Source organism: Phaenicophaeus curvirostris, chromosome 2 (genome assembly GCF_032191515.1).
Source record: "Phaenicophaeus curvirostris isolate KB17595 chromosome 2, BPBGC_Pcur_1.0, whole genome shotgun sequence".
NCBI lineage: Eukaryota > Metazoa > Chordata > Aves > Cuculiformes > Cuculidae > Phaenicophaeus > Phaenicophaeus curvirostris.
Window position 1 is genome coordinate 103,477,840 of NC_091393.1, and position 144,179 is coordinate 103,622,018.

General features: G+C 40.8%; 1 protein-coding gene across 3 annotated transcripts; it reads right to left on the reverse strand.

The window, feature by feature from the left end:
* Positions 1–13,348: 13,348 nt before the first annotated feature.
* On the reverse strand, positions 13,349–94,606 carry CCDC85A (coiled-coil domain containing 85A). 3 transcript variants are annotated; one of them, XM_069850217.1, is made up of 5 exons: positions 94,344–94,606; positions 90,727–91,642; positions 30,888–30,964; positions 22,247–22,366; positions 13,349–15,365 (listed from the first exon to the last, which is right to left on the reverse strand). In XM_069850217.1, the coding sequence occupies exons 1-5, from the start codon at positions 94,560–94,562 to the stop codon at positions 15,276–15,278; spliced, it is 1,422 nt and encodes a 473-aa protein (XP_069706318.1). In that variant the 5' UTR covers positions 94,563–94,606; the 3' UTR covers positions 13,349–15,275. The 3 variants fall into 3 exon arrangements, with proteins under 3 accessions (XP_069706318.1, XP_069706319.1, XP_069706320.1); XM_069850218.1 differs by lacking the exon at positions 22,247–22,366 and having other exon boundaries at positions 94,344–94,599; XM_069850219.1 differs by lacking the exons at positions 22,247–22,366; positions 30,888–30,964 and having other exon boundaries at positions 94,344–94,599.
* Positions 94,607–144,179: the final 49,573 nt, after the last annotated feature.

The following is a 144,179-nucleotide window of genomic DNA, read 5'->3' on the forward strand; positions in this document are numbered from 1 at the left end:
ACCTATCAAGCTCTTAGTCCAGAGGCAAAGTGCTGCCTGGGATAAACAATGAGGGCTGATAGCAAACCATCACTCTACCACTACTAACACACACCATTATTTATCTTCTGGACAAGGTTAATATTTTAGTGCAAATGGTTTTATGTACTAGCATTTCCTCATATCTATGGCCTTGGGTCACCAGCCTCTGTATTTTCACTTTCAGAGCCAATAGCTAGTAATGGAGAAAAATATTGTACATTCATTACAGAGGGGAAAAATAAAAGTCCCACATCAACATGATTCCTGTGTGCTCTGACTAAGGGTTAGATTTTCCTCTTTATTCTTGTCTTCTGTAATTTATTAAACCTGCTGCCACAACAAAATGAACAGAGTAAGTAAAAATTGCAAACAATTGATACATTGCACAGACCATCAGACAAGAATCAGTTCTCTTTAAAATGAAAATACATATATTTTGAAAGCATATCAGTTGCTGGGGAACTTTGTCACCTACCACTCAAAGAGGTGCCAGGGCAGTTGGCCTCAGGCAGGGGCCTCTTTGGTCCCCCCCACCCCCCAGCTAAAGAGCTGGTTTTGCAGATGAAAATCTGCTCAACTATTTTGGAAGATGACAGCCCAGCAAACCAGAGACACAGCAACACCTGCCTGCATCGCCCCTCTTGGTGCAGCACTGCAGCCTTCAGAGGATGCATCCCTGATTAAGAAATGGATGCAGAGAATTAGGCCACGTTTACAGCAGGGAAATAGCAGCTTTCTCGTTCACAAGCAAATAATTAGACACTGCAAAAAAACCGTATAATGGTGTCATTTTTACACTGATGCTTAATACCACAGAGCTGCGAACTGTCCCGTGAGGTGCTACAGCTCAGTCGTTATTCATTCCCACTGTCAACAAATTGGCGTTGCTAAGTTTCGAGGGAAACCTCTCTTGGCTGCTGCAAACCCCGCGGCCAGGAGGGGGAAACAAATGTATGTGTTCAGATTTAGATAGCTGCACTGCACGTAGTGATCAAAACCACCCCTGCAATTACATCACAAGGAGTTTCACGGTGCCCACTATAGTGGCACTAGCAAAGGCATTCAGAAAACTCTCCTCCTTTGTGCATTATTTCTCTCCAGCCCCCAGTTTTGCATCAAGTGGAGAAGCCCCATCGATGGCAGCAGCTGGGAAGGGGTCTCTGACATACAGCTAAAGCATCACGCAACGCGATGGTTTTATTGTCACTGCCTGCAGGATAAACAGTATTTCTCTGACAGACTGAAAATCACACACAAAATGAACAGGATAACAGGAGCAGAGAGACACCCAGACACAGATCAGCCTGATTTTGCAATGCCCAGCAGACTCTACCAATTTACTTGGCACAGCCACGAAACCAACTCTAGCATCAAGGAAGGAAAGTAGAAAGACTGAAATCAGCTCTCATCTGCAAAGTTTTATTCCTCTGAGCATCAACAAAACACAGATGGTCTTTTCTCTGATTGAAGACCATTTTGCACCAGGAAAACTCAAGTTGAGAAGAGAGACCACAAGGCGAAGGGGAAAAATCCATTTGTAGAGGCACTTTGCATTGCAAACTGGACCATAATCTTCTAATCAGCAACAAATGTTCCTATGCACAGCAGTTACACATGCAAACCAAATGTATCTCACAAACAAATGAGGGCATTTCTTTGTGTAAATAAATATTTTGTGTTAACTTAAGGAAAACAACAGGCGCCTGTTGGAATTTTACAATAGAGGGAAAAGGTATTAATAGTATTAATAAGGCTGTCTAGGACCTGTCTTTCTTTTCTGAAATTATTTTGAAGCAATAGGGACGAAATCAGAAGTAGATTGGAGGTTTCTTCCCCCAGGAGTAAAGTTCAAAAAGCAGTATTTTTCTGAGTGGTGATGCCAAAAAAAGGCCGTCAGGCATTCACACGTATCTCTCAGTGGTACCACAGAAAATGATGCCATGTCACATCCTAAGACAAACACTAAGCTAAGACCAAAAAAACTAAGCATATGCTTTAGTACCTGGCTCCACAAACCCAGAGTAAACCCTGACAGACTTACCTGTCTCTACCAACAGTATACAAAAAATGTCACTGAGCGTGTGTACAGCATTGTCTTTCAGACATTAACAAATCCCATCTGACAGATTCCCCTTGAACAAGAAGTTTTAGCAAAGCATCCAATGAATCACAGACCAATGTGAAAAAAAATTTAAGTACTCATGAAGAGAGAAACATCTTGTCCAGGCTAGTGCCTTATCCATGTAAAACTATCCTTGCTGTATCTCTGCTACCTTATAGAGTTCTTATGAGCCACATAAACTAGTTACACAGTAGCAAACAGGAATGGAAGATATATGATAGATCCTGTGAATTCCCTGAAAGCCCTTCGAAAATCTAGCTTCAAAATGAAGAAAACACCTTTTAAAACTCATTTAAACTGATTTTTAATCAAATTGCAAATAATACTTAACTGTACTTGACACAATAGATTTTTTTTTGTTATGACACATCTGTATTTTGTTGTAATTCAGCTAGAATTGTAGAGTTTGTCAACTACAATAGCTTTATCCTTTCAATAAATACCTAATTGTTCTACTACAGTTATTTATGAGAGCAAGACTGCCTGTGAAGTACACCCACTTCTGATCACAACAACTAAATTTCTAGTCTTTATGGACCAAATTTTCCTAGGAGGTACAGAGATGGAAACTCCTCTTACACCTGAGGTATACCCAATGGCACCAGTTCAGGAGCTTATCTGGTACATTTAGGTTTTATTGGAATAGCCTTGTCACTTCTTCCAAAGTGCATTACCATTTTTACTATAGTCACAGGTTTAGAGTCTCTAGTTCCCTTCCTGGGCCCCAGGCCATTCCCAGCAGTGGCTAACAATGGCAATTCACCAACAACCACAACACATGGACATGTGATTTCCACCAGGTGTGGTTACCATTGCTTTGAGATAAAAAACATTTAAGATGTTTTCACCACAAGAAAGGACTCACAGGGGTAAATTAAATTTTAAAGCTCTTTAATTGCTAGATTTGACAATTCCCATGTAATCTACCTACTCCTCAACAGACACATCATAGCGAGACCAGAAAATGCATCATTTTGAGATAATTTTCCAGTCATTTATGCCCATGAAATCCCAGTTAACAGGATTGCATCTGTAAAGCAGCCACAGAAACATGAAGGGAATCAGGTCCTTTCTTTTAAGTGGATGTTTGTCCAGCAAAACTGGCGCTGCATTTCCTAGGGGGTTTAAATATTGCACAGATCACTCAGGTAGCTGAAGATAGAACAAAAAAAAACTGGTTTTGTGTGCAGTTATAGTTCAGCTAAGACTCTGACATTGCAATCATATTTTTCGTGCACTTTTGTCATTGTTACTTTCCTCTAAAGAATGAAAACTTGCAGGATACATCTGAACAGAGACAAGTCAGAGAATAATTTTGGATTGGTTATTCAACTCTCTTCTAACACCATCCCTTAGTTTATGTAATTTTAGTACCTCTTGTTGAGGTTACTGGAATTCAGAGCCTAATAATGCATGAAATAGGAACTACAAACGTGGTTAATAGGCAGTTTAGTCAGAAACCTTCTAGGGAACATATTTAATTAATCCTAGGGAAAAAGACACTCTGCTTAATATTTCCTCCCTGTTCAAATGAATAGCATGGGATAATTACACTAAATATCTTTCCCTCTTGCATTCTCTCTCCTTTATGGACTTCACTGTTTATGTATTTTGTATGATAACAGAAAACTAAAATTCAGCAAAGGGAGGTGATTCTACCTCTCTGCTCTTGTGCAACCACACCTGGAGCCCTGCTCTCAGCTCTGGAGTCCTCAGCACAGGAAAGACATAGATCTGTCGGAGGGAGTCTAGAGGAGGCCATGAAGATGATCAGAGCTGGAACACCTCCCGTATGAGAACAGGAAGAGACAGTTGGGGTTATCCAGCCTAGAGGAGAGGGCTCTGGGTAGACCTTATAGCAGCTTTCCAGCATTTAAAGAGGGCCTACAGGAAAGATGGGGAGGGGCCCTTTATCAGGGACTGCAGGGATAGGACAAGGGGGAATGGTTTTAAGTTGAAAGAGGAGAGATTTAGATTAGATATTAGAAAGAAATATTTTATTGTGTGGGTGGGGAGGCACTGGCACAGGTTACCCAGCAAAGTCATGCATGTCCACCCCTGAAAGTGTTCAAGGCCAGGCTGGATGAGTGGAAGTTGTCCCTGGCCATGGCAGGGGGGTTGCAACTGGATGACTTTTAAGGTCCCTTCCAACCCAAACCATTCTACAATGCTGTGAAATATGATCTCATATTAATTTTTTATAATGTCCATCAAAAAAGTTTTCCTCAATCTTTGATATTGGTGGCTGCTGGGCATGCACAAATTAATTGTGGGCACTAAGCTGACAAACGAATTATTTCTGCTGGTGCCTCTATCGCCTCTATCACCTCTATGATGAAAAATGACAGGAAATCTCCAAATTCAAACCACTTTTTCCCCCTTCAGAGTCGCACAGCACAGTTGAGAGGTGGGGGACAGGACTGTACCCTCACTCGCATTGAGTGACAGAGGTCTCAGCACTTCCCAAATCTTAATTCCTCCTTGGTGAAACACCCACAAAGGGAGGCAATTTGAAGAGGGAGGATACGGCTCTGCCCACAGCACAGGCTGGGCTGTGGGGCCAGGCACCATGTCCCTCCTTGCCCACCTCCAAGAGGACAGGGAGGGAGTTCAGCCCACCCAGAGCTTTGTTGAGAGGCTCTACATGCCTTTAAGCAGAAAATTCAGGTGGGATTTTTAATTCATATCATGATTATATTGGGTGTGTTTGCCCAGGTGTCAGCTGTGCTGGGAGGAGAGAGGGGGGATGTTCCTGCCAGGCATGGCTGATTCCAGCCAGTTCTGCTCAGTTCCAGCAGCCCCAGCCCAGGGCACAGTGCAGCCCCTCTGCTTTGCCAGAGGCACCTCAGGGGAAAAGGGCTTAAGAATGGACAAAATGCTGCCTGGCAGCAAAGAGTGAGAGGGAAAAAATACATGAGAAACAGCCCCACAAGGCTGGATTGGAGAGGAGGAGGAGTGGACGAGAGGACCCAACCTCGCTCTCCTCCTGTATTCTGACATAGAAAGCACAAGAGATAAAACAGAGCATGGCCAGATCAGAGCTGGCATGTCAGGATGTGTCCCATAGAGACCGGCAATGAGACATGGTTACCAGCCACACAGATATCCTGACATGGCCAGCTTGTCCCAAAACCAGAAAACCTTCCTCCTCATAGAGCAGACTCTGGGAAGTGAGAGCCTTTGGGGACTCCTAACACCTCTCCGGGTTAGAGACGTGGGCAGGAACAAGCTCCTTGGTTCCTTCACGAACAGCACAGGACCAAAACAGCTAAGGAAATTTTCAACTGACACGTGAGCGTCACTGAAGGATGCTGAGTGTCAATTATTTCATCAAGATCAAAGATAAACGGTTATCTGCCTTGTCTTGGCACTGCACAGCAGCAGCCCAGATCACTCACTGTCTGAATGTTATCAAAAGCCATATTCTTCCTATTGTTCCTTCTTCCTGCTAAGGCAGAAGAAAAAGCCAAGTATCTAATCACATGGACCTTTCATCTGAGAAAAGGAAGAGCTTCAAAGGGCCAAGGGGAGGTACTCGGGTACTCTGAAGTAGTCATAGTTGTTTTATTCTTTTTTTTTTTTATTTTTTTCGTTGTAGGTAACCACTCTATCTTTTTTAATCTGAAAATTTCTCTGGAATTACTTTACAGCAGCATGTTTATTACAAACTGCTGGCACATACCTTCCTTTACATCAATGTCAATTTTCCATTAGCAGTTGCAGAACATTTTGTTGGACACAGTAAAGCCATTACTTAACATAAGCACATATGGATTATGGATGCTATATATGAATATTCCTGTAGTTTCCAGTCTGTCAGAGTCCTTCATTGCCGTTGTCATTAGAGTATTTAAACACATCTACTACCCTTATAAAGTAGGGCTGCTGACGGAGGGATCCTCCCCTCTACTTAGCACTGGTGGGAAATCTGGAGTGCTGGGTCCAGTGTTGGTCTCCCCAGATGGACATGGACATACCAGAACAAGCCCAGAGGACTACACCAGGGGCTGGAGCACAAGATGTGTGCCTCTCCCCAGAGGTGCCCAGTAAAAGGGTGAGACAGAAATGGAAACACAGAAAATTCTAGGCAGATGCAAGGAAAACTTTTTCACCGTAAGGACAATCCAACTAGATTGATCACAGAGCAACACTGCAGTAAGGGCTGACCAACATGCAGGGATGAGCCCTCCACATCTGGTATGGTCTAGCTCAAGAGTCTGGTCCGTGCTGGCACTCAGCTGCTGGCACGTGCCACGGCCAACAGCAACAATTTCCCCTGCAGATGATTACAGGCCACTCCTATCCTGTTTATTTGTTATGAATTGCTTCAGCATTCAGTTTTTCAAAGCCTGATTAAATTGTGGTAACAGCTCAACTATTCACAAGTGGCTTGTCAAGGTTCTCAGGTGCTTCACCCCTTTCCTCTGCTGTCACCCACAGTCAGGCCCTGACGTGTAGTCACCAGGCAGATCCACTCTGGCAGACAGCTTAATTACACCCACATGCTATTGGGGTCAGGCAGACTTTAGAGACTGAACTCCAGGCAACATATGGCATAATTTATAATTACAGAAACATCCTGGTGCCTTCCTGCCTTGCTCCCACTCTGCCAGGTTCTGCATGGGACTGCAAACCATGGGAGATGTATCAAACTCAAAGGTACCTTTTCAAGTAGGTGAAGGATGGTGGCAGCTCTGCTTTGCACCATCATGCTCTCGCTCTGGGGACAGGCTGACCAGGTTCTCCCCATGGGACACAAAGGGTACATGCCCCAGCTGTGGGGACTGATGGCCCTTCTTGATGTTCTGTGACACCTTTGGATACTCAGTGGGTATTTTCCTCCATAGAAACAGACAATATTGTGCTAATTATACAGCTTTGCTCCTCTAGTGAAGCCATCTTGGAGTACACCACCTCCAACATCTGTTTCATTTTCCCCCTAATATTATAAATGGAATTTATGAAGACAAGTTTTAATCATCCATCATTATTCTACCTTTTCTGCACCCTTTTACAGTTAATAGCAAAACAATTAAGATGAACATTTTAACAAAAATTTCTAGCTATAATTCACCTCTGGAGGCAAAGTCTTTTGTTTTGTTTAATGTGTGTACAAAATTTATTTCTTGTGATTAAATTAAGAAGCTTAGGAGCCCCTCCTAGCTACAGGTTACCTTAGTTGGATGTGAGGTGTTCTACCTGTCTGCGGGGAACAGACCATTCCAAATGAGCATGTTTTACTTTGAAATCACTCATGCAGATGACACTTAATGACAAGATACAAATAGGTAGCCTGGATACAAGACTTTTTGCTTTTGATTTTACTTCAGCTTCTCATTTTAACTGTTTGGTAGTAGTACTCCAATCAGAAAGCTGAGAAAGTGTTCTGAGAGCCTTACCAAGAGAAGTACACTGTCTTTTGGGCTTATAGCAGAGAACAGCCTTTGCTCAGAAGTGCACAACATCCCATCTGCAACACCCTCTAACTGCACTATGCACCAAACCATAAGCTAACTTAAGTTCTTTTGGTTTCAGTGACCTGCAAATAAAGCCCAGAGAGCGTGCATGAGCACCTAAGCAGAGGGAGGCTGTACCATGCTACATAGAATCATAGAATAACCAGGTTGGAAGAGACCCACCGGATCATCGAGTCCAACCATTCCTATCAAACACTAAACCATGCCCCTTAGCACCTCGTCCACCTGTGCCTTAAACACCTCCAGGGAAGGTGACTCAACCACCTCCCTGGGCAGCCTGTTCCAGTGCCCAATGACCCTTTCTGTGAAGAATTTTTTCCTAATGTCCAGCCTAAACCTCCCCTGGTGGAGCTTGAGGCCATTCCTTCTTGTCCTGTCCCCCGTCACTTGGGAGAAGAGGCCAGCACCCTCCTCTCTACAACCTCCTTTCAGGTAGTTGTAGAGAGCAATGTGGTCTCCCCTCATGTTGACCCCGACAACAAGAAAACTAACAATACATATTACTCTCTTACTATACTGTGTGTAAGTTCAGTAGCAGCTCAATTCATGCATCATTATGAAAGGCTCACTGACTATGATGTGCTGCTTTTTTTTTTCCACCATTAAAAGACATCTAACATATGCTCCCCCTCCAGCCCTAGAGATCTGCTGGCCATTTAAGGCTGCCCTGCCAGCAGTTCTGCCAGCAAGGCAGAAGGGTGACCCTGTGCACACCAAAAGACTAACATTCTTTCAGGGAGTTGACAAATGGGGGTGCTGGAAGGCAGTGAAGCAAAGGCACAGGGGACTGTTGTTCAGTGAGACAGAAACTGAACCACAAAGCCTGGATTTTAGAGGCCCTCACACTAACTGTTATAGCTGGTTCCCTTGGAAAGAAGAATGTTTTCGTCCTGCTGTGGAAGATTTGACTTTCAAGATGGCACAACCCAGAGCAAAAGGCCTCCAAGAACCATTTCTTGCAGTTACGCATATTCAAAGCTCGATGTAAAATAAAGCAAAACCCAAGCAAGGACTAGAACCTGCTATATAACAGTAAGAAGCAGCCCTCAACCCCAGCCAATTCCTACTCTATCCTTTCATGTACTTCCTACAAACTGGGCCACACATGCTTATAAAGTTATCACTGCTCCCCTTTTCTATTTGGTCATGCAACCACCTAGCCTGAACGTCAGTGACCCCAGTCCTGATGCCCAGGTGTAGAAGGTGGTTAGACAACTCTGAGAACAACTCACTCCTGGCACACAGTAGCACAACTTCAACCTGGCCACCTTGCTTTTATTTGTCTGTGACTACAAATGCTAATGTGCAACTGAGCTTCTCCAAGACATCACTCACATGCAGCAGGAGAAAAGCATAGGAGGAAAATAAAACTTCCAGCCAGCGTATGGTAGGCTACCAGCAGCACAAAGTGCGACTACCTCAGTGACACATCCAAGTCCCAAAATACCCAGTGCAAAACTCCAGAATCTTTAGTGAGAAGCCAAAGGGATGCTGCAAAGTAGCCATGACAACAGGCTTAAAAAGTAAAAAAACGGAAGAAATGCAGAAGTAACAATAGAAAAAATGGAATGCTTTGTTTTTATGTCTGTGTAAGGTGAGAACATACAAAAATACTTGTAAAGAAAGGTTTAAAATGGTTTTATATTCTGCTGTGATTGAAGGAAAGGCATTATCGAAGACATCATTCATCTCGCACTTAATTGTAAGCACATGTTGGGATTCCAACCTGTTGCTTTAGGCTAAGTCTCCAATTATTTCACAGGATTAGAACTACTTTTTTTCCCCCCAGGAAACATAGTGTTATTGTGAAGCACATCTAGACATGCTATTTCATAATTAATACTAAATAAAAAGTGAATTCTCTCCTTTGTCTAAATAGTTTGCTTTGGCTCAGCTAGGAGCAGCAATTAGCAAGACAGCGTCCCTGAATGTATTTGATCTGCTACAGGGTTTCCTGCTGTGTATCAGAAGAACAAACCTGATTTCACACAATCCATGGGGTTTACGTTGGCTGCATGTGCTATAATTAAAATGATCTTTATTCTTTCCCCCGCCTCCCCCCAAGGGTTTTCTTTATAGCAGTTTTGTTGATTTACACTTCTGCTCTTTACTGGTTCTCTTTGTAGTGCTCACAGTTTGTAGTTTGGAGCAGAAATTGGGACCTGTTATCATTTGTGTTGTAGATTCATTTTATTAGCAGGAGTAGAGGAACAGTTCCCATGGAAACGCTCCCAAGTTTCATGGTGTTCTTTTCCTGGGATTTTCAAGGTTGTGTAGGGTGAGCTCTGGGACTCTCTAAATGGGCGCATGCAGCAGTCTGTGAACACTTCCCCTTCAGCATGGGGAGAAAAATGATGCCTTTTTAGACAGTGTATTTCCTCTCTTACAAAGCCTAATGCCTGTGAAAATAAATCGGCTCGACAGATCCATGCCACAGATTGATGTTCAAGCCAACTTCCCTCACTCCGACAACAAACCGGACCTATTTTGAAAGGCCACCTCAACATTCGAGTATTTTCCTTTCACACGCTGACCTTTATGCTTAAGCCATGAGTGATGCTACAGATTAACAGCGCTCAGTGCATTCACCCAAGCCAAGAAGTTCCTGTGTCACTAAGGACTTCCAAGGCTTCATGAAAAAAACATGCCATCAACCCCATCCTGCTCTCCAGCTGAGGTGCTCAGGCCCAGAGAACACTAATGCTCCTGGGCCAACCCTGCCCCCTGGCATTTACCAAGAGCAATGCTAAATATATATAAGAAAATGTTAAAACCACCTTCTTTCTCACACAGCCTTTCTCAGAATCCTCTGTGACTGCCATATGTACAGGTGAGTTTCCTAGCAAATAGGTTGTACCACCGGTCATGTAAACACTGCAGAAAATTCACCTGCAGCCTGGATCCTGGCAAGACAGGTCCCAGTACCCCCTTCCCTTTGTCCTTTCTTTCCAGAGTCTGTGGATGGGTTCCCAATGTTATTTTTAGCCTTAATTTTTCACCTGAAGAAGTAGAAATAAATTATTTTTTAAATTTATTTCAACCTATTCACAGTAGTGGGGAAAAAAACACCAAAGAAACTTGAAACTTTAGAGCTATGGCCACTGCGTTGAGGAGAAAATTATAAAGAATTCTTATTCAAGTAGCAAGCAATTATCATGTTCTAAAAAACATAAAATAATTCATTCTTATTATTTTGGCACTTCTTTGTGAACCAGGTGCTTAGGAAGCTGTTTCAGATGGAAACATGTAATGAAGTCCCCGGAGTCCTTCCCTACCAGCCAGTAGCATCAGAAAAAACACAAATGCTTGGACAGGGCTGGAGCTAGTGTGGCCAGCAAAGACCTATCAATATCAGCAGATGCTATGGTTTAATTTAATTTCATCCTTCTCCATGAATATGTCTGTTTTCTAATTACTCCCATGAAATTGTTTGAGATTTCTCAGCTAAGAAAGGTTTAAGTAAGGTCTATGTCTCTGGTCCACATTATCACTGAAGTTTTTAAAACATGATTAGATTTTTACGTTAGACTACTTAAAACTCTATTTTTCATTCACACTTTCATTTTTGGGTTGTCTGACCTCTGCACCAAAGTCAGCAGGAGCACCAATGAGCATCCCATGTAGTCTTACTAAGTCTTCCCCTCCCCTCTGTTCTTTTTGTGAAGCAGCCCCAGTACTTGGCCTTTCATAACAACTAAAGTTTCTCTTCTGCATATTGAAAATTTCAGCCACACCATGCTGTTTATGGGATACAAAAGTCATGAAGAATCTGGAGTCACTGAGGGGGTAAGAGAGGTTCTTTGGAAAAAAAAAAAAGATAAAAAAAATCATTTGCCCTTTCTTCCTTTACAGTTTCTCCATCTCCCTCACTCCCAATACTGCATACATGATCAGAGTTGCCAGCTCTGGCAAACAACATCTCATGATTCACTTCTGGACCTGAATGCATGTGCTAGAGAGTACGATAATCATGAGGCAGCCCAGCAAACACCTGTTCACTGGCTGGTTAAATAATGCAGAACCTATATTTACTAAGTTCAGGCAGAGCTGCCACGGAGTGAACTGTCCTTACCTTCAGGTTTTCAGATCACCAGGGTCACAGATGTATTTGCTGGCTTGGGGACATTCATGGCTAGGGTTCCTGTGTGCATGGATCACCCCAAGCGTGGAGACATAAAGAGGTCTTGACAGTATATATCTGGCAGCTGCATTTGATACCGTTTTCCACAGGAATTCACAATAAACGACAATCTCATCAACATTTCCTCTCTGAAAGTGAGGAAAAATGTGGCTGAAACACTTTCTTCTGTATCCAGTTGGCAAGATCAGTATAAAGAATTCACACCAGCCAGGGACTTATTTCAAAACTATGTTAAGAACTAAACAAACCAGTGCTCTAGCAGCGTGGTATTTGTCGGGGAGACACCCAACGGCAACACAGAAAGCTATTTGGGGCTTGAGAAGTTCAGGCAGCACAAAGGAGCACAGGGCTGGGTGCCATCCCCATGCCGCACAGGCTGGTTGGGTTGGCTGTGCTCAAAACATTACAAAGGGCACGCTGGCTGTGTGCTGTGTCCATAAACGTGTCCATCAACCCCAGCCTTTGGGGAATGGGTTGAAACCATTCACTTGCTGAAAAACAAACTGCCATTCTTTCCCTTCTAACCCTTCAGCAAAGCATCTCTTCTCCACTCCAGAATGTAAAATCCACTCACTACATCTGCTACGCAAGTGCTATTTAGAATTCACTCACACAGTGAATTTTATAGCTCATTCATACTCAGCTCAGAAGCTGGGCACAGCCCCGTAACATGTGCAAATTTCCAACTAAAGCAAAATTATGATAAAAACAACTGAATGAGGAGTCCATGAGGCTTGGCGCAATTACATGTTACTGAAAAATGCCTAAGCGTGTGGGCAGAGAGCAAGACAGATGAGATGAAGGTTCATAACTACTGCAGCAATTTTTATTCATTAGCACAGAGATACATCAGCAGGCTACAGGACCCCTCAGGAGCACTGACCCTCTCTCCACACAGTGCACACTTTCTCCTCTCAGTAAGCTGTATTTTTATGAGTCCCCACAGGACTTATTAGCTTCAAGATATTCATTGTACTAAGTATTTTTTTTTTCCCAGAAAATTTAGTGCAAGTTTTCTACTAGCACAAGCAGCAATAGGCAGCTTGCTGCACTTTGTCCCAACAAGTGCAAGCTGGTGGATGAGGGAGCCCAGTCCGAGGGCAGAGATGCAGCAGGCACAGGAGGCCACCAACACACAGCATGACACAACCAGCCTCCACCAGTACCACGAACAAATCTGCATCTCTTACCTGAGCAAAATGGCCCCAGGAGCTCCATGTTGTCCTCTCCTCATCTCAAAGCCTCAACTGTGCAAGAAAGGGAGATGAAGGGCATCGCACAGGTGCTCTGAGGTTGCCCTTTCAGCACAGCTGAGGATTTAAGACTTCACACCTGGGGCATATGGCTGGCAGCAGCAGCCCCTCTGTCTATACATAATGCATACAGCAGCTGCCTCAGCATAAAAAAAAATATATATAAGCAAGTCTACATATCTGGGAATTTTTAGAGAAAGTGAACAAAACCCTACAACGTGCAGATAATTTCTCAAACAAGCAGGACACTTTCCAAAGAGCTCCTTCAAAGCAAACTGTGAGCCCACGCACTTCACAGGGTCGGTCATTAAAGGTGAGCAAACAACAGTGAGATTCTATAATTTATTATTGTTGCTAAGATAAACACAGATACTTGATACTCAATCGTATGCAGAACTGTAAAAAAATAGTTTTAATACAGTATCAAAATTTACACAAGTGTAGTGTCAAAAGACCAGTGTCCCTCAAATCACCCCTGCACATACGCACTGCAGGCACAAGTACAGGTTTTACATTTTTTCATACATATATATAGATATATAGGAATACAACAATTTAAGTTTAACTATGCAAAAAATACATATGGGAGAAAACAACATGTAAAAGTAACAGACAACCGTTTCAGCTGGGTTATATATAAGAAATTTCGCAAGAGCACAATGTTTCAAAATGGAAGGGAGGATTCTGCATTTCCAGCTCAAGGAGATAGAGTGAACAGGAGTTTTGACCAAGAAAACAGTGCTGGATCAGAGGCTTTACATCAAATGGTACCAAGTAAAAAGTAACAACAGAAACCAATATAATTACTGCTAGAAATTAACACACTTTTTCTGAAGACAGTTAGCAGATTTACATCATACTCCTATATAACAAAAGATTGTACAGCAACTGAGCTACAGTCCACTGCAAATAGCCCACGAATACATAGGTTACAAGCTCAGAGAAAACAAAGGTTCTGACTTTGGCTCAAATCTTAGTAACCAAGAACAAACAGTAAACCCAGGAATTGTTGCATTCCTATTTTTTTTAAACATTTATTAGTCTTCCTGATGCTCAGCGATAGTAAAAACTTAATCAACAGCATTCAGTCACAAGCCTGTTGCACATTCATACATGAAATTATCAATGCTTTTAGATATACACAAAATACTTATCATTGCAATTCAATACACACAACTAGTATCTTACACACAGATAAAAATAAACTAAGCACATCTAGGGCGCTGTCCGGTCAAATCTCAGGCAATCTGAGCAAGAGCTTTCTGCCTCATAATAATGAAAGACATGCTCCGAGTATAATAAAACCTTTTTCTTTTAAAGAACGCTACAGTGGCAAGAAACGCTTTTTTTTATAATGCAGTACAATCTTTTAGATCCTTATAGATTCTTGTTAAATAAACCAGCATGTCTCTAAATTAAAGAGTAGAAATCAGCCATCTTGACAACTGGAAAATACTTGAAAAAAAAACAACCTCTGATGGAAATTCTGATTTGAGACCTGTAATAGTAATACCCAAGTATTCTGTTCATTAAAGGGCTGCAAACATCATACACGTCTTCAGAAGATGTGCATCAAAGCAAACTGAAAAGAAAGTAATCTTTACTTCCATTTAGAAAGAAATTGTGTTTCACTACAAGTACTGTAGTTATGCTACACTACTGGCTGGATAGAAGACTTTATGGTCTTTTAGCACCTCCAAAGGCAGGTATTCTACCAAGCAAAAAAATCATCTGGAAATTGCCTAAGCACCATTAACCGATACTTTGCAGACTGAAGTGTGAGTTACTAAGAAGTGACTTTCTCAAAACTGCAGAGACCAAAGGCACAGTTTGTCAATGCCTATCCAGTCTGATGAAAAACCTCTGTTATATCCAGTGGAAAATTCATTCATCTTATTAGAGATCCCCTGTAACTAGCCAAAATAAAGCTTATTTCACGTAACTCCTGCAGAATCCCAATTATCTTTTAGTTAGGATGGAAATACCTCAGTGCTTCTAAACGCGATGTATTGAAGTGACAATGTGGCACCAGCATTTCACAAGCCAGTATATGGAAACAGCAGTATTCAGGGGACACTTGACAAAACGGCTCCTCTGAAAGATCTCTGTGCAGAATCTCTACTAGTTTCCAATGAAGTCTCTTGTAGTTCATCATACAGGCAACCTGTCGTCAGCTGGGAAGTTGCTCTGGACACAGTTCTTTCTCTCTCATCAACAGTTCAAACTCTTTCTCTTCAGAGAGAGGACTTGCTTAGGGCCTTTTACATAGGTCCTTTATACTGATTTCCTGACAAATGTTGTCTAATTCCAGGGCACGACCCTGCAGCATCTCCAAGTTTCCTCCACACAACCTATAAGGAAGGGATGGAAAGAGATCTTATTATCACCAGTTAAGATGTACCGGTGTTCATACGGACATGCATCTGGAAACGCCACATTCATTAAGCAGATCATGCAGCACAGTAAGGACAGAGGGGAGGGACACACAACAGAAGAGAATATCTCTCAAGGCATACAACATTCCTTCTGAACACAGAAAGCACATGCTTCTACATAAAAAATATTAAAAACAGAGACAAATGAACTAGTGCGTGCATCACCAGGATATTTTGTGCTTCAGATACAAAACTGAGGGCATTCACAGGCCTCAACTGAAACTTTGTTCAACTATTTCCCCAAGAACACAACTCGGGAGCCCGAAGCTCAGTCCAGAAGAACCTAAACATTTCTCATTCAAAAAGCACAGAGCAGTTCTCCCCTTTTCCAAAGAATTTACTTTTTCCTCTTAAAATCAAGCAAGGTATTAAAGTGCTTGGGTAATTTCATTTTTTATTCCTTGAGATCAGAGGAATTGTGTGTGTAGTCACTGTTCTATACACGCTTGCATGTTTTGTCGAATCAGAGAATAATCTACAATTTAGTATAAATTAGCAATTTCTTTCTTAGTGTGGACTACAGGTTATAAAAGTTTCCTTCTTCATACTCACATCTATTCCCATTCATGATTGCGTAACATCCATGTTACAATTAAAAAGCAGAGAAGTTATACCAAAAATCACAAAAAGTACTTTATGAATTATAAAAAGCTTGACTGATTACAAGCAAGTGAACCAGTAGCTTGTGTTGTATCACCAGGCATCTCTTCCAGGGGCCACCAGAATCAAGAGTGGTGATTACTACCACAACATGTATTGCAATTTCAAATTATTTCTATTTAATAATAATAATCAGCTGGCAACCAACTAAAGTATAACTGCTACTAAACCTACCCATTAATCTCTGGAGCAACAGCAATATGACTGTTGAGAAAGGCGAAAACTGTTTTCTATCATCATTATTTATTATTTGTATTTTAACAGTGCCTAAAGCCCAGGAGTGAACAGAGATTACATTAGTTAGAACTGAATAAACACAAAGCAGCTGCATCCTGGGAAGATAACACCCTGAAAAGACAACACCAACCCTGATTCCTACAGCTGATGAGCAAAGGCAAAACAACCCCTGTTATTCTGTGCAAGAGATGGAAAAATAATCCAGTTCCTCTGAGCCTTCGCTGAAGAAAATCTGAGTATAAGCATGAAAATACTAATGGGTGGGCATAACTTACACTCTGCAAACTTTCCATATGGTCAGAATCTTGCAGCCCAAAATCAGAAGGAAAACAGATTGGATCATGTTGTAATCATAAAAAATATGCATGTGTTTTAGCTATGTTTGCTGCGTTGTGAAACTCTGTGCCATGGTGAAAATACGAAAATGGGGTTGCAGTGAAACCTCCCAAATCAGCTGCCTATGGTTGAGCCAGCAGAAATGGAAGAGGGCTGAATTTGAGAACATGGGCATTTCTTCCCAGTGTTTTGTCGCTGATGTTCCTAACTTCATATTATCAAGAGTAAGACCTTGTGGATAGCTCTTGTGAGAAGGCATATCGTACCTACAATTTTTCTGGTCAATAAACATTAGACAATATTTACCAGCAGCTAATGCTGACACAATAATAAACTGAAAGGTGACACTTCTAAAAGTCCTTGATTTCCAGCTGAACAAATGACCCCTGATTGCTAGGAAGGGACAAACACATACAAAACAGCCCTGGAAAGCCAACATCTTAAACAGAATTGACAAGGTAGGGTCAAAAGGAATATTTATGCCATTTTTATGGACAGGAAATGGAGAAATCTTTATCAACAACAACTTTTGCTTGTGCATACAGTGCAACAAATATCTGGGTCTCAAAGGCACCACAGTAATTCTATTTGCCTCCTCTTCAGAAATGTGACATCATAGAGGCTAAATTTCTGCAGATTTATCCTCAAACTCTCCTTTTATGCTACAGTTCTTTGCACAGTCACAATAGTTGTACATATCGCTGCCTTCTGTTCACATATTTGTTTGCCCCTCTGCATCACAGATGCATTTTTGATTTGCATATAGGGTTGTTTTTTCCTCAGTTCACTTGTTCAACACTGACATGTCCCAAGCAGCACTAATGGAACTAATTTGCGCTTACAAGCACTCAAAAGCATTAAAAAGAGTTATGACAGAATCAATAGCCCAGTACCAAAAACTTCACTCAAAATTTCAGCAGAAACCTTGACTGAATAAAGGACAGCTATGAGGTTCACAAGGAAGTCATGAAAATTCATTTCTACCTTACTTCCAACGCACAGGAGTGAAAGGATGGAGCAATCTTCTCTCTGGAAGTCAGGCAGAGACCTGCACTCTAACCGCAGCCAAGAGCAGCTACATCACCTGCCAGCTGTGGTAGCATTTAAGGCCTGTGCTACTTCACGTGCAGCATGAAATCCTTGCGGAGATCTCTGGGCTTCCTGACTCCTCTTGCTCAGCCACCCCACCAATTCCATATGGCACATCCCATCTTCCCTTTGGCTCCTAGGCTGCTAGCCCAAGTAAGCGTACTGCAGCCCTGCAAACAAAACCTACCAGGAGCCTGAGGAAAATCATGACTAACACCCCTCCAGATATAATTTAAACATTGCCATCCTTTGTAATTACCTCCATGCTCACTAATACATGATAAAATAGCTCTAAACCTGCTGCTACATATTGCTATGTTCTCCTAAGACAATGCAAGTATATAAATACAAAGCAAAAACATTCCCAAATACACTGTTGATATGGTGGTACCAATACCACATGCACAACCTGAGGAGAGAACTCCTATCTCCATTAACTCAATAAAATAGCAATAAGATCACATAATACCATAAAGTTCCTACAATATGAATTATACATCCAAACTGTATTTTGGTACCAACCAAGACTATGCACCAAAATCACAGAACCTAAAATGAATCTTGTCATCACTGCACTGTTTTCACAGGCAAAATGATGCCATGGCAAATGTTTCATGCAAAATATCCACAGGGTACAAAGCTGGAGGAAAACACTGAGTTATAAACTGGAAGGAACTGCAATAAGAATGCAAAAGAAACAAACCTTACAATTAGTTTATCACAAATCCACTGTACTTTTAACATGGACTAGATGAATATATGAAAAAGCAAAGCCAGAAAGAAAAAAGCCAACTATTTTCAAAGTATAGTAATAGATCAATAGTCAAATCAGATATAGATTATAAAAGAAAGTCAGCATTTCAGTGCCAGCAGCAGAGCTTTGAATGGCTAGAAACACAAAGACAAGGCAGAATACAAGTATATATTTGGGGTTTACAAAAGTGAATCGATAATGTCAAATTTAGTATATCACCATTTTAGAAGTGGCATTACTTACATCACACAAACTTATGTATTACTATCAAATATATATTAGTTAGAAACTGCTTTTTTATCCACACATTGCCAAGGAATAGTGTAGGCAGGAAAATACATAGGGGCCATTGTAGAGATGGGTAAACTGAGGCAGCCAGACTTCATCATACTTGCCAGATTTTATTCTTACAAAGGATAAACTCAGGTCAGCTGAGTCACACAGTACTTTATTTCAGATATATTATCACACATAGATTTTTCTGATCAATACTAACCAACATGTTAAAATTACAGTGTCGCAAATAAAACAGCAATTGCATTACAGAAACAGTAATTGACTTAATTTCCATATAAAATTTTCAAGGGCACACTGTCAGCATTTAAACAAAAAATACTTTGCATCTTCAGGTCCTTCCAGGCCCAATGTAGAATATAAAATTAAACACCTTAAAATTATACTGCACATTTCTCCAGCCAAATCTTTTTAAGACTCTTACTGCTACCCTTAGTGAGACAGAAGAGTCTTTAACAGCCTGCTGATTTATATTTTCCTGAGCTTCCAAGACAAGGATATGTTTACAAATCTGTTTTGCAGGCAGAAACAAGAGTAGGAGTGTGTTTAAGCTTTCAGGAGTCCTTCCTGACTATGGGCATACACATATAACTGACCAATTGCATTTAAAGATAATTAGACAGATTATCATGCTCTGGATTTCAGGACAGGAGGGATAATTAAATCTTCCTGCCTGACCTCCTGGGTACACTTACTTTTCTGCAGCACTTCCTATAATTAGTTGTAGACCTCATCTTCGACTAAAGCACACCTCAAATAAATTTGCAGATGGCATACTGGATTTTCCAGCAGGTGTCACTGAACTCAGGACAGGAAAACCCAATGCAAGTTTCGCAGGTAAGCCTGTGCCCTTGGTTATTCAGGCAGACTAGATAAATATAAACCATGGTCTGCAAAGCAAACCTGTGTTGAATACACACATCTCCTTGCACAAGCATGCAGTTTTGCCATATACAACTTGCAAACAGAAACACATTCTGCCATATGAAATAACTAATTATATATCCCTAGTGAACCCACTGGCAAATAGGGAATAATCCCATGACCACTGGCAGGGTGAGGAAGATCTCCAAGGCCCAGGTATGAGAACACACATGGCAATTTCTTCTTTCAGCAACCCTGAACGCACATCAGATACTGGAAGACTCCTCAGAAGACAAACTGCAAGACAAAGCTCTTCTCTCTGTCACCACTGTCTCAACCAATAGGAGATTCACAGGCTTTTTTTTTTTTTTTTTAAGTCTCCTCATTACTCGGGAAGAAAACAGCACTATTTTTGCAATGACCTCCTCCTGTATTCTTATGGATCCGTCCCTTTAAAATACAATCCTGCTCCTTAAATTTCTTGCTGTGTAGAAGGGGATTGTGCTAACAATGAGGTTTTGTAACAAAGACTATTCCTCTTTTTTTCTTGCAGGAATTCCACATTGTGAAATTTGTAAAGAAAGCAGGCTCCATACTTCAGCTTGTTCTTCCTCCTGCATCTGATTCTGCTAAGTGATGCAAGTGGGAGATATGCATTCCCCAGAAAGTCAGGACCAAACCTGCATGCTTCACTCTGGGAAACAGCAGGGTCTCCCTCCCTGGCTGGGGATAAGGAAGGTTGGGCAGTCTGTTTAGCTGACAGCTCACTTTCCATTTCAAATATAACAGTATAATTTATATCTATTTCTGACTGCTGCTATACCTCCTAGAAAACTAAAAGCTGAGCTTTCACATCACATTGAACTAAATTCTGTGTATTTCTTATCAATCCATTTCAGCAACCAAAGTATCAGCCATTGTTCAAATATTTCACTTACACCAACCAGCTATTACAGGTTGTCAAAAGCATGTTGTTAAATGTTCCATTCAGGCAAGTGCCTTTGCCAATGGGTATTTTAAGAGAACTACAAAAAGCTTTTTACAATAATTATGCATGAGCTCTTCACAAAATTACTTGGCATAGCTTTATTTTGTAGGCAACAGCGGGTGAAATACATGGAAGATGCACACAGGATCTTGAGCACTGCTGACCATGGCATTCCTCAGCATTTGGGAAGGGTGGTTCATTGTACCTCTTCTGTATGATGGCAAGACCAATGTACCACAGGTAGTGTGCTGCCAATGGGGACGTAGTTGGGGTGGCCGTTAGAACCATAATTGTGTGCATGGGGAGACGGGCTCAAGCACTCTGCTGCTTCTGCTTGCCCCGTTGCAAAGACAGAAAAACAGGTGAGGTGTCTGAGGTGAAGCCCTGTGCCTGGGTTTTAAATTACAGGAAGGGATCTGATTGCTGTAATTTGTGCACAGTTCACTTCCATAAACCTATTTCCTGAGGCTTCATGGAGGAGAAGTCAATGTCACCCAGCCATGTGGAAGATAATCACACTGCACATAAACTCAAATGTTCAGGCAAGTCACCAGCACTGCTGAGCTCTTACTGTGCTACTCCACAAAGCTCACAAACAGAGCAAATATCTGCAGAAGTCCCTTCCAGTTCTTCCCTGAAGGACTGCAAACCTACCCCCTCCAAGTAGCCAGTATGTCCCTGTGACATCTGTATAGGTGGGAAATAGCACCCACTTAACCGAAAGAATATTAAAGCAGTTTAGCTCTTGAGTGATGTACAGGAGAGAAGACGTGCACAAAGCACCAGAAAAAAATCATGTCAGAGCCAGCATTAGGGGAGAGGAATACAGAGTTCCTGCTTGCTACTTAGCTTACCATCAGGTTTTAATCCTCTCCAGAGAAGCACAGACACAGCTGACACCCATGCTGCAGTGAGAGGGTGAACTCAGCCACATGTTGGTTCAGATCACCTGATAAAGTTTTCTAAGTTTCATTAACTGCACGTTTCACTGCTGACATAGGTAAGCACATGCAAATTTGCTCCTCTGGTTGCTTGTGTCAATTGCTGTTCAACAATAAAACACACTTCTTTGCAATCCAACCCTAACTTCAGAGTAAATCACAACTGCTCTTGAAGTTTCAACACTTATCTTGCAATCATGATGCACTGCCTTGAACCCAAAGTTCTGCTATTTTTATTATGAATATGCCATGCACATTGGCTTTACCTTTGCATTAAAGTATTTCTCTCTGCATGGGTTACAGGAATCCACTATATTGCACTGGAGAACAAATACGCATCCTAGATGAAGTAGAAAGACTTCCTTATTCAGAAAAACACCACCTTCAGTTTCAAAGAAAAACTGCACAAGTAATTTGGACAGCAGCTACAGTTGGCATCACCCCCACTGTAAGGGTCGGATCTTTGCCCCAAGAAACACACAGTCCACAGATGCAATGAGTGACAAACAGAAAAACGATCCCACTCATGACAGTAACATCCCAGTGGTGTCCACAGGAATGTTGCCAGGACAATACGACATGTGTTGAGTAACAGACATGACATTTTGCATGGACTGTACCGGAGGAGTGTTACCTTCAGAGCATTTACCACTGAGTCAGACTGCTGAGAGGCTGAGCCATGTCCACTGACGCTAGCTGGCTCGTCTGCAGAGCAGTAATTCCCCTCCGCCCCTCCTGGCATCCTAATGGGATCCTTCGCAAAAAATTAAAAACTATTTAATAAAGAAAAGGATTGGTAACTAATTAAAACAGATGTAAATTATTTATTGCTCTTTTTAAAAAGACTAAGAAGCACTGAAGGCCTGTTTTACTCCAAAGTCCCCATCTTTCTGTGCCACAGTAACCAAGATCCACATGAGGCAGCTCAAGCTGTTGAGCATCACTCAAACACTCTAATCCTCAAGGGTGTCTATCTGAAAAAATAGGACATAGTAATAAAATTCCTTATGTACCTCCAATGCCTCACAAAAGTGCTGTAAGGCTCAGAGAGGTGAGTTCAGCTCCAGAGGAAGGTTTTGAGAATGTCTAATTTTATACCAATAATTCTGGAGGTTGTTTCTTCAAGAAAACCCGTATTTTTAAACATTGCTACAAGGTTTGCAACACAAGATCAGAGGCAGCAGACCAGGGAAGGAGCCAGGAGCTCCAGGCTGCCAGCTCACTCCTTCCCTGCCTCTGGCTGCCCCAGTGTCAGGCCAAGTCCCCGTGCTTGCCTGCGAGAAGTCCATTTATACCCAACAGTGACAACCTTGGAGGCTTTTTCCTCCCAGGAAACACCTGGAAGGGTTCTTCAGGACACTGAAAAACAAATGAAAGATACCCAAATGGTTACAGCCCAGTCACCTCAAACTTTGCAAGATGTAAAGCATCTCCTGGAGTAACTGCAGTGCTGAGGTAACCTGAGCGAGCAGCCTGCTTTGGAGGATTGCTAAAAATACCGCTGCTGCATTCATGAAGAGCAATGTGATAGCTGCAGCGACAGAGACGGCCTGAGTAGGTGCTTCCGAGGTGCCTTCAACCTGACCTGCTCTTCACTGTCATTCTTCACGCAGACTTTTGTTTAAAATACGAGAAATACAAAGAAGAAAAACATTTCAAAGCTTAAGAGATGACAAGTGCCTTTCCTACAGAATAAGAAACACTGTAGGAAACATTAAGAAATAACATAGCAGTAATTTCTGCTGGAAAATATGGGAAATGCATATCTGAAGGATAAATAACGACAGTGTAAAGAGCCTCCGATCAGAATCAGCACCCCAACGTGCACTGATTTGCCCTGCTGAGCAAGCACATAGCATGTTTCAGTCTTTTGGGGGTTGTCTATAGTCTAAACAATAGGAAAGATGAAGGTGGGTGTGGGAGAAAAAGGGCACAGAGATGTCATGAGACTGAACTTCACAGATCCAGTTTGCCTGGAAACGTTTACTTGAAAAGTACTGCAGTCCAAAGCAAGATAGTATGCTGAGCATGACTCTGTCAGGATACACCCAGGCCTTTATAACCAATGCTGCCAAAAGGACACATCACAGAGAGAACCTTTGCAGCTACTGAACACATTAGACTTGATCCCCACAATCGTCTGCAGGACTGAACCTCACATGTTTGAGGAAAAACCCTAAGAACAATTTTTCAAAAAAATGAGAATGCTGCATATGTTAAGCCCACAGGAAAGGTAACTTGAAACTGAATATGAAACCCTATTTGGAACATGAACTCATCTCAGTGCTGCCAGCCTGCTAAGCAATAGATGCAGTGTAAAGTGAAATAGTGGGCACTAATGGGTCTCATAACTAGGCTGACAATACCGGCACACACTTAGGGCAGCACACAGTGTATCATCCTTCAGTTCTCCATAGCAATGAATATTAGCAATTTGCTGTGATGTATGAAGGGAGATTTAGCACTTATTTTTCTTTGGAATGGATTTATAGTTCTGTTAGTGACTGGGCAGGCTTAATGCTATACTTTGGGAAAGGAAACTAAAGAGGAAGGAAAACGGGTAATAAAGTAGATTGGAGTGGTTCTGGTTTAGGAAAAATCCCCTCAGTCATCCTTGGAGTTTTATAGTCAGAGTATTCTGTTTCATTACTGACTCCAGAGCCAGCAAAGATTTTTGGTCATTTTTTAATGGTAAAATACAAATATTATTATTAAAAGGCTGGGGAAATTAGTACAGAATGTACGTCTAAAGCCCTAAGATGAGAAAACCCAAAAATCCTGCAAATTGTGCTGCTGTCACAGTTCAGACCTTCCTCCAGACCTTCTCTAACAAAGCTGTGTAAGTAGAACTAAATCAGACAGAAGGGATGAAGTAATGGCTCCACAGTGCTGAAATCTGCATTAACTTTAAACATCATGAATAAACTGTGCTGCACATCAATGTCTGAGAAATAATTTACTTTTTTGCTCATCCTACGTTGCCAATATTTTTTCCTCCTGCTCCTGTCCAGCCCTTCTGCCCAAACTACAGCATGGATTTCACGTTGCCTCCTCTGACTCTAATGCATATTCTGTGCAGATTATATCACTGCATAAAGCACAGGTAAACCCTTCATAAGATCCCCTGTACATTTTGCCACAAATGAAAAACAGAGTGCAATCACTAAATGTGCAGATCCACTTTCTGCTGGAAGTGAATCTGCAAAATATCTAATGCCAACACACAACTCTAGTGAATAGAAAGCACAGGAAATTTGACACAATCCCATAATATCACATAACAAAGAAATAGATGAATGGAAATCAAGTATCTCACTCACACTGACAGCAAAACATGAAGGATATTCAGGCCATTGTCCTATAGTGCCAGAGGCAAACCCTGCACTGTACCCTGGTTATGGTCAGAATAAAGACCCCTGTGTAGAACACAATATTCTTTGACGGAGAAAACTAATCATGAGCCTTTCTACTTGAGCCAGCAGAAAACATGATTTTTTCAGTCTATACTGTTGATATGGGCAGTCATGAATGAAAGCCGCTGTAGTGCAAAGCACGCTACACAGCTCATGTCAGCAGCAGTTGATCTGCCAGCCCCTCCAGAGGAAGTGTGCCACTTGCTGCCTGATTCACAACCTCCTCGCGGCACACAGGGATAGCTGAGGAGGAAAAAACACAGTCCATCTCTGCCCCAAGGACACTTGCAGTCACCTCGCCAAAGCTTCTGAGAGAACATGATTTTCCTGTCCACCAGGCATTGCTCCATTCACTTGCCATTGGAGACCTACCTCAGTAAATGCAAAAGACCTCCTTCTCCAGCTGCCTTTTATCCCAGAGGCAAGTGCTCTACTGGCAAGAATATCCTTCCTGCTGGGTAACTGCCACACTAGTTCAATCACTACCTGATTTTCAATGCTTTTTTCTGATTTCTCCAGCCCTCAATTTCCCTGTTAGCTCCAAGAAAACGCAGGCTGTGTTTGTAAGCTTGTTTCAAACAGGCAAGAGAAAGGAAAAAACAGAAAGCAGTAAGCTGCAGTATGTTGCTCTGCTGCATTAATAATGTACTAAACAAAACAGCAACATTTTTTTTAGGGAACTTTCCTGTCAATTAAAGCACACAATTTTAAAATGCTGTAGTTATTCTCCATAATTCCTGTTCTCAAGGACCTCAGGAGAAACCTCTGCTTCTGCATACTGCTGCTGAAATCCACATATCCTCAAAGTATATTTGAAGCACATTCAGACTTCTGAGTGGCCAAAACCACTGCTGGCTATAAACCCACAGAAACAACCATTTTCAGCAGGCCATACATAAACCCCTTTTTCTAATGAATCTATAAGAGAAAAAAGCTCTGGGCTGTAATACCTCTAAATCCTGGAGGTCACACATAAATACCACCACCGTGTAAAATCTGGAAGATTCAGTGTCCTCTACTAGAAAATCATGAGTACAAAGTAACTCCAGACTTTCAGAAATTACTCTGGGGGAGAGAGGTGAAGTCTCCTGTCCTTCTCTCTGAACTGCAACTCTTTTTGTACATCATTTTTTTCTTGAATTTGTATATTGGTAACATCAAGTCCATAGGCTCTTGCCATTCATCCTGCCCAGGCCAACCACAATGGAAGAGCTATGCTTAATGACACCTTGAGACAGAGTCTGGTCAGAATCTAGCTGTTGTAAACTGAAGTCGCTCCATTAATGACCTATTAATTTAAACTGACAATGAGAACACATAAAAGAACAGTGTAGGTTAACAGTGTTGATTTACTTTCAGCAAATATTTGATGACATAATTAGATAACATGGATTTGTTCAATGGGTTTTAATTACATTTTGGTTGAAGGATTCCCTATTCTTCTACGCATTACGGAAAGGAAGCGACAAACAGTATTGGACTGTGAGTGACAGATTTTACGAAAAAAAATACTAACCAAACAGTTCCCATCTTCTAACTATATTTATAACTAAAGCCATGCCATGCAGAGGGAAAATAAAACCCACAGACCTCAGCAAAAAGGTCTTTGCAAGATTTGGGAATGGGTTGAAATACAGTGTGGTAATCTAGAGGAAAGGTAAAGAAAGAGGGAAACTGAAAGTGTTGGAAATGCTTAAAAATAAACCAGTGTGTACCTAAGAGTCACGCCTGCCTTTTCACACTTAAACATACCAGGACTGGAAAAGGCTAGCAAGCATGGAAAAGGCAACAAAAAGTGCCGGCAGCAACAACTGAAAGAGATTCAACAAAAAGAGATGGGAAGGAACCCAAAGACCTGCAAGGGAAAGAATGAGGAAACAGTGGCAGAAAAGTCCGTGTGAGTGGGAGCAGATGGGCTTTGGTGCAGTCCTGCACCACATGTGCCTCGTGGCTTTGGTGCCGCATGCTATGGAAGCCAGGAAGTCAGCTCCCAACATCCAGCCTCTGGCCTCATGCAGTTTGTTCACTCGGGAAGCAGCATCCTAGCAATACTTCCTTTCCCTTTCATGAAAAGGCAAAGCAAGTTGCAAAGATAAAGAGTTAGAAGAGAGAAATGTCTGACAATTCTCCATCTCTGCCCCCTGTTCCCTCCTTCTGTGAAACAAAGAAAAACTGAAGCAATGTAAATCAGGTGGCTTGCCAAGTATATGTTTTGCAAATACATTCACTGTCATTAATGACAGATGCCCGTATTTCCATAACATTTCTGCAGAGCTTATCAGCCCCGAAATACTACCCCCAAGAAAATCCAAGGATATCTTCACTAAATTGACATGTGGATGCCAGATCCAGATCTTACTTCCCCCAGCATAAGACGTGGAGAGCAGTTATGCATCACGCTAAGTCTGGGAGGACACTCCTGTTTTCAGTTATCTAAAGTCACTCACTGACATAACAGGTCTGTCACAGCCCAGGAAGCTGTAACTGGGATCCAGAATTCATTGTTTGGTCCCTACATATTTTCTTAATTGTAGCTGAGTATCCTCATTACAACATACACAGACACTATGCTCTGGCTACAGCACTGGCCATATTATCATGCTTGGTTTTTTTTAATGTTAGCAGCAATACTTAATCCATGCTCTAGTTTCATGTCTATTTTGAGGCAGTAGAAGGTGGCGGCACTGCCAGAGTCCATGTGCTGCAGAGCTTTCCTGTCTCAGCCCCACAGGGCAACTACTCCAGCCTGAAATCCATCCAGCAAAACAGAAATGTTCTCACTCAAATCCTTTTGCCTCTACACACTGCTGTCATACACCCTTACCTACACAAGTGTTTGAGATGCACCAGCACAAGCTGCACACCCCTTGTCTCAGGCGCAGCCAGCACAGTTTGCATTCTCTACAGAAGACCCAGCTGCATATCATAAATCTTGGAAAGTATCTGCTTTCTTGCACAAAAATCTTAGTTGTGGCCGGAAAACAAAAGGGTCTGGGTCTGGATCATACTCTAGTTATGTGCTATCTGAGAGAAGGGAAAAAATAAAAATGACAACAGAACAGCTAATTACAACTCTCACCAACACAACAAACCTACAACCCATCTCCAGCTTCTTATAGCTTTTAAACCCACTACTATGCCATTAACTGCCACCAGAAAAACTGTGCAGCACAGGAAGAGACATTAGCGGGCTGAAGTGAATACATGCATTTTTATACCTTTTCTATTACCTGATCAAACTAAAATATTGGCTCTGTGGTGGTAATGCATTTCTCCTGACAAAGAAGCCCTTCACTACATAAGAGTTAACAGAAACTCTGATTCCATTTGAACAGTGATGGTAGCACTTAAAACCATTTTCTCTGGAAATATTCTTGCCACTAAATATTAATAAAATCTTTACATTAGAGGTCTCTGCTGTTCCGAAAAGAAAACTAATATGTATGGAGGGAGACAAGCAAGGCAGAGGAAATTGGAAAAGAACCTCACCTAAGTGACAGATGAAAGGAGTGATTTATCTGAAGAGGGTGTCAACAAATGTGCCAGTGCATGAGTGACACATCAGCAGAAAAGGGGGGAAAGAAAGGATATTGAAAGCAGAGGGGAAAAAGGAGAAAAGAGTAGCAAAAGGAGAGAAAAAAGCCCCAGAAAGCAAAGCAGGGACTCTTCAGCGAAGACTTAGCAGAGGCATCCCACTCCAGAGTGCAAGTCGTTACCCCTCTCATGCTAAGCGCAGTCCTGCAACTCTCAAACCCTCTGGGTGTTTCATTACACCATTACTGAGGTGCCACACAAAAAGCAGAAGGCACTCTCTTACTGAAGCACTGGCAAAATTTTAAAGCACAACACTGTAATTGAGTAAAAGCTGTGCCAGAAACCTCCATCAGTTGCGGAGCTCATCGTGTATTTTCAGCTGATTTGTCAATACACTTACTTTGGCTTAATGCCCAGCAAACTCCCATTCCTCCCATTAAACAGAATTGAACCAGTATCAGAATCATATGCATTTCCATCCCTTGTCCTTGTCTTTGTGATGGGGCCCAATCACATTTAGGGTGTTACTCACAGGAAGAGCAAATCCCCTAAACAAACTCATGCAAGTGTAATGCCAAGGTAATCGAGTGCAAAGTTGGAATAAGCTTGGTGTCTGCATTTCCTCCCTTTCCCTAAAGCAATGACTTTCTTTAGGAGGAAAGGTGAGTAAGATATGCCAGGAAACATGAGCCCTTGTCATTCATTATTTCTTATAATAAAGTATGCAGTAATATTAGGAGATTTTTCAGAGCTCTACTACAGATCCTTGTGCCAGCAAAACCAAACAAAGACAAACTTTGACCTGTGTATTTAAAAAGCACTTTGCAGGCTTGCTCACCTAGTTCTTCCCCTTCAAAACTCCTCAATCAGCACATTTTGGTTGAAATACTTGTGGAACAGCTAAGGGCTTATTTGCTACTTTTACAACCACTATTTTCTGGGTTTAGCACCCCATCTAAGATATCTCCAATGAACTAAACATGCACAGTGTAGGTGTTCCAGTCTTCGGCAAGATCTGGTAACATATTTCATGGGTCTCCACCCGAGCACCTCAAATCCCAGACAAAGAAAACAAAGTCACTTCTAAAGACTTTGCTACAAGGTATGTTCTATACAATTTATCCTCCAGCATTGCTCCAGAACCAAGACAAACCGCAGTACTATTTTTTCAGGTAGATTTGTTAACATTTACCCTGAACACCATTCTCGACAAGAAAATAATATTCTTTGTCGTTGAAGATCAACCTTTGTCTTTCCTATTGAAGACTGTATATAGACATTTAATCACTCTTGCTGCCCTCCTTTTCCAGATCAAAAAACTAGGGTACAAAGAAGTTGCATAAATTGCTCAAGGTCACGCAGTGAGTCAATAGCTAAACAAGAGTTATAGAGGCCCCTCCAACTGTCATATTATAGATGAGGGAAAAAAGTGCACATTTTACTTAAACTTTGCCTTAAGAAAGCAAAGGACCCAGTGGATTTTACTTCTTACTACATTACATTGCTATTTTGGGTTTTACATTCAAATAACAGTACTAAGTTCAAGAAAAAAAAAAACACCTTTCTTATTCACACCAATGTCTTAATTTATCCTAGTGTTTTATCTAAACAAAATGCAACTTCTTACTTCTTCCAGTGGGTAACTTCATTTGGAGACTTTATGGATTTTCCTAAGGATTACTCAACAAAATATAATAGAAATATGCACTGGCATGTATATGTATACATAAAAAACCACAAGCATATGAATCATTCTTATTGAACTTTGAAATTTTTCATTCTTGGAGACACATTGGGAAAAGCTTTGACTTTGTATTTGCTTATTTATTTAATTTAATTTCAGTCTTGCATTTATGTATCTCATATATTCCTAGAAATATTAAAAATAATCTAACCCAATTATTTTTACTTAAAACATTTGCATTTTTGGAGAAAAATATTTTGGTTAACTATAAAAAGTACTTGGTATTTTAACAACAAGAAAGCTCTTGGAATAAAACCAGAAGGTCAGTTCAGTGTGATTTTCAACCCTTAAATTAATTAATTATAAGTTGCGGCTTCCTGTGAATTTTTCTTAGCAAGGTTTCAACATCTGCAAAGGAGAAAAATTAATTAAAGCATTGTCACAGTCTTAAATAAATATCCCACTCAATCACAAGCAAGATGAGCAAACAGATGTGAGTGCCTTTGATTATCCGAATGATCAGCCTGAGTGTTCAAATGCAGTAATGTCAAATCACAAGCAATACTGATTTCATCTCAAGCACGAAGACTAGAGCATTACTGTCTAGCTGCCGGCTACTGTTCCCACCAACAGAAGTCACCCACCTGGGGCAGCATGCGATTTTCCTCCTCCAGCTGTCTTACTCTTGCCTCCAGCTGCCTAACATAGGACAAGGTTGATTCTAAAAATCAAAAAGAAAAAAAACTCGTATTATCCACAGAGATCTGCTTGTGTTTACTGGTGTCAGAGCCTGTGTCACATTCTGCCTTGTACTCACAGCAGATTGCCTCTCTCAAAAGTCTTTTAAAACATTTGGCTCTGCTCCTCTGCAGTGCAAATAACACTGATACAGTAATTAATCCAATTCCTTGTTACTTGTGATTCTGAACTGCTGTGCTTTCAGGTGGTCCCTTCTCAGACACAAGATAACTTACAGAAATGGCACACAGACCTGAGTTCTTCCAACCACCCTGCAAGATCTGTGAGCTTCTACTGTATTTGAGTAATGCATTATCCCACCAAGTCACCACTGAAAAGCCCAGAAAGAGAATACAGTCGTCTGAGGGAAGGTGCAGGCAATAGGGCCCCTCCACCATGGAGGTCTGGTGGTGCACATGCAGCCTCCCCTACAAGCTGTGACCTCTCCTGCAGGGAATATAGCAGCTTGCCAGCACGGAGGCTCAAGCCTCAGCCTCTGCTAGGAATCAGATGTGTTGTCACAGCTTGGGCCTGCGTTAGGAACCAGATGGGTGTCCTCAGGGCCCTGAGAGGGTTTGAAGCCTGGTTGAGAGCACAATAGCCCAAGGCACAGCCCTGCTCACAGCACGTGCTCCTCACATGGCAGGGCAGTGCCATGCTAGGACATGCTGTCACAGCACTGCTTTGCTACATGGGGTTGGGTGAAGAGCAAAATCCTGACCACCTTATTCACAAGTAACTTCACTGACCTTCGTCAGCTGTTTTGGTTGATTATGGAGAACATGAGTTCTAGTTTGCTCTGTTTCCGAGAACTTTATGTAAGAAGAGTAGATCCATGATCCATCCCCTAAAAGCATCCAAGAGCTTTCTTAACACACATTTCTTGGGTTGCACAGAATTTCTGCTATTCAAGTCACGTATCTATGAGAAATACATGCCTGGGAAAAGTAGCACTTGAAAAAGATATCTTTTCAGTCCAGAAACACTCCTGTCTCTTGTACCTCCCTTGTATACAGATGGAAGTTCACCACGTACTCACTTCTGACCAAATGACCCACTAAGTTTCTCTGAGATGCCAATTCCAGTAATATATTTGTGCTCCTATGACCATGTAACTAGTAAAATTTTCTCTCTGATGATTAATAGTACGGAATCCATGGCTATCAGGACAGGACTGTCAGCTGCCTGCATTGACAACAGAGCTGTTCACTGGTTTAAATTGACAGATGAATTTGTGCACCAGCTTCCTCTGGTACCTAATCACCACGCCAGCCTGTCTATAAAATGAAGGTGAGATGGGAAATGAGGTGTCACTGCTCTTACGAGACTGCAATAGGCTAAAATATGCACGTAGACAGTGCCTGGGAATTTACACAACATGAAGTTATTTGTCAAAAATTATTAATACACAGCAAGGCACTGGATTAAAAATAGCATTGTACAATATAAGGGAAAGAGGTAATCTGAGGTTCTGTGCGCTCTGCTGCATAAGGATTTTCATAGCTAGCGATGGGTGCATCTCTTGAGAGTCGCTAATCCTAGCTCAGATGAGCACTTAGAAGACGAACAGCTTATTCAATTAACTACATACGACAGGGTCCCTCCCATCAAATCAGCTTCCTTCCCAGCAGCAGCACTTCTGGGAGGAGCCGCAGAAGCTCCCTCACCATTATGGCCATTAGCACAGGCAATAGCTCCCAGCACATCTCATCTCTGCTATCAGTTGTTTTACAGAAGACTGTTTCTGTGGACTTGTCTTTTTGGAGGGACTGCCATAGGCACTTTCTTTGTCACTAGCCATTTCTAAATGCACCAGCTACAAGACCACTGCTATATAAGCTTGGGCTCAGACTGCATGCTCAAGTCCTACATCCCAGCAATGCTCACCAGCCCACTCATGCAAACTCCCTTCTGGATTTTCTCCAACTCTGAGTCTTTCGGAATTTTACGTTTCATCATTAATTAGCTCTTCATATAGCTCTTCACAAAGTTTGCCACTCAGTTTTACTTCCTCATTTATATGTTGAGAGTCCAGAGCTGTGATCTCTGCTGCTCCAAATCACACAAGTCTGCTGTCAGTTCATAACTTCACAATGCCAGCTCATAACAGCTTAGGATTTAGTCTGAAATCTCTGTGCCTGATACTCCTTCTAAAGTATGAAGCAGTTATTTAAATCTCCTTTTGTAATCTGATTAAAACAGAAAATTAGGTCATCTACCAAAGGCTTCATCTAGCAAATCCTTATTTATGAGTCTCCTTGACACATAGATTAGATGCATATATATTTCAGTATCTGTTAATATATTTATGCTGTGATGCTATGAGCTCAGAGGGAAAAATGAGCAGAAAAGCCAGTCAAGGACATAAGAAGTGGAGGAACTGAAAATACACCAAGTGAAACAGTGGCACTGGTGACATAATAGCAAACTTGAAAAAAAAAAGCCGCATCCTAAAGGTCTGTATGAGAAGGACTATGTGATCCATCTGTTCTTAATCAGCCTGAACACCTGTGAAGAGCTCTAAATAAAAAACAGATTTTAAAATGCTATACAGAAAGAAAATAGTTACCTGATACCACTTCCATTGTCATTCCAGGCAAATTTTCACAAGACAATTAAGCAATTTAAACTGAAACAGAATAACTGCTGATAGTAATGTTCCAGCTTCTGTATCTGAGCCAAAACCAAATGTGTCCCAAAGTGAAAGTAGCACAGAAACTTAGCATCACTTCTATAACACTTCTATTGTCTTATTATAAAGCATTTAATCAGATGCTACAATGTGTCAGTCAGCCACTGCTCTGAAACAAGATGATCCCTAGCTGATGTCATTAATCATAAACGCTTTTGGTGTTTTATCCTTACCCAAGCAGATTCATCTCACACTGCTCATTTTCACAGAGCTGTAAGTGCACAGAAAAGCCCTCCCCCATTCGCAGAATCTTAAAATTGCGTTGCAGACAACTTACAGATAAATTTCCAAACACATATCTGTTGAGTTACCTCTTCCCAGAACCCAACTGGTGAAAAAACAGCATCTGTATTAACACTGAAAAAGTTCTACTATATTCTGGGCAATAGCAGAGAAACTGTTAACTATGTTGAGATCAAATGCATACTCAATTAAAAACAATTCATTTGGGCTCACATCTAAACAATATCTGATCATAGAACCATGATACTGCAGCAGCCAAATTACTGCTTTCATCACCTGTGGGCTTCTTGGTTACATTATTCCAGCTTGGTTACATTATTTGGCTAGGCACTTCTACAAGGCAACAATGTTGAACAATTCCCATTCTTGGGAATGGATTCTTCCCAAATGAACTTCCGTACTTGAGTTTCCTGTGCTCTTAGCATGATTGAAAATGTGATCACCATGTAGTGCTCCATTCCAGGGCTGAAAATAAAATTATTTTCCAAATTATTAGAGAGATGGTAATAGCTAGCTTGTAGGGAAATTCAGCGAAAAAACACCTTTTCTCCACGTACATCACACTAGCGTGTTATTAGAGAACACCACCAGTCACATAGCTGACTACTTTTTCTATTGACAGCTGCACTCTTGAAGCTAGTAGGTATTTTGGGGTTACGTCAAACTTTATCAGATCCTTACAATGCTGCCTAAGGCACATTTCTGCCTTGGTTTTATCCATTTTTGTGTAACTGTGCCTCAGTCTATCAAGTAACTCATAATGTTCTTCAAGCTAGATTGTTCTTTGCAATTTCAGAATGGTTGAGGATGTCCTGTTACAGGGTTTGGGATTTTTTGCAGAGACTGGAGGGTTACAACTCACAGGCAACTGAGGGATTGCACTGGAGAACTTCTTGAAGACTAAGGTCCTCTATTCAGCTATCAGCTCCCTGCAAATAAAATAGATCAGAATCCCACAGAAAGCAAAAATTCCAGGGTTTGACCTACACTTCTACTAGTTGAAATGAGTTTCAGTAACAAAACACAATATAGCAGGTCGAAGGGATTTTATCCAATGAAAGGGTATTTGAGGTAAAGAAAGAGTAGGAGATTGCAGCACCTCTAGTACTGATATAACTTCAGAAAGCAATGCAGAAGAAGTGCTTTAGCTCAACAACTAAAATTTCATTTTTGTAAATTTTTAAAAAATACCGATTATAATAATTGTCTGCAGAGATTGAGCACCGGGATTCCACAGACCTCCTTTTAACTAAATTTATAGGATAAACTCACCAATGCAAAAGATGCTTCTAGCTTCTTGGAAGTTAAAAATAAAATGTATAGAATCTTTCAACTTTAGAGAAAACTAGTAATACAGTAGACGAGCTAAGCAGACATCCCACAGGGCCTAGAAGAAAAATCCTCCAAGCTGAAAATGCTTAGAGGACTGGAGGTATTAGGAGAAAAGAGCAATACTGTGCCTTGATCTCTAGCCATTTAACTTATGACCAGCATAAAGAGAAGATGCTATGCTGGACAGAAGGCTGCTGTCACATCCCAATACACGTTGCTGCCAACAATTCACCTCAGCAAAGAATTTAGCATTTTATGTGTAGTGATACTTTGATGTATCGTGATGAAGGTTCAGTTATTCAACTTCAACAGGGAAAGTAATTTGTTATGTTGCTCTTCCTGCACTGTGGTGGAATATAATAATTACATATCAAATCCTATTTTGGTCATTCAAATCCACACCGAGCATCCTGCAATGAGAACTAAAGAATCTTTCAATAAAATGGAAGATGAAAAACAAGACTATGCAAGAGCTATTTTAAATCCTCCTCTAATTAACTGACAGCTTCATACGTTTTTGAAAGGGTTTCTATGCTAACTGGGGAGCAAATTCAGTGCCACGCAAAGTATCTCCCAGTCCTGTAATTCCCAGTCATCTGCTTTAATTACTTCAATATTAATATTCATGACTAAAACATGTCATACTGCAATCCATCCCCTTTCAGCTAACTTGGTTGAATATTAGAAAAATCACACTGCTGGATTCACACTAAAGCAAATTTACACCACCTGCATCTCTAAATGGGTGAAGCTGCTCAGAGTTTACACTGGCAAGATCCAGCCTCCTAGCAGCAGGATTAGACGACCTCTGAAGGTCAGTTTTAGCCCTGTCTTCTATGATTTTTCTATTATGGTTGCACATCTTGCATAACGCTCCTATTGAATAAGTGCTGGAGAACTTCTTATTAAAGCACAGCCGAATTCCCCTGTAATGCAGTGACATTAGGATTAGTGCTGTCATGTAGACAGAAAGACGTTTGCCGAAGGCAAAATTTTATTAAGCTCACCAGAATGTTTAGGAGCTATTTACCACTAAGGCACATATTCTCAGAAAGTTTGGGACAGCAAACACTGTTGCGTTAGCATAAATGTGAAGTTTGCATCTCTCAATACTGCTGTTGTCTGAAATTCTCCCACTTCGAGCTGAGATTTCTTGTGATTACAGATCCAGCACTTCTTGACTTCTCTCTCTAATTAAAAATATTATTAACTAAGCTTAGCTAGTTCACGGAATATTTCAAAATTGAATCCTAGCAAAGGGAAAAGCTTACATATGCTAATCCAAACACTCAGAATTCAATGTTACCTCTGCCACTTAGTTTTATTTCTCAGGCAACATGTGTTGTGTTTCCCCTTCTCAGCGCACACTTCACACAACATACTAATTACAATATCTCTGTAATCAAACATTTTTTATCCAAATTTCATACAAAAATAGTGTTTTCTCAGTTGCAGCAGCTTTTAATCACAAATTATCTATTTATTACAAGAAAAAAACCCACTTCTCGATGCCTTGAGGCAGCCCTAGCCATGCTTTTAATGATTCATCAAGGCTGTCTGACTCAGATTGCCAATATGTTTGAATTTGTCTGGATTTAGGTGCCACTTGGACATTGTATATGATGTGATTGTAGGGAGTGGGTCTGCGCTGACCACGCTGCCATGCACAGCCCTGTAGTGAGGGGCAGGCATCACGGCTGCAGCAGCACCTCGGGGGTCGGTCACTTTTGCTGAAGTCACCCAAGGAATGCCCGACATCAACCAAATGCTTCTTGTGACACAATGTAATGAAAATACAGGGCTGGCTTCCACTTGTGAACTTCAGTGATTTCATTTGGTGTTTGTTGAAGGGCTTGTTGCAAGTTTAGCTTTAGGGTGCAACAAAATTTCAAGCTGAGTTAATTTACAAAAAAAACTTAAAAGAGAAGTTTAAAAAACTCTCATAGAGCAAAAGGAATATACCTAAAAATGATATCAGATGTCAGACAAGGGAAGATTTTGTTTCCTTCTTCTCTGAAGCCATCCATAACACTTTTGCTAACGGCTGGATAACACTGTCACACTAATGGTGTAACACTAACCTTGGTTTGTTTAGGGTTTTTTGGTGCTAGAGGTGAGAACGGAAAAGCTATTCTTACTGGCGCACTTGATACCCTGTTAGCTCCATTCAGCCTGTGCTAAATGCATTTGCCACGTTATTGATGAAAACTGAGAAAATCAAATCCATTATGCTATTGCTAAAACCCTTCCCACTGGCTGTTAGCTTGTTCTGGTATTGATTTTGTGTGTTTCACGATTGGTAAAATCCTTATTGGCTCCATTTAACTGCTTGGGTTTGTCCCCATGCCACCGCACTCTCATTTGCTCATTATGAGTGTCCTCAAGCTACAGGCACATCCCCTGAGATGGAAGCACAGCAGGAGCGGAGGGGTGTTCAGTGAGCTCCTGTGTGAAATCAGATGAAAGACTGGAAAAGGCAAGCCTGAGCTTTGCTAAGTAAAGGAAGGCAGATGAGCACACTGTCTCAGAGAGATAAATAAGGGAGAGTTTCACTACTGGTACATAGAAATAAATCTGCAAAAAGACATTTTGACCTTACACCAGTGTCTCTTGACCACATTGATTTGCATCTGTTAAGTGGTCCCCCTGCTGGAAAGGCCCTGGGTGCCCTGCAATGGCCAGTGAGAAACCATGCACGCCTTTACAGTTCTATGTATCCACACAGCCACCTCCAGCTTCTCCCGGTTCTGCTGTGCCCATGTCAAATAACCATTTGCAGTACATTTGAAATGAAAAAGCAATAAATGAAAATATCCCACCAACAGCAGGATTAGGGCAAAACACAGAAGACCAGAGGGTCACACTGGGGTGCCAAATACACACACTAAAGGTCCCTTAGCATCCCTGCAGATACTCACAGCCACCTTTCTTTTCACATAGAATTATATTTTTCAGGCTCAGACCATCACATGCTGAAGAAACATATTCTGGAAAAGATAGCTTGGTCAAGAATTTTAGTATTGGTACAGCAAGCTCTAGTTAATAATTTTACTGGCTTCTACTTGGAAGTCTACAATGTAGTTCAAAACTAAAAACTACAACTCCAGGTATTCTGAATCAGATCATCTCCAGGAATTCCGATTCAGATGAAACCTATGAATCACTTCTATGCTTCTCTTCTGCCTCGTTAGGAGGCAGATACGCAAGCTGTAAACTATCTTTTCATGGGTTACTATTTGTGTGACTCAAAACTGAATTCAAACTACCTTCCTGAGAGAACAGAAACAGAGGCTTCCACATTTCTCAAGGCACTGAGCAACGGTGCACACATTTTTCCTTGCTACCACTACAATACCGATGCAAAAACTCAAAACAAAGATCAATAACCACATGAACATACGCAGGAAGAACCAACCTGCACTACTCCTCCTTGTTAAGTCATCACCACGTGTGAGTAAAATCAGCAGTTCACATTCTGGGCTTCTGTGGAACAAGTCAGGATGAAGAGGCAAAGGCTGGGAAGGATATGATTTAATGCATAAAGCATTAAAGAAATTGGTGACCATGTATAGAGCAGCAGACTGCAAGTATAGAGCAGCAGACTACATCCTACTGTCCACAAGCTGCAGACCATGGCACACAGGAAGTTGTGCCAGGGAGTCCTTTCCCAACCCCTTAAAATTTCCCTGTTCAGAAAGGCCTCCAGTGAGGTAGTCTTGCCTAGGAGAACCTGGACAACTATCCAACTGTAGCTTCAAGAAGTATCTGGAGAGCACACAGTGCCACAAAAGCAAGAGGAACAGTAAGGCCATCCTCTCAGGCTCTGTTTCTAGGTCCTTGACTTGCTGGCAATGCTGCCACTGCTCCACTTCCTGCAACAGAAGCATCCTGCAGCGAACGAAGGTGTACAGACTGTGGCACAAAGCCCTGCGTAAGCCCTGCTAGAGAGCCAGTATGGCAACAGCATCTCCCACGCGCAGAACAGTGCTGGTCTTCAGGGGAAAAGTATCATGTAATAATAATAATAACCCAAGATAATAGTAGGATTTAATTCAACTATTATCTGTGAAACTGCTGTATTAGGGTTATAGGAATTGCTGATGAGAGGGTCAGAAGTCTTTTATGTTCATTCTTAAACTCAGATGTGCAAATTGACACCTATCATATCAAGAGTCAGGAAAAAATGCAACCAACACAATACTGTTTGGGGAAACTCCTTCTTAAACGCATTATACAACCCTAATACAATCATCTTTTCAAGTTTTTTGTGGCTTTTCTCACTGTTCTTACTAAGAACACCTACTTAAGTGCTCTAAACCATTCCCGTAATACAGCAATCTGGATGGCAGCAAGGCTTTCAGAATGCAGCGTGCTGAACAAAAACAGTAGCATTTACATTTTGCAAACACAGGGGGGATAACAACTGCCTCAACCAAATGAATAAATCAATCCTTTAACCAATGTCAGAGAGGAGAAGGAAGAGATGGAAAACAGCAGGTTGAATGCCAAGATGCTAAATTTAGATCAGCTCTCATTCCTTCCCTGTGAGGATTCACAAAGAACCTTCACATTCTGAGTCGCCATTGCAGCTCACGCAATCTCCAACTCAGAACTAAAGCACATCCCAAATACCAAGTTACAGTGGCAATCAATGCTCCACAAACACACCAAAATATGTCAAGCTACATGAATTAACCAGGTAAATTAAGAGACTTATACCCTAGGTGTTCTCACTGCTTACATCATCTCCCAACTATATGTGTAAGTTAAAGATATGAGAAATTTTAAATGGTTCTGCCACTTGATCTCGATTAGTGTGAAGCAACAGAACAGAAATTCTCCTACATCCAGCCACTTCATCCACATACACACGCTACAGATATCCACAACAAACATTATGGGCCTTCATTGCGAAAACCAAGTCAGTACACAGCCTGTAAGCCATACAGGAAAGAAGAAATTCAGTGTATTTATAGAAAGCTTTCACTTTATTTGCAATAGCAGACCTCAGAAACATTTTACAATATTGTGGTTATAGAATAAACATATCCCAGTATTTTATGAATGATGAGGAGTCGATAAGGGACATCATTATTCAAATACATATATAAGATAAATGTATTTGATAAATAGTGTTGAACAGTAGGGATGTTTCTCTGCAATGCTTTAAGTCCATATTTCAAATCTTAATCACTGAATGGAAAAGAAAAAGAGGAAAAAAATTATTTGAGTTGACTGCCAGAGCTGTGAACACTTCCACTAATATCTTACCTAGCTGTGTTAAAAGCTCTGCCAATATACAATTTCATATTGGAATAGTGAGTCAAGCTTTCTAACGAGTACTAGATGTAATTTTGACTTTCAGACCTGCCCATCAGTCTCCCCCACCAGCTACACACCTCTGGCTCGTGCATGAGTGCTGTCAGGTGGCACTCAACAGGAAGGCATCACAGAGCCTGTGGCTAAACACAGCGCCTGCTCCTAGGAGGGCTGGACATCATCGCTAACTGGAAAGAAACAGCAAAGAGGGACACCCAAGCCTCTTGCCTCTAGAAACAAAGGCATCAAAACATCCAGTGCTTCCACGTGCCCGCAGGCAACTTCTGGCCCAGGGCATATTGCCTGCATGGCCAAGATGTCTGTCCAAGCAGCTGGAACCTGCAGCATTGAGCACTTGGCAGCAATATGGCATCTCTTCCCAGAGGCAGAGCATCAGCCAGGGCCCAACTACAGCAGCTCACCATGGCAGCTCTAGGGCAACTCCACAGCACAGTGGGAGAACGTGCTGAGCCCAAGTGTCTTATTAGAGGGTGGATATTTACTGGGAAACTCAGTGGGGAAAAACTACAAAACCAGGAGGTCTCCCAGGTGAAAGAGAAGCTAGATTTACACAATTTTCCATTCCTATGGATGAGCGATGAGGAGAATTCCCATGGTCAGGCCAGAGCAGAAGCTGGAAAACTGCCAGAGAAAGATAGGCTGATGTAGGCAAACACAGTGGAGATTTAAATTATCAGGACAAAAGGAGGTTTTGGATTAATTCCTCTGCACAGAGTGATTAACATTAGGACAGGTTATTAAATGTAGTAAAAGATGTTACAAGATTAAATATGTCCTCAAGACTGAAACCACTCTCTTGCTTCCCACAGCCCATTAAGGAGCCATCATATCATGATGTCTTCCTGTCCCTACTGAGCCTGGTCACATTTGAAGCTGAAAGATGACCATTTTGTAAAATTACTCCACTGGCAATCTCAGCTCAGAACTTAGTTCTGAGGAAAAATTAACTATCCTTTTCATGGTGGCAGGTACATGATAGCAGAGGAGAAGGGTGTCTATATAGCCTCCATCTCTTCTGTAAGAGTTTTTTGGGCTGTTTGTGGAAGAGAATATCACAAGGAAGTATAAAAATGACACAGGATTAAAGCCAAAATCTATCAGTGCAAGTATGTCACTATCTGAAGGTACTCATACCTCCAATAGTTAGTCTGCCAGGCCACATAACACGATAGCCCGGGCTGCTTCCTCTGCAGTCAGAGCATCCATGTCTCCAGAAAAAATCTCTGAGAGAGGAAAGCCCTGTGAGGGATCTCAGAGTTCGGGAATCAGTCTAAATGTCCAGCTTCAACTGAAATCACTAAACTACTTCAGCACTCTGGAAAACACTGCAGATGTCTCCCGCATGTTCTAGGTACCTCAAACAAACCCAGCCTCAAGGGCATAGAGATGACTGCACCAGAGCTGACCAGGGACCCATCTAATGCAGGATCCTACCCTGCTGTCACCTCTCTATTTACTTAATTCTGGAGATCTGACCCACTGTCTCTGGAGCCCTGATATGATGCTGAGATTATGCAATTATTTCTGTGTACTCTCAGCAGTCACTGAACCTTAGCCCAGGCAGTGACTCCTAGGCAGAGAGGACTCAGCTGCTGCACGCTGAACCCTGCCACACCACATTTTGGGGCATCCAAGCTCTCCAAGGGGCAGGGTTTTGGCAGCTTTAGCACATTTCCCTATTCACGTGGTTCTCACTAACCAAAGCTTAAATTTTACCCTGCCCCATTGCCTTTCCTGCCTTCCCCAAGATATCTGTGGCTGCATCCTACGCTGCTGCCAGGCCAAAGAACTAATCAAAGACCACATTTCATTTTGGGAAAATATACAGACAAATCTGCTTCATTAAGCAACTTAGAACAATAACACTTGAGAGGCATAAAACATGGGAGCGTATGTTTTACAAGGACTTCAGAGGAAACCAAATGCACCACATAAACACAGTTTTCTGGATTCTCAGCCCCTTTTCACAGTTATTTCACTGCAATCATAATATGCTGCTACTATATTAACATGGTGATGATTAAGACACTAATAATTTGAAAGTAATCTCAAACACAGGTAACAAAGCAGAGCATGTATCATTACTGATAAACTGCACTGAACACATTTATGTGCTTTAAAGCTATCAGTTTAACAACTGTATAATGTTATAGCTCCCAAACCCCGCAAACAGTGGCTGAGCCCCTAGTGCTCTCCCTCCCTTTCTGCTAGCCATACATCTGCAATGCCTTTGTAGCAAAGCCAGTCAAGATTTCCTAAATGAGCATGTTCAATAACCAGCTGCCCATTTCCTGGTCAGCATAACCGATTCTCTAATGATCCCATATAGGTTGCATAGTTCCCAGGACTGCAGATGTGGTAGCTCCCTTAGGATGCTGCTGCCTGTCCTCCACTGGTGTGGAGGCAGCCCCTCCACTGGTATGTCCTTTTACCAGTATTAGTGAAGCTAATCTTTGGGCTTTAGGATGACATGATTATCTTCCAGATCAGAGGTTAATGAACTGCTTTCACTTTACTACACTTCCAAAATATTTAGGAGAAAGACTCAAATATATCTCCAAGTAGCCCTAACAGTAAGCCTTCTGCAGAATTGCCCATACATCTTTGTTGCTAACATAGCCATCAACATATGCAGTTCTCACTCTAAGCAGTCTCTTAAAAACGCAAAATGATGCCACATTCCTGCTGACCGCCCCTGCGCCTTCTCCTTTTATGTTTCAAGGACCATCTAATTCAACAGGGATTAAATCAGTCAAAGATAAGAAGTACCCTAGAACATAAAAATGGTAAATAAACAGTTGTGACAATTCTGCAAATCTTATTCATCTGCATTACTTTAATCAGGGATATAGTACTGTGTTCAGCTGTACAAGGGGCTTCAACATCCAGACAAAGCTGAGAATGATTCATGGCGCAGTCAAACTTGAGAGCTCTCACAGCTGCTTATCTACATCATCAAAACAAAACAAATATTTTCAACAAGGTCTCCTGTTTGTTTCCTGGTTACTTCACTAATGGGAAAGCAATTTACGTAATTCCTCTCCCTAAACATATAAATAATTGAGAAATGCTTTTGGCTACAAAGGCTCTTGGAAACTGCCATGTCCTTCACGCTGAGATTTACACAGAGCAATTCATTACTGGTCACCCTGTCCTGGCACAGGGAGAGGGGCTGCACAACTTCCCAAGGCCCCTTTCTTGCCCCATTCAGCATCAGGTCCCTCTTACAGTACATGGTGCACAAAGAATAATGAGACAGACCTCAAAAATGAAAACCACACATGTTTGTGTGCACACGTGCATGTGAGGTCAGAGTCCTTTTACTCACTACCTTCCTTAGAAGTATTAGGATTTCATTCTGGTCATATTCTGAAGGCGTCTTTTATAGGATTACTAGGACTAAAAATTTGCTCTTTCAGCAGACAGAAGGACAGAAGAGAGATTTTTGTTCATTAGCTGAGCATTTCCTGAGCAGGTAGTCTGGTACAGTAATAGTTACCACATTTAGATATTTAATGCCAATAATGGAACTGAAATATAACAGCATGAAATACAATAAATTCTAGAAAAAAATAAAAAATGCCAACATTTCATTCTCTCAGCAGCTGAAAGCTAGGACTGTATCTCCTGAGACTTGCTGAAATGAAGACAAAAAGACATAATTGTTCCTAGAGTTCTTGGACAATAAAAGATATATATGACTGTAACTACAAACTGAAGGAAACCTACAAGTAAAACAGTTGGGGGGCAGGGGTTGGAAGTTACAAATCAGATTATATAGTTTACATATGACCAATGCAACGTGTGTTAAAAAGACAACAATATCAGACCAGTGAGTGTTTTATTACACGGGGATCAGCTCAGATACTATAGTGCTGAGGGCAAGGAAGATAGAATAAGTATATAAATGAGCTGTCAGGGTAGCTGCCATAACAAAATGCAGACAACATCCTGAAATTTCTGAAGAAAATTGAGAAATATAGACAGCCTTAGAGGTTTAAGGCTAGAGAAATGCCATTAAAACAATGCCGTCTGGCTTCCTGCCCTGCAGAGACAAAGGAATTTTGATAATAATTGCAGGAATGCCTGATTTCCTTTTCACTGCTGGAAATGGACACAGTCAAGAGAAGATTGTGGGTTTTTTCCTCTACAGAAAATTTTGGCAGGAACTGAAAAACAATTGCACCAAAATTAAGTTTATGAACAACGTTTTTCATGTGATTTATGACATAAACATAAGATCTGTAGTAATAAATTATGCAGAAGATTTACATTCTCCTTTTCTGTGTTATTTGTGAAGCCTGAAAATCCATCTGCATTACTTCCTGCCATTCATCAGGTCATCCTGGCTTGCATGTTCACCTACGGAAAGAGCAGGAGAAAAACTATACCACTTACCATCCATTGCTTTACTTCTATCGCATTGTGCACACAAAGAAAACCCACCTGCCCCAGCTGGCAAATCACCCACTGGAGGACATCCCACAATGCTTCCTCCATCCACCTGCACATAGGCACTGTATGTTGTACTTCAATTAAGCATTGTCATAGTACCTAAATACAGTGAGAAATCTTACACCAAAGATGACCCCCAGCAACCCACTGGTATTTCCTAGATGGTAGCAGCTATCTGGCCTCCACCAGAGTTGGCCAGAGAACTGCCCATATCTCCTCTGCAGCAGAAACTGGGACTTAACAGTTCAGAGGCAGGTTTTGTGCAGGGCTTTGTACCACTGGCCACAGAGAAGGAAAGGTTTCGCAAAAGACTGCTGCTCATACACTCAACAGAAACTTTCAGTCTTAATGAAGACTGAAAGAAAACTCTCACGGCATGGGGTTGGAGAGTATAAGGAATCTCCTTTCCTCCCATTCTTCTAATAGCAGCAATTACGACATACTGACTCCAGAAACAGTTGACACACAAAACAACTTCTTCCTGGAAATGTGCCAGGAGCTCAGGAAAATTATAAGCTTGCCTTTCCTGTAGCATAAACACATTTCAATGAGGCTCTGCAAGAACAGCAGTAGCAGAATTATTGGGCAGAGCAGCCACTAAAGACTACATGCCTCCCTGCTGACAACCACCAGTACAGCCTGGGACAGCTCGCGCTTTCCAAAAAAATGGCTTTTTCTCAGACAGCTGAGATAACCTTTTCTTGAGTACTCAAGAATCCAGTGCTGGCAGGAACTGAACTCTTCCAGCAGAGTGGCAAATTCATAGAACAATAGAACCACAGAATGATTGGGGTGGGAAGGGACCTTAAAGATCATCCAGTTCCATTCCATTTCCCTTGCCCTGGGCAGAGATACCTTCTACTGGATCAAGTTGCTAAAAGCCCCATCCAGCCTGGCCTTGAACACCTCCAGGGATGCAGCAGCCATGACTTGACAAACAGAATTTGGTAGACCAAGCACTTGGGCAGCAAGCAGAACCACTAATACCAACAGGCAGAAAAAAAAAAAAAAAAAGACAATGAACATATCTCTAAAACATTTCATAGGCTAGAAAGTGGTACTGAGTTGATATTTTTTCCACCTTGGATAGACTCACATGTGGATTTGAAGCTTTCTGAATGGAAAAGGGAAAGAAAGGGAGGCAGAGTCAGAGAAAGGAAACTTGACCTCAATTTGAACTAACAAGTGAGACAAATCTCTTATTGTGGAAGCTAGAGGAATGCAGACCTATTTGGAAAAGTAAAATCAGAGGAAGTAAGTAATAATCAGTAAACTTGTTTTCAGAAAAATCACCTTTTATATTTACTGCCTTATTCTTAACATAAACAATGTTTCTTATGCTATGGCAAAGAATTCTCTGTAAACTTAAAAAGAAGTGATTTTTTTCTTTTTAGACAGTTTTCTTCAAGTCATCCAGTAACTCTGAAGAAAGTCCCTTGAACATCAAAGCATTTGCCACTGAACATGTTAAATGCTGGCAACAGCCAATTTTCTTTCAGAAACACTCACCATGCAATATCAATTCCTACTTTTCTCTACCAACTCCTGTCAAAGACCAAATAACATCCATGACTGGTGCCACCTAACCAGGTTCCTTCCTCAGCTAGCAACTAAATACATTTCAAAACTGTAAAATAAATACATTAAAATAAGTTGAAATTGCGACTGCCCATTTGTTAATACCAAGCTTAGTGCAACAATAGCTGCAGTGCTATCAAAAGGGAGTTTCACTCTGTTTTATTAGAAATATTTTTGTTAGCACATATGTAACAACTCCAGTCAACAGTGTCAAAAACAGAAGTCAGGCATTTCTATCACAACTGAGTTCTCAAAATAACACATAGAAAGCTGAAATATATGTATATACACACACACACTCTGCATCTGCACAGTGTGTTTATAGTAAGCATTAGTCAGATCTAGTTTCTGGTATTTTGATCAATACAGAAATTTCATCCGCAAACAAATTTTTCCCACTTCTATATACATGTTCACGCATATGAGTAAAACTACCAGCAGAACTGACTGTTCTAACTGAAAACAAACTCTCTTTCACTCCAAAGCACATCAGCACGTGTTCTTAGAATCATAGAATCATTAAGGTTGGAAAAGACCTCTAAGATCATTGAGTTCCATCAGCCCAGCACCACTGTGCCTACTAAACCATGTCCTTAAATGCTAGGTCTACACACTTTTTGAACACCTCCAGGGATGGGAACTCCATCACTTTCCTGGGCAGCCTGTTCCAATACTTCACCACTCTTCCAGTAAAGAATTTTTTTCTGATATCCAATCTAAACTTCTTCTTGCTCAACTGTATGGTAGCACAGTAACAGTAAGCGACTGTGCCATAAGGCTGCCTAGAGTGAATGTGTCAAGAGCTGACATTTGGATGTGTAGAAATGTCCATGTCTATGAATTTTGTAAAGAGGCCTCAGTCCATAATCCCCAGGGGTTCAAATCTTACCTACCTCACAGTGATTTCCTAGGAACAGGAGAACCCATCATAGACACATTTAATATCCCGACCAGTGTTCCTAATCCTTAACCAGAGGCACATCACTATTTCAAAGTTTAACACACTGAACTAGAACTAATGCAATTTGACTTTTAGTTTTAAAATACTCATGAAGTTGCCAGATGTTTTTCCCACAAAGGCAAGAATAAAATTCACCCCATGTTTAATCTATTATTTATACAGATTTTTATCTTCATCTTGTAAGAACATTCAATCTAATCTGCTGATTTAGATACGTGTTTTTACAGGGAAAAAGGATATTTGTCCCTTGGATTCAGGTTTGGAAAATATCATGGAAAACACAAGTTTTCACCAATTATGCAGTAAGTGCTGATATTCTGAGGAAACATCTTTGCAAGTTATTATTATTTACTGCTTGGGGAACATATTTGAGGACATTTCATATGACAGAAAAGCTTTCCTACACTGTAAAGAAACTAATTTTCCGTCCTGTATATTGCAACCCTCTCAAATTAAATTCCTTTCCCCACTGAAATAAGTGATCAAACCCATACAGACTACAGTTCATTTAGTGCATTGAATAGATCACAAGAAGCCAAAGTCACTTTGAACCTAAAAAAAAATTTTAAAAATACTTGAATCAGCAGTGTCACACACTAGATTAAATTTGCCACTAATCCAATCGGATACATCACTTACTTCATCCTACATGTTAAGCAGACTCACGCCCAATCTATTAAATACTGAGTATTTCATTAAATACTGCTGGTTCATAATTCACAGTTAATGTCTCGGCACAAATTAAAAGGGAGTTTAAAATCTGCTTCCCCTTGCTGATACTGCATTGGCACCCCTGGCAGGGTGTATTGCCACTCATCACTTCTGTTTCCACAGTGCAGTAAAATGGGTTACATAGCTTTGGAGAGGACTGATATCAGAGCAGACACGAGATAAGACATAGCATTACTGCGAGCAAACCATGAACTTGGGCAAGCTCTGCCAGGCACAGATGATGCCACGGCAAAAAAGGAAGGAGTCAGCCTGTGCTGCAACACACAACCGGATGAACACACTGCTCAAAGTTTAGCTCTACTCAGGGCAGAGACAGATAGATAAATACTATATTTTATTATGTATATTGACATAAACACTTCAGGCAGGCTGCTGCACACCCTCTCTGTACCTCAGCAGAAGTTCAGCTGCACACCAACCACTCTCTGCAGCAATGCTGCCCAGAATTTGATGGGTCACAACAGACCCAGGGGAGGCATGGTTGTTCATTTGCTAAATACACATATTAGTCAACTTAAATACGCAAAGTGGGGACCAAAACTAAGCATAAATTTGGAGTCCTTCTCATCCCCTGCCCAACTCTATAAACAGCTTCACAATGCGAGTTGCAGCCTCAGAGCAGGGCTAGGGCAGCTCTCACAGGACAATCTCCTTCCCATGACCAGCAACATGGAATCAGTATTACTGGTCTGGTATATATTTGCACCACACCAAGAATCATTTCCCATACACTAGCCTTTACCTGCTAATTGTTAAGTTTACATTTTCACCAGTAATTGGCTTTTAGCTGCTGCTCTTGCTGCCACAGATTTTAAGAGACCTTAAGCAATTCTTACCAAGCACTCAGTCTAACAGAGCATGGTGAGGCACTTCACAATGTAATTACGTCTTCCTGGCACTATGAGCCACAATATAAAAGCTAACCAAGCGTAACAGAAATTAGAGATGTTGTTAATCAAAACACCCAAATTTTACAAGTCGTATTTCTTAACTGTAAGATTATTTCATGTCCGTCATTCATCTGTTCTAGTTTTGCTGTGAAAAGACTGCAGAAAAATTATGTTTATTTGAAATGTCACCTTTACCAATGTTCATACCAAGATTAAGGTCAATAAACTCATACTAAATTAAATTGAAAATTTCTTGAATGAAAGATGAGTTTGGCTGAGCTGCAGTTTTCATAATGTAACAGCACATAATCAAAGGTAAGATTGCTATCCCCAGCAGAGCTCTTTAGAAAAACATCTGTTTCATGGTAACAGGACAGCTTAATTATTGTTTCCCCTGATAAAATTTCTTTTATATAGGTTTTGTGTATTACATTAGAACAAATGATGTATGAACATTTTTAAATAAGATTCCTCTCTTTGTGAAGGCAATCACAATTACAAAACTCTTAAGCCCTTTCTCAGTTTTTACTCTACTTGAAGAAATTCTCACAAAGCATCGCAACAAAGTTTTCAGATTTTATCTCATTATCACTACTGCCATTGTCTGACAATTTTAGAGACTCAGAATTAATCAATAAGTATTTGCCTTACACTACAGCTTCCTTACATCTTCATATCCTCCATCAACATACCTCTTAGCTTGTACATTTAGCAATATGCCAACAAAAATAGCTGAAAGCAGATGGAAAACAGTAAGAGTGGACCTACACATCTACGTCTTCAACATTTTGCTTCCTGTTTTCTTGTCAAACACATTTTTTATATTTGGCATGTCTATCAGCTGGATAAATATGCACACTGTCAAATTTCACACTCGGAAGCATCATTCTGACCCTGGGACAGACATCATGTATTTTGGAGAACCCAAAGACAAATATGCTTTGAAAAAGACAGCAAGATGAAGGGCATATGAACAAAGATTTAAGATTAAGATTTATTTATGCAAACTAAGCTTTTTTAAATAATGGGGGGAAAAAACTAACATTCAAATTAAGTTAAATCCTGTAGCAAAGAAAAGTCAGAAGACAAGTTTCAAAGGAGTGAAAAAAGTCCATTTTCAAGTGTGTTACTTACGGCCTTTTACAAATTGCTAGTGTACACAATAAAACTTCTTGAAAGCTTATACAGCTTTTAAAAAATATGCACCATTTAATATTAGTATGCTGCAGATCTTGTATTTGCTGCAAGAATAGCTCTACTGCCAATTCCCATTAATTAATTCAGCATTCTACAAAATTATTGGGAGGACAAAATATTTAACACTGAATAAAAACAGAGATTTCAGCAGAGTATTTGAAGATCTGTACAAGATGTTCTTTTATGCCAGCCTCAGCTGCTCAATATGCGGCTTACCAAGAGGTGCAGTGCATATGACAGTGATTACTGGTAAGTAACACCCATCTGCATGTCAGTATATCTATCCCTGTGTTTTCACAGCACTTTCATTTTAATACAACAGTATTCTCTTGCATGTACAACTTTGCACATAGCTGCTAGTTTAGGACATGCAGGGGTAGATGAATGATTTAGCAAAACTGACATAATTTGAGCCAAGGTCAGTTTAAAGATCTCTCTTGAAAGCCTTTTATTCTGACAGGTTAAATTTGCTGTTAATTTTTTCAGATTAATACTAGTACAAGATGGGGCTGTATTTGGCCATAACGTGGTCTGTCACTTCTATTATCTGTCTGATCCATCATGTGTGTTTTTGCCATTTTTTACTATGAGGGCAGTGAGGCACTGGAACAGATTGTACAGAGGAGACATGGATGCCCAGTTCCTGGAGGTAGGTGTTCAAGGCCAGGTTGGATGAGGCTTTGAGCAACCTGATCCAGTGGAATGTGTCCCTGCCCATAGCAGGGGCATTGGAACTGGATGGACTTTAAGGTCTATTCCAACCCAAACCATTCTATGATTCTCTGATTTTGACTGTTTCTCTGCATCCCCCCTTTGCAGCCAGGCATGGACACAAGAATTGTTTCTCAGAGACTGAAGTTCTGACCAACTTTGAAGTTTTAGCTGGAGAATCGTGTCACTAAGCATCAGGTACATATACTGTTCAAACACCAGTGTCTGGGAGCTTTCATGAGTATTTTCAGTGACTGACCTCATATGCCTGTTTTGTTACAGGAGCAAGTTGCTAATCCTCCCACATAGGAGTTACAAGAATTCATTGCACTTGGGTGTTGCATTGTTTGAAAGGCATAAAAGGAGAATAAAGTCATGAAGGGTCCTCCTGCAGTTCAAGGAACTGGTAACATCTGCCCATCCCCACTACATGTCCTCCTGTCCCACACAAATCCTGTAGGTGAGCTAAGCTGTACGCATGGGGACCCAGAACAGATCCTCTCCTTTAGATGCTCCTTTCAAAACATGAATTGCGCATTTTCATTCCTGGGGTCTCTTCCCACCTCCAGAGCGAAAATGTCTAGTTACTCAGTTCATTTCAAAGATTATTCACTCCCTGACTTACCTCCATGGGAAGAAAGTACTTGTAGCACATTCTTTTAAAGGCTTCTAATTTTGAAAGCGTCACAAACATAACAAACATTATGACATATGTATGTTCATGACATGTATTTCCTGAAGTAGAACAGTTCAAACAACATCCCCATCCTAAAGAGCCATGATGGGAAGCTGTACAGATAAGATCAGTAATGTGCAGGGACTGAGTGAAAATTTGATATAGATATGTTTAATTGAACTACTATTCCCTAAAAATACAGGACAAACCCCATTTATTCTCTTTCTGGCTTCTGTGTCAGAAAAATCATAAAAGCTTTCTAGCTTCCCTTTCAGAAAAAAAAGCAAACCATAAAAGCATCTTCAAACTACGGCAGGTGTGAAGTCAGTAACTGGGAGACTGTCCATGAAGCTGTCCTAGAGGACGTGCTGTCAGCTAAGAACTTGGTTGCAGCTGCACCAAGGTCGTCAACAATCAGGAAACATGCCTTGCCAACAGCCACTGGGCCTCTGACAAACTGAAACACAGTGGAGCTGCAGTTCTTCCTGAGGGTCTGGACCTGACGTGCTCACTGTTGAAGCACCAAGTGATGTTTTTCAAAAGAGACATATATACGCCTACCACAGCGTGCCTCTACCACCCACATAACACCCACAGTTTCAAGTTAGATTTAAAACAGATTTAGACACCCAAAACAGGACTTAGGTGGAATTCAAACTACCGTATCCTTCTTTAAATGCCCTGACTTGGGTTTCCCAAATAGACAGAATGCCAAGACATGAATTTGTGTAGTCCTGCTGCAGCACATCCCTTACTTTTCTCAGTAGTTCTTTCCACCATCAGAACACCTGCATTCAGCTCAATGAAAGCGTAACAATTCAAATTTCACTTCAAATTATGTAAATACCATACAAATACATACATGTATTTGCACTTTCCTATACAACTACTGTATTAATAATTGCTCTAGGCATGACAAGAGTAACTCTAGCTTGTGTCAAGAAGTGCAGCCTCACTGAAGCGCCAGAGGAGCCAGCCCCAAGAACAGACCATAAACTGACACCAGCATCAGGAAATAAGGGTGCTAATCCTGGGTTGAGACACAGCTTTCCTTGTAAACCACAGGACCTCTTCATTTCTCTCTTTCCCTCTTGCAGAGTCAACCACTTCAGTGTGTTTGCATATTGCCTACTCCAGCAGAACCGCCACACTGTCCAGCCTGACAGGCAGACACCAAGCAAACCACACACCATCAAGCCAAATTCCCTCAGAAAGGGTCCACTGCAACTAGCCAAAACTGAACAGCCTGGCCTTGGCTGGCAGCCAAGCTGTGTCCCAGCTGAAGCTAACAGTAACTCTTCCACTTCTGTAAGGATTAATCTAATGGGTATACTTATAGTGTAAATTCTGTATATACCCATTCTAAATGCTGACATCCACTGTAAATCCACTGTAAATGCTGACAGTGATTTGTTGTTTAATAAATTATAGGTCTTATTTTCAAAAGCAGCCAAGTGCCAGCTCTGTTCCCATTGAAGTCACTAGGAAAAAAAAAAATCTCTCTTGATTTAAAAGTCTGAAGACTTTTTAAAAAAATCTTAATTATATGGAGATGTAAAAGCCCACAGAAACAAAATTAGTATATAAAAATGTAATTGGCTTGAACAATTCTTTAAAGTTACATCAGACCAAATCTTGCAGTTTGAAGGTATTTTACGTCAAAGACGCAGCAGATGTGAAAGCCAAAAGGAGCAAAAGAGAAAGAGAATTAATTGAAAGTCATTACTCTTCTGTTTCTTAAATCCAGATATAACACATAATGACTGAATTGTAACCTTGCCCTGAAGTATAATACATGACAGTACAATGTCTTACAGAAAAGGTAGCTATATCTTATGGCAATAACATGTAAAATTAAATTATATGAATCACAGAATCATAGAATCACCAGGTTGGAAGAGACCCACCGGATCATCAAGTCCAAACATTCCTATCAAACACTAAACCATGCCCCTTAGCACCTTGTCCACCTGTGCCTTAAACACCTCCAGGGAAGGTGACTCAACCACCTCCCCGGGCAGCCTGTTCCAGTGCCCAATGACCCTTTCTGTGAAAAATTTTTTCCTAATGTCCAGCCTAAACCTCCCCTGGCAGAGCTTGAGGCCATGAATAATTAAGAAGAGATTAATAGACAACTTAAATAAATATAATATATATATTTTTATATATATTATATAATATATTATACATATATTATATATATTATATATAAATATATAAATAATATTATTATATAATATATAATAATAAAAAATAAGTTTCATGAAAACAACATCACATACATGTTTTAAAACCCCTATAGGAAAGTATAGTAAGCAGTAAAGCACTTTCAGGAAATTATTTTTGCTTTCACAAAATATTATATCCTTTTATAATGCATTTACAGCAGCAGCTATCATATATCCAGAGCTTCAATACAGGGTTTTCTTAAGGGCAAATTAAAATAACTGGTTTTTATTAAATGTAAGTGAGGATCAAAGCTGCCACCTTTACACATGCCAAGCTCATTTTACTCAGCACCTGATCCTACACATGTGTTCAAGTTTGCATGAAGAGTACAAAGGTTTAGCCATGTATCACAGTTCCCAGGACAAGACCACTTCCTCAAAAAATTCCAGTACCTCCTATCCTACCTAAGAGATGTAATCCTTAGTACCTACATATTTAGGTATATCCAAGAAGCTAGTTTCTGTAACATCTGGGTTAATGAAAACAGTATTTCCAAAATTAGTGCCAGTGAGAAGAGGAGCCTCTGTCAGGTTCCTGAACCCTCCCTTTCAGCAGTTAAAAAAGAGCAAAAATCAGCACCTTCAATTCAAAAAGAACTAACAGTAGTTCCTTTCCCTCAAGGCAAAGGCAAGTTATAAGAATCTAATAATTATTACTAAAATAACTCCTTGCATGAGGTTCTACAAAGGTTTCAGGTAAATGAGGGGCACTTAAAATGCAGGGAAACACTTGCTCATTCAGAGTTCTTTAGGTGCAATAGCTCTCAGCAATTGCTGTATATCACGTCAAGAGGCTACATTACAAAACACCATGGGGAAGGGATGACATTGCATACCAGACACTGTATCAAGTATACAAGGTGGACAGACATCTCTGCATTTCAGAAATCATTCTTCAGACCAGAACACGGACCCCTCAATGGTCAGAGCACTTCTCATCTGTAACTGCATTCTCAGCTGAGACCTTAACGGTGAAGAGCCTGAAAAGCAACAGTACTGCTGGAAAACCATTCAATTGCCCTCCCCTGCTGCTGTCCCACAGAAAGATGAATTCAGCAAAGCCACTTTGAGGAGCTCACACAACCTAAAGAGTAGTACATGGAATAGTGTAACTTCACTGCCAGGACACCTCACATCTCATACAGCAGATCTCACCTGAGAGTAGACATTTCAATGTTTGAGTTGTAAACCTCCAGAAATGGGACTTCAAGACTACAGTTTTCATGTTCCCTTGGCTAAGGTGTTACTCTAAAAAGAAACTGCTAAAGAGAGATCTATTACCCGAGGTAAGATTAAAAATAAGGTTTCAGGGCAAGTAAGTTCAATGCAGAGTGTATATGTATTTAAGAGACCCATTTATACCCTGCAGTTATATTTCTCCCTGATCTTCCTTTTCTTTTCATGCAATTATATTTAGAATTAATAGAATTTAGAATTATATAGTGAAAATTGTAGTGCTGTGGCCATCTGAACTAGATATGGGGTTTTTTTCCTATTTTGCAATTTTACAGATACCTGGATTTAAAAAGAAATAATGCTAAAACAAAATTAAGCTTAAAAAGTACCTGCTCATAGCATCATTTGCTTGAAGGTAGTTGTACAGACACTGCAGTATGAGACTGCTTACATTTGCAAACAGATACCATTTATAAAAATTAGCCTTATAAACCACCACACATAATTCTATGGGAAATCAATGAACATGGTTTCTGTTAGGAAGTCATAATGAATTATTACTTATCCAAGAAGCAAAATAAGCTCTTCTTTTTTCTCCCTTCTGTAAAATTCTGAAGGCCAGATCCAAAGTCTTTGACAGACAGTGAAGCTCCTCGATGACTTCTGTGGGCTTTGGATGACACCCTTCGCCTGTCCTTAATCTTGTCAACAAATTCTATCATATCCTTCAGAGAAAATCCTGTAGTTGTTTTAAGTATGTCTAATCCATAAGGACAAAGCTTTAATGAGTTTCTAAATTTATATCTTTAAGAAAAAAAATAAAATAAAATAAAAAATCCTGTGACCTAAAATCTATTCCAAAGTGCTGCTCATCTTTTCCCAGGCTCTGGACACCCTCCTGCAGTGAAGTCTCCAGACCAGATTTATCTCACATACGTAAGCTCATAAGCAGAAAGCGGGAAAGAATTCATGTGCTACACAGAAATATGGGTTTTACTATATCCTTTAAAAGTCAAAGGGACTGTACTCTGCATAACCACTGTCACCCCAGAGAAACTACGACCTCATCTACCTGCAGGTGCACATCAGTGAAAAGCTACATGCATTACTCTGGGTTATACCGCTTGACATAAAACCTGCTAAGAGTGCCTGCATGTGTGTGTTTGTGTGTGTGTGTATGTATAAATGTATGTGTTAATAAGAGAGTGAACAAAAACGTGTATGTATTTAAAGAAAATATAACGTAAAATCTCATGCAAAAAAAAAAAAAATCTTCACTAGAATCACTTTCCAGCAGAGAGGCAATGACAGATTTCACCTTTCAATGAATACACAATTTCTTCCTCATTTAGGCAAGCATAGGAATGGCTTACCATCCACCAGAGCTTCATAAAGGTAACCACAAAGGAATGGTATTGACAGTCTGAGGAGACTGTGAAATGTTCATTACTGGGGGCTTGAAGAAGTAGTTAGAGAAACATCTGCTAAGGAAGCCTGAGATAGAGCTGGCTCTGCCTTGGGCAAGCTGGTGAGTTAGTTGAACCCCACAGAATCCCTTCCATCCAAGTTTTCTGTGAGAGTGTGTGTGCATGTCTGACAGCACGACATCATTTCTAGATGAGAGATGCTAGTTTTAGTAAAAATGAGAAGGCAAATAAATGAGGGATGAAGCAGGCCCTTGGGAACAGTAACAGGGTTCTCCTTGATACTCACTGTTCATCCCTTAGGTGGTTTAATAAAGGGCAGGATATTGTACAATGTAAAATGAAAGAGATAAAATTCATAAGAACTTCTTGTGTTTCACTGACTTTGTTTATAATTTGGCACTTTTGTAATTTAAAATAATTGAACAATACTTTCCATAGAGGCTTTATCAACCTGAGAACAAGAGAATCCTAGTCCGTTACCTAGGATTTATTATACTTCTAGCAAAATAAAACATGAAAGCAAACACCAGCCTTCCACTTGGTCTTATTCAAGAATTTAAATTCCTTCAAATGATCCAATTCAGTACCCTATAGGAAACTGCAAGTCTAAGTCTTTTAATTAAATATTCAACAAAAAGGAATTAAGTAAAATTTATTCATTTTAATGTAAATAAAATAAAACAAAACTGGTAAGCAGCTAGGAGAGTGGAGTCCTCAGCACAGGAAGGACACGGCTCTGTTAAAGCGAGTCCAGAGGAGGTCATGAAGATGATCAAGGGGCTGGAGCACCTCACATATGAGGACAGGCTGAGAGTGTTGGGCTTGTTCAGCCTGGAGAAGGCTCTGCGGAGACCTTACTGCAACTTTCCCGTACTAAAAGGAAGGGGCTACAGGGAAGCTGGGAAGGAGCTCTTTATTGGGGAGTGCAGAGATAGGACAAAGTTGGGGGGTGGGGCAGTTTAAGCTGAAAGAGGAGAGATTTAGATCAGATATCAGGAACACCTCCACCCCTGGAGGTGTTCAAGGCCAGGATGGATGAGGCTTTGAGCAACCTTATCCAGTGGAAGGTATGCCTGTCCATGGCACAGGGGCGGAACTGGATGATCTTTAAGGTCTTTTCCATCCAAAACATTCTATTATTCTCTAAGATGAGTGGATGAATTCATGGGAAAAGGAAGGGAATTTACTCTGTTTAGTCCTGCATGCAGAATATCCAGAGAAATATATGAAAATATATAAACAATGTATTTGTTATCACACAGACTGTTATAGCTGCCTGGTGTAGTGCTCTCTGCCTCTCTTTTGTTGTTTTTCTAGGGTATATAGTCTTCGTGGAAAGGATAATACTCTTTTGTGTTTTCACATTGTTAGGCACACTTGCTATGTTGCTGCAACCTAGCCCATGTGAACCTACAAGGCTAATGTAAGATACAGCAGGGAGGCTAAGAGAGAAAGCAGCAGAAGGGCAGTAACCAACACCTGCTGTACAGACCAACTTGGTCTTCTCTGTTCTTGAACAGATTTGGATATTGCTCTTAGGGCATGACCCGGAATAAGTCATGGCTATATCAGAAAGAGAGGGCCAGGTCAAGAAGTTGTAACTTGAAGTTATCGTACTTTTTCATTCCTAATGGAGATGAAATAGTCACTACTAATGTTTTGACCTTCTCCCAGCTGTTGCCAGGCAGAATCACAGAAAAAGATCTGCCTTCGTAAAAACAGATGGGGTTGTAGGCAAGCTATAGAGAGGAGTTGCCAAGCACACAACAACGCTGTGTGCTCCCCATGCTCCCCATCATAAGGCTGAGGGGAGGGAGCAGGTAAAACCCCAAACTAAACACCTCTGGTACTCTGCACTTCCTCCTTTTTGGTTCTGCACCTTCTGTCCTGCTTGACGCTGCTGAGTATATAAGAAGTAATGCTTTTTTTTTTTTTTTTGGTGGATACTGCTGGAGGGCTTCTCCCTCACCCTTGTTTCATATTTATGTCTAGTCAACCTCTTTGCTAGCTGTTCAGCTGCATTTTCATACAAAAATGTGTGTATATCTTTAGAATTCAATCCACATGGTGTTATTTCTGCACACACAGCCTAAACAAAGTTTCTACTTGAAAATTCCCTTAGTTATAAGCATCCACTCACACTAAAATAAGCTATAGTATTTCATGCTCACAGATTTCAAAATCACAGAATCCTCAGGATAAGCTAACTTTGAGGGCAAGCCAAACAATACATACCAGCTGTATCTATAATGCAAATACAAGCAGACTCTTCACAGAAGGTTCCTCATCAAACAAGCATGTGTCTGTGCACTAAAATGATCTATTAAAAAAAATAAGTAATGCAAATAATTGCTGGAATAGCACTTAAATAAGAAACAAAGCTCCAGCATAAAAGGGTAAATACAGCCTTTAGGTGGACAAATCCGCTTACTGTTTCAGCAACACAGGAATTGCCACACTGATCTGAAGTCACACAAGGATCTCAGTGATTAGTTCAAGATGCTGCAGAGCAACAAGCAAACATCCTGCCACAAGCTGACACAGGTTAATTTGTCCCTCGCAGTAGGGAACACATCCTACTCTTCAGTAGACAAAAGTAAACAGAATCTTGAAATGTAATTATTGTGGAACACAATTTACGCCAGTTGATTATAATGACCCTGAACATTCCCAACATCCCCATTTCAGTCTCTTTTCAATTACAAATACCTTTTAAGTACTACCCATTTCTTTTGGATGTAAATTTTATTTATACATCTATAAAACATGTTCACGTCTTCAATTGATTTTGAAATTCCTATTATATCCCATAAAGTATCTCCTACATTTTCTAGACGTAAAATAAAGCTTCAAACTGTCCTCTGCAGTGATTCATCATTTATATATTTTCAATTTTTTTCCCTCTTCTTCTCCTCAGACCTTAAATTCTTTTCTATTGTCTTTCACCAATCAATTCTTTTTTGTCCCCAAGATAAAGATCAGAATTTCACTTATTATTTACAATAAAGCTCATACAAAAATCTAAGTGTAATATCATGTTTTCTGTGGCATTCACAACCCCACATGCTAGCATCATCTTTGCTTTTTCTAACCAATGCTGCACATGCACAGGTCCTCCTTTCAGCGTTATGTCTAAGTTCAACATCAGCATTGAGAATGCTATCATTTTACCAGTGGAAAAGTGCCTTAGTTATTTCACATCCCTATTAAAGTTATCTTAAGAACAATTTAATTTCTTAAGAAGCAAAAATCTTCCCATGTGCTGTTTAGCCTTATGAATCCAAGTGACAGGAAACAGCAAGGAAAGAATTACGTAAAAAGGGAAGAGGGTTACTAGCACTAGTAAACAGAAAACAAGACAGAAGATCTTTTTAAAAAATATTGAGGTTGACACAATACAAGGACTTTAAGTGAAATTCAAGTGTAACTGGAGACATTTACGATATGCAAGTAAGCTGATCTTGAATAAGTTTGTTTTGCTATGGAACATATCTTGTGTAAATTTGTTTTTCCAGGCATGACACTCATATCAAGCAAACACTGTCCACAATGTGGTTTTACTCTCAAAGACATTTGAATCTTTTTCTAAAAAGGTCACAGAAGGACAAATATTTGAGACCTTGTCTAGGAAAAAAATCTTTGTTCGATTGCTACTTCACTGGGATTTTCTTACTGTACTCATGCCTTGGTTGTGAATTCTGCAGATGTTCCCTTTGTTGTCTTTCAAATGTCACTCTCTTTTCATAACCCAACCATTTATTTAAAGACAGTTTTTCTTATTTGGTAAAAAGGGCATTTGAAAGCATAGCAGTAGTCTAACATCTTCAGTTCCAGTCCTACACTGTATCAATTTAATCTCATCAGTTGCCTCAAAGTCCTTTTATTCTTCTCGTTTAGGAACCTGCAAACATGCAGCAGTAGTCACCTAGAGGCAGAAATAGATGAGATGTGGCATGAGCTTAGATCAAGCTAAGAAAAATTAAAAAAGAAAAGGTAAGCCTTTTCACTAGAAGTAGCAGTGTTAAATATAGGACTGAAGTGTCCCCTCTGCATGGGTGCATAAACTATAAATACCTGATTCACATACCACCAAGGAATCAAAAGCAGCTCCCATTCGCCTGCAAGGTCAACACTTTTGTCAGCATTTTCCATTTTCTGTGTGAATTCATAGGTATTTATTTCTCTGGTTGCTCCTGTACTGGTATTGCAACAGCCAGTGATCCCGAGGAACATACACAGATACCCTCTGGGAGGTCTACTCCTGCAGTTCCCAGGCCATTGTTACGTTACTGAATAGCAAAATGGGGAATGATGAAATTGTAGGGGATTTACTATTTACAAATATGAAGGTATTTGTCTCCTTTCCTTTAATCTAACATGTTCCAAGATAAGAGTAAGGGCCATCCCACCCCAAAATGTATTTAAAAGTTAATGTACCTATACCTGTTGGACATACTTTCAGGTACAAATCAAATGCAGAGTAATATAGGTGCTGTTTTAAGAAAGATTTAGGTCCTGCTGTTTAACCCCACTACAGCACCTGCATCACATCCTCACCTGTTTTAAGCTAACAGATAACTGGTCTTCTCATCCAGACCCCTATGAAGACCAAGCTGTAGCTGAGAGAGAGGCTCAAATGTAAGCAACACATTTAGCCCATCACCTATAAAACGTGGAATATTCTATTTTAACCCAGTACTGATGCTTCTTTGTTGAAGCTTTCCTTTATCATTCCAGGAAATACTGAAAAAAATCTGTTGTCCTTTAGTAAGCTTTAGTTCTAAACCTTTAAGGAACAAAACTGCAAATTAACAGTGTTGGCGTATAAGCACAATAAAAACAGCAGCTGATAAATATCCCTGTAAAAATGAAACGCAGCTTATTATTCTTGCAACTTTACATGCAGCTTGCATTTCTTCCTAAAGCTTCAGAAAAGGCCAGGAGACAGACTATTATTCAAAAAACCATCAAGCTAGAATTTCAAGCCAGGCTAAAAAGATCCCGGTCGAGCTGCTCTTGTAAATAAATGAACCCATGAAGTACAGTATGGAGCTTGATTTCCTTAGCTTTGAACCCCAAGGCAAAATTGTCAAACCCAGAAAACTCTATCCACAATTTAATTCATCTTATTTTCAAAGTTCTACTGCAGCATCAATCACCTTTGGATTTGCTATCAGGCCTTGCTTGTACCTCAGATGATAAAATAAACACATGGCCCTGCCTCAGCTGTCAGCTCATTAAAAACAGTGCATTCTAAGCTACAGCTCTATTGAGACACAAAACTATACTTTTTGCATAGGCTTCTATAGAGAAGGCAGAAAAGCCAGCAGAGAGGGGCATCAAAATGGGGCATCAAGTGGAGAGGGGCAACTACACACACCAGGTGCCATGGTAATGCAGTGAAGCAGTTACAAAAAAAATAAAAATTGGAAACTTATCAAAATCCATGTTGCACTCATGGGATTCCTTAAGAAAAATTTCAGACTGGTCTGCTTTCAGATGGAGGTTCAGGCAGTTTTGCTTTTGACTAAAGTGACAGAAGAGTTACGGCTATGTAAAGGCTCACCTTGCAACAAGATCTACTGGGTGAAGATCTTGTTGCAAGATGAAATACTGACTGAGCTTACCAGTTAAAATTGACTGGTTTGTTTTATTTTATTAAACAGTAAGTCAGGGTATAGAAGGAAAAAGTAAGAGAAAAACTTATGCATCACAGGGATGGCCACTATCCAAATCTTTGCAGATTTCATAAGAGCTGTCATTATTTGATGTAATGTATGCAATGGCTTGAAGATCTGAAAATCTAAGCCAAATTCTCAATCAGTCAGCAGTCTGTTGCATTATGCCACCTTACATTAGTTAAGGATTTGGCATTTAAAACACTAAACTTTTATTTGGTGATGTGGATCACCAACACAAACCTGTTCCCTATGGCTGCCGAGGGCTAGTTCAACAGAGTCACATTCAGAAGGTCCTTCTATTACCGCTGCTAAAGGAAATGCAAGATTTAATTTTTGCAGCTCTTAGTCAGGAACTGTTTTCTTCCCTCCTCACTAGAATGTCTTTCCATTTGTTAAAAGTCTTCTAGGGAGAAAAGAAAAATGAAAAAAAAGGAAATGAAAAGGAAAATGAAAGCAGCAAGATGTATTAAAACGTATAAATAAGTAAACAAAAAGAAAAATCTGTTTTCCAACTATTACTAAATTAGATTGAAGAAACTCCTGTCATCAGGCCAAATTTCTATCAGAGAAAGAAGAAGTGAAGAAATGGCTGTGAGATAACAACTGGCCTCAAGAAAAACATCATTATTCCCTTTCCACTCCAAAAACCTTAAACATATTCAGTCTTACTTGATTTCATCAAGATACTGCCAAGGCAAGTGAAGAGATTCCAAAAATAGCATCAGCACCAAGACTACTTGCACTGCAACTTATTCCTGGACACCTGCCTTCTGATCTATCCCTTCTGACATGACATCCAGAACATCACTAAAGCTTAGTATCAGACTGTGGCATTCAGCATCTGACATTGCAGCAATTACTGAGTTACTGTGATTGCACATCTCTCCCTGAGTAATCCCCATAGACTAGTACTCTGCATGAGAATTTGACTTTTGAAGAGAATGCTGATCTTCTACATTCCGACACAGGGCATGTTTCTAGGTCTTGCACATTCAGCATAATTTGAAGTAGCCCTGTCACAAATTTCTACCAGCACATTAAAGATCCAGTGTTCAGCAACCTCTATTTTCCTTTGAAACTGCTGCTATTTATGTCTTCTATCTAGAAAAATGTCACCCTCAGCACATCCCAGGGCTTCCCAGCTTTCTCCCCTTTTCTTGGCTCTAACACAGTATCTTCAAAACTTGACACCAAACCCACTTATTGTTTTATCCACTCATTGCATCCTGTGTAAGGCATATTGCCTATAAACTACATCTTGCACTTCTACACTATCCTTCTGTCCTTCAGAGGCTTCAGAGGCTTTTATGACTCCTGCCGACTCTGCCCTCCTGGGAAACCTCAGCTCTGGGAAAAGATTTTGGTTTCTCTGAGTAAAAGAATATTCAAGGGAAAAAAAAAACCCACAAAACTCCATTAAATGAATCGTCTTACTCATTACTCAGGCAAACTTTCTGGGGTGCTTCACTTACAAAAGCTCTATTTCTGTTCCTTTCAGATTAAGAATCAAAACTTCCACTACAGCATGTGTCAGCCTCAGCAGGTGCAGAGGTAGCGTGAATTCATGCACACTAATAGAGTTGTTCCAAATTTGTTTTGGATTTCCAGTACAAGGCATTCATTCCTGCTTTAATACATTTTTGCCATTCCTTTGTCATTCAACTGGGAAAGCTAAAGTGGAGTATATAGTGCAAAGCAGACGTGTGAAACAGTGTAATTTATCCTCAGGTAGGCACTAAATCCAAATTCTGCCTTGGGATGCAATCACAAAGGTTCTGCAAGTATCATAGAGAGAACTTGGTCAAGATTTAAATGACATCACAAAGTAGAAGTGCAATGTTCTAGTTGCCTGAATTGCTAGAACCAGAAGCTGAAATTACGTCTGTGCTTTTTTGAAATAGAATACTTCACATAATCTACAACTCCAGCCAACCTACTTTCTCCAGTCTCACAGGTATCTAAAGACCAGGTTATTAGTCCTTCATTGTTTTCTATTCCAAAGTTTTAAGATCATCTCTCATTCCTTACTGTCTATTTTTAGCTTGTTACATGTTCTAATTCTACTAATTATTTATAGTCTAAAAAGTAATATATTTTATGCATATGCTGTTCTTGGCCAAAGGCATTTTCAAACCCTTTTTCTACCCACATGACCTGCAGAACTATTTTCACTTTGCTAACATGTCCAAAGAAAGGGTGCCTTTATCAGCACTGAAATACATAGCATCTTTCTTGTCTTATATAAAAATTAAGTCCAACCTGCTATCTGTTCAAGTTGTCACATCTGACAACTTACTACAAAAGTGAACTAATTTCATCGCCCATCTAGAATATGAGAGTGATCATAGGATCCTCTTTAAAGGAAAGTAACAAATTTTAGTGTCTCTTCTTTAGCATCATAAGGTATTTTAAACCTATGATGAGCTTCAGAAATATGAAATTTTTCCCCTACTATTAATAATAAAAACATTTTTTTCTTATTGTTCCTTCTGTGGTAATGAAAGTGAGGAGTACACCATGGAGACAGAAGGGAAACTGAACTAGTATTTGCAAGAGAAAACAGTAAAACATGTTCTACCATTTAGAGAGCAAAGCCAAGGCTTTGTGGTTCTGAAAGAGTCCATGCCTTGAGCATAGAATCATAGAATAGTTAGGGTTGGAAGGGACCTTAAAGATCATCTAGTTCCAACCCCCTGCCATGAGCAGGGACACCTCCCACCAGACTAGGCTGCTCAAAGCCCCATCCAACCTGGCCTTGAACACCCCCATCCTCCACGACATTCCTTGGCAACTTGTTCCAGTGTCTCACCACTCTCATGGTGAAGAAACTCTTCCTAATGCCTAGTGTAAATCTGCCCCTCTCCAGTTTATACCCATTCCCCCTCGTCCTATCACTACAAGCCTTTATGAATAGTCCTTCTCCAGCTTTCTTGTAGGCTCCTTTCGGGTACTGGAAGGTCTCTATAAGATCTACTCGGAGCCTTCTCTTCTCTAGGCTGAACAACCCCAACTCTCTCAGCCTGTCCTCCTACGAGAGGTGCTCCAGCCCTCTGACCATCTTTGTAGCCCTCCTCTGGACCCATTCCAACAGCTCCATATCCTTCTTATGTTGAGGATTCCAGAACTGGACACAGTACTCTGGAACAGGCTGCCCAGGGAGGTGGTTGAGTCACCTTCCCTGGAGGTGTTTAAGGCACGGGTGGACGAGGTGCTAAGGGCCATGGTTTAGTGTTTGATAGGAATGGTTGGACTCGATGATCCGGTGAGTCTCTTCCAACCTGGTTATTCTATGATTCTATGAGGTCTCACAATAGAGGAATACAGGAGCAGAATCACCTCCCCCACCCTGCTGGCCACACTTCTTTTGGTGCAGCGCAGGATACAGTTGGCCTTCTTGGCTGCAAGTGCACCTTGCCAGCTCATGTCAAGCTTCTCATCAACCAGCACCCCCACGTCCCTCTCTGCAGGACAGCTCTCCATCACATCATCCTCCATCCTGTATTGAAATCAGGGATTTCCCCAACCCAGGTGTAGGACCTTGCACTTGGCCTTGTTGAATCTCACGAGATTCTCACAGGCCCACTTCTCTGGCCTGTCCAGGTCCCTCTGGATGACACCCTGTCCTTCTGGTGTGAAGCACCCTCAACGATAAGGCAGAAAATCTATAGGAAATGTGGTAAGTCTGTACCAGGAGGAACAGCAAACAGATCTCAGATTTGACCAAGTTTGTTCTGCTATGTCCAGGCAGTACCACTGCAGCCAAGTTAGGATAATTTCTGAGAGCCAGTAGAGTCCACAAAGGTTTGGCTGCTGAGGAAGACAAATAAAACTATTTCTGAACTAAGATGCATTTCTCCAATATGAAAAGATTTTTCCATAAGCGAAGTTTGATGACTTCACATTCCAGAAGCCAATACTTTGAAATCATTGTTTTACAACTGTACTGAACACAAAGCTTTGCTCTAGCAAACAAATCCATGCCTACTGTAACATCAACATCCATTCACTTTTTACAATTTTTATCATGAGTGAAGGCTGAAATGCCAAGAACCCTGTAAGAAAACTGTCCTTTCACATCTACAGTTGTTCATCAGACAGTCAAACCAGACATAAGTATAAAAGTCCAAACACTGATCATTCTGATATATCCAAGGTGGCAGGTAACAGAACAGGGAGATGTAGAAAGAATAACCGTGATTGATTTTTACCAAACATAACATTCACTGGTTTGTTGCACTGCAGGGCTTGGTATCTGTAATGGATAGCAATCAGTTGTGAGCAGTTCAGAGTCAGAGGGCACCACAGTTGTTCTCTCATAATCAGAGTATGGGGGATTGCAGAGTTCCCTGATCATTATTTACTTTACCAGCCATGGAAGGCAGAAATCAGGCTTATCAATTTTAAAATTCTTTAGCACTGGATTTTCTAAAGATGTGTTAAGAAACGTAAGGGAAACAGCATTTCCAAGGGAGAAAACAGGTCAGGGAAAGGAGTTTTTCCCCAGGATGGCAATAACCTCTTCTTGACATAGTCCTGGATCATTTCCATCCTCAGCAGGCATTTTTGCTTATAATTAAATTATTTTATTTTCAAAAAAAAAAATAATACTGAAGAGTGGCAGGAAGAAGGGGTAAAAAGACAAACAAGGTTGCAGTAAAGAGAATAAATAGGTGCTGTGATGAGAGAAGAGAAAGTGAATCTGTATTTACTTAGAAGCACATCACAGCATCAGACAGCAGTTTCTGACAAGAAGCAAAGCATAACACACTCCACCATCAATGTTTGCAGAGCGCCTTGGAAAAACTTTAAAGCTCTTGGTCTTTGGGACTTCAAGTGACAAGTAGAAAGAATCTCAAGTTAGTATTTCAACCTTTACCCTCACAGTATTTATGACTGACTCAAAAGATAATGTTTTTTCCATCAGTCTAACACACATGGGTCCTTTCCAGAGGTTAAAAATCCAGATAATGACCTAGAGTGGCCCTGCTCAGCTTACAAATACTGAGAAGAGCCTTGCTTGCAAAGATACAGCTTCTTTTAAATAAATAAAGAATTAAATAAAACACCGAGTCTTTGCTTTTGTTAGCTGAGACACTGCTAAACTCTTCTGTCACCCTGGAACTGCAGAAGAGCCTGGGTATAAAGGAGGATTATGAAACAACCTCTGAACAAAGCAAAGTCATCAGCTCACCTGATCTCTGTAGGGCAAGAACAAAAAAAACCACTAAGCACCTGCAAAATTTCACTGAAGTCCAGCATTTTGGTGTTAATGAGACTGTCATAGCATATAACCTAATCCTATGAATGTATGAAGTATGCTTGACACTGATGCTTCCACCAGCAGGCTCGTACAACCCTGAAGCCTGATGCTGCCAAGCTGTTCAGAAGCTGAACTGCTCTTTACTCTGGCAAGACTCAAATACATGCTGCTAACCTATAGGATCCAATACACATCATCAGCTCATTTTGTATATATTCAAGATTATAAAAACTTCCAGAACAGGCTAGCTGCGTACATTTATGTGTAGCTCTAAGACACCCACTCAGCAAGCAGCACTGGTATTTTCAGATCCCCAGAGTGGAAGCATCAAAGCTAAGTCTGGAGAAGCTGTGGATGCCCCATCCCTGGAGGAGTTCAAGGCTAGGCTGGAGGAGGCTTGGAGCAACCAGATTCAATGGAAGGTGTCCCTGTCCACAGCAGGGGGGTTGAACTGGATGGCCTCTAACGTCCCTTCCAACTCAAGCCATTCTACAATTCTATGAAGTCTCATTTGCAGCGTGAGAAACCACTAAACACTGTAGCATTGGATATTTGCCCTCCAAAGAGTTAACAACATACCACAGCTGAAAATTTCCTTTAAGACAGGATGCTTCTAACTTACCTCTCCATCTTTTGCTGTAAGAATTCTTCTTTCAGTTTTCTCACTTTTGCTACACCCATGCCTAAACAGGTTTTTCTCCCTAGAAGTTAAAGGGTCAACCCAGGTACATAATTTAGTGCTAAAAATTCCCATATTTGAGCAAGCCCTGATGCGGGCATTTCAGGACAACTGAAACCCCACCGCCTGGGGTTTCAAACTGAGGGCTGTCAGCTGAGATCAACCAAGAAACTGCCGTGGGTCACAAAGGACCACGCAGAGAGGGATGATCTATACCCTTAAGCTTCAGTCAATCCCCTGAGATCTTTAAAGATTAAGACCAGTAATTTGATAAAGAAACAGAATAAATTGAGCTGTAAACGTCTTTTGCAGAATAAACTGTTGCTAGGTTAGGTTTGAAAAACATCTCATGGGTAAAAGGAGGATAGTCTTGTCATGGAAAGAACAATTTTAAAATCTCTCCTATTTTATTTTTTAGTTTGCTTTTTAGAAATCATGTTCACCAATCATGTATGATTCCATGGCGGACAAACAAGTGATAAAATGAATAATCCACTGAAAACTAATTCTGCTTGTTGGTTCTACAGTTTTAAAGGTAATAAATCATCAATCACCGGCAAAGGACCATAGCATCTATTTCATGCATGAAGCAGCACTTCATCATGGCAAATTTAGCTGTGTCTCATTAAACTGACTGCAGTCTCTGACCCGCTAGTAGAACCTGAATAGGTTTTCACATTATATTCCTCATAGCTCAAAATAAATCAAAAGGTCTCTGCTTCATATATCTATGTGATTTTTAGAAAATGGCCTAACGATTTCAACTAACTACTCTGCAAGTGTGTGGTCAGTCTGAGAACTAAAAGCTCAAGGAAAATCACTTCTCAGCCTCCACGGCTCTGGCATAACAATCACATTAAAGATTAAAAAGTTAATTTGGTCTCCATGTGGTTAAGTAGATTTTTTGTTTGGGGTTGGGGTATTTTTTTGAGTGTCCATAATCCATAGCAACAGAAAAGCAGGCAAAGAATGTGGCTATATCCTGTTCCTCTAGAAATCAATGGCAATATTTCTACAAGAGGATCAAACCATGAATGATCAATTTCTTGTTCAAATTCATTTCTTCTTCCCATCAAAATGAAATTAAAGCAATTTAAGCATTTTCCAAATCCCTCTGTTGCTTTTCCTAATGGCTTACAAGCCATTCTTTTCTGGAGCAAACAGAAAAATTTTCTTCTCTGTTTATGTTCTAAAGTATGCATTACACATAGCTGGCTGTGCCAAGGCTTTATTCCAGCTCCACCCATTTCCTTCACTATATACATACTGATTTTCATACTTTAACTACTATGGGAGGCAAAGATTTAGGGAAAGAGTCGCCTACTAAGAATGAAATGTATGTTCCTGTAAAAATACAATTGAAAGAGAATTCTTGTGTGACCAGTCTGGGTACCAATATAAATTTCCTCTCTCTTGACATTCCATTCTTCTCAAAAATCAAAATGGGTTGAACACGCTGGAAATGGTACTTTGGAACTACCCATGTCATCCACTAATCTACAGCACACCAGGTGTTGCAAGGTCAATTTTTGCTCCTGGCAATCATAATTTGTACTCCTGCTTCAAGGACTATATTGTTTGGCAAGAAGACAGGCCAAACAATTATAGTTCCGTATTTTCTTGATTCTACTTTGAATTTCTCCATTTCTCTCCTCTGTGTGTACAAGAAATAACATAGGATATATTTGTATGTATTTCTCCTCTTTTTTACATCTTTAACAAAGGGGGTGACTGAAAAAGCATATTACGCTCTTTTCATTCAAGATACTTAAGGACCAGAATATGTGATGTTAAGATACATTCAAAAAATTCACAGCTCTGTCAATTTACCCTCAAGACTGTGCTTACTATTTCAAAATATCTGTTGCTGTGACAAACACAGGGTCACAGAACCAGGATCTGAAATGCTCAGCACACTGACAGTCAGAAGCTACCAAAGCAAAACCTGAGGCAGCTCTCCCCGCTTCTTTTAACCTGAGATATTAAGTTTTCAAAAGAAAAGTCTCTGATAAATTTAAAACCACCTTTTTCATCGACATGGAGTTATAAAGCTTTGTACCTATGGCAAATCTCCATTTGCCTTTTCACTCTGCCCTGCCAAGCAAGCCCTACTCATGGTTTTCTTCACATGCCTATTCACAGACCAGCTGTTCAGAAAGGGAGTCAATGTGAGCCTTTCCACTGACTTTAACCTCACCTAAACATGATGACAGGCATAACTGCAGCACAGCAGGTCATATAAAGGTGGCACAATCCTGTACATCTCTAACTGCACAACTTCAACAGCAACCATCAACACTGCATTCCCCCATCTGGTTTTATTTCCCCAAATGCAGTGAAATACTTCATGCCATTCCTTGACTTAGAGGAAGAAGCTCCAAACCACAGCCAAAAAATCACACTCACAGTCATGCATCAGTGACTAAAATCTACATTTTCTCAAGAACAGTCTTCAATCTATAGTCACCTGTTTAGCAAGCAAACACTGCTGGCCCCTAGCTGTCACCAAAACTATGTCAAAAGGAAATGGGGAAAAAAATTATTCCATTCTCCAGCAATGTAATCACAGTTCACAACACAACAGCTTGAGTGCTAGTCATATATAGTCCTTTTGAAGCATTAGATAAACCCTGGTGCACAGCAAGGATGTCTCTCAGACTTTCATAATATTAATTTATTGCAGAGATATGGTCTAATTTCCTGCCCTCGGTGCAGTAATAGATTGGCGACACTCTTGCATTCATTCTGCTTTCTCTCTTATTGTTGAATCCCAGGCAACCTCTGTATTTGAATAATGAGCTTACAATACAATCTATATGTGACCACCCTGTATACCTTCTTGCGTTTGACCTACCCTTTTGAAACACACCTGGAATGTCCCATTTGTACATTCATGTCCTACCTGGAATTCTGTACAAAAGCATTCAGACAGTATGGAAGGAAGAGAGGCCTGGGGTTTGGGTGTGTGAATGTAGCCCATGTCTACATAACACCCTGCAAAGCATGTATCCCTTAGAACTAAATTGGAAATGTAAAAAACCTCTCTGATAAGTATTTTAACTTTTCACCAAATACCCTGGCAGTGGGATGGCAGTCCCCAGGTACCAGCATTGCATTACACTCCACACTTTCAAACTCTAACAGAGGTTAGATTTTTTTAGAACAGAAAGGCAATTTCATGTTAGTTTTATGCAATTTAAGCAATAAGAATAACCATAAACACAATAATAACTATTATTATTATTTGTTAAATTTATCAGAACTACCATTTGGACAACCTGAGAGTTTAAAGGTGTTTAAGGCCATAGTTAGAAATGGTCATAAGGCTAAATCTAAGCATTAGAAATTACTCAAGAAAGCCTTCAAGCCTCTGTAAGGCTATTTAGCTAAGTTTCTTGATAATCTTGAAAACAAAACCAAACAAACCTCATAATGATTGACCAAGAATTTGTAGTTTAACATGTATGTTACATGGTGTCTTATATCTATGTAACATATAATTAAATAATTATCTAGCAATGCATGGCAGCCTTTGTAACTGAAATTAATTCACTCTTAAATTTGATTAATCTGATATAATAACAGGTATGCAGGTGGATAGTCTTATTTGTGCAATTGAGTGAACATTTTCTAGTTGATTTAGAATAAGACAAGTGGCCTTCTAAATTAATAAACGCTAATACGTATGGATACACAAAAAGAATCATCAGATTCTTCCCCCATTCAACTAGCCAGATATTTTTCCAAAGTGCTGAAGCACAGACACCTACAGAAACTTCACACTGCCATAAACTTCATGCTACCATATTAATCAGACAGCACTCTGTCACTGAAACACCTGCTCGATGAGGACTAACAAAAGGAACCCAGAGGAATTCCTACATCCCTGTCTTCCTGAATAATACATCACTCACTATCCAAAATAAAACAAGGCAATTATTTTAAAACAGTCTTCATCTATTTTAGTCACTGGCAGATTTGCAGTGATACATCTCAGCATTGGCATGGGTGAACGTCAGCCTTCATGAGAACAGGCAAAGTGTTGCTGAAACTACAAAAGTCATGTTGGGTCTGGATATGATCCCAAGTTTATCTGACAAGCTGTATTATACAGAGCTAGAAAACACATACACTAATCTTTTACCAGTACGCAAGAGAAATTAAGTCTATTTCTTACTAAACTGCACCCACTGCATAAACAGCAACAGAATATAACCCAAATAGAATGCATCAATTAAGTGCTGCATTAAAGCAGCACTCAGAGGATGACATTGTGCTGTACAAGGACAGCTAGTACTCTCACACCCAACTCTCAGCTGGGTTTGTGTTGTTTAAGAAAATAAGGCCAGACTACTCTTCTTTGTGAGGATTCTGGTCAACAATATCTATGACTTTGATTTGTGTTTCATTTCTTTTGCAACACCCAAAGCACAGTTTCCAAACCCCAGATTTAATTAGCGTTTACTCATCAACATGGTCTGAACTTCAAGTGTATCAGACCCCCCTGAACCACACGATGTCTTGTGCTGCCAAGTTTAATGAAGAATACTTTGCCCTTTAGAAGTCCAAGTCCTCATATCAGCAAAAGCTGCTCCTGTACTTAAAATAAGGAACACACAGAAAAGCTTACAGAAGAAAATAGCATCCCTTTAGCTCATTAGGTTAGAGCTGTCAGTAAATTGCCACCATTCAGGGCCAAACCAATAATAAAGCAATACACATTGAAAATGCAACTTCAGTGCATTAAGATGACTGCAACCAAACCTATCTACTAAGCTATTTTTTTCATTCAGAGTAACGTGCATTGTCGCTGGCCTGATGCATCATTCTGATTATGCTTACACGCACATCACTAAGCTTTTAAGCAGCTCTACAATGCTGAAAGAGCAATGTAGTGAATGTCATCTGGAATTTCCTCTGAAAAATCTTTATTAGATCTTTCTGTACTGCTGGACTCAACTTCTGCCACTTTTGCTGCATTGCTGAAGCTGCCCATTTCCACCACTGAATCTTCAGTCAAATTCCAACAGATTAAAGCAGGTGCAATGTATGTTACACTTTGAAGACAGATGGTTAACAATTTTTAAGAATACACATTGTTGCAGCAACAAATTGCACAAAGAGAAGAAAATAGCTATTTAACAGCAAAACTGGGAACCCAAATAATTCAATGACCACTGTTATTGTCCACAAGTACACTAAACTATGTTTATAAACAGCAGCAAAAGACCATCTCTAGCCCATATTAACTGACAGAGGAAGCAGCACTGTAAAGTTTTTAATCTCACATTAGACTTATAGTTGGTCTTCCAACATAATTGCTTTTCAACAACAATAATCATCAAAGGACTTATAGTAATGACTTTCACAAATCATTAAGATTAATTCAGTAAAAAGTGGATAGAAAACATATTTTGCTTTTTCCTTTTTAATTAAGAAAGCTCAATTTTAGTAGCAGAGTTCATCAACTAACACAAACTTTTCACCAATGACATGGCAGCAACTGTTTGAAAAACTAAATATTTAATTATTAAAGACTTCTGTTTTCCAATACACAGGGGAAGAGTCCTGCTTTACAGAAAGCTCTGCTAGAAGAGTAGAGGATATATAAAAAGAAGTTTACATTTCTACACTATTAACTGTTAGGACTGCTTGAAGTAGCTGTAATCGTATTTCACTCTAAACCACAAGAGAGGATTTCCAGTAGGCACTTTCAATGCTCAAGACACAAAAAGTTATGGGGATCTCAGAGAACCTACAGAAGTAAAAAGCCTGAGCACCCACTGTGAGTTAGTCAAGATCAGCACTACCGCAAAGGCAGCTACAACATAGCTGGCAGATACTGGCAGATAAATATCCTATTTTTCATCTGGTAGCAGAATGTGGGGGGAAGGATATCAAACCCATATCTGCAACTGACTAAAAACTGCATAGTCATTAACCCCTGCAATTATTATATTTATCACTGACAAAAAAGTGATACATAAGTGTTCATTACCTACATAATTTCCTACCATTTCAAGTTCAGAAATGTTTGGGATCTGGTTGCCACTATAATCTAATTCTGCTTTTCTGCATCTCTGCTCTCTAGAAGCAGAGATATCGTTAAAAAACTGTGCAAATTCAGCATAATCTAACTTTGAGTAATTGGATTATGAGATTTTCCCTTCTTCAGAGTCCTTCACTTTACGACCTATGCATTCTTAATCTAACTCTGATTGTGTGTCAACTCATCTAGTTTCTTTTTCTCAAAAAAAAAAAATCTCATAAACTACAAATTCTCTTTTGAGCAACTTTGATGTCTGTACTCACTCGAGTGCAACTCAAACCTTCAGCATCAAACTCATCCTGCTCCCATTACAGCTACAACACTAACTCCGCATCTGAAAGACGTTTCCCTAGAAATGGTAATCAGCTTTGGAACCCAGTTTCAAGAGCAAAGAGAAAGGAGATACTGTTCATTTTGTGCTTCCTTTCTGCTTCCAGACATTGTGTACTTCCTACTCCATCTGCAACCCCTCTGGAGAAAAGAGCTCTGCCTCTGCACTCCAGCCCCTCAGGCACGACTGGTGGAACTGCTCTCTCTCCTTTCCTGGCGACTGAAGATGCTTCATCCCTGGTAGTGTTTTACAAGGTGTATGGGTTGTCAAGAGCTCCATACTTGGTTCAGTGTTTCCAGTGAAGGAGAGAGGGACCATGACATGCTTCCCCTTCTACTAAAAGCTGCAGAGACAGCTCCTAGTGTGTCTTCAGTGAGGGCAGAAGCCCAGCCCTGAGGTGATCAGTGAAGGCAGCACCCCAGGGAGGCAGAGGGCACATCTATTATTTTTACCATCTTCAAACCTGGAGTGACAGTCTCTGTGTCAAACATCAAGCTTATTGAAAGCAGACAGTGGACAAACAGAACTTCTTGAAAGAAAAGCTGAAAGATTTTCCTCAAATCAGAGCACTATGGGCAAAAAAGGCATTGCTGTCTGCTTACCCTGGAATAAATTTCTAAATTCCAGCTCATATTTCCATGACACCACTTGAAAAAAAAAAACCAGCCAAAAAACAAAAAAAAACCCATGAAACAACCACCCTGCTTCTAAATGCTTGTGAACTCAGTGGGAACATACAAGTGTATAAAGTCAGCCACCTGCATAAACAAAAGCAGTATCAAAACCTAAGCGATTTCATTAGCTAGATTAGTATATCCAACATGACAATACAGCAAGTCATTTTGTTTTCAAAAGCAGCAAGACTACAGCACGCATAACTAAACAGACATGCATTCCTATAGCACCGTTCACAAAAAGAGGCAAGTGGTCATTTATTCCAAGCAGCAAGCAATGCTTCAGGTGTTGGTTTAATACTACCTGCCCACATTCCTAGGAGACATGCTAGGATATTTTCTGGCAGCTTGTCTTTCAAAGTCTACCCAACTCCATCCTTGCACTTAAGCTGCTGGCTCCTGGATAACAGAGCTGCTGAGAAGCAATAGAGCAGCACAAGACCCCACCATCAGTCTGGCACCAGTCCCACACTTTAGAGCATTTCCTAAAGTGACAGGCAATATGGATGATGCTCATCACATACCCGTATCATGGTAAGCTACTTTACTCCAGGAGTACCATATTAATCACAATCCTTGCTTTCCCACCGCTATACAAGAAGTCTGGTTTTAGTTCTGCATCATTTCATGAGAAAAAATATTTTTGCTCATTTCTGAAGAGGTGTATTTATCAGGCCAGTTAGCCTCCTGCTAATTATCCCTCATGCCAGAGAACAGTTTAGCAATGTACAGAAATAATCTGGTTATTCTACTCCTCCATCCTTTGCAGCTATTCCGAAGTCTTTCGTCTCAGAAACATTTTCAGTTTACTTTTATTGTATACAGATGAATGTGTTGCTATTTTACATTTTTTTAATGCACGTTCATGACTTAAGCATTACACGGCTCAGGCAGAAGAATCATCACCACTTGGAAATCGTGTTCACTAGACTGAACACAAAACATGAGATGTAACTTGTTACTGGGTAAGTATTCTGGCTGCTTTATTAAAGGATGCCGTGTCTACTGACTGTCAGTGATATCCCAAGAATTCACCTTAAAAATAGTGTTACTATTTTGACCCTTTCAAAATATATGCAAAATGTTTAGATAAACTATTTTATTTTTTTATGCAATCATCACTATGATGTTTCTTGCTACCTTCATTCAATTTTTAACTATTTACTGCTCATTTTTCTTATTTGGAGTTGACAGTTTAATTTCTTGACCTACATCCAGTAAAAGTTCAATGACAAAACAATCATAATCCCATGTTGTAGTTATATAACTGGTTAAATACATTAGGAATGTTTTCACAGGAGAAAATTATATGGCTCTGCAGAAAATTTTATAAGCAAAGATATTTAGACAAGTGCTACATCAGAAGTAGCACCATATGTTCCCATACTTCAGCATGAAAGACAAAATGCCAGTAAAATGAAAGGCAATGATTTCTTCCCAAAACCTAGTGCCCTAAGAACTTAAGAATATGCACTTGTTTCAAGTACCACATAATCAGACCAATCTAATTAGGAAGGAGATAATTGAAAGACTAACAGGTTGCTAAATTACGCTCAGGACACACAACCTGGTATCTGCTCTAGTTTATAAGTGAGATTAAAACAGTAACAGGACCAATGTCTCTTTAATGTCTGCACTGGTTTGAAACTTAAAATTGCACTCAGACCACATTTCATCATAAGAAGGGACATTAAAATCTCACCACTTAGCATGGCAGGAAGCCGCTGTAATTGCAGTAACTCTCTACTCATAACAAGAATTGTTACTGTAGTTCTGTCATCACATATCACTGACTTGGAAATGTTTAGGCTGTCATTTTTGAACGTCAAGTCCTGATTCCCCACTAAGTGTACATTACTATGTAGTTTTAAAATCCTGGACTGAATTCCGATGGGTGCCATTCACAAACACTTTTAGAAATAACTCTGTCGTAGTTAGCTTATAGAGGAAACCTCCATCTTTTGGCAGATGGCAAGAACCCTTACCCAATCTTCCCTCAAACACAGCCGCTGCTTTGCAAGACTTTAAGCAAGCATTTCAGCCTGCAGTATTTGGGAGAGAGCAGCAGCAATCACCTACCTGCTAGAAACAAGATCTACTGGCAGTTGGCCAAAAAAATCTCAACACACACTAGTTCGCTGAGTTCCTGTCTTCCTCATCTGCCAAGTCACACAGATGTTCAGACTGAGACTCGTTGGGCAGATTTATATCTGCAAGTACAGCTTCCCCTGTTCCCTGGCATATTCACAAGACGCCACACTATTGAATGATATTGACTGATAAAGGCCAAATTACCATATTACCAAAACACTGTTCTCATTTTTTCAGTGCATAAGAGCTTTCATTATCAAATTTCATTCTGTATTTGATGAATACTCCTTTTGATTGTACCAGTTTGCAACACGAAAACCCCAGCTAATAGCTGACCATGCCTCCAATTCATATCTTCATCTTGATTTCCCAACTGAAGACAACTTCAACTACACAACTATTCTGCAACATTAAAAACAGGCCAAAAAACCAAAAAAACAACAAGACAGAAAAATATTCTCTCCTCTAAAACTATCACAGAACTTCAATCTTGCTCAAAGTTTGGGTTCATTGTAGATCACTTCCTCCATGTGCAAAGACACTTGTAAGCATCCCTCTAAATGAAAAAGGTACATTGAAAACTTCTAATACGTCAGCTGCACGCAGACACAAAATATAACTAAAAATAGCTTTGTTCTCTGCTGGCTTGGTTAGCGTAATTCAGGAAATTCAAAAAGGAAACATTGGTTTAAAAGTTGAATTTGAAAGGAAACACATTGAAAAAGTTTGTATCAAGCTGATTGTTCATAATATTCATAAAGGTGTTTTCTAGACACGTGAGTAACCTCAGTCCTAATTTCACACCACACTTGATACAGACTTCTCCAAGAAAAAAATTGTTAGAACATGTATGATGCAATGGAATAATCCATAACTAAGGCTCAGGAAATCTGGATATAAGATTTAGTTGATGGCTGATTAATCCTGTCTTCTTGTTTGTTCAGCCCATTGTTCTTTATGCACAAGATGATGATCAAAATATTTGCCTCCTTGTTAAACTGTTTTAAGAACTACTGATAAAAAGTTCTAATATCCAGGTACTACTAACAGGTGGAAAAGTTTACTCAGGTTAGCTTGTATGCATAGCTCACTAAGCACATCAAAGTGCATGTTCCACACATTGATGCTATCCTGGGCAACATAAGAGATATCCCGGGCTAGAACTGCCATGAGTTAATACATCTCCAGCTGAAAAGCCAAGACTATCTAGTCAAAGCTGCTTTATCTCCTAACAGTCAAACAAGGGTGTTCCTCAAGCCTCTGCAGGCTCGTAGTCTGCAGTTAGAAGTTGGTGTGGAGAGAGGACTTTCTAATGCATTTTCACAGCAACCAAGCAAAACAAAACAGCACTGCCCTCCTCTCCTTTAGCTCCCCTGGCATGTACCACAGTCCCTGTCTCTGATATCACAGACTTTCTTTGGACCTTTCAGAAGCTCACAGAACTCGCTGAAACACAGAAGCAAGCTTATGCAGCACAAACCAGAGCAAAAGTTTTGGGCCAACAGACTGGGCCTGGCAGTTTCCAACATCATTAGGCTGATGACCAACACATCACAGATTTTCAGTCTTTCCCCCTTCCAGGCATTCAAGAATTCAGCAAAATTTAAACATACCACAGATACGCAAAAAAGATATCACTGAACATTTATTTTGGTGGCTTTCAGATCTGAGTTACACTTGGGTTTGGGTTTTTCAGAGTTGGGCTTTGGGTTTTTGAGGGCTAAGTTTGATGCACAATACACAATTAAAAACATGTTCACAAAACCAGACCAAGATAACAGGATACAAAATCTGATGACCCCACTGCAGTGATGCTGTACCAGAAGGTAAAGGGAGTCCCCTGAGCAGTAAGATGCCCACCTTGGTTTTAAGGATGGCAGAGGATGCTCAGATCTTTCTGTGAGAATGCTCTCCACTCTATGGGAACAGGAATTAGCAAACTTGCATGCAATTAAATTGATACCAAGCCTTATCTGACTAGCTATCACTAGAATTCTCACACCTCCACACAGTCAGCCTCTATCCCACATCTTACATGGCATCAAGGATAAGCACCAATGGATTTGAAATCACAGACCCACAGATGACAGCTTAGTCAGCATCATGCCAAGATCAATCTCATCCATCCCTGGACCTCCAAAGACTTCCAGGTGGCTTGAGCCCCAAATACATTTCGATCATTAAAGGGATGATGTTTACATATAGAAGAGAACTGGGCCCACAATCTATAGGTCAACTTCCAATTTACACCATTAAAATAAAGAAATCTATATTTGTTGAAATATGTTTCTTTATAGATGCAAAAAAAGTCTCTGGATGTGGCTAAAATAAAGAATATTCTCAGCTTTATCCTCTCCATATTCCCGATCAGACTTCTGGAGCAGTGAAGAAACTTCTCTCAAAAAACATTTCCCATTGTGTTTCACCACATATAAAGGGACACAAATCCAGTACTTGGTAAGCACCATATCAACAGCCATGCTAGCTAGACAAGTAAACCAGTTAGCTGGTTTATTCATCATCTACCTCGCGTGACTACTTACACTACTGAGGCACATGAATACTATGCTGATGGGTGAAAACTCAGACACAGTGAGGTTCAGTGTTTGGAATTAAGATGCTCCTGGTTCCCTGGGAAACAGCATTTCCTAATAAACAGAATACAAACATTATCTGGATTTTTCTCACTCTGGGCAGTGAAAATCTATTGATCATTTCCATCTTCTATTACAGATCCTTTCACACAAGTATCAAGAGCTCCTAGTTTCATGTTTAGCATGAGGTATTGCTAAGCAGCACTGCAAGAACAAATAAATTAAAATCTAACAAAATTTTGGAAATATTAAAACCACTTAAATACGTTGAATATAAGAGCAAGTGCCACCTGACTGCATCTTCACAGCCAACACCCTATTTCTCCTGTAACAAGGATAACACATATCCAAAAAATGTCTTTTGAGGTTTAACTGACAGATAAGACTGGTATCTAACATCAATTAACTCAAAAATACATCTGCTAAGTGCACCTCTACCAAACACAAAGCCGAAAGACAGAGCCAAAGTTTGCTACATTTACAATACAGACCTTTTAATATTTATAAATTCAACAGGTATTTTACTTGCAAAACAAAGAGAAATTATTTCTCAAACATTATTTACTAATCTTTCAAATATCCATTTTCCAAACTGGTATCAGAATCAACTCTGTCAGTTTTGTTAAAATAAAATAAAAACAAAACAAAAATAATTTAAAAAAAAACCCTAAACTAAACTAAAATAAAATAAAAATACACCATCGAGCAACAGAGGTTGAACAGAATATGTTGCCCAGGAAACTGACTCAGCTTCAGTGCCCGAAGTACACATTTCCAGATGACAGCTGATAAATGTTGACTTGTCGTTTAAGTACAATACACTTTGTTTATTTTGGATTGTTGTAAAGCTATCATGAAAGAGGGTCAAGCAGGTCCTTTAGTGCTACATCCCTTTTTGGACTTTTCCAAATATCTTTTCAGTATTCCACGTGTCTACAACTGGATGTAATTACAGCTGTGCAAGCAATACAAGGAGTTAGCACTATCCAACTTATTCTTGACAAAACCAGGATGACACAGTGACATGAAAGGATAAAACTCTGAGATCCAAGCTTCCAAAAGAGTCTGTTCAGTTGCTTCCATGCTGCTGGGCAATCCAGCAACTCATTCTTGTCAGCCTGTATACAACTTCTCAGTATAATCTAAAAGGTTAAGAAATTTTTAATTTTATTGCTTTCATGGAGAATATAAAATATGCAAATACCAATGCCTTAATCCTGAAATCAGGACTTCTTTTAATATGCACAGGATGCTTTCGTCCTCCTAGTTCTTCAAAATATTTGCACATGTTACGGCTGCAAACAGATCAAAATGTGGTATTCGGTATTACTGGAGTGTAGACCAGGTGTAAAGCTCCAACACCAGTAAATTAAAAAGCTTTTAGCACCTGAACCTGAAGAAAACAGATTCTGACATCTTCTGCTGTTTAGTTAAGACTGCAGAGCCTTTGGTCTTGGCAGCTGGAGAACTGGTTAGGAAAAAAAACATTGGAATGCTTTGGTTTCATGTTTTCTTTATGGACCTAATGATACTGCAAAAAAATAAAATTCAAAATTTAATTCATGTTACAAAAAAATCCTAAAACAGACGCAAAAAAGATGAACAACAATAACAGATAAGTGATTTCGTTTAGAGCACTGCAAAAGGATGGATTTTTAAGCATCTTGCTTCTATCTGGGCATCTAATTTCAATGATGTCCAAGAGGAGCGAAGTGACCAAATACTTTGCAGGATCTAAGCTATTTTCAGATTCTACCTCATAACGTTCATATGCTTGTGCTTGATGTATTCAGCTGCCTTCAACAAAAATTTTCTTTTTCTCTCTCATATTCAAACAGTATGTTTAGACACTCATCTTAATGTCATCGTTAGTGTTTTCAGATCACAAAAATCATAAGATGGATCTCTAACATCATTAAGATTCATCCACTGTAAAACAAAAACGGACTCAGAAACCAAGAAGGGATACAGATCATCAGGCAATGCTTTTTTCCAGGCTTGTCTGAACTTTGAATACGTGACCTACCTAGTAGTGAATCAGCCCTGTAACATTTGTAAAAAGCATATATTTTTTGCTGTTGAATCCACATTACAAGTACTCACTCCAAAAGCCTTGATGAAGGCAAATTTCCACAATTCGCAGGAACTTCAAAAGATGCAGTGAAAGAAATCTAAGGAGTTTTGAGGCCAAATATTTGAAGGATGTATCTAACTACTGCTCAAATTAGAGAAGTTGATATTACAGGCATAAAAGCTCTGGAATAACTTAGGCAACCCTGGGGAAGTACCAAAATTGAGACCTTTAGAAGATATTCAATATTGTTGGTGACCACATGGGTTACTGTGCTCTTTCAGCTACAACACGTCTTGCCGCTGACAGTGCTTGAACACTGCTGTGTTTGATTAGTCTAAATAACCACTTAAAATATTATACAGACTTTTACAAGCCAGTATTACAAACCTTGTCACCATTTTCCCCCTCTGTAACTTGACACAATATTTGAAATAATTCAGTGCACAGTTCACATAAATCATGCAAAAAGAAAAAAGTTGAAGAAACACATACTTATACATATAAATATTACATCTACAGATGCAAACCAGTCAGTCCCTTCCGCTCCCCAAGAATGTACAGAAACAATGCAAATATGCCCAAAGTTTCAGAGAACTTACAAGTTGAACTTAGAATATTTGTTATTCACAGCATAACTGTTCATCTCTTAAGACAGCCTAGCTCAAGATCGCAGCTTTCCCATTCACAATCAATAAATTTGCAAACGTTTTCATGCTGTGTACCAAATGCTCACACAGATCTCAAATCAACATCCTGACTCCTTTTTGCATTTCTTGCAGAATTAGAAGTACTAAAAAAAATCCAAAATATTTATAAAAACACTAAATGTGCACAGACAAGTATCATTACTGTATTTTTTCTACAGAAGACTTTAGTAGACTTTCTCCCCACCACCTTATACTTGTATAATTAATTTCCTCTGAAACAGATCCTTGTCATTACTAGAATATCTTGTCGTCTTTCAATCCCACTGTCCAAGGCCTCTTCCAGGCTAACCATTCCTCTTTTTTTTTTTAATTTTGTTTGGTATCTTTCAGTTATGACAGTGTCTGAAAGCCCCATCAGAAGTGATCAGATTTCAAAACAAGAAATGACACAAAGAGGGGAAAGAGAGAAGTGTGGATTTTTCTCCTCATTTACTTAAATATGCTTTTAGATTTCTTGATTGTGAATGCTCCAAAGATTACAGAAGATTCTTAAGTCATGTATGTAAAGAAACCAAAGAACATTACAAAAAAACTACACAGTACTTCCAAGTTCACGCTGACAATGAAGCCCATATTATTAAGTCCTTGAGGAATATTACAAGGCATAAGCAGTGAACAAGTGTGTGGAAAAATTTCATTCATGTACAAAGCAAAAAGAACCACCTTACAGAAATTAAGAACAGCCACACTGCATCAGACCAATGGAATTAGTATTTTAACTCCCCCCTGTCAAGAGGGACCAAGATCAACTGTTTTAGAGAGAGGCATGCAAAGACTTTTGCCATGGAATAAAAAAGGAACAGCACACAAGAGTGAAAGTCACCCTCAGTTTCCATTACTTAGAAAGTGATATTCACCCTAGATCAAATTAATCAGATCTCTTCTCTCAAACCCCAAGGATTCCCATATTATCTTCCAGTTTGTATTATTCAAAGGAATGTACAATACTTCCCAGGAATTTACCATTGTTGGGCTCCGCATCATGTCACAGCACTGAGTGTCTGGCTAAATCTGCTAGTGTGGCTTAAGATTTTAGTTACAACTGAGCATCCCATTAAAATACTTCTCCAAATTCCATGGTATATGCTTTGCCCCTTTTTTCATCACTAGGGCTTAATGTTGCAGACATCTTCAGATGGACAGGAACACTCATGGTTACACAGTGGACTCGTCTACAGATTCAAGTGTAAGGTTGTGGTAAAAGCACTGTATAATTTGGTTTTAATTTATTCACAAGTGTGGATGTGGTATATCGAGATGCACTTCTTTCTGCATTCAACTAAATTTGAGGCTCAGTGTTTCAAGTCCTAGCTGATTCTCTTAGCAGAGTCTACCCTTTAACTATTCATGGGGCACATGCAGACAAGATCTATATCAAGATTATGACTTGAAGGTAATTGTCAATGCCCTCTCAGTCACTATCTATGTAGAAGACAACAAGACCTAAGATAAGCTGTGCTTCAGTTTACTAATTAAGACATGACTTATTAGCTCAGAAGCCAATGAATTTTCATTGCTAGTCATTTTCTTATGTATACAAAGCTTTATTATACCTCATTAAATACCCTATAATTTGGAATGCCTCATTGTCCTTGATATCCGTCAATGTCTATGCACTTTGTGTGCATACAAAATTTTAACCCCACACTATACTGACTGCTATGCTCTTTCCTAATTGTTAATCCATTCACCTCCCATCCCTGTACAACCTGCAGCAACTCTCCATTATTAACTTCCTAATAAAATTTTTAAAAAAATTCAAACCCAGAAGATTCTATTAATAGAAAAGACAGGACAGCCTTTGATTAACACATATAATATACCCTACAAGGCTGAAGCTCTTAAGCAAGTAGCACTTACCAAGAGTTATAATATTCTAACTCTGCATTATAACTGCCAACATTCATAGAATTTGACAATTTAATCACTGTAATATTTCTAAAAACTTATTTTACTATTATAAAATCATAACACTGTAACTCAGAAAGCTGTGCAAAGGACTGCGTTACATGAGGTCTCGTCCTCAAGTTAAAAGCATCCTCTCCAAGCAAGCACTGATGCAAGGATCTAATGTGAAGACTCTCTATTCTGGCTGGAATGGAATTAGAATAGAATAGAATAGAATAGAATAGAACAGAATAGAACAGAACAGAACAGAACAGAACAGAACAGAACAGAACCTACATATTTCAGGCAGACAACAGTTAACAGCAATGCAAGCTCCTGAAGAACAGAGGTAATGGTAAATGTCTTGCATCTTGACCCAATGACCACAAAAAACAAATAAGCTTTTCTATTGTCTTCAGTACATAACAAGACAAACATCCATTCACTACTCAGAAAATATATTATTTTTAAAAACACACAATGAAATAACCAAAAATAAAAAAATCAGTAGGTCAGATCCATCCCGGGTATAAGACTAGTAGGTGAAATCAGGGGACACGCACAAGCACTGGGTTGCAGAGTGTTGGTCAAGACACTGTCAGTAATAGCAGTGTGATTTACTGTTAGCCTTTCACTTCTGGAGGTCTGTGGTCAAATGTCAGTGACATCCCAACAGATACTCAGAACAAGCGATATAGCCACACTTGTCAAGTTAATCAGCCAGCCAGCATAGCTGCTAACCTCCACTTGGTGCTGGTTAAATGCTTGGCAGATAAGGCACTATTCACTGTTCTGAAGGGAGAGTTACTGAATGGGCTGTATCAGCACTTCTATGTAATGGTGTACGCCTCATGAATGGAGGAAATGAGTAATGACTCACGGGCAGAAGCTGTAGAATCATCACCAACTCCCTCCCATTGTATTAATACACATACACTTATCACGAACCAACACAGGCCTTCTAAAAGATACATCATACACTGATGGTGGTTTAAAGATAACACATCCTCATTCCCTATTCTGATTCTTGCTTCCATCAAAGAAAGACTGAATTAGCATCAAGTCCTTGCTGCAAAACAAAGTCAACTATGTAGCAGGATATGCAACCAAAAAGGAAAAGGGAAAAAGTGGAAAACTTCAAAGCAGCAACTTAACAGAAAGTGCTGTCTGCCACTTGTGGCTGTGGTGTATTTGTAGCCCTGTAACAAGAGAGGCTGTTCAGACAGATCCCTCCTGTAGTTGCCACTGTAACATGCCGTGCTGCTGCCCATCTGGCAGCAAACAGACAGGGATAGAAGCAAACCTCTGCCATCAGCACCGGTCTGTTTGCTACTTTGTTCACTCACTGAACTTTTCAGTAACCACAGTGCTACAACATCCACTTCACTATTTGAGACTAGGCAAGCTTATTTACAGAGAAAAGACCTCAGTCTTCCCATTAACACACCAACAGTTTTGCTGGAAGGAAGACCCATCATATACTAAAACATTCAAGCCAAAATTGGTTTTCTTAGTGAAGTTAAGGATACAGAAGTGTGAACTTCTCTCAAAATCCCTACAAGATGAGTTTCTAGTAGGTTCGTGGTTTTGACATTACAAGCCACATTTTCAATATGATAAATTACTCCACAAAAAAATTAGTTTGGTAATAAATGCAGCATGCTCTAGTCACATATATATTCACATATCACACCCCAGTTCTCTTACAGCATATAAAAGCTAAAATTAATTATAAGTTTGACATAAAACCCATGAATTAAACTGAAATACACCTATTGACAAAGTTTCAGACCACTTCACTTAAAATAATAAACTTCTGAAACAAATAGTGGATTAGTTCATATCAGCAAACAAGAAACTCTGTCACCCCTGCAGCCTTTGTTTATACAACAGGTTACTCAAGCGTAACTGATGTTGTATCAGGGTCCCAACGGCAGATGTACAGTGGTGGGTACCATCAGGAACGTTCAAGTCACACAGAAATACCGCGCATTGCTGTTAGTGACAGGCAAATTATTTCCATTTCAGTTTGAAGAGATGTAACATATAAGCAAATCTGTATGAAAACATGGCATCATTTCATTACTTCCACAGAGGATATCAGTTAACTCAGTAACACTATTATAAGATTTTTCTCTCTTAAGTCCTACTGCAGCTTCCTCTTTTTACTCAGCACAGTATTTTCTGATTTTATTTTCCTCATCAAGAGCATATTTACAGCAGAAACTGTTCAAAATCTAAGCTAAATCTCCATTTGGCCTACAAATACTTTGCTCAAGGAGAGGTGCTGTTGCATTTGTTCTGTAAGAATCCTCACACCTCCAGCAGTACAGATAGTGCTAGTCAGCAGTTTTACTTTGCTTCAATTAATAACCTCAGCAGGAAGCAAAAAGCACATACGAAAGCCACCTTTCACACAAGCCAAAGCCCAGAGTAAAACAACAGACTTCCTAAAATAGAAAGTTTATAATAAATTGCTTTGAATAAAACATACCACTTAGACTGCAAATGCTAAAAGCACGCTGATTTATGTAGGGCCACGTATATCCCACATATTAGTATCTGAATTAAATTGTCACATATCAGTCTAGGCTGCTCTCTTTAAAATGTTTTTATCACTGGTATTTTCTCTTCTAATTTCAGCAACCTTTCTATCCCAAATACCTCAGTGCTCATTAACCAGAACTTTCAGGTGTGATCACAGAAAAAATTGTTATCATTTATCTGATTTTAAAGGCTCTAACCAAATAAAACTTACGTTTTCAATTGACAAACCTCAAGCCAAATTTAGCTCGCACATCCCATTTTCTGTCACTCCAAAGGTTGAGGACACCCATTTCAGAAAAAAAAAATAAGTAGGAGAAACCTGAAGTTTTGGGGTTTTTTAAAATCTTATAAATGAAAGCTGACACGTCATACAAGGAAAAATACCAAGATCAAACCTTTGAGCATAGAAAATGAGAAGAGTTACAAAAGGAAATGTTATCACCTCATCCTTTATTCCTTCAGCTGTGCCTAAGGACCAAAGACAGCTTCACACTAAAGTAACATCCAACATAACTCATGATGGCTTAAAATATGCATGAAGCCCAAATGATTAATGCGGATAACACATCCTGTAAAGCAGACTACAGCAACACAGTACACTTCTGATAGCACTGTAATATATTGCAACTACTTTAACTTTAGCTTACAAGTTTTTAAAAAACCTGCAAGTACTCTTAATTCCATTCCCCACATCTTTATATACATGCAAAGTTCTGGTGTAGATTACTGTACTCTACTGAATACACTGCTTCCCTGTCGTCATGCATGTGCTAACAAGACTAGAATTCTGGGTAAAAAGGAGCTCTTAGCAGCATATGGACACTCTCATTTCAATGGGAACAGCTAGGCTGTTTGCAAACATGCTTTCCAATTAGGAACAGCAATTTCAGGTAGACAGCACAGTATGTTTTAGAATGAGGTTTGACATGCAGAGAAGTACTTTCTCCTCTCAGACCTGATTTAGAGTCCAGTTAAGACTAGGAAGGTGGGACGGGCCAGTACCGAGTCTGGCAAGTTCTGATTACATAGTTTTTTGGGGTTTTTTTACTGTATTTACAAAGGAGTCCAAAGATGTTAGTCTTTGCTATTTGTTGCTTAGGATCACAAACACTTCACCCTTGCTGCTCAAATGACAGTCCACGGGTACTTCAATAAGTACTGCAAAATAATCACACAGATGTGCAATCAAATATCTACTACCTAGATACACTCCAAATTTCAAAATAAACTAGGTTCTATCAACATGCTACAGTATACTTACTACGTGGGTTTGGGATAAGAATCAAAAATAGCACCCTTTCATATTGCTCATCAGAGTTTAGGAGCAGGTTTCCATGCAACTTTCTAACTCCTGTTCTCACAATTTCACCATTCCTTACAGTGGATGCAGAAGATCGGGATTTTCATTACAGCTCAATGTACAGTTCCCCATCTATACTTGGCTGGCAGGTTCATGTACACAGGTATACACAGAACATGCAAATTAAGATTTACAAATTACTTTCACAACAATAACAAGTAATAATGGTGAGCACTTTTACCACTTCCATATTAACTTTTCTTTTCCACAACTTTACAGTAGCTGACAAAATCAAAACACAAAAATTCAAAATGATCCAGCCTTGCTGTGAAGATCAGGTATTTCGCTGAAGTAAGGCCTCTTCCACAGAGCAAAGCTCTGTCGAGATTTTTACCACTGACCAATGTCAGATGAATGTCAGAATTAAAGTTCATGCTTGCATCAAATTACAAAAATATGAAAGAAGTAAGATTTGACAACTTACAGGTGAAGGGAGTCCTCTGCAAAAATGATTATATAAAGTGCAGGAAAGCAAAGCTCTGACTAAAGACAATAAATAGACTCCAAAATCACCAGTTGCCCTCTCCAGCATCTTGTACCTCAAGTCCAAATTGTAGACAGCTGAAATACTCCACACCAAGAACACCAGCCAACTCAGGTTTAAAGTAACAACTGCTTTCATTGCACTGTTAATGACATGACTGAATTCTTAACAAGACTATTTCATAGAATCATAGAATCATAGAATAACCAGGTTGGAAGAGACCCACCGGATCATCGAGTCCAACCATTCCTATCAAACATATTTGGACCAAAAAAATCATCAGAAAGCCCACCATTCTGGGAGCAGATAAAATCCTATCTCTATCTGTGAAGGAGTTTTAGAAACGTACTTATAATCATAGTCCAACTTTCTACATTAACCAGTGACACAAATGATGAACATCATGATCACAACTAAGAAGCCACCTTAGATGTGCATTACACATCTTCACACAGTTGTCATAGATTCATTTTATTAAATCACTTTAAAATCATTAAAAAGAGAAGTCTCTACACTTACCACTTCGGGGTTCACCAGCCCTGTTGAGCACATGTATTTCACAGAAACTAATCTGGAGTTATCCCTATAGATCAGGTTACCTTAAATGAATGCATTCTGCAAGTTAACCACAATAGATAAATGGACTGATGAACTCCATCCAAGACAATTTACTAAGACAAAATCCTCACTTTTTTTAAAGCCTGACTTCAAATCTAAGTGTAAAGGTCTGAGAAATGGGTTTTCAACTATGACATTAATTTCCTTCATGAAAATATGTCAAAGCACATAGAAGAAACAAAACAGATCAGACTATGGAAATTCTGCTAAGTCTATAAAGTTATTTCTACAGCATAATCGGATGTTTGAACTTTGTTTTTAATCATTTCATTTGGTGTATCTCATTAATTTCAATATTGGTGTAACCCCTCGTCTTTCAAAATAATGAAATACTTAAATTGTTTGTGTCTACCTTGAAAAAAGGAGTAATTAATTTCAATCAGTGAGGATACACAGCTTTTAAAAGCTAGGCGTGTTTACTGGGTGTCTTTCTAAAATGCAGCTATAAGAACACAAAAAAACCTACCCCTTAAGGTCTTCCTTAATTTTTAATTTGTTTTTATTAAGCACATGCAAGCTCAAGGCTTTGAAGCCATCAGGTTCATTTATATTTAGCCTAGCTCTTCATCTGGGTCTTTTCCAGAGTCTACAGAAAAGGATATAAGAAGCCTTTCATCAGTAAACAAGAAATATTAAGATCTTTAAAGCAACAGGCTGGGTAGGTTAGGAAAGTGGAAACAAAACTGGAGACATTCACCTCCATTCTGCTGACTCAGATATAGGCATGGGAAGAAACACATGCAATTCCTGTCTGATATAAGCAGCAATCTACCTAGGACAAAAAGATTACATCTACCAACCACAGAGCAAGATCAAGGCTAGGTGCTGCTTCTCAATACCTTATACCACCACTCCAGATGCACGTCCTCTACATTTTTAATACATCCAACACCTGCTGGATGGACAAACAGGTATATTCCAGTTAATTTACTTGCTAAAAAAATGATGTTGACACCAGACTTGTTACCTTCCATTTTACATGAAACATTACTCCCTCAGAAAGAGTTGACATAGCACTGAAACTACCTTAGTCATTTTTAAAGTGAACTTTCACTAGATGTATTGACCCACCATTCATTCCATTGTATATACTCCTGTGGTGAGGTGACAGGTCATCTGTTACTTGTCTCCTGAGGGTACCTTCTCTGCTGCTTCCACTGAGATGTTTGAGATGCTCTGGGCTCCCTCCATAGTGTTGTTTGAGATGCTCGGGGCTCGTACCCCTTACTTTGTGGAGATGTTCTGTACTACCACTTGGTGTGTGCTTTTGAAGATGATCTGGGCTGCCACTGCTGTGCTTTTGATGCTCAGGGCTACTACCAGGCCTCTGCTTTTGAAAGTGTTCGGGGCTACTACTCAAAACGTGCCTTGGGATAGTTTCTGGGCTGCTGCTGCTGTGCTTTTGTTGTTCAGGTGCTTTGACAATGGTTTTGTGATGTTCCGGACTTGGCCCTTTCAGGTGACGATCAGGACTGCCAGAACTCCTAGGCTTCTGGAGGTGCTCCGGGCTGATACTCCTGTGTTTCTGATGCTCAGGGCTTCCTTCACCCCGAGTTTTTTGAAGACGTTCTGGACTAGTACTTGGATGATGTTTATGATGGTCTGGACTGTCTGTACTTCCTGTGCTAGAAGTACTACTCCCATCACCAACATCTCTAATATAAGCGCTCGTCGCAGTTAACTGGCACAGGCTGATTTGGCTGTCAATAGAGCTCCGGCTGCCTGCTCCTCCACTCTTCTCCTCATCCAGCAACACACACAATTCTTTCAGCTCCAGGTTTTCCTTAACCACTTCTTCTTGTCTCACTTCCAGCTCTTTCAGCTTCTGTAAGTATAAGGCAACCTCTTTGTGCATGACACTGGCACTGTATCTGCCCAGCCTCTGCCATTCGCGGGACACCTTCTTGCCTTTCTGCCTGTCATCATCCAGGAAGCAGCAAAGGTCTCTCAGTTCTTGGTTATCCTCTTGCAGCTTCTGGTTGATATCCTTCAAAAGAAAGATAATCATGGCAGAGAAGCGTCTAAAAGAATTAACATCATACCATTATATAACCCAGTGAACAGCACTGCTATAAAGCCATCATCTAAGCACTCAAGTGAGGCATAAATAATTGCGTGTGCGGATCTGGCATGTTATAACAGCATCACACTTCAAACAAAGCAAGCTGCTGCCCAGTAAAAAGTGACTATGATGTGGAGCTAATCTCAAAGGGTTCAAAGACCAGCTTCTGATACAGCATAAAAGTTTCAGGTACTTAATTAATTTTCACACTAAACATCAGACAAATTTAGCTCCCAAACTGGGCAAAGATCATGAGTTCTCTCATGATGACCTCCCTCCCTTGAGAAATATTCACCTGAGAGCCATTGCTGAATAAAACCGCAAGGTACATCAGAAATCTCACTTAAATAATTAATTATTAACATTTATACTCTCTGTTCCCTGAAGTATATTCACACATTAAGATGAACTTTTTAAGACACGTAAAATATTTGGGGTTTGTTTGATCTTCTTTCACATTTGCATAAAATGACCTTGTCAGTCATCATTTAAAACCAGAACTGCCTCAAACACTCTGAAATTAAATAATCTTCTTTTATAGATTTTTCACTCCTAACAAAATCAAGTACATGATTCCATGTCCTCCTCTAAGTGAGGAACATTCTGAAGCAAATGCTCTGAAGCAAAAATGTTCAAGCAATTACTATAGCATAATAATATGCCAAAGAAAACATTTTCAGTATTTCATCCTCCTAGTTTTACTAAACTGGCCTGTGACCACATTTATCTTCCTCCCATCTAGACAGTCATTCCTTTTTATGTATTATATTAGAAGCAGAGGTTAATCATAACTCTTAGAAAATTAGCCTTATGGAAAGACCATTTTAGTACTGCCTCTTAAGAAAAGAAAGCTTTTCTAACTCCAGTGCATTTGCGTGCCTGTATGCGTTTTATCTTTGTCTTAAAATAGCTTTGAACTTGACCAATTTCAACCAATACTTGACAAAGGAGAAATCTCAGTGGGGCTGCAAGGTATCTTTAAAAATCTGTGCAGGTGAGAGATATTTACCAAGACCCCTTGGTGGCATAAAAAATTGTGGCAGCCCACAATTCATCAGCCAGAAAGAAGCATAAGGCACCCATCCACCGAAACCAGCAACTGGTGGACATTATTACTCATGTATGAGTTATTTCATACAGGATAAAGCCTGTAGATGTCCAGACACTAACGTAGGGCTCAAAAATCTCCTTCTCCCAACTTATTTTTCAAAGTTCCATCTGGGGCATCTGAACAAAAGGCAGAAGTGAAACTTCACTTAAGGAGTTCAGATTGAGAGAGGTATTTGTTGCTCCTTTCCACACATCTTGGCGTGGTTTTTTACTTATCTGGAAGATGCATAAATCTGCATCATGTCACAACACCTTTGCTCATAACTAGGACGAAGATACTATCATTGTAATTTAACTTGCATTTTAAATGTAAGCCTTATTTTTTACTAAAGTACTGTCATTGATGAGTCTTTTTTAACCCCAGACACCACATGCTGTCACAAAGAGGGAGGGGACACACACAAACTCATACTTTGCAGAATAGGAAAACTCAGGAGACAGGCACAGTCCTCCCTCACATGCTATTTATTTTATGCTATTATTTATATTATATCTATCATCAAAGACACTTTTCCAGTAATTTGCTTGTTTAATGCCATTCTACAAGTGAAAAACCCTCTTCTAATGTACTCTCAGGTAGCAATTCAAAAGCCTACACTGCATCTGGCTCTCTCCTTCCCTCCAACCTCACCTCACTGGAATTTGCCAATAACAATGTCCTTTCTCAAAGCAAGAGGCCAGAAAATGTTTTGTCGTCATATCTACTTTAAGATAACTTTCTAGGTCTATAATACACACGTAGATGATGCATCAGGGTAATTTTCTACAAATAGTCACATTAACTTCGCAATTCTCAGAACTGGGGAGGAAAGATCAGGGACTATGCTTCTCATCCAACAGAAGAGTCTAATTAAGAAGGGGTAAGTCATTACAGACTCTGCCTGTAGTCTGCAGAAGTGGACAATCAAAAATGGTTTGATCAGGGATGCATTATCATAGAATCATTCAGGTTGGAAAAGACCATTAAGATTATCAAGTTCAACCGTAATGTCTTTTTTCAGACAAAGAGTTAGGAATTGGTTTTGATCATCCAGAAACCAAGCCCAAAGGTTTGCCCCCCTGCAAATGGCCCTTTCTCTCCAGCAGCCTACAAGGCTGACCGACAGGGAGTAAGTCATTTTAGAACAGTGACAGAAAACAGCATAAGCTACACAAAACCTTTTGAACATCCAGGGCTCTGCACGCTGCTCTTTCAGGTGCGTTTCAGAGAGGGCCACTTGACCTTACTAAAAACCAGCAAAGTCTAACGTAAGAGTGACAAGGCTTGAGCGTCCCCATCGCCCAGAGCCTACAGGGGCAGAGCACACAACAGCCGCGCCGTCATCCCTTAACCGGACCCTCGATTTTCAAGCAGGATCAAACGCTATTCACCCCGGTCCTCGTTCACTTTTCCTGCTACTCCCGGTACCGGCTCCTGCCCGACCATCCACCTGATGAGCTGGCTCCGGGCGGGACGGGCTGGGGACGCGGAGACCCGGTGGAAGCTTCAGGGGTCCCACCCTGCCCCCCCTGCTACCTTCAAGCCGCGGATCTCGCCGAGGTGGAGCTGGAGGCGCCGGTTCACCTCCCGGATGAGGTTGCTGTGATCCAGCATCGCGCTCATCTTCTCGGCCTCGGCGCGGCGGAGGCTGCGGATCAGCTCCTCCTTGCTCCACTTGAGCAGCTCCTCGTCCGACACCTTGGACAAGTCCTCGCACGGCGCCGCCCCGCAACTTTCAGCCGACACTTTCGACATCGCCACGGCCGGAGGGGGCACCGAGACACCGGGGAACCCGGGCGGCTCCTTGCGGGGAACCCGGGCGGCTCTTTGCGGGGCTCCCGGGCGGGTCCAGCCCCAACCCTGGCGGCAGCCGGGCTGGGGGTTACGAGGGAAACGACTTCTGTTCCCTGGCGGCGGATCCTGTTAAAAATCCACCGGAGGAAGAGGAGGAGGAAAGGGTGTGGAGGAAGCCGGGCCACAGTCTGGGGAGCAAACTTCCCCCGTCGAGGAAAAGGAAAGAAAAAAAAAAAAAAAAAAGAACCCAAAAGCAGACGAAGACAAAGGAGGCGGCGCGGAGCGCGGCGCCTTCAACAGGTGGCGGCAGCCCGCGCCTCGCCCGGTCGCGGCGACCGAGCGCTCCGGGCCGGGGGCTGCGCGAGGCGGAGGCGGCGGGGCCCGAGCGGGCGCCCCACGCCGGAGCGCGGGGCCGGGCGGGGCGGGGCCGGGCGGCCCTCGGCGCCACGTGCGGGCGGGGCGGCGGCGGCACGGACCGCGCGCGGCTCGCGGGCGCCACCTGCCGCTCCGCCCGCGCCCCGCCCCGCGCTGCTGGGGGCGGGCTGGGCGCCTCCAAACCCCCGGCGCGGGTCCGGGCCCTGAGCGCGGGGCGGGCAGCGGCTGCCGGGGCGGGTGCAGGAGGGAAGCGTCTACTGGCTTCGCTTCCAGAGAGAGTTGTCCCGGCTGAAGCCGCCAGCTCCTGTGGCAATGTCCCACGGCGGACGTGTCGCTCCGGGTGGGATGAAGCTTTGAGCAACCTGATCCAGTGGAAGGCGGACGTGCCTGTGGCAGGGGGCTTGGAACTAGACGATCTTTAAGGTCCCTTCCAACCCTACCTATTCCATGATTCCATGATTGCGACTCTTCGCTCAAACTGGTGCCGCAAAATGAGCTCCCCGCAGGAATTAAGATTGGGATATTCCTATTTCTTCCTTGAGAATATTCAGTTGACATGTTGGGAGAGGCTTACGTTTCCCCATTTGCTTAGAATCATAGAATCATCAGGTTGGAAGAGACCCACCGAATCATCGAGTCCAACCATTCCCACCAATCTCTAAACCATGCCCCTTAGCACCTCGTCCACCCGTGCCTTAAAAACCTCCAGGGAAGGTGACTCAACCACCTCGCTGGGTAGCCTGTTCCAGTGCCCAATGACCCTTTCTGTGAAGAATTTTTTTCTAATGTCCAGCCTAAACCTCCCCTGGCGGAGCTTGAGGCCATTCCCTCTTGTCCTGTCCCCTGTCACGTGGGAGAAGAGGCCAGCACCCTGCTCTCTACAACCTCCTTTCAGGTAGTTGTAGAGAGCAATGAGGTCTCCCCTCAGCCTCCTCTTCTCCAGGCTAAACAACCCCAGCTCTCTCAGCCGCTCCTCATAAGACTTGTAAGACTAGAGATTCAAAGACTCCATGAACCTGCCTTGCAGATGATTCAAGAGTAAAACTTAATAATCCATTGCTGTGGCGTACAAAAGATGATTTTTCAGTGGATGAACTGAAACTCTTAGGTGAACAGGTTGTTGAACTCCCATTTTCAAATAACCTCGTTCCCCCTGAACAGTCCCCAGCAGGCGGAGGAGGTGCCTCACTTAACAGGTCCTTACTACCTCCAATCTTACAATTTTATAATTACTCAACATTAAAAGTTTCTATCTCTTCAGGGGAAAATTTAAAGTACTTACTACCAGCATCATGAGGTTGCAGCCCCACAGTCAGAGCTGGCTCTGCAGAAGGCAGCTGGAGAACGTGTGCTCTGCCTGTCCCACCACTGCTGCCCCAGCTGGCTCCCTTGGCGTTTGCTGCCTCCAGCAACTCTGCCCTGCCTGTTGGGAGATCAGCTACTGGACCAGACTAGCCAAGGATTATTTTCTGCTCTGGTCCCATTTAAAAGTTACCACAAGAATGGTTAAATCAAACGCTATTCCACTGTTCTTATTCCTAATCTTATCCTCGAATTATCAGCTGATCACAATAAAAGTTCTCCTTCTATCCATCTTAGGCCACACTTTGCATTTTCACCTCGCCAAAAAGACCTGCATGTTTTCTCTTTCCAAGCACCATTTGGAGATGCTCTTTCAGTTGATGCATTTTTCATGCATCCAGTTTCCCAGCAACACACCAAACACCCTGGTTCTAGCCAGCCCGGTCACAGGACAACCCAGCAAGGCCAGCCCCAGAATCCCATACCAGCTTCCTCCCATAACAGTCACTTGCCAACGTCCTGGCGTGGGAATCACATTTGAGCTGCTGCCATAGGTACAGGCTGCTACTCAGGATGCAGGAGAATTACCCACTAGCCCTGCTACAAACACTGCCTGTGCCACAGAGTGAAGGATGGGCATGTTTGCTGAGCCGCAGCATGAACCCTGGAGTCCATCACTGTCAACAAGGGTTTCAACAAAGCACGGAGCTTTGCCATCATGAAATCCCATTTCCTGATCAGCCCTAAGTACTGTGTGAAAATTTTATTTTCTCTGAAAACTCTATCACTCTCTTAAATCCTCTGAAAATTTTTCCACTGTAAGTAACAAAGCTTTAGATAAAAGCATCTGACCAGCCACAGCAAAAATACAGTAAAAGGCCATGAAAAGGAGCTGTCATCTTTTATGCTCAAATATATTCCATTTTAATGCAACTAAAAAAGAACAGCTTGGGAAAAGAGGCAGCCATAAACCAGGCTTTTCTTTTTCTCCTAATTCAGCAGTATATTAGTTGAAAGGACATATGATGTTATGTTCAAAAGTATTTCTTTCCATGAAATAAACAGTTGACTGAAAAGTTGTCTGAAAATTTTTAATCAAAGAGCTTCAGGGAAGAATGTCGACTCGCCTCAACTCAATGTTCATGGCACTTCTCAGGAGTAGCTTTTCACAGCTTTTGATCGTGAGATGCCATGGAAAGCATGGATCACAGATGAACAGCTTCAGGGAATACTGTGTGCTCCACCAGTATGGAATACTTCCACATTTGTGTCTTCAGGAGGCACTGCTTTATTGTATAGACACAAACGTTAAAGGAGAATTCATAAAGTATGGCCATTAGAAATACTTTAATAAGGTCAAACTTCAAAGTTCGGGACAAATGTAGCTCTAATAATGGAACCAAAAATGTATCAAGTGAAACTAATCTGGAACATTTCTAGAAGGAGAGGGAAGGAGAGAATCTAATTTCACATTCACTTGCGCTTGTGTAACAAGATCAAAACGAGTGTGGGAAGTGTGACATAATTATTCCCATCTCCTGGCAATTTTAAAACTTTACTTTCAGATCGTCTACCTCACTGCTCAAATGCCGAGTGCTTCCCGTGCCTGGGCTGTTAGCAACAGTGGTGATGACAATAATTGCCCCAAAACAAACACTTGATTTTTCACATTAAAGCGAATATTTTTTGCAATTTTGCAGGGTCTAGACAAATTAGCTGGGGGATTGCTGTGCTGGGATGTATGCAGCCTTCGTCTGGTGGCAAGGGGGATGGCAGTACCCCTTCCTGTCAATTCTTTCACACCACGTGCAAAATGCTAGCAGCAAAGTGCACTAAGATCCAATTAAGTCTCCATAGGTGACCATGTTTTGCCAACTCAGTAACATTTTCACTGCGGTGTCCTGCTCACCGCTGGATATGCAGATATGCAGCAAATTCTCTTGCAAGTCCTCGAGGGCTGTCACTGGCATTTCCTTGCTGCTTGCAGACCATCTAGTGCTTTAAGTTTCCAGTTGCTGGGCAGAGTCTCTAAGCATTATTAGAACCAATAATAATTATATAATAATTTTTAAAACACTTTTGGACATTTCCAGTGCGGCCCTAAAGCTGTTCAAAAGCTGTCTGCCAAAAATGTGTCATAGCAAATGAATACTTTTGTAGCAGTCACTTTACACAAAGATGGCTAAACTGTTTTTGTTCAGACTTTCCAAAAATACTCTTGAGAAGAGTTCAGACTTGAAAAATGTCATTCCTAAATTGGAAGGAAGTGGAAAAAGCTTTAAAAATGAAAAGTTCAAGTAATTTTAGTTATAGTTGTTTCTAGATGTTCTACCCATCATTCATGTGTCTGTAGCTGACACCCAACACGACATCACCCACACTGGCTGCTCTCTAAACTTAGCCCATTAGTTCTCTGCTGGCTCACCACTCATCCCTAGGAAGAGCTCCACACCTTCCCATTGCTAACAAAAATTCATCCCCCTCCTCACCTTCCCATCCTGTCTTTCCTAACAAGTCTCTATGCATCCATGGCAGCACCCCAGTCATGTCAGGTATCCCACTATGCCTCCATGATCCCAAAGAGATCACAGCCCTACAACTGCACGAAGACCTCTAATTCCTCATCTCTGTTCTCCACATGGTCTGCATTACCACACAGGCAATTTTCAAAGAGCCACCCAGTTGTTTTGGTTTCGCAGGAAAAGTGGTAAAGCTTCCATTGCAATGCTGTGCTCTCAGTACCTCCTAATTTAGGAGCATACACTAAAGGTGGACAGACTTCAGTCATGCACGTAATTTCTGATGTGACTCTTGTCCATATCACCCTGCATCCCTTGATTACCAATCTGTTCCACTACTTCCTCACTTGTCTGTCCCTTCCTAGGTTAAAGTTCTTACCTGGTTTCCCAGCATGTTGACAAAAATGCTTTTGCCTGATTTGGTTAGGTGGATCCCATCTCTTCCTGACAGTCCTTGACTCTCAAAGAGATTCCTGTGGTGATGAAAGCCAAATCACTGTTGTCAACACCAGCTGAGCAAGCACTTATGGACCACAGGTTCCATCCACTCCTCCTCAAGTCCTTTTGCCATCATGGGAGTCTTAATTTTCCAGCCTGAGAAGCACAGACCCTGGCTGCCCCTCCTTTATTCACTACTACAGCATAAATTAGATTAATGCATTTACATAAGAATATTTTACAATGCAATGTAAAATGTAGAACAACTTTTCCTAATGGAGTCTCATACAATGTGCATAGAGTGCTAGTGCTTATAAAAATTAACAGACTGATACTAAGCAGTCCATATATTTCCTTCTTCATTTGCATACCCACTTCCATCACTCAAGGTATATTAGAGATAATGTCACCTAGATAAAGCCACCCAGAAACAAAATCCGTCATTACTGACACCTTGGTATCCAGAACATTTACAGGTGGAATCCCTGTCTTTTGCTTGTGACTTTAAAATAGGTAAAAGTAAACAGCCAACTTTGAGCGAAACCAAACCTCACTGCATTCACAATCCAGCATGCACTATATTCCCATTCTCATGCTTAAACCCAGTGCTCCAGGATGGTTTCTTTACACTGTATCTCTTAATAAATCTTGTAACAGGTACAGATACACCAGCATGCTTTTCAGCTTTAAATGAGAGTAAAGACAGTATGTTATGTGAAAGGGAAAGTGACTCAAACTATCAGTTAGATTTCTAAAGCTCTTGCTCTCATATGCCCTTGGCATTTCAGAATGCCTCTCACCATTCTTACTTTGACAGGGTGTCAGTTGTGAACTCCCCCCCCAAGCAACACCAGCACTACAGCAAAGCGAACACATCCATGACAGCTGCAGAAGGGGGAAAATGGGTGGAAATAGCAGGGACCGCAGACCTTTAAGATGAAGCTGACTTCATGAGGGCACACTGCGCGATTCTTAAACCCTACTGGCTGATGTTTCAGCTTTATTGCAACCTAGATGACAAACAGTTCCACAAATATAATTTGCAGTGCAACTATGAGCATTTTTTAAACTAGTCAACGTGCAGTTTCCTCATGCCAGATTTTTTTTTGGGGAGAGAAAAAGGTTCATATATTCCCAACTATGAGAAAAAGTAAAAGAAAGGTAGAAAAAAAATGGTTTCATATTAACAATCTGGAGACAGGAAAAAAGCCCAGCTTCAGTTCAACTTTAAACCCTTTAATCAAATACCTACAATAAATAACTGTAAGAAAAGAAATCAACTCAAATAAAAACTTCTTGAAATTGTTGAAAAGTTTATCTCTTTTTTTTTTCAAAATTAAGAATTTCTTACAAAACAAAGTTTGCTACGAACTTCCTCCCATTGCCACTATACATTTCTCATGATCTCGCTATCATGCAGCCATGTGGTGAGCTGGATCAGCTTCATGAGTCAATGAAAAAAAAATTAAAAAACAACTACTTAAAAATAATGACTGATTTTCCAGTGGGTGATTGCACTGATCTGGCTCACAGCACCTATATCGGATGCAAGGGCGGTGGAGGGAACACACAGCCCCAGGTATGGATGGCAGCCTGTGTTTAGAGCAGATTAAACACACCATGGCAGTGAGCCTTCCAGATAGCCACCAAAGATGTCCTGAGCAAGAGGAGAGCAACTGGCACTCCCTGCTGAGCATACGTGGTGACTGTGGCTCAACCAGACTTGTAGATTTCACTTGGAATCTATAGCAGAATGAAAAATCTGCAAAGGTCTTCTGTGAGCACTTTGCTTTTTATTTCCATTGGAAAACTGTTCGGAGACTTTTGTGGCCGCCCTCCTCCAGGGCAAACCTGGGATCCCCAGGTCACAGATTACTCACAGGATGAGCCAGGAAAAGGCACTGCCACTCAAACTGACTCAGAAATTGCTTTCGCAAGTCTTGGCTACTACTCCTAACCTCGTTTGTTAATTTCAGTGAGGTACAAGTAAATGAACATGCTTTATAACTGCTCAAGATTAAACAAGTGGTTAGATGATTGCCCCTTAGAAACAGCATGAAATATAGAAACAGGCACCTTTCCAACTCAGCAGAAAATGTACCTGAAACAATAACTTAAAGGCATACAAAGATGTTAGAATGAAATCGTTAATTATAATATTTTTATGGGGTTGATTTTATCGTGAAGAGCTTGGCAACTTTTCTGCACAGCTAACAGTTTGTTCTGGCTGGGATCCAACATAGACACATAACCAGAGCATCTGTGGGTTTGTTTTAATTGTTCTCCTGTTCGTCGTTTCAGTAACACTGGACTTTGTTTTGCATTCATATTCAAGTTGTGAGTTAATAAGGGGCCAGATGCTTCTTTCCACTATTGCTGACGAAAGTAAAATAGATGACTGTGGTGGGAAGTTGAAAAGGTGCATGTCCTACAGCATAATCCTTTCCTTCCCCCAGCCTTGTAAAAGTGGCAAATACTGGCACTACATCTACAGAGACAAAGATGGAAATCTTCTGTCCTCCTCTAGCACAGCAACATAATTGCAGTGAAGCATAACTTTAAGCATTTACAACATACTTAGTAAGCACAAGCACTGGAATAAGATTAAGGTAGGATAAGTCTTTGGAGTAAAGAAAAAAAAAAAAAAGAAGTTTCAGAAATTGAGCAACACCATGCCTGGAAGACATATCTTACGTGATATTTTTTACATGATTTTTTCCTCTGCTTCCTCTCTCCTTTCTATGTCTATTTTTCAAGTCTGAAGTCTGGTATCATGAACAAAAACTGACAAGAAATGACTGGAATATTTGGTTCCTTGATAACTACACAAAAGCCAATACTCATAGAGTTCATGTCCATTTACATAAGGCATCTTACCAAAGAAGTCACAATTCTTAAGTCCTAAGAATCGTGATCCAAATCAGCTATCTAATGAAGTGGAAGTGAAAGCCTCCTATTATCTCTTCCCTGAACTTACAGCACAAAAACTTGTATTTTCAAGCTCAAGGATTCTTTTTTTAACTTGTCTCCTTAGTGGCCTTATTGTTACTTGTTAATAAACATATTTTATGAAAAGGAGATTATTATTCATATCTTTGTAAAGCTATGTATGCTTAAATAAAACTAATCACAAAGAGTACATAGGTCAGATCTTCAATGGTTTGTAGCACCATTTATAATCATCCTAATTTATCCCTGAATATTTAAATAAGCCTCCTGCCCACCCATTCTGGCTGCTACATGCTCGCCTTTCATACCCACCTCCTCCCTTGGTATAAGACAGTATTCTGTAAATAGACCCTGCAATTTCCACTAATTGTTCCAAAATACAGTTGTTGTCTACAATAAGGTGGGCTTTTGTGAAATCATTGGTTATTTATCTATCACTTAACCCTTTGCCAGACACTAGCAGTCTGTTGCTGAGGCAGATTTCTCCCTATCTCTTGTTGTTTCCAAGTAACAGCTTCCACAGTGGAGCTCAGTGGGAAACAATTCCATAGAGTCCTAATTTATCTTGACTTCCCATTCTGAAGAGTTCAGATCTTTACTGGGATTACCCATTTACAGGGAAGCAAAGTGAGATTCTTTTGAAGATTTCTCTAGACATACTGTTAAATACTAGACTAGCTTAAAAATACAAACAAACCCAGTTAAGCATCAGGTTTTGAGTGCAAAACTGGAAACCAAGTAATGAAAGCAATGTGTAATACCAAGGAACCCACACTGTCCATATCAATCTCATAGCCTCACTGCAACCCTGGTTTAATCTACAGCACTTCTCAAAGCTGATGGCCAGACCACAGCATCTGGAGCGCTGTTTTTCACAGTTGGCCCTCTCAGAGGCCTTGTTAAGGTTCAAGAGCAAAGACAGCAACTCAGGAATAGTTAATATCCTAATGGATATTTTTCAGAGTTAACCTGCAACATTGCATTGCCAGCCCTAAAGCCATGATTCATCTGAGGGGTGCTTTGTTCTGTACAGCTCTTTATAGAAGACAGAATTCCAAGACAAAACCCCTTCAAATTTACTGAATAAAAAGCAGCACAATTACCACAACCTCTCTAGCAGATGTGGCTGTGACAACACTCACTTCCTTTATATCAACTGCAGCTCTGAAAATTCCTGTTTTCTTCTCCCTAGTCTTTAGAACTGGGCTTTTTTCTATTCCTTGTTAATAAAAAACCACAAACACACAAACAAACAAACAAAACCAGCCTTCAATATGTGTAGTCCTGTGAAGTGAAGCATTTGGAACTTATCTTACAGAAAGTGGTACTTCCTATTGAATGCACTCCTTGTGTTGCTACTGCAGTTTAAAAATAATCACTACATTTTTGAGAGTATATATCACATACTTGGTCACATCCTCCATCTCCAGCTCAGTGATAATTCTTCACAGTGATCTGGTGCAAGAAGCCAGGATTCAAAGCATTTTGGGCTTATTCAAAACCTTGATGGTTCTCATTTTGTCCAGTGAAAGCAACAGAGAGCAGACACCTTTTTTTCTTAATTGTTATGCATAGGTGATTTTTTTTAATGAGAAAACCAAGACAAATTGTTGAAGAAAGACAAGTTAATGACACATCCACGAAATTATCACAGATGCATCATTAAGCTTCCGACTTCACAATGACCAGTGAAATTGCAGGCTTAAACTGGGACTAAAGCAGTTTTGTACAGTAGTTGCCTTCACATCAGTTAGAAACTACACAAATGCAGAAGGAAGCTGCCTGCTAATAGACACACTTTTCACTTCCTCAAGCTCTGTGCAGATACCACTGGCTCTAGTAATTCAAGCAATTAACTATTGGTTCTGACTGCCATTCAGGAAGGAATAAAGACCGTAGCATATTTAGTCACCTTGAGCATTCTTTACTTATTTGTACAGCAACAGCACCTGAGACTTCTAGCTATGAAGTATGACCCCTTTGAGTTGGAGTTATAGAGCCGCAAAATAAGAAGAGTGTCTTCAATATAGTACATAAAAAGACAATGCTCCTAGAATTTAAAAGCTATACCTTAGACCTCTGTTTCCTGCAAAATGCAGGGGAAGGGGCAGAACTAGTTAAATAAGACAGTCCTGCCTAATATACAGCCATTTTTCACTGTAATCCTATACACACATTAAACTAATGAAGGAACAAACCACACTAAAAAAAAAAAGCAGCAAAAGTCAAATGGAAGGATTATAAGGTTTGTAATGAGAGGAGAAGAAAAATGAATATTAAGAGACAAGAATTCTAAAGAGCATATTAGTGAAAATTATGTCAAACAGTTATATACCCAGTGATGTAACCTGAAAAGATTATGGAGTCCATGAGAGCAAAACCAAAACAGCCACCTCAAAATGCCTGGACAGATGATATTGGTGAAAAACCTTAGAACCATTGTGGATTCAAGGCATTGCACTGTTGCAGGGAAAACAACAGCCTCAAAAAGCAAGAGTGGTCCTTCAGCAAGTATGCCTCAAGCTGGGCAGCCACAGGGAGATGTGCTGATGTGAAATGGCTGAGAGAATAGCATGTTGCCCAAAGGACAACAGCCGTGAGGAGTTGAGACCAGAGTCTTGTGGATGTTGCAGGGGAGAAAAGAACACTGCTTTTAAACAGGCGATGTTCTCATATCAATACACTCAGTCTGACTGAAGTGATTGTTTAGCTGGTTTAGGGATGCCAGAGATGGCCTTGTCAATGACACTGTGCATTGGCCTGGACCTTCCTAACAGCATTTCTGCTGCTTGCAGGAGGTAAAGTTTTATAAAATATTTTGAAAGTGTATCATTGGTGGAAAGGTAGAGAGAACGGCTCATGCATGCCACGTTTGCAGGCATCTAAACTGCTTCTGTGTCACTGTTAAAATCATCTTTGCTCCATGTTCTGTTCTGACTCTTTGAATATGTTCAAATGATGTCTTGACTTCAAGCTACATTTTCAGTTCAGCAAACAATCAACTCAATATTTACCATCATGCCATGCAATAATACTTTAAAATCCTTTACTGCTTTGGGGTTGCTAATATGTGCATATACATATTAATGTATGCAATACCACACTTGGAATAATGGTATACATTGGAAAGGCAGCTCACGAGGTTATTGAATGAACAGCAATCCCCACAGACCACCTTCCTCTGCAACTTTCATCTCCATGAACACACTCTTTAGTTATTCTGCTGATTCCTCTCAGCAGGAAAAATCCATTAATTATTTAATGAATCTGTATTCGATATATTAGGTAAGTGAACTATTTTATTTAGTGTTAGCTTAACACTACATGCTGTATCTTCATGTTCTGCATAAAACAGCATTGCAATGACATGCACATTATTGGAGATTTTGTTTTATTTGCTTATGAACAGTAAAAGCAAAAAGAAAATGAATACCCAAATCGTGATTTTTAATCTAAGCATACTCCTCATAGATATTATTATTTAATCAATTCAACAGGAGATGCCTGAACAATAGAAACAGATGGTGCACCAATAGGTGGGCACTGAAGCCCTGGGGGTGTTCACTTATTTGGGTTTTTAAGCCCCAGAGGAATTCATGAGTAAAGAAAATCACTCTGTATGGCTTGCACAGCCACAGGTATGCTAGACCATAGTGAAAATTTTAAACTGAATGAAACGAAGGCAAAACAGAGAGGGGGGCAGTTTGGTAATTCCAAGCAATAACATGTAACTAAGCACAGTGCAAACCATTGGTGCAGAACTTCCAGCAAAGTCATTTCAACTTCAGCCAATTCCTAGCAATTAGGGACAACACACACCGTAATGTTTGGAATATACAGGGAGAGAAAGGGAAAGAGAATCACACTGCTGTACATTTTGTCACAGCTGATGTATGACAATTGCCAAGAACAAGTGTTTCTGAAGACAAACTGATAGGCTGTAGTTAAAATAATTGCTTCCAACAAGGAAATATTAGAGGCCAAAAAAGAAACCCTCTGATCTTTAGGTGATGAGTATTTTCTCTGTTTGTAACATTAGATAAACAATGTGCACAAAGCAAGCTCACTGCATAGGGAATTCTTACAACTGCAGCACCATGTGAAATAAAAGAGGATCTAATCCAGAAATTTAATTTCCTAGAATGACATAGCAAACATTTATCAAAGGTTAAACAAAATATTTTAACTTCCTAATACATGAAGATAGGGACAATTTGGCTCAGTTCTACAAAGTCTGAAGAACTGGAGATAAGATGCTATTATGTAGGACCCCAGAACTGACAAACAGAAAGCTATGATTAAAAAAGGGGACAAAACTCACTACTTTATCAGGAACTCAGTACTATGGAAACAAATAGCTGTTAGACAGTTTAGAGTTTATCCCAAAATTCACTGGCTTCCATAGGCCTCATTCCCTTATTTGCAAGGAGTACTGGAGTGATAGCTGGCTCAGTTACTTACCTACTTGCCTTATGCCTGATCTCTTATTAAAAGTAGGCTGACATTTGCACATAGAAAATAACAGAAAAAAAAATAGAAGAGGGAAATAGCTAACAAAAAACAGTCAAGGAAAAAGAAAATCACATAATCAACTTTTTTTTCCTCACGTCAACTGGAATTCTCTTACAGTTTCATTAATCTAAGTGGTAAGTGCCTTATAGTGCCAAAAATGTAAAGATGTTAAAGTGAATTTTGCAACTTAGTTATGTATCAGAAAATCCCAACTGATTCAACTTTGATAAATGGCCTTTATAATAAGAGCAAATTTCCATAGCAATGCCTTCTTTTTTTTTTTTGTGGGATTTTGAAGCAGGGGGTCTTAAAAGCACTAAAATGAAAACATCCTGAAAAATGCAGAATGTAAAGTCTTGTTGCAAGCAAACATGGGAAGATTTGCCAGCTGCTCAATTACTGATTTGGAATTAAAGCAGGTTCTGGATCTAGATCATCTACAGCTTTACATAAAGCCAGAAAGTCCCTGATCTTGGAAAGGAGCAAGGAGAAGCAGTTTGGACCAAACTGAAAGGAAAATCTTCCAAAGGTTTTCTTCCAAGAGAATCAAATGTTGATGCAAATCTCAAAAGCAGTTATTTATAAATAAATAAATAAATAAACAAGGCTGAATAGAAGCAGTTATTTTCCATGCATCCTTCTGAACCACAGGCAAGAATGGAGGACAAGGTCAGCAGGTTTTGTCACTATTATAGGCATGCAAGGTAAAAAGAAAACCTACAACCAGATACTGTTAAAGGTACTGGTGGCTTAAAGCCAAGTCCCGTTCTTCAAAGGGTGACAGAAATGTGCTGGCCCCACAGGTAAATAGAGGATCTTCTCATCTTTGTGCTACAATCCTTTTGTTTCTAGTCTTCCAGGGCCATAAACCACTGCTTAGCACTGCAACACACCCTTTGGCAGCAATACCATCAGTAGGTCAAGCTGCATGTGTCCTAGAGTAGTCTTAGATAAGGATAATTTTAGTGGAGAGGGAAGCCACCAGATGCACATATTCATGTAGGAGAAATACAAGAAGATTCTATGTATCAATCTACATAAACAACCTACTTACCTTGTTTGTATGATTGGGCACTGCAGCTGCTTGGTTTACCAAGGTTCTGAGGATAGCATTTGGTCCGAAATCATATTCTCTAAGTTTACATCAATAATCCAATTAAAATGCATGAAAACTAATTAAACCTAACAGATAATGACAGAAACAATAGTACATAGTAATTTATAGCATTTGCTATCTTCAATGCACTTTGCATACGTTAACTAATTAATGGATAACACAAATTTAAAAATCAATACATGAGAATAGCATAAGATTAGAATTAACATTTCAATTACTCTCCTCTGACCACTACATTTATAAAATGCTTGTTATTTCTTTGTAGTTATGTGTAATAATTAAATGGGATTCTGTACAACTTATTACAAAGTAATTATATAGTTTCTGTACCATTCTATATACTCAATGAGAAATCACATCAGCTCTCTTATTCTCCTTAAAATTCTGTCTTTTTAGATAATTTCAACAGTCTCCAATTAAACCCTTTTTCTTAAACTTTGCTCACACGCACTGGATTCTGTGCAGGAATTTCAATCCTACAGCAACTTTTCCACACCAGAACAAGGTGAAGCTCCTCAGGAAAAGCCATGGGAGCTGCCATTACTCTGGGACTGAAGTGCTCACCTACAGACACAAAACCTGGATTTGGGAAGCTCCGGGGACCAAAACTGACATCACTTCTTCCTCTCATAGAATCATAGAACGCCTTGGGTTGGAAGGGAACCTTGAAGATCATCCAGTTCCAACCCCCCTGCCATGGGCAGGTCCACCTTCCACTGGATCAGGTTGCTCAAAGCTTCATCCAGCCTGGTGGCACTTTCACCTAACTCCTAGCTATGGTGGCCTTCATTGATATACCTCAAAAATCAGCCCTTCTAGTACCACTAGTGCTAAATTAGGGCAGGACAGAGCTTGTCATGGTCTAAGACTGCTCTGGAGCCACTTCACAGGCTGTTTTATTTAGCCCGAGCCTTCTGATTGCGCCACAGAAGTTTAAATGTAATGCAAGTATATCCACGCAGGGACCAAACGTGGAAGTCTTCCATTAGGAGGATCTGATGCTTTCAAAAACAGCAAAACAAAGACACATTTTGGCAACTCATCTTCCCCTGCTGCCAATTTAAATCTTACAGTTTAAAATTACTTCCTTTCAACATCTGTTGTTTTTGTGGCTGACGGATTGACCTTTTTGAGAAGAGAAAAAGTTCCTTCTGGGGGTTTTGTGCAGAGCACTGATCCACAGGGATGTCAGACTGAGTGCCTGGATAACTCACTGTTGCTAGATTTTCCCAATAGCTTTCAAGGGTTTTCAGGTACTAAAACCAAACCAAAACAAAAATCCCCAAGGTGCCCGTGTACACTAGCCATCATACATAGCCTACAATAAAAACAAACCTCCCTCAGCTGACAGAGTAAATGCATTTGCCTTTTCTCCACAACAAAAGTTTGCAGCACAGCACCTCCCTGCTGATGATTTCCTGCCCCTGCCCCCTCCATCTGCAGAGTTTCAGTGAGTCCTCCTGCTGTTTCACACACCCTTTTAATGAAAATTAAATCGCATTGCAGCATTTTCCCTGCTAGATGTGTAGGCTGAGACTCTTTGCTCTGCTATTCTCCAGCTTTCTTTATGGACAAATGCAAACTGTCCAGATAGAGCTTCCTGTAAGAATCTCTTTTTCACATAATTACCAGTCATTACTGTTAACTTGTGAGTGTAGAAGGACAAAAGCATTTATCCCACCCGATACAGCTACCTCTTTCAAATGACTTTTCTGCTCATGCCCTAACTCTTTAGCTGGCTGTAGATGCCTCTGCGCAGTTGTCTTTTTGGTGTTAGTTACATGTTTCTAATCAATGAAGTCAATAGCACATTTCTGGTGTTTGCCTCGTTACATGAATAAATACAGATCTAATGCCTCCAGCATACAGGTTGAGGTGGCAAAGAGAGGGGAGCACAGTAGGGAAAGCCAACAAAAATCACTCAAGCCCCACTGAATTAAGTTCTTACTAATCATTCAATTATCAGATTTTTTTCATATAAATTAATAAAATGCCCACAAAATTCTAGCAGCAAGGGCAAGCACTGATTTTAATCTTGCTCATTATATCATTTGCTTCTGGCTAACAGGGTTTCAAGTATTCATTCTTGTGCCTAATTTTTTATTATTCTTAAAAATTGAATATTAATTTAGAAAGAAACTAGCTGGTTAGATCCACATAGCAATATTCCAAGCTCATTGCATTTTACTTTCAGCTGTGAAAACAGTCTGAATAATTATGAAGACAAGTTTAAATCAAAATGCAACTTATCTCTTCAGAAATGCATTTCTATACAAACTGTGGAAGAAATAACTGTGTTTATTCAGTGTTAATAAAGTTTTCTGGACTCTGATTTCATTGTTAAGTCTCACTAGCAAGATGGTCTTAACATTTTCCTACTATCTGTGAGGAAGATTTTCTAATAGCAGTAGTAAGGCAAAGTGGTTGAAATAGAAACAAAAATCCATGACCTTTACTGCCACACTGAGACAGAATTCTGAAAGTTGAAACATTTGGCTGCTACAATGTAGAATTTTAATGAGAGAATTTTCTAGGCAAAAATAAGATGGAAGGATACCTGGTACTCTGACGTGAAGCCTGCCTTAGAAATCCACTTAAATCTATGCGCGAGCAGCAACTACAGCCGCTGCTCTCACTCTATGTCCTCTGTAGAAGGTAATGAGGAAAAAAACATCCAATTTCTAAAGATAATGAGGGAAAAACATCCAATCTCTAAAGCACAAGAAAACAATTTTACAAGAGCAAGCAAGTTTGTACGTTCTCAGTAGGCTTGGAAGAGTTGTTGAAGAATAAATGAGCACTGGAGAGGAATAATGCTCTGAGCCTCAGAGATGATTTTTAGACAAGATTCTGGCCCAGAGCATGAGGAAATTTCCATTGCTGTTAATACTGTACGTCATCTGGATAAATAAAGGCTTTCCTAAGTCATCCCGTTCCCATTGCCTTTCAGAAGTGCTGTGCTTACAAAAAAGCAGTAAAATCCTGAAGACCACAGGAACTGCAAAATATTTCTCTTTTATAAAAGTGTTCTAAAGGAAAGTGGTATCATATGGAGAAATATTTGACAAGAAATTACAGCCTCATAGCTATCCCCATTTTGCTTTTCCATTTACCATTTCTATCCACCTGCTCTCCCACCCACACACCCCTAGCATTACTAATGCTTACAAAAGAGCATAAAGTTTTCATAATAAAGAATGGTTTTGGCCATTATCTAGACTATAATATACTTTATTCAATATGTTCCCTTGGAGGAAAAAGAAAAGAACATTTTGGTCGGCAGTAACTAGATGCTTTTTCTCAGGACAATACATGGCACTGAACTACCTGATTTTCTTTTAGATTTATAAGGGTACAAAACAGTTCTGCCTGGAAACTGTGATTTTCATCATGGGGATGCTCACCCACAGATGATGTCAGGTGTGCTGTTCGTTACATATCATCATCCTATACCATATGTTACGTATGGAATGAGATCTATTTTTGATCCTAAACGCCGATTCTGTTCTTTTTATCTCATTACTGAAAAGACAGACTCAATAAAGCTCAAGTTTTGTACACAAAATCTACTTCAAGGACATGCTTTGATGCAACTGACTCTTTACTTCTGGAAAGTTCTCTATTACCCAGAGATTTGGTAATGTCACTAAATCATACACTTGCAAAACAACCTACATTAGCATTTGTTTATGCTAAGATTAAGGACAGAATACAAACTGGAATAGTCGTGGAGCCAGATATTTCAGCTGACAGTGCTTTACCCTAATATCTACAAGCTTAATGTTAAGGTAAAAACAGCAGGAGCCTCTGAGGTAGGGAAAAATGTTCTGGCAGAAGGGAGAGGCAGTCCTTGAGGCAGCTGGCATTCGGTGCTCTCTAAATGGAAACCAAGGTTTCAATGCGCTCATGGCAGTGAAACGATAGCCAGTGCTGAACATGGAAGCATTGGTACGCAGTGCTAATGTCATCCTGCAAAATTGGTGGCCACCTTCACCATCACCTAAAGGTACTGCTCCAGCAGCATTCAAGGGTAAACAGTCCTCTGTCATTCTGCTTTACAGTAATCTAACCTAGAAGGAGCCAGGCAGGTGTAACTACAGCAAGGACTGCATCAGAAAGAAAAGTTTGCAAAACTCTGGCCCACTAGAAGCTGGAAGTGCCTACACTGAGGTTAAGGCTGCTATCCAGGTATTCAGAGCTGGTAACATAACAAAACAACACTGTAGAATATTGCAACCTCAACAACAACTGGAGCAGATGTGATTCCCCATACTGCCTCATCCTGGACCTGCTGTTTGTGAACAGAGAAGGCCTTGTGGGGGATGTGGCAGTAGGAGGACGCCTAGGACAACGCGATCATGAGATGATAGGATTTTCTGTTCTAGGTGAAGTGAAGAGGGTGGTTAGCAGGACAGTAGCATTAAATTTCCAGAGGGCAGACTCTGAACTCTTCAGAAGGCTGGTTGGCAAAGTCTCATGGGAGACAGTACTTAAGGGCAAGGGAGCCCATGAGGGCTGGGAGCTCTTCAAAAAGGAAATCCTAGCAGCACAGGAGAAAGCCATCCCCATGTTCCGGAAAAAGAGCCCGCAGGGGAGAAAACCAGCTTGGTTGAACAGAGAGATCTTGAGTGATATCAAGAAGAAGAGAAACGTTTATGGGCTCTGGAAGAGGGGACAGGCCTCTTGGGTGGACTACAGGAGGGAAGTGAGATTGTGTAGAGAAAAAATCAGAAGGGCTAAGGCTCAACTAGAACTCAGATTGGCAAAGTCTGTGAAAGAGAACAAAAAATCCTTCTGTAAATATATAAATAATAAAAGGAGGACTAGGGAGACCATACAGTCCCTATTGGATGCAGAAGGAACAACAGTGACAGGGGATGAGGAAAAGGCTGAGGTACTTAATGCCTTCTTTGCCTCAGTCTTTAATTGTAAAGAAAGTCGTTCTGTCTGTGTACAAACCCAGGAGCTAGAGGAGCAAAATGAGGCTCCCGTGATCCAAGAGGAGGTGGTCAGAGCCTTGCTAGCCCAACTAGACAGCCACAAGTCTATGGGGCCGGATGGGATTCACCCAAGGGTATTGAAAGAGCTGGCGGATGTGCTGGCCAAACCCCTTTCCATCATCTTCCAACAGTCCTGGAAGACTGGGGAAGTCCCACTGGACTGGAGGCTGGCTGATGTTGTGCCCATCTACAAAAAGGGCCGCAGGGAGGACCCAGGAAACTACAGGCCTGTGAGTCTGACCTCAGTGCCAGGGAAAGTCATGGAACAGGTGATCTTGAGTGCTATCATGAAGCACATGCAAGAGAACTGGGTGATCAGGCCCGGTCAACACGGGTTCACAAAAGGCAGGTCTTGCCAAACTAACCTGATCGCCTTCTATGACAAAGTGACTCGGCTGCTGGATGAGGGAAAGGCTGTGGATGTGGTCTTCCTGGACTTCAGTAAAGCTTTTGACACAGTTTCTCACAGCATTCTGCTTGAGAAACTGTCAGCCTCTGGCCTGGACAGGCGCACATTCTCCTGGGTGGAAAAATGGTTGGCTGGCCGGGCCCAGAGAGTGGTGGTAAATGGAGTTAAATCCAGCTGGAGGCCAGTGACAAGTGGGGTTCCCCAGGGCTCAGGGCTGGGTCCAGCCCTGTTCAATGTCTTTATCAATGGCCTGGATGAAGGCATTGAGTGTACCCTTAGCAAGTTTGCGGACGACACTAAGCTGGGTGGAAGTGTCGGTCTGCTGGAGGGTAGGGAGGCTCTGCAAAGGGATCTGAACAGGCTGGACCGCTGGGCTGAGACCAATGGCATGAGGTTTAACAAGGCCAAGTGACGGGTCCTGCACTTGGGGCACAACAACCCTCTGCAGTGCGACAGACTAGGAGAAGCCTGGCTAGAAAGCTGCCTGGAGGAGAGGGACCTGGGGGTGTTGGTTGACAGCCGACTGAACATGAGCCAGCAGTGTGCCCAGGTGGCCAAGAAGGCCAATGGCATCTTGGCTTGGATCAGAAACGGCATGACCAGCAGGTCCAGGGAGGTTATTCTCCCTCTGTACTCGGCACTGGTGAGACCGCTCCTCGAATCCTGTGTTCAGTTCTGGGCCCCTCACCACAAGAAGGATGTTGAGGCTCTGGAGCGAGTCCAGAGAAGAGCAACAAAGCTGGTGAAGGGGCTGGAGAACAGGCCTTATAAGGAACGGCTGAGAGAGCTGGGGTTGTTTATCCTGGAGAAGAGGAGGCTGAGGGGAGACCTCATTGCTCTCTACAACTACCTGAAAGGAGGTTGTAGAGAGGAGGGTGATGGCCTCTTCTCCCAAGTGACGGGGGACAGGACAAGAAGGAATGGCCTCAAGCTCTGCCAGGGGAGGTTTAGGCTGGACATTAGGAAAAAATTTTTCACAGAAAGGGTCATTGGGCACTGGAACAGGCTGCCCAGGGAGGTGGTTGAGTCCCCTTCCCTGGAGGTGTTTAAGGCACAGGTGGACGAGGTGCTAAGGCGCATGGTTTAGTGTTTGATAGGAATGGTTGGACTCGATGATCTGGTGGGTCTCTTCCAACCTGGTTATTCTATGATTCTATGATCTCCAATCTGAATTCATATTGTCACGCTTTCCTAAAGATGCCCTCTCCTTGTAGCTTTTTAAAAACAGGGATGTGAAGGAACTTCAGCTTGCATGTTGCAGGGAGCACTGGTTGAACGGCAGGTGTCTGCTGGATAGGATATGCTACTTTTGTTCCCCAAACCCTCACACACACTGAACCAGGAAGGCAGCCTAACGACTTCTTGGGAAACCAAGCTTGTGAGAGTCCTCAGGCAGTGTTTAGCAAGAAGGGGACAGTCCCCTAAACAGGACTCCTCAAAGTGAAAGAAACAATTGCATAGCAGCCTCATCTGTCCATAACAGGTACTGCATGAGAAGCAGAGAAAGTCTGGACCGGAGCAACTTCAGCCAGCTTAAAAAATGTTGTGGATTTGCGATTTAGTGAGCATTTACTAAAAAAACAAAACAAAAAAAAAAATCCACAAAACCAACCCCACAAAGCTGAGTTAGTCATTGAAATTTAAAAAAATAATTCTAATACAAGTCAGCACTGAAATTACAGAACTTAGAAATAAAATAGGAAATAAAATACGATTGTACTTACAAGCCAAGAGCTACCTTCTTCTCTGACTTTTCACTGATTCTATGAAATCAACTTCCCTATGCCTGGTTTTGACTAGAAATGCTGACCCAGACTTATTTTCCTTAGTTTTAACCACCCACCTAAATGTGCTAGCATGGAGCTGGTCACTGTGTGTGCTTCACAGAGAAAGAAGTGCTCTGAGAGAAGACAGCTCAGCTCTCAGAGAAAATCCTCACACACAGACCCTTAGAGACAGCAGGTTGAGGGGCTACCAGCTCCAGCCCAGCTATGCCCACAAGTCAGATGGGACAAATCCAGAGCTTTCTTTCAACTCAGGAAAAGTATGCTCCCATCTTAGAGTGTCCAAACAGCGTGAGTTCCAGTACCACAAAGCAGAGACAGACACTGTGAGTACTGGAAGTCCAGCCCTATATGGGGATAAAGTGAATTTGCAGGTTCCCTTTAATGAAATCACTGCCTGCATTACCTCAGCTGGAGAGAGCGGAGGATAACTGGGCACCACAGCAGAGAGAGATTCTTCAAGGGAAGCAGAAAGGAGAGCTTCATACAGCTAAAATTCTCACCTATGGATGAAAGCTTGGCTATCCCTTTGAGGAACTTAAGATATAAGGCAGGACAAACGCATGTGACACATAACAGAGTATTGTTCAGATCACCCAGCTTCTAAAACACCTTAAGCTTGCCCTGGATCGTGACCTTAGAATCACAGAATGGTTTGGTTGGAAGGAACCTTAAAGCTCATCCGATTCCACCCCTCCCACTGGGTCAGGTTGCTCAAAGCCCCATCCAACCCAGCCTCAAACACCCCCAGGGATGGAGCAGCCACGGCTTCTCCAGGCAACCTGTGCCAGGGCCTCACCACTCTCACAGAAAAACACTTCTTCCTAATATCTCATCTAAATCTCCCCTCACAAAATCACAGAATCACCAGGTTGGAAAAGACCCACTGGATTATCGAGTCCAACCATTCCCGTCAATCACTAAACCATGTCCCTCAGCACCTTGTCCACCTGTCCTTTAAACACCTCCGGGCAAGGTGACTCAACCACCTCCCTGGGCAGCCTGTCCCAGTGCCCAATGACACTTTCCGTGGGATTTTTTTCCTAATGTCCAGCCTAAACCTCTCTCTTTCAGCTTAAAACCGTTCCGCCTCCTCCTATCCCCACATTCCCCGACAGAGCCCCTCCCAGCTTCCCTGCAGCCCCTTTCCGCGCTGGAAAGGCCGCCGCGGAGCTAAAAAACCCTTTGACCGAGCAGCGTCACGTTTCGCTCCCCTCTCTCTGGGGGCTCCGCCCGCCGCCGGCCGGCAGGGGGCGCGCGGACACCGGCGACGCGCGGGGCGAGGGCGGCGGGGCGGGGCGGGGCGGAGCTCGGCCGGAGTCTCTGTGTGCGCTCGCAGCCCAGAAGGCCAACCCTGTCCTGGGCTGCATCAAAAGAAGGGTGGGCAGCAGGGTGAGGGAGGTGATTCTGCTCCTCTGTTCTCTCTTGTGAGACCTCATCTGGAGTACTGTGTCCAGTTCTGGAATCCTCAACATACGAAGGATATGGAGCTGTTGAACGGGTCCAGAGGAGGCTACAAAGATGACCCGAGTGCTGGAGCACCTCCCATATGAGGACAGGCTGAGAGAGTTGAGGTTGTTCAGCCTGGAGAAGGCTCCGAGGAGACCTTATAGCGACCTTCCAGTACCTGAAAGGGGCTACAAGAAAGCTGGGGAGGGACAAAGGCTTGTAGTGATAGGACTAGGGGTAATGGGGATAAACTGGAGAGGGCGGGTTTAGACCACGCATAAGGAGGAATTTCTTCACCATAAGGGTGCTGAGGCACTGGCACAGGTTGCCCAGGGAAGTTGTGGCTGCCCCATCCCTGGGGGTGTTCAAGGCCAGGCTGGATGGAGCTTTGGGCAGCCTGATCCAGTGGGAGGTGTCCCTGCCCATGGCAGGGGGGGTGGAACTGGATGGGCTTTAATGTCCCTTTCAACCCAAACTATTCTATGATTCTATGTCGTGGATGCTTGACATCAGGAAAAAATTATTTACGGGAAGGGTCATTGGGCACTGGAACAGGCTGCCCAGGGAGGTGGTTGAGCCACCTTCCCTGGAGGTGTTTAAAGAATGGGTGGACAAGGTGCTGAGAGGCATGGTTTAGTGATTGATAGGAATGGTTGGACTCAATGATCCAGTGGGTCGTTTCCAACCTAGTGATTCTGTGATCCCTGGAGGTGTTCAAGGCCAGACTGGATGGGCCTTTGAGCAACCTGATGCAATGGGAGGCGTCCCTGTCCGTGGCATGGAGGTTAGAACTGGTTTAAGATCCCTTCCAACCCAAACCATTCTGTGATTCTATGATATACACACACACACATAAGTGGCCTCCTAGCTGCCCTGAAACCTTCCTCCTCCTCTTTGATATACAAAGAACAAAGGGGCTTCACCTCCAATGACACATCTTAACCACCCTGTGCATCTTCCCAAAGGCAAATGGTTGGAAGCAGTGTGGCAGCCTTCAGGTTTCCTCTTCCAGGGCCCAGCACTGTGCAACAGCACCATGCCACAGAGATTCCCACGGGTGCTGGTAGCCCCAGACTTGTTGTGTTCATCCTGCACCAGAGAAGGGCCAGCACCTTCTGGGAAAACCGTGGTCCAACACAGAACAGATGCTGCCATCGGCACCAGGCATGCTTGCCAGGGATCTACTGCTGTTTTATGGGGTTTCCTCTTTGCACACCTTGTTTCACCTTACACATAGGATGAGTTTGAAGTTTTACGCTGCCTGCATTTTAGGGATCACTGAAGTGATTTTTAAATGCACAAATGTGCATTTTCTGCTGCCTATAGAGCCTCTCCATCTACATCAGAATACATAAGGAACAACCATTCCCACAGTACAGAACCTAGTGGTTCAATATTGTTTTAGAGAGGTAAAGGACTTCAAGCATCACTTAGAGGTAAAGAACTGAAGCAAGCATCTAAATCTGAAGAGAACAGGACCCCCATTCTTGCTTTCACTACACAAAATAATTCCACCCTAGCACCACCATCAAACAGCATTATTAGACTTACTTTTCAGACTGTGCATGTGGGCTTGGAAAGGATAAATGGATTGCCTCAAGCAACAATGAGCCATGGGTGAGCCAGGGAAAGGACAGGAAACCCCATACCTGGCTGCTGCTCTAACAATTAGGGTCATCGCTGTAAAAACTTCCACCCAATCTGCCTCTCTCACTCTCCTCTTCTCTTACATTTAAGTCAGGAAAGTCTGTTCAAATACAATCAAACTAAAATAAAAAAACAAACAAACAAACAAAAAAAAACCAACACAAAACTCAGCAGTTTGCTTTTATTGCCCAGTGAAGTCCCCTATGAAGATTACTGGACAGTAACTCACAGTTACGACTCTCAAGCCGTGCTGAAGAAAAACTTAGGGACCTTTCATGAAAGGGCCACTGTCCATCCAGGTGCAGCTCATGAGCCTGAAAGCAGCTGATAAAATAAGCACCAAGAAAGCAAAAAATTCTGTGTACTATAGCCACCTGAGCCTTTTCAAAAGCATTTGTGCCTAGAAATGCATTCAGGAAACATCCTTCTCCCCCAGTGCATTGCCTTTCTTACATTAAGGTAGGAAGAAAAGATGCCCCTTTAAGTACTGTATTTTACTAAGTACCGTAAGCTGGATTTTTGTAGAATTGTACAATTCTCTCTATTGAGTGATACTGCCTCACACTATCTGCACAGGGATGCCTGCCAAAGATCGCTGGCAGAGGTACCTGACAGGCTTGTTCATGCTTGTGGGACTGAACAAGTTCATTAGGCTTACAAGGAAGAACAAGCTCAAATAAAACTGCACACATTGATGTGCCCTGCCTTAATTAAAATGTACTATCATCAAACAGCTGACACCCAAAACACTACTGACACAAAAGAAGAACACATGTCCCTCACTTAATCATGCTTTTATTTTCTGTCAAAACTTTTCACGTAGGGCTTTTTGTTGGGTTTGGGGGCAGTGTCTCTATTGATTGAGCATAAGAAGCTGCACCATGTGGAACCAGGTCTAATGAATTTCTGAATTTGTTTCAGAAAGCACTTGAAAATTCAAGGTTGTTAAGATAATAATTGGAAAAGCTGTATGTCTTTTAGTGATTATTTTTAGTGACTTTTGTGATCAAGATTTTGTGCAATATCTTAAAAGTATTGACCATCTTTTCCTCTATCTCCTATTTTTGTAGCTGGTTGCTACACTCCTGCAAAAGTAAAATATTTCCTGAAGTTTGAGGATGATGCCACTAGAGCTTCCCCCTTGTATTTTCCACTGCCTATAGAACCATCTACATCAGGATGTAAGGAACAACAATTCCTGTAGTACAGAACCCCTTGGCTTAAACTTTTCCACAGCGTTGCAGTTGCCTTGTTCTCTGCCCAGTGGCTGTAGCACCAACACTGGCAGTGCTCTCTCCTTAACCTCCTTCTCCAGCTTGCCTGGAGACACAGGGACTCTGGTCAAGTCTTTGAATGGTGATCGTACAGCCAAGGGAGTGTTGGTATGTGGCGAAGAGAGGATATATCTGTATTCACATATACATCTCAACATGATCAAGACAGAAGAGCAAAGGCAGAATGTATGAGACCCACCCCAGCAAAAGCACCATTTCATCTTCCACCTGTTCTCTGAACTGCAAGGTCTCTCCTCAGTTCAGGCTTATTCCTGCAGTGCGGTCTCCGAGGGAGGAAGCACGGAAACTCAGAGCACAGACCATTTGCAAGATTAGCCCTTTGGGACGAGCACTCTGTGCTCAGTCTCAAACACACCTGTGGCACTAAGAACACCTTAGGGAACAGGAACTGTAAAGCTAGTCCAGGGTTTGCTCTGCCTAAGAATTAGAGGACACAGTTTTAAACTGCAATGCTACATTTACACTTCAGAATGAAATATAAGCATTTGACTAATCATATAGGTTCCTCTCTAGAAGGCAGGGTGGGGAATATCAGTCAGGTGCTGCACTTTTAATATTGCCAGACCTCAAGTAATGAATGTTTGCCATGGGTGTTTCAGCACTTGTCTGCCGACTAAGTGTTTGTGAATATATGATATGCACTTCCTTCTGACAGCTAACTAATTGATTCTTGAAGAGAATCAGCTTTCCAAAGGTAAGCAAAAATGATTTATGCAAAGAAGCATTTTTGTCACAGTAATCATAGGTTTGAAGGAAATAAAAATTTTACTTGGAATATGACAGAAAAAAGCAGTTCAGCAAGCAGAATTGGGTTGGCTTGTGTTGCTTCTGAGAAGAAAAATATATTTGTATTTTTTCCTTTGTTCTATTACTTGTGATATAGAGAGTTTAGATTTAAGGTTATTTTTTCTATGCCTGCTTTTATCAACATGATATCTTGCCAATGATCTTGTTCATTCTGGCTGCAGAAACTGGGGCATATAATGTTTTGCCATTTGCAACCCATTTCAGCATGTTGTTCCAATGATTTGCAATACAGTACAATATAAAGCTGAGCATTTACTCATGTATATAGTTTAGCAAAACCAAAAGATATTGAAAAGAAAGGCTCTCAGAGCTATCTATTTTTTTATTTGCTCATAAAACTATTTTGGAGCTTTAACATTCAAGTGTAAATTTAAGCCAAATTAAAGTGCTGAAATGTTTACCGAGAGTCGTATTTTAGGAACAAGTAACTTCAAAAGTATTAAGAAAACAAAAAATAGGATCTGAAGGCATGCCTCTGCACAGAACAGCAAAATTCAAACAGTATGGTTTAGTTAGCAAACAGTGCATTCAGTGAAAGTGAGAAAGCAATGAATAGCCCTCTTATAAAGGTGATTCATATTGACAAATCCCACCAAACACAAGAGGGCGAGAGACACGTTCCAGTCCCTTTGAACATCAGGTGAAAAATCTAAATCCAATGTACATAGACCCTTCCTAGAAAGAGGCAGGGCTTTGGCAGGTAAAAATAGTTGAACTGTGCTAATTTCAGTACACTACTTGAAAGTGTTGTGCAAACGATCTGGACTTAGCAATACTCCAGGGAAGCAAGGGTGTTATTCTGCCTGTTTTATGGAGAACAACTATTAAGGACATTTTTGCAACAGGTTTTTGCTATCATATTTTAAAACATCAGCCATGAGTTAGGAACAATTTTGAAACGTAGCTGTCCTCCCTGAGGTTTTAGGTCAGCTATGCTGACCACGGCTGCTGGAATGCTGCACTTTTCATCTGATTCAGTACAATAATTCCTGTGTTCCCAAAACTAGGGTAGGAGAGACTAAAGGCCATCACAAAGAGTACAAGACCAGGGAGCAAATTTTATTACCCTGGAAGTAAACACTGTCCACCTGATTCCCTGATCCAAAGGGAAGCTTCTCTTGTAACGGACATGCATGTGAGCAAACCAGATGTAGATGCTGAGGGGGCCAACACAGAGCATAGAGAGGCAGCACACAGCCCTGAAGCTACCCCAGACAATGTTCACCCGGTGCTAGGAGAGAAACTGCCCGCACTGGAGCAGCCCTTTGGGGCAATATCAATAGAGACTGAACTTTCTGGGAGGGGACAGCGATTCCTTTGGAGATGCCCTGCAGTGGCCTTTGGCAATTTTGTTGCTTTCAGCATATTTTGCTGGTTTGCATTGCTGAAGGAAAAGCACATATTTTCAGAGAGCAGAGAGGCCATTTCTGACAGTTTGCACAGTATGCCATGCACAATGACCCAACTATTTTTCTTTTCTGAAAAAAAAATTCCCCTGAGCAAGACTTAATTCACAGTTCCAAACCGACCAACAACAGGGAGTAGATGAGCACGCTCCATCACAATACAGTTACAACTATTTAAAAACCAATTAATTCTCTTTATAACTTTCCCATCAAGCTGTAAAGATCCAGTTGGAAAGGCTTTTTACTTTGATTCTGAATTCGTATTTGGAGGATTAACTGAAAATGGATTTGGCTTGAGCAGCTGCACTGAACATATTTTGTTTTATTTTGTTGCCATCTCAAATAACAATAGTTAGCACTCTTCATCTTCAAAGCGTTATACAAACATTGAGTCACATCCCCTCACAACAGTCTCATGACATCACCCCTTGTAAATAAAATCATTCTCATTGCAAAAAAGTGGAGAATGAGAAAGAGATCAGAACCTTGTGCAGGGTCACAGGAAGAGCCTTTGGCAGAGGCAGCTTGATAAGCCAGGGGCTCGCAGGCCTGTTCTGGATCTCCCTTTATTAATCTCCACTTCTGCAGATGCATGTCAGTTGTTTTGGGGTGGGGCTTGCTTTGTTTTTGTTTTTCTTTAGTTCGGTTCATCCCACAGTAACACCTGTGGTAGCTACTATATGCACATAGTAGCTTGCAGGCACTTTTCTGCCTCTATGTGCCCTGCTGCCTGAATTCAAGTATGCGTGGTTGGGTCCATGGTTTGAAGTTTTTTGTTCTGAAGTCACTGAGTCCCATAAGAAACATGCACTACTTGCAGCCTGGAAAGCCAACCAGGCTGCATCGAAAGAAGAGTGACCAGAGGTCAAGGGAGGTGATTCTCCATGTCTGGTGAGACCTCACCTGGAGTACTGCGTTCAGCTCTGGAGCCCCCAACATAAGAAGGACACGGACCTGTTGGAGTGAGTCCAGAGGAGGGCCACAAAGATAATGAGAGGACTGGAGTACTCCTCCTATGAAGACAGGTTGAGAGAGTTGGGGTTGTTCAGCCCAGAGAAAAGAAGGCTCAGGGGAGGCCTTATTGAGGCCTTTCAGTACTTAAAGGAGGCTTACAATAATGATGAGGACAGACATTTTGCAGGAGCTGTAGTGATAGAATCATAGAATAGTTTGGGTTGAAAGGGACCTTAAGGCCCATCTAGTTCCAACCCCCCTGCCTTGGGCAGGGACACCTCCCACTGGACCAGGCTGCCCAAGGCCCCATCCAGCCTGGCCCCAACCAACACCTCCAGGGATGGGGCAGCCACAACTTCCCTGGGCAGCCTGTGCCAGGGCCTCACCACCCTCACAGTGAGGAAATTCCTCCTTATGTCTAGTCTTAATCTGCCTCTCTCCATCTTATAGCCATTGCCCCCCATCCTATCACTACAAGTCTTTGTAAACAGTCCCTCCCCAGCTTTCTTGAAGCCCCCTTCAAGTATGGGGAGGCTGCTATAGGATCTCTTCAGAGCCTTCTCTTCTCCAGGCTGAACAACCCCAACTCTCTCAGCTTGTCTTCATATGGGAGGTGCTCCAGCCCTCTGATCATCTTTGTAGCCCTCCTCTGGACCCGTTCAACAGTTCCATATCCTTCTTATGCTGAGGATTCCAGAACTGGACACAATATGCCAGGAGGAGTTTCACAAGAGAGGAATAGAGGAACAGAATCACTGCCCTCGCCCTGCTGTCCACCCTTCTTTTGATGCAGCCCAGGACAGGGTTGGCCTTCTGGGCTGCGAGCGCACATTACCAGCTCATGTCGAGCTTCTTATCAACCAGCACCCCCAACTCCTTCTCTGCATGGCAGCTCTCAATCACATCATCCCCCATCCTGTATTGAAACTGGGGATTGCCCCAGCCTAGGTGTAGGACCTTGCACTTGGTCTTATTGAGCCCCATGAGGTTTGCACAGGCCTATTTCTCCAGCTCATCCAGGTCCTTCTGGTCCTTCCCATCCTTCTTGTGCAGCAATTGCACCACTCAGCTTGGTGTCATCTGCAAACTTGCTGAGGGTGCACTCAATCTCGCTGTCAATATCATCGATGAACACATTAAACAGCACTGGTCCCAGTACAGACCCCTGAGGGACACAATTTGTCACGGATCTCCCCCTGGACTTCGAGCCATCGACCACTACTCTCTGAATACGACCATGCCACCAGTTTCTTATCCACTGAACAGTCCACCCATCAAATCCATATCTCTCCAATTTAGAGAGAAGGCTGTTGTGGGAGACCATGTCAAAGGCTTTACAGAAGTCCAGATAGAATCATAGAATCATAGAATAACCAGGTTGGAAGAGACCCACCAGATCATTGAGTCCAACCATTCCTATCAAACACTAAACCATGCCCCTTAGCACCTCATTCACCCATGCCTTAAACACCTCCAGGGAAGGTGAATCAACCACCTCCCTGGGCAGCCTGTTCCAGTGCCCAATGACCCTTTCTGTGAAAAATTTTTTCCTAACGTCCAGCCTAAATCTCCCCTGGCAGAGCTTGAGGCCATTCCCTCTTGTCCTGTCCCCTGTCACTTGGGAGAAGAGGCCATCACCCTCCTCTCTACAACCTCCTTTCAGGTAGTTGTAGAGAGCAATGAGGTCTCCTCTCAGCCTCCTCTTCTCCAGGCTAAGCAACCCCAGCTCTCTCAGCCGCTCCTCGTAAGACTTGTTCTCCAGCCCCTTCACCAGTTTCGTTGCTCTTCTCTGGACTCGCTCCAGAGCCTCAACATCCTTCTTGTGGTGAGGGGCCCAGAACTGAACACAGGATTCGAGGAGCGGTCTCACCAGTGCCGAGTACAGAGGGAGAATAACCTCCCTGGACCTGCTGGTCACACCGTTTCTGATCCAAGCCAAGATGCCATTGGCCTTCTTGGCCACCTGGGCACACTGCTGGCTCATGTTCAGTCGTCTGTCAACCAACACCCCCAGGTCTTTCTCCTCCAGGCAGCTTTCTAGCCAGACTTCTCCTAGTCTATAGCACTGCATAGGGTTGTTGTGCCCCAAGATCACATCCATTGGTGTGATAACAACAGGAGAAAGTATAATGGTTTTAAATTAAAAGACAGTAAATTTGGATGAGATATAAGGAAGAAATTCACCTTGAGGGTGGTGAGGCACTGAAACAGGCTGCCCAGAGAACTTGTGGATGCCCCATTCCTGGAACTGTTCTAGGCCAGTATAGGTGGGGCTGTGTACAACCTCATCTAGCAGAAGGTTTCCCGGCCCAAGGTATGGGTTTTGGAACTGGATGATCTTTAAGGTCTCTACCAACTCAAACCATTTTACAATTCTGATTCACGTATCCGGGCATAGCCAGCCAGGGAAGATCATCCTTCCCTTCAGATACACTCAACTCCGACAAAGCACTAATCTCCCAAAGTGTTCACTGCCTGTAGGAAGAAAGCAGTGCCAGGGCCAATACTCAACCAAAGTATTGTTTACACAAGGCTAATACACCAGGCACATGACTTATGTACCTAAATTCGTAGCCTCAGGTCACACTGAAGTCAGTGGAGAAAGGTACTTCCTTTCAGGGGGTAATTCAGAGATGTTAATTTAGACTCTGCTGACTACAGAGAGAGCCTGTGCTCCTAAATTAAACATCTAAATCAGTAGTCTGTGTGAAGCAGAAGTTATGTGAATACATCCCTATAAATATATACTGTTTGCAACGCCAACTCCCATAAAGTGAATTAACATAAAACGTGTAGAGCATGCAGTTGTCATCACTTCTTTTCCTGAAGAAAACTGACAAAGAAAATATGCTATTTATGTTCCTTTGCACATCTTGTTTTGTTTCCCTCCTTATTTGGCTTATTCCTAACTATCTAAAGATACCTTTCAAATTCAAATAATTGGATTACTCCCTATAAAACTAGAACATTACTTAGAGAGCCCCTTCCCAAGGAATTCCAAGGCACAAGCCAGGGAAAAGGTATGTGGCGTGACATTTATGTGGCAACAAACTATAGAAAGTTTTGTTGAATTTATGCCTCTTTGTGCAGTTTACTACCTTTGTTTCTAGGAGACACCATCAGATGCTTCCTATATTAACCCTAGTGCTAGTTTTTGAGTTCACGTGAAAATTGTCCGGAGAATTCCCTACAGCAATGCCCATGCAGCGGGGCAGAGGTGTGCTAGCAAGGCAGTGTGAGTAAGCTTGCACTGATACCACTGTGCTGTTCCTTCCCTCTAGCAAAATTCCAAGCCAGACCTCCCTTTAAGCACAAATGGCAATAGCTCATTAGTCTTACACAAGCTTCTGGCCCATTTCAAAGCAGTGAAATATTTGTAAGAACTCTAGCTTACATAAAATGGTGTGGGGACATTAAAGAAAAAGCCCACTAACCAACATGGCCATTTTAACATGTGGTTTTATGCTCTGGTTCTGCAAGTAAGGTGTGCGATTAGAACCCGTCCAATTTACCCTCCACCTCTGTCCTCTCTTAGGACTGCAGCAATCTGACACATGCAGGTCCTCATTGTTCACAAAAAAGCTTTGGCCCTCTAATATAAGGCAAATTCTTACTGCCTCAACTTCTGGAAATTCCAGCCAGGAAGTGGGTCCTTCAACTATGAAAACTGGAACCACTGACCCTGAACATAGTAGGACTAATGAAACTGTCCAAAACCTCACCTGGAGCTTAGGTCACCCTCACCACTCTTCTTGACACAGGTAATGTGTTTCTAATATTTTGTACTAAAAGGAAAAAATAGAAGGAAAAATGCCACTGCTATGCAGCTTTTCAGGTACAAAGTCCTACACCCAAAGGCTGACACTGTTATCAACACAGATCCAGTCTATGCCATCAACAGTACTTTCTTGCATTCTAGGTCTCCCACAGAGAGCCATTTATGGCCTTTCTGTGACTGGGGTAGCAGGAACATATACAGACGCTGACAGCATATAAAAAACCCATCAAGAATAGGAAGAGGATGTAGCTGAAAGAATTTTTGACAAAGTCTTTCAGTATCAACACCCACTTGCTGGCTCTTGCTTTATTCTGGATCACTCTTGCTCCTTCTGAGACTGCACTGTCAATTTCTCATACAGGAACTGAAATAAACCCATCATCTATACTATATTGTGACAAGTGTGTAAAAGAATTCATATTGCCATATTTATCGTCCATCTCTTCACATTCTAGTTGCAGGATGTTAAAATATTGCATTATAAACTGTGCAATGGAAAAAGCGGGAACAAAATCTTGTTCTATTCCTCTTGGATACACTTAATTCATTGCACATAAAGAAGTGCAGAAGGATAAGTTTAAAATTGACATTTCTCATTGTGTACTAAAGCCACTAAAGTTAACAGAGTGCCAACTCTGAAAGCTGGGTCAGATTCAGATTCCCACTGGCATGTCAACGTATGATATTTTAGATCTTCCACTAACCACTACTGAAATTTCAGGTACTATTTCATACCAGAACAGAAGGATATCCTTGTGTTTCATATAACCTTCACTACACAGGAGCTTCACTGTTTTTCAGGTATAACAAAGTGATGAGACGTGGAATAAAAAGGAAGAAAACAGCCAAGGTACCTATCTAGATACCATAAGACTACATGTACTTATTACTTCAAAGTGAAAACACAGTGCAGACAGGAAGGAGAAAAGGTTCAATAAAAGCAGTCTCAGCAGAGGAATTTAAAATTATTCACATATTCCTTGGAAAGAATCCACAGCACTTTCATCTGGTAATAATAGTACTGTGTTAGGAAACAGCACTTAGACATTCTGGATTAAATAGCTATCTTGTAAAAATCAGGTGGAGGCATTAGTCCTCATCGTCTGGTAAATGCTCAAAAGTGGAAGAGTCCTTTCTTAGATCCACACTTAACCTTTGAAGTTCATCAGTTTCACCATGCGCTTTCACACTTCCACAGAATCTCTCAAAGCCACATAAAGATAATAATGTATTTGCACATGGAGATGCTGCGTGTCTTTTATACCTAGGTAGCCTGCAGCACAAAGGTCAAGATCCTCATCAGCATCCAAGAGGAAAACAGTAATAATGAGGAACAAAAGCACACAGGCAGCCAGATCCTCAAATAATCCACAGTTCATTGAAATTAGCAGAATATTACAGTTTAGGACAGCTGCCTTCCTCCAGTGCAAAGTGATAGCATTGGGGGTGGGAAACAGTATAAGCAGAACTATATCTGGGTGCAGATTCCAAAAGGAACATTTCAGGAGGCAATGTTAGGTGCTAGCTCACACACAGCTTTTTACAGGTTTAAAAAAATAGCCTAGCCAAAACTTGATTTTGAATCAATGGAACTGTCCAAGAGCAAATAAAGCAGCATGGGGAGAAAAGGGGAGAAAATACACCCCAGCCAGTCCAGGGTTGAGAGGAATTATTGTGGAGTGTAATAGCACAGTTCCCCTCCCCCAAGTAATAGCTGTTATTCCAAATAGCTCCTGAAAAGCACTTTCATGAAAACTTTACTGCAAAAAAAAATAAATAAACAAGCAAGTAAAATGATGATCATAAACAAAAACAAAGAGTAAAAATACACACAAGTGTATGAAATATATAAAAAAATAAATATGAACAGAGAATGTAATGTTCTCAGCTAAATCTGACAAACCACACAAAGAAAATTTGATGTTCTTGCCAACCCTATGGATAGAAAAAGCCCAGCAATTGTGACCATCGAAGATTTATAGAAGATTTCTGTAAAAAGCAAGAGGCAAAATCCCAGAAGTTAACAATGCCCATTTCATTAGTCAGGCCGACTTAATTAATTTGTTCAATTTGCTTCTTTCTATGCATGGGTGTAAATACAGGTTCGAAAGCAGGAGGCTAGAGGTGATGGGAGTGAAGCTCATTAGGAAGCAATAAAGAAGGAAGACACGCCAGAAAATGAATGCTAGTTCATTGGGAGAATTTTAAAAAATGCCATTTGTCTTCGTGACACCGAGGGAGAAGAGCTCAGCGAGCCCATGCATAAGGTTAGTTTGCAGGGACCCTTGACTTCTCCTGGCCTTTGACCTTAGTGTCTCAATCAAGACAACACTAAACCATGCACAGTGCCACCTTGTAGTATCTGGTAACTGCAGTTCTTAAAGATTACAAGCCGATCCAGAATAAAAAGAGACGCCTAATGCAGGATTTCAGCAGAATGTAGATTACCGGTGCCAATGCAGAATACCTAAGAGCAGTTGCTCCCTAGCCTCTGACAATCCTAGAACCCTACACATTAACATTACAGACCTTCTCACCTCTTTGAACCAAAAGTCATTTTCTGTATGTTGGGTTTTAGTCCACTGCACATTTCCAGACTAAGAGGCACAAACTGGCCTGAGCTTCTCGCAAAATGTTTGTACTGGCAGTTCCTTTTCTTTAGGCCGTGACTGAAAGTGGTGCCATTGCATGAACAGACTGCGGATTAAGGATTTCCCAAGTATGTGAGAGACATTGCTATAAGCATTTATCCTTTTGACATCTTTCAAACTGGTGTCTGCCAGAAACTGGTGCTATGCCCCTAGATAGAGAAAAGAACTCAAAACGCAGGAGCAAAACTTTCATATCATGGAGCTAGTGCACTACCCTGCAGACCAGAGGGTTTAGTCCTTCCTTCGCAGGGTCATTTAAGCATTTCTTGTGAACAGTGAGAACCTCACCTACCCAACAGAAAAGCTTTGCTGTCTTGTCAGTCCAACAGCAAACCTTTCACTGCAGGGGCAGGTATTATACAGTTCAACAAAGAATCAAGTCATACTGTCCTCCACACGTGTTAGAGAAGAGAAGGAAAATGAAGGAGCTTCATCTTTTGCGTTGCCCCATATAGAGCTTCTACCTAGTCCATGCCCATGGGGCATACATTAATGTTACTCTCTGATGATATATCCCGCACTTCCCTACTAGATTGGACTTAAACATTCTTGAACTGGGACCACTTTTCCAGGCAAAAATTTTACTTTCTTCTGCACAGAAATTCACTTTGTGTGAGCAGGAATTCAGAGGAAGGCTGGATTCCCCTTATGAAGGGAAGACTGTGGCTGGTGATTGAAGCTGAGTGTGTATCTGTATCCTGGACTCTGGCCAACAGAGGTATGCAGAACATAAGACCTCTTTTACACTCAGCCTCTGCAGACAACAACTAGACCAGCATGTCCATGAACCACGCTGACTGCTGATGTGCTCTTCTACAATCCTCAATCACTGCATTTAAACATAACTGCATGTATCAAATTATGCAACAAATATTAGCTGCTTTTGTAGGCGGTTTCCCAGTGCTTTCTTCTTGACTGCTCAAAGTCTTCCTGAACGTGTTTTACTCTTTTAGGCTTGTTGAGAAGACCAGCTGTGGTCATTTCTGCAGAAGACATTTGTGCATTTAACCTGGCCAGGGATTGCTGACAGCCATCAGTCACCTCTTCCTCTTCTACCTAAGCATCGAGCCAGCAGTCTTCTCAAAGAATCTCTACCAGCTGAGACAGCCATATCCCATAAATAAGTCAGACTCAATTATTTTATATCAAAACAATATCTTAGCTTTTAATGAGTGCAACTGCCAATACAAAGAGTCACACATTATGAATCACTGTTTTCTCCTTCCTAGCACTTTCTAATTTCCTGCTAAGGAGACAAGCTGAATGGGGTCATTAATCTGAATTAGAAATACCGTGACCTGCTCTGCACTTTATCTGCTAACGTTTTCTGGCACAGCAATATAGGATGGGATTTCGTATTTCAGACAACAGTAGGATGTGAGAAATGAGGGTCCTCATTTTAAATAACCTCAAGAAGAAATAGCAAACTCTTAAATTTAAATGCAGCGCAGCATTTTGTTCTGAAGCATCACAGAAAATACGTTGACCAGACAGCAGATAACATTTTCTTTAAACAAGCTAGCATGGGGGCTTTTCTCCTTTATCTTCCAATTAAATATTGGAATATTATTGAAAATACATGATGAAAGAGGTCAGGAAAAAACCTGTAAATAGGAATATAAGGCATTAGTATATAAAAAGAGTGTAAATAAAAATAACTTTCAGAAAATTAATGAAAAACACCGAACCTAATTTTATTTTCCATTTACAATGCAACTTTCCTCACTTGGGAGTTCAAAGGCCCTGACAAAAGATAGGTCACGCTGAGTCTACACATTTCAAGCAGGATTGCACTCTGATCTCTACAGAGAATTGTTCAAAGACATAAACATGATCTAGCCCAAGGGGTCCAATATCTGAAAACAATTATGCACTCAAGCCTCGCTTTCTTTTTTTATGATTGTTTTTTATTAGATTAAAATGGAAAGTGCAAGCTGTAGTCATGGAGTACATTCCCATTGTGCAAGGCAAAGGACAAATTCGACCAACAAAAATATATGGCCAGAACTGAGACCTGAGTATTGCCCAGACTTGTTGCCAGCCATTTTACAAAGGAATGCACCTCCTCAAAATAACTTTCCACAAATGGATAATCCCTGCAAAGTCAGTGGGAGTTTTCCACAGGATTTAAACTGCTCATGGAAACAACAATTTCCTGCATCCAGCCCAAGGTACTGATGAGCTCGTATGCAAGGTTGTCCGAGTTTCCAGAGCTCCTCTAGTAGGCCTGGGCCTAATTAAGAGAACAGCATTTACAAATTACCAAGCCTGGAACGATGAACAGCGGTCACTCGGGACTCAGCATCCTGAACAGCAGCAGCATGAAGGGAAGTTTTGGCTGAAGATACTGAAGTAAATGCTGCACATATATCTAACAGGAGAGAACAGAGCCAATTCTCACTACAAATTACTCGATAATTATTCTCCATTCCCTATACATATTCAAGAAGCCAAGAAGATTAAAAGCCAGTAGTAAAAATTATTTGCCCTTATTTCTTTGGTCAAGTCCTAATTTACTCCTGCCTATGGCAGTTTAACTATGACAAAATCCCTTCAGCATTTAATTCTACTTAGTTCTAAATCATCATTCCTGTGACCCAGACCTCTGCCTCCCAGGGTGTTACATTTGTTATCCGATTTTGAGATCATGTTAGGCAGTTACATTTCATAGCGCAAACATTTTTCAGCATTGCAAACCTTGTTGCTAAACACATATTAAGACAAAGTACAAATTAGAGCCAAGTAAGTTAATTCAGGCAGAAGAAACAGTTTTTCAGTTGTTCAGATATCTCTTTGTTTCAGTCACTACTTGACTGAGCCTCTATCCTTCTCAAGGTGACAAGCAACTCATATTTCAGCAGCTTTTGTCTGCTGACATGACAGAGGAGAGGGAGAAAAGTTAATGGCTGCGCTCCTGAAGTTTACAGATATCGAGAAATAGATTTTTAAATTGCAGGCTAAGATCACTCCAGCCGTTGTACAACAGATTCTTCTACAAACGAGCAGTATTGTGGTGTCCTCCTCCCACATCCTTGTACATCACATGTCAAGAGACCATGAAATTAAATGTTCATTCTTGAAACAAGATGAGCATTGCAGGTGAGCTGATTTCTTCCCTTATTTGATGTGGAGTTTTACATGAATAGCAGTTTTCTCTTCAACACATAGAGATTGCAAACAATGCAATGTACAGGCCACAGAACTATTTTTTTTGCCCTATTTCTATTAAGGTGTGACACTCACAACAGGCAGGAAGGAGCTGGAGAAAATGAAAAATGCCTGTATTGCTTCCCACTATTTTCTTTCTTCAGGATTACTCTCCCCACATCTCCTTTTCTTGTTACTAGGACATTGAAATTCCCATATATAATAAAACAACTTCCCCTGACTGAAAAAGAAACTTTGTGCTGGAAAAATATTAAAGAGGGCAAAGAGATGGAAGGTGGTCTTGTCTTATTTTGATGGTGGGGGGGATGTTTGTTTTTTAATAAACATATGCACTTCCATACAAGCAATTAGGTTGGTGTGAAAATAATTGCCAATAATTGCCAGTTTTGTCACTGTAAACTTATTTTGGAGTAAACTTTTACTTAATTATGTTCACTTCAAAGCAAAAAAAATCATTGTACTTATTTATGCTATTAGTTTCATTTTCACAGTTTGTTTTTTTATATATTACACTGTGAAGTTAAAGGTGGGAAAAGAGAAAATTTGAGGCATTTGTTGTATGAGTTCAAAAGGGGACATAAAGCAGTGGAAATAGCTACCAATACCAACCAAGCATTTTGCCAGGGGACCATCAATGGATGTACAGCTCAGCATCATGATGGAAATGAGAGCCTTGAAGACGGGAGTTGCGTACAGCCCTCTGCGATACACGAGAACCAGTTGAGGGCCAGTATTGAAGCGGACCCACGCAAAACAACTCAAGAGGTTGCAGAAAAACTAAAAATAGACCATTCAACAGTTGTTCAAAGTTTGCACCAAACTGGAAAATCAAAAACACTCAACAAATGAGTGCTGCATGAGCTGAGCAAAAATAAAAAAAAATTGCCATTATGAAGCCTGATACCCATTTTGCGCAACAAAAACATTCCATTTATTGATCACCTTGTGTCACATGACGAAAAATGGATTCTGTATGACAACTGACAGCATTACAAGCAGTGGCTGGACTCAGGTGAATCACCGAAACACTTCCCCAAACCAAAGCTGTACCTAAAGGAGGTTATGGTCACTATTTAGTGGTCGGCAAGTGGAACCATTCACTACAGCTTCTTGTATCCTGGCAAAACTATCACAGGAGAGAAGTATTGCCAGGAAATCCACAAAATGCACCAACTACAATGTTTATATCCAACATTGGTCAATCAAAAAGGACCAATTCCTCTATGTGACAATGCCTAACTGCATGTCTTGGAAATGATTATGCAGAAGCTGCATGAACTGGGCTACAAATCTCCATCTCACCCAGCTTACTCACCAGATCTCTCTCCCACCAATTAAACATTTTCAAGCATCTTGACAACTTCCTGCAAGGGAAGGTTTTCCACAACCAAGCAGCAGCTCAAAACATCTTTGAAGAATTCATCAGTTCCAGGACTCTGAAATTCTATGCTACCAGAACAGACTGACTTGTTTCTTATTGTCCAAAATGCGTAGATTCTAATGGTACTTATTTTGATTAAGAAATTTTATTCTAAGCTGAGATATACTGCTTTAAAATTGATGGTTAAAAACAGAAATTATTTTTTCACCAAACTAAGAAAAAGAGCAAGGTAGCCTTTAAGAGTTTGAGTGTACTCAGAAGTAACCTATCTGGGGTTTAATCAATTCTGGCTTCCTCTTATTCAAGAGAAAGTACTGCAAACTGCAGTGCTGATGACCTGTGGTTTGACAACTGGCTCAGTATTCAGAAACTACTTGCTCTTCACTGGGCCAGCACTGTTTTGTTTTATTTTTTTTTTCCTATTTTCAGCCTTTGATTATTAAAAAAAAAAAGAAAAGAAAAATATTACATTTTGGCAAACAGTTAAGAGTACAGGAATTGCTGGTCAGCAGTCTTGCTATTTCACCATCCTGACTTGCCAGCAGCTTTCAGGAAAGTCATCTTTTTTTTTGGTCAAACTTTACAGGTTACTATTGTCACCAGCTCCCATACTAACACTCACTCATGGCTGTGCCCCCTCAGCTAAGCACATCAAATAATCTTTCCTCAACTTTGAAGATGATCCAAACAGTCATTTCATCAACCTTCTTTATTTCACACTACTAACCTTTGAGGAATTTCATTGTTTCTCAAGGAAAACCTCATGATTTTCCACTGACGTGTTTCCATTGCTGAGCAGCACTTCTGTTCTTATAATGGGTCACAACACATTAAGAATAACGAAGTCTATCCCCAAAGGAATTCCTTGTCCAGTTTGAGTTGTGACACCAATAATGCATCCTAAATTCTCTATTTCCAAATGCCAGTAAAGCTTAAAGCATTCTAACACTTTTTTCTCTCTCCTTATGCTGCCATTCAGTTTTTCCAAAGGAAACACAGCAGTTCTTTTCATGAGCTTTTTGAGACTTTTGGAGGCTGACATTCAGCCATGCAGTAATTCCTAGAAAAAGTAAAGTAGAACAACTGAACATTTGAACTCCCACAAATAACCTCCACAATGATTTTCCACATGACCCAGAACTATTTTTAGAACCAGAAAAGTAGCTTTATTCTCTATTTCCATTTAGTCCTTGTGATGTTGGATAGAGTATTCAGTAAGGATGAGTATTATTGTTTCTCCGTGATGTGTATTCATTTGGAAAAACTATAATTCCTAGAAGTAACAGTCATAAGGAAGACATGCTGTTCTAAGCACTGTGTGACTTATGGTAAGAGACAGCTTCTGCCTCCTGAGAATTACAATCAAAGCAGTCGAAACAGAGAAAACAAGAGGAGAAGTCTGTTTTGCAGGCAGGGGATCTTACCTGGTTTCCAGTTTCACCATGTAGTTTTGTGTGAGATAGGACAAGTCATCAATCTTTCTCGACTTTAGACTTCACTACCTGTTCAATCACAACTGCCTTCTACCTAGACTTCTTGTTATGAACTGAGAGATTTTGGCAAAAGCACTCAACCACAGCTTCTCTGCGGGCCACCCGAGACCCAAGAAGGAACTTCTTTCAACCCCTGTTTTTCATTTTCTTTTTTCCATTCTCCAGCACTTCAAGGGTATTAAGTGCCATTGGGCAGTCATAGAAGATGCTCAGTGGTCCAAATCAGACCATTGCATCCCTATTTTTGACATCCTCATGATTGCACAGACCACCAAAATTCATGCTATTTCCATAGCATCTCTGTTCTATTCACTTCTCAGCCAATACATGTTGCTCCAACACACAGCAAATAAAAAACACTGCCTTACAGGATCCCACAAGTTCATAGAATCATAGAAGAGTGTGGGTTGGAAGGGACCTTAAAGCCCATCCAGTTCCAATCCCCCCTGCCATGGGTAGGGACACTTCCCACTGGATCAGGTTGCTCAAAGCCCCATCCACCCTGGCCTTGAACACCTCCAGGGATGGGGCAGCCACAGCTTCCCTGGGCAACCTGTGCCAGTGCCTCACCACTCTCATGGTGAAGAAATTCTTCCTTATGTTTAGTCTAAATCTGCCCCTCTCCAGTTTATACCCAACACCCCTAGTCCTATCACTTCAAGCCTTTGTGAACAGTCCCTCCCCAGCTTTCTTGTAGGCCTCCTTCAGGTATTGGAAGGTCACTTTTTGTTCTTGAATTATATCAAAACTCCAGTTATTGTAATGCTAAGGAGTGATACATAGCATGCTATCTCGCATGGTATAGTAATACTTCCCACATAAATTAATTTGCTAATTTCTTACCTGTTTCTACAGACTGAGGACAAATGACAGGCAATGACAAATGCTGTATAAACAGCTTTTCCTGTATGAAACTACACAGAACTTTGATTTGCATGCCACAGTAAATGAAGCAATCAATTCCATTTACTGTAAAAGCTCGTTACTATATATCATATCACAGACTAACACAAATTCTGATGCACGCACCTAAAACACATTGCAGAAAATGGTTGTGGAGGAGCCATGGAAGTGGCAACCAATTAAGTCCCAAGAACATCCTGCTGGTGTCCACAGATGGGTGAGACAGAATAGGGTTTGTGCATTGAAAACTCCTTGAATCAAATATAGAAATATAATAAATTCAATTCTGATATCAAATATAAAAGCTCCTGCAAATAACTCAGCAACTATTTTCCTACCTATTTGAGTAGTAAACACAATCCAGATCTCTTTATAAGCCACTCATTTATTTCTGAAAAACTTTCTAGAACTGGTAATCAAGCATCACTTGCCCCCACTGCTTTTCTCCCGGTTATCTACTAGAACAATCATGCAACAGCAAGATGCAAGGAACCTCTTTCCATTTTTAAACAGTTTCCACTTTTACCACCTTCTTCCCAAAGCCTTAGCTTTTCCAAACACCACCTCCTTGGGACCTCTGAGTACCATTTAAAGAATGGGAATGCATCAGTTTGTTTATTGGAATTTGTGCCTAGGTTCCCAGCACAGGTGAACCAGGATTTAAGTCATCTCTGGGCTCTTTCTTTTTCTCAGAAATCTACACAGATCTTTTTGTACTGTGAAACACTGCAGATGAAATACCCTGGATCAGCAATTGGTTCTTGTTAAAGCTTTCACTTCTGCAGATTCTCTCTCTGGTGATATCCAGTTGACACATCAATAGCAACATTGATACAGGTTCAGTATCCATGTGTAATACACATTTGTTTCATATCAGATTTATTACAGATCTATAAAACCTAATTATACACACTAAGTTTGGTACTTTTAAGCCTTGGTTTGTTATTTGTGTTGTTTGTTGGGCTTTGTGTTGGTTTGGTTTTCTTCTTTTAAGAAGGCTGCTGAACATTTGAGTGATTTTTAACCTGTACAGTGGATTTTACTTTGTAGTCTCATACAAACTAGAGCAGAACACTTCAGAAACTTATGAAATTTCATGTCATCTCTCCATTATACATAGAAACATGACACACCATGCTATTTATATCAAGCAAGTTGTATTAATATCCATGTTATAAAAGCTTATCTTGTTTTTATCCTCATTTCATGGATAGAAGCAGTTAAATGATAGACTCTAGGAACGTCACAGGAGAAATCTGTGTCTTCCCCACTAATGCGCAGGGCACAGCTCAGGATCTAGGCCTTCACAGAAATTTATTTAATGTGAAAACACGTGCAGGAGTATTACCAGAACATATTTGACAGACGAGACAAAACCAACTTATCAGTTCTCCTTCATTTGCCCCTTTCCACAAGTCCTTCTCTACCCTGTTCTGGAGAAAATTAGATTACTTTTAATACAATGTGTCGCGACGTTACTGTTGTGTTATCTCAGCAGGGAGCAGGCTGCTGGTGAGAGCCAGCACTCGGCAGGGACCAAGCAGTGCGGCAGCTGCACTCTGTGCATTATCCCACCAGGTGCTGCACCACTCTCTGACCGAAAACTCACTTGTTTGGGGTTTTTCTTTACCCCTCTGATCCCTTCCACTGCTCGCAGTTAGAAAGAACTTGGAGAGAAGCTAAGAGTCCAAGGGGTGTAGGAAGGCAAAATAAATATTGTGGCTGAACTCTGGCACCTGGTAGGTAGGACCATGCAAAAAGGCTGAGCACGTCCCAGCGCAGCAGGAATATGCTGCACATGGCTCTGTGTGACCCCAGCCAGCAGCAGCGAATGGCCAGAGTAACTATACCTTCAAATCCAAGCCTAGGAGTCCAGCCCCGCACCTCTAAACTCGCAAGGACTGTCCCCACTGAATCCACAGCACTTACTGTTCATTCTTCGTGGGGGACAGTCTGTGGATCTCCTCCTTACAGCGAGAATGCACATAAGGGTAAATTTGCATTTTGCTGCTCTTTCAGTTTGCAAATCTAGCAAAACAATTCAATTTTTTTAACAGCAAAAATCATTATCATTATCAACAAATCAGATTTTAGAGATGCTTTTGGTTTTAGGTTTTGTTTGCGTTTGTACCTCAATGAATGAAAACTTTGATTCCAGAGAGACCAAGAGAAATTTGACCATAATTCAAGCAATCATATCCACATCTCCATAAGTGCGCAAGGTCAACATGCCGGATTCTGTTTGCTTAGGTGGCTCTCATCATTATCTGATTTCTTTCTCTCCACAGTTAATGGTTGTATGAGAAGCATGTCCCATTTATACAAATAACACTTCAGTTCTTTAATTAAAATGCAGCATAATCAGAAGCAATTGAACAGACATCACCGAGGCAGAAGACAGAACAGCTTGTAGCACACAAGCCACAGTATTAAGGCTGTAGACAGTTTTCATTCGTTTCCTTATTAAGGAACACAAATGAAGCCTTATATTATTTGACGATGCTTAGAGAATATAGGTATGAGCACTTGGTGGGTTAATCACTTCCAGACAGGAGACTATTGGTAATTTCTTTAATTACAGTACAACTAATCAAACACAGAAAACTCAAAAGAATTGGCCAGTTCCTATGGATTAGACTGCAGGGGTCCCATCTAATTTCAGCGACTTAACCCACAATTTCAAGTAATGTATTTCGACTCGAACTCCAGAATAAAAACCAAAGCTGTACAGCAGATGGTGAGGTTACTATACCATTTTCTGTGATTTTATTTAATACAGCTACAGCTGAGCTTTGGTGGAAAGAGAATATTAACAATAAAGTAAACTTATCAAATGAAAACTCCTTTCTATGGAGTTTTTATAATCAGTTTAGACTTGCTGCAAAAAATGTAAGTTCATAAACTCTTAAAAGCCACTAGTTTCAACCTTTGTTCAAAAGAGCAAATACAATTGTCAAAGCAAATGAATTGTGTAAACTGCTTCTTTTGTCTTTTTTAAGACATTAGTGTTTAAGACTGGAATTCATTTTCTTAATATTGCTACTTAATTACATTTACCTAGGTTTTCTTTAGTGTATAAAATAAGTTACTGTCAACACCTTAATATTTTCCTGAATTGTAATTTAGTTTATTTTCTAATTATTTTAAGCATGCACTTTTCATATTTTTAGAAATCATTTACAAATCTAAGAAGTTCGTACTTGGCTAATTCCAATATTAAAAAAGAACAAGAGTAGTGAATCAGGAATCAATTCTTGCTAGAGAAGACCTAAAGAATTTTAAATGTATTCACAGTGACACATGGAATAATAATTACTTTTACATGGCACTGTAACGGAGGAGGTAACACAGCATATTACAATGCATGAAAATAATACCCTGTCTTTAATCCAACATATGGTTTTCATGAAAGATGAACTTAAATTATAGAGCAACTGGGGGGAAAAAAAAAACACAGGAAGGCTAGCAAGTGAACACAGGGACAGACAATTTACTACCTTAATATTAATACAGAAGGAAAAATACCTTTCTGGCAAAGCCTGTTCACACAAGGATGAAAAATTAAATTCCAGGGAAATTCCCTTCATCAAATACAACAGTTGGAAAGAACGTAAGCACAATCCTTTGCTCTCCCCTCTTAAAACGAAAAAGAATTGTGCAAAGACTTTCAGATACAGCTAGATTTTCACAGCTAGTTTGTAACATGTATTTCTGCATCTTGATTATCCAGAGAACTTTGTATCCTCCTGCTAAATCTCATTTATAATCCAGCCAGTTCCCATCTTGAATTTTCTAGGAGTCTTCTGACCTCAGGTGCATAAAGTTAACTCTTCTTAGCTAATTTATCTAACCCTTCTTTTCAGCTAATTCAACTACTTCTTGATCAGTGATACAAGACAAGGAAGAAAGTAAAACCAGTATATAATCAAGAGCGCAGTCAGGAAATTCACCTAAAGATTTCTATAAGAGGTTTCTTCAGTGGACCACAATGGCATGAGAAATGAACGGCAAATCTCAGTGCTACCCTCTGAGGCGGCCCTGACACAGTGGGATAGATTATACATTGCTGATCTTCACTTGAGCTGATCTTGCCCAGCTTGTACCCCATGCTATGGGGTTCACTTATCCTCCAGTCTCTGCAGTAGGACACCCTTCACAGGCAACACACATCTGCTACCTCTGCTTCTGGAGGCAGCACTTGGAGCATAGCGTCCTTCAGTGCCTCACTTCAGCATGTTCATTGTCACATAATTTACATGGTTTAATTTTCTAGGCATCAAACCTTTTCCCTATTTCCAGTCTTGAATGCCACCGTACAACTCCCTTTTCCACACTGTCGTAGCAGAGCACTGTGTTTGCCTGGGTACCAATCAAATTATGCTCGTGTATAGACAATCCTGCCTTTCATGCCTGCTGATAATCTTTCACCACTACATATCCATTAAATATAGATTTGAGAAGCAATCAGAGCATTTAAGAAATAATTATTGTTTACTGTTCAGCAAAGGAATGATACAAACTAGTTATGAAGTAATTTGAGGAGAGATCTTTTCAGGACTTCTGTAGAAGGAACAGCAACTGTAAGGATTGATTTTTAGCAGGAGTTTCCAGTCACCCTTTGACTTTATCTGACTGACTAAAATTTTCAAGAAAACAACAAAGCATCTTCAGACAAACTCCAACTTAGAATAAAATAGTTTAGCCTCCAGTAAGTATAAGAAAGTATATTTCCTAGTCTAAAAAGAGTTTTAAAACCTGCTTGGAGCAAAGTAACTAAAGGGGATGACTAGCCTATGACTGAAGACATGGACTGGGAAAAATAAAAACCTCTTCCTCTTTGGACAACTGTTCAATCTCTCTGAATCCCAATTCTCCAGTTAAAAAGTAGAAATAATGATGCTCCGTTGTCTCACACAAGTAGCATAAAAATAAAGAAATAATTGCCTCAGAGAAGGCTAGCAACTGTGTAAGTCACAATTAGCTGAAGAAGGAGCTTACAGTTAACTCAGAGATGTTCTTGTGCCAGAAATGCTGGGTTTGAGTTATCCAAGTTCCGACATAATAATGCACACGAAGGCAGTGAGGCAGACTGTTCTCTCAGACTGTAATGCCCAGAAGTAACAAATTATTTGCTACACGTGCATTCACGACTAGCTTTGCTGATGAAAAAGTTTAATCAAATACACAGCAGGTTCCCAAAATGTTTGAGCAGATACTTAGGCAGATCATTCCTTCTACTATCTGCACACTTAAGAACACACACACCTTGCACTCTTAAAACTGTCCACTTTGCTTCAGCTTCAGCCAAAGGGGATATGAGAGGAAAGTGGGAGGCAAATTCCAGGGAGTCCTCCTACTACTTTGTTAAATTGCACCGTTAAAAGACCAACTTTTCTGCAACTTCAGAGCTGTTCAGCAAGTCTGCGCATGAAGGAAAACAGCTTTCTCCTACCAGCCTCCTCCAGCTGGAAGAGGATTGCTCTTCTAGTGAATACCACAAAATGTTAACAATGCACACTACTGCAATATTTGAGACATAATATCGAACCTTGTAAGTAAAACCTATAATAAAATGCATATGCTCATGAAGGTTAAGAAGTTGATACGCAGCTATACTGAGCTAAATGTAGTTATGCTGCACAAAACAGAGGTTATGAAGAATAGAAAAGCATCATTTTCCATCTTTAAAATTGCTGTGGACACGTACAAAAGCAGATTACCTGAGAGGTTTTGGAATTCATCTAGCTGTCCTTTAATATTATAAATAGAAAACTTATCTCCAATGCAACCAAAAGATGCTACAAAAGGTGACTTCACATAAAGAATAAGGGAGAAAGCTGATTAATGCTACAAAAATAAACATTCTGTAAAGATGAAAATGTTTCTGCTGTCACAGATAGAATATAGTAAATACTGTTTATAGCCAGAACAGTGTATAATCAAAATTATTTTAAGAGAGTTTTCTACAGCAGTTTTAAATATTTCAGCAATCAAAAAACTTGTCACCTGGTCTCTTGCTCAGATTTATGTCAGAAGCAAGTAAACTACACCATTTAAGGAAACTTTGAGTTCCGGAGCACATTTCAAATGAAAAAATTTACACCGTGACTCAAGAAACTTTATTTTTCTCAAATGGCAATTCAAGATATCCCAAATTCTCCAGTACTGTTGCAGCTCCAGTGTCTTTATATTCTCTAGTGTTACCATATGCTTGGCTTAACAACAGGGACCACTTTAATCAAGGCTTATTTGGCCATTGTGCTCTTGGAATTAGGAGATCACCAAAGGACCCAGCTTAGTATAATGATAGTGAATAGAAATAACTTTGGCTTAACAGGGAAGTATAAATTCTGACTAATGAGGATACATCCACCTTGTGCCAACTGGTTAGGCAGTGCTTACACAGATGTTTAATACACACAAACTTCTCAAATCCAATCTTTTAATTAAAAATTGTCATAAAAATGAAGATGCTGAGCTAAAGGTCACTGCTTCACGCAATGTCACAGATGTAATTTTGTTATTTCATTTAAGTCTAGCTTCAGAGACTTTTGAGCAGTCTTTTCTTTGGTCACCACATGAGAGGGGATCCTATACTACTTCTACACTGTGACAGATTGGTCATTTGATGAAGTAAAACAGTCTGGTCAGTGTTAAGCTGCCATTGCCACGTCTTCGTTATGTGTAGCACCAGAGTACTCTGTCACTCTTTAGAAGCAAAACCGCAACCAAACAAACTGCTCCATGTGAAGCAAGGAAAAATTATTTTGTTTTCCCTTGATTCCCAGGAACAGGAAACTTTTCCAGTGAGGAACGAGCCCGTAGCCAGCAGCAGACTATTCACTCCCTCCCTGTGCCTGCTCGCTGCTGGCCAGTGCTATGGGTTAGAAAGCAAAGGGAGCATGGGCCTTCTCCTGGCACAGAAGAGGATTTGGGACGGCCCTGATGTCCACACTCCTCCTGCACTGTGTCTGCTGGGCAAGTATCTTCCACCAAGCAATATGTGATGTCCTGTTCACACCGTGCACTGCTGCACAGCTATTTCAGATGCACCACGGTCATTCTGTATGTACATGTGTATATCCTGTAGGCATAAACTATAAACTTAGTGACTACTGTTAGGAAATTTATTGGAGAAGCAGCATTTCCTAGCAAATGCACATTTGTAGCTCTCCCTGAAACAAGGGTTCCAGTATAACTGTGGTCAAAACCTGGTCCAAAGGAAGCTATGCTTATTTATATTCTGGAGACAGATTTGAGCTCTTAGTATCTTCTTTTCCATATTAACTTTAACAAAGCATGCCTTTTCCAAGGCCTGCTAATGAGCCTAGCATACTTAGGGAAAAAATGTAAAATATACAAACAAATTCACTGTCAGATGGATTTTTCCAAGGCCTGGAGTGAAATTCAGAGAAATAAAAAATAAATGTTATGTCCCTCCAAATCTCTTACAAACTCTGACGAAGAAAAAAACCCAACAATTTTCTGGCCAAATCTCCCAGCTGCTTTTGCAATTCATAACGGGTCTGGCTGAAGAGCTAGCTCATTTTTATAAATCCAGTTCCTTTTCACAAAAAAAAAGTTACTTTAGTAACATCCAGATCCTGATTATTTTGTGCTTAAAACCAAACTTTGTTAAAAGACGGTGCCTTTTTCTGCAATGCACTTTCACCCAACATATACAAAAACACCTCTGAATTTGGAAAGAGCTTGCCCTTCTAGAACCGGTGTCATTACTCAGAGATTAGGATGAATGCATTTGAGAAGAAAATTAATATATCAAGATAGAAAGGTAGAGTCTAACGTCCTGGTAATCAGTAAACTGTCAAAATATGCAAGACAAATTCAGAAACCACACACATTAAAAAATTAAATAAACAGTGAACAAGCAGTGAGAGTTCTGAACCGACAATATCGCTCCAAATGTCAGGTTTTGAGGGATGTATTTCATTGTATTTCCTACATGTCATCAATGCTAATCAGCACTGGATGCTCAAGGATTCCTCTCCCTGCAAGTGTAACATTTTCAAAGATTCACTAGCTAGCAATCTTTTCTGTTTTTCTTAGAAATTTATGAGTAGCGAGTATTTTATACCTAAATCATCGTAAGGAGAAATCAGAAAATGTTTATGTTATGTATGTAGGCAGTTATTCATGCATTTCTATAATTTTTGTGTGTAAATACATACACTGCAAATACACGTGTCTTGTAACCTGTCTCCCCTGAGCATGTTCTCCTCA

Excerpts from the sequence above, each read along its gene's own strand:
- CCDC85A (XM_069850217.1), bottom strand. The coding sequence starts at position 94,562 with ATGTCGAAAGTGTCGGCTGAAAGTTGCGGGGCGGCGCCGTGCGAGGAC. Across the intron at positions 22,367-30,887 it reads AAAATCGCATGCTGCCCCAG|GATCCCATTAGGATGCCAGG; the intron begins GTGGGTGACTTC and ends TTTTTTGCGAAG. Across the intron at positions 15,366-22,246 it reads CAGTGGTAAATGCTCTGAAG|GTTGTGTGGAGGAAACTTGG; the intron begins GTAACACTCCTC and ends CCTTCCTTATAG.